The following is a 143,721-nucleotide window of genomic DNA, read 5'->3' as shown; positions in this document are numbered from 1 at the left end:
AAAATAATATAAAAAATAAAATAAGAAAAAATATATTTTAAAAAATAATATCTGAAAAAATACGAATAAAGTGCTAAAATCAGGGATATTTATTGAAAAATATAAAAATATTGAAATAATACATTTGAAACATTATGTACTAAAATAATATGAAGAAATAAAATACGAAAATAATATATTTTAAAAATAAGATACAAAAAATACGAAAAAATGTCAAAATCAGGGTTATTTATTAATTAGTATAAAAAACACTTACATAATATACATAATACATTTGAAACATTTTTGCTAAAATAATATAAAAAATAAAATAGGAAAAGAATATATTTTAAAAATAATATACGAAAAAATATGAATAAAGTGCTAAAATCAGGGTTATTTATTAAAAAATATTTAAAACACTTAAATAATATATTTAAAACATTATGTACTAAAATAAGGGTTTTAAAATTAAATAATCTGAAAGTAATATATTTAAAAAAGATACTGAAAAAAATACGAAAAAGTGTCAAAATCGAGTGTTATTTATTAAATTATTATAAAAAATACTTACATAATACATTTAAAACATTTTTGCTAAAATAATATAAAAAATAATATCTGAAAATATTTTACTTATTATCATTTTAAAATAATAATAATATTTGTATTTAAATTGGATATATTTAATTTTTTAATGTAGTATAGCAAAAGAAAATGTTGTAGAAAAATTGTTTGCTATTTTTTATTAAGTTATTCTAATAAATATTTAAAATCTATCAAACAATAAAATTAATAACCGAAATTTATTTTGAAATTGCGAGCATCGTAATGGCTTCATTGATCAATAAGAAACTTTCTCACATATGTGACACGCTTAATAATACGGTAATATATTGTTATTTATTACGCAAGGGTTTCATTAAAAAATTTACGTAATTTAAGAAAATAAATTATGTTATTATAACTATTTTTGTAATTACACTTTATCGGGACTCGTCTGCATATTAAGGGCGGGGTGAATGGTGTAGGATATCCCGGATGCACGATCGATGCCGTGACTTAGAGCTAATGGATTCGGATCGCAGACATTGACCGGACGTTCGATTTGCGATGCGATTTAATATCCGCATTGGTCGAGCGTTGGCGACCGAAACCCACACTTTTCATTTACCGTGTGGGGAGTGCACAGTTACTCTGGAGGATGTTGCATTGCAGTTTGGGCTCCCAATCGACGGGGATGCCGTCACGGGCGTAAGTGCGATAGATGAGCCGGCTGCACTTTGTTACAGCCTACTAGGAGCCTCGCCCGGCGATGCTGAGTCTACTTTTTCGGAGTTGAAATTTACATGGCTAAAAGCCAATTTTCAACATTTATCAGATAATGCCACCGAAGAACAGGTTGGTGTCGCAGCTCGGCGTACATTATGCATATCATAGGGGTGTATTGATGCCCAATTCGAACAACAACAAGGTTCATATCCGATATTTACCTCATTAAGCGATCTGCGTAGTGTTCGCTCCTATAGTTGGGGTTCCGCAGCTACGCAATGTTGTATCGTGAGCTTTGTCGGACGACAAAGCCTAATGTCAGAGAACATGGGCGGATGCCTTATATTGTTGCAATCATGGGCTCTTTATCGGATGCCATTCTTGGCATCGGTTAGTCACCAACCATACGTATATCCGCTAGTTAACGGTGATAAAATTTAACTTGTTAGTAATTGGCAATTTCTTTATAATAATACTATTCTAATGAAACTATATTTACTTGAAAATTGTTTTCGTAGATGAAGTATTTATCCGGTATCGGAGGTCGTACCTCGTCCGATATATCGTCGATGATTGAACAACATGCGGGAAGGGTAAGCTATTCAAATATTCGTGACATGTAATTGCTTTTTATATCTTACTCCAACCGTGTTAAATTTTAATCATGGTATTAATCGTGCGGTTTATATGGATGCCATACCGTGACCGAAATTGCGGCTATTATACCTCGTCGCCCTCGTTGATTCTCGGTTGTGGTGCACAAACGCACCAATTATTAGTTTCAATGTAGTCGAGTGGTACCACGGAGATCGAGTACTACTGACGGTTTGGTTGCATCCAAGACATCCGGATCCGCCAATGCGGTGGGGAGGAGGTTCACAGTAAGAACAAGAGAGGAGACATGGACAGCATTGGGGGTTACGCACCGGAGATATATTGCGGTGTGGGAGAGTCGGATGGCTCGAAGACCTTAGATGGATATGTCTTCCGATTTGCGCCCATCGTTAGAGTACATACAATGGTACTTTAGTATGGGAAGCCATATTTACTTGGTGGGCGATCGACTATAGTCCCCCGACGTCAGCGAATGATCTGGGGCATACGAGCGATGGTCGATATAGAGCCGATCCACGACCAGATGCCGAGCATGACCCGAGCCGGGCAGAGGTATGCCCGGAGGCGAGTCCGAGCGATCGCATTCACATTCGACCGATACTTCTTATCATCCGGATTGGCGGTGCAATGACTATTTCTGCTCGTCATCGCATTCACTTTGGTGATACTTCTTATCATCCGATTTTGCGGGCAATGACAATTTCTGGGCTCATCGGGGCGGATACCATTACTGATTTGATATGTTTGGGTCGTACACACCGCAAAGATAGCACCTCTCCGGCCCATATCCACCGCATTATAGATCGCCTCTACCGTATCCACTGCGATTACTCCACTCCTCTTGGGTTGTATCCACCGCAGACATGGCACTCCTCCCGCTCAAGTTCATCGATGCCATTCGAGCCATATGATTTTTCTTCTACGTATCAGACACCCTCACCTGCGATTGAAGAGGATGTTGGTCGTCGCGATCACCCACAACGTGAACGTCGACCTCCGCAGAAATATACCCCTAGGACCACACCATCGAACCATCAATTTTAGGGGTTTCTTCGGTTTGGTTATATATGCAAGTTGAGTAAATGTAAACTCAACCAGTACCTTATTTGTATATGTCAATTTGTTGATTGAGTGTAGGTAATTGGTAAAAATGTTTGGTTATGTGTGCTTCATGAGAATTAAATGATGATTATATTAAGTTTTATTGTGTAATTGACCATGGGATTGTTAAAATGGTGAGTTCATGATTAGTTGTAAATGATATTATGATAAATATCATTATCCAAATCCCGTACTATAATATAATTTGTTTTTAGTTAATAAGGGTGGAGTGTGGAACAAAGAAAGCAAGGGTAACTTTAAAGAATAAATTGTACTAATCGGCTAAATAAAAATTCTAAAAATTTTATGGTAAAAGATATGTTAGCTTAGTTTCTAGAAAAATTAACGGATCTTAATTTGGAGTTCAGTAGCTCGGATATAAATAAATTAAAATCGCAACTCCAAAAATAGCTTGATAGATTTTTAACAAATAGAGGAATATTTACAATATAATTTTTTCATATAAAATAAATACATTACAACATAAGTTCAATTTCTACCGATCGTGACGATTGTCCGACATGATAGTTTCATTGCGGGCATTTACTCCGATTATGACCAGCTAACTGCATAATCCACAACGCGCATCGTCGGTTTCTCCCTAATGTCCATTTCATTACGGATTCTAGTTGATTGCGGACGACCTCTTGGATTCTGCGTAGCCTACATGCAGGACAAGTTCGAAAGTTATCGGAAGCACTTCCCATGTAGATGTCGGGCGGGACAGGAATTCGTTTTCCCATACACCTAACGTGCGATTGAGTGTGTACACATCTTGAAAAATTGTTCAACATTAAGGTTCACTTTAGCACACGCAAACGACATGCGCATTACGGGTAATGAAGTGTTTGGAATCTCCTACAATCGCATTGTCTATTCCGGAGATCAACTCAGAGGACCTAGGTGGTAGACCGGTCGACGACCAATGGTCTCCGTAACTCGAACGCGTTCAAGGCGTCGTGAATATATTTCTACATTCATCGACCTCGCCATCCGACGGTTTGCAACCATTGCATCCCTAATATCTTCGACAAATATGTGTCCCGCCTCAATCTGGTTAACTTGTTGTCGACCCATTCTTGGCATCAATGTAGCCAACTTTGTAGAATGTAGCCGAGAAGACTGTTGAAATCGGAAGGTGTCGTGTTTTCAACAATACGCGTTGACCCCTCAACTAAGTTTGTGGTCATTTGACCATAACGAAAGCCCTCACAAAACTTTGAGCCCATTGCCACGGCTCCATAGTACCCAACCACCGCCGGAAAGATGTATTTGTTTGACCCTCCATGTCACTCTCAAATCGAGTCATCATTTGGCGAAAAATGTGTGGCTCTAGCTCGTCTGTTGTATATGTATTAAGAATAGATAAGTTACTGATGTGCCTAAAACTTATATTGAAAGGATAAGGCAATCGTTTACCTATTTTCACAAATTGTCTTTTCCAGTTTGCATTTTTATAATCTCTAATGAAGTTAGCTGCGATGTGACGGATGCAGTAAACGGATCTCCATGGTACACCGGAACGTCTAATGGCGGCAATTAATCCTTTCCCTCTATCAGAGATAATACAAATATTATCGTTGCTAATAACATACCTTCGCAGTTGGTAAGGAAGAATTCCACGATTCCATGTTCTCCTTATCTACAATGGCAAATGCTATCGGAGCATGTTCCTATTGCCGTATTGAGCAACCGCTATAAGTAAGATCTGTATATTTTCCATATAGCGTGTCCCATCCACTTGCACAAATGGCTTGCGTTGGGGAAATGCGCACACATGGATCAAACGTCCAAAACATCCGATGGAAAATTCGTTTTCCCAAGCGTAGTTGGTCATCCGCCGTAATAAGGTCGTGTTCAGAACTCAATAACGGTCCTCGATGCGTACTCGCGCATAGCGGCTATCCATCCACAGTAGCTCGTTATCGACGCGATCGAAATCCCCATACAATTGCTCCATTGCCATCTGTTTTGCTATCCATGCCTTTCGATATGACACTCGACATCGAAATCGTGCTTGTATTTCGACAATCGATCAAAAAACTTTAATGGTCGGCATGTCCTTCACCATTGGCATGATACACGTCAGATAGTTTTAGAATCAAGTTTTCGATGATCTTCATCATACGTGTTGATGTGCATGTGAGGCCCAACAAATTTGCGTATCTCCCACATCTGCGAATTTTGAATAAATGCATTTCGTACCAATTGCGCCTTCCCGACTTCCAACACTCCCAATATATAATGTCGGTTTCGACATCGCAACTTTATAATCTCTCGATATATTCATGCTATACCGCTTAATAGCAAATCGCACTCTTCTTTACTTTCGAATCTCGGCCGACGAATAACTCCTCGGGATCGAATTTACTGCGGTCGGTGAGCGGGAAGTATTTCGGTACTCTGAAACTTCGGCTACATCGCGCGCGACGGGTCTATGAGCGACATGTGTGGCCCAGATTATTGTGAATCACAACCGTCGCATCGGTTCCCGATCAAGACGCGTTAATGTTTCTATCGTCATTCACGTCTTCATCATCAATATCATCGGGACATCGTCCACATCGGGATCACTATCACTATCGACTTCTTGATAACAAGGATCACTACTATCGTAACCATCATCACCAACCACATCCATATCGGTGTGACATTAAGATCGATATCGATCCCACCTATAGTCGATTCACTATCAACGTCGATATTGGAGCCATCATGCACGGTTCTTGAGCTCTATGTTCTTCACCATATGCAGTGAGATTTTCATTTTCCTCCATACCGGCTAACTCAGCAAATAAGTGAATCGGTGCATTTTTGTCACTCCCATCCCTACAAGAAAGAGCGATCATTGTCTCCACGTCTTCGCTGCTCTACAAGTTCCATTTCAATGAATTTGATTGGATCTGTCGAACCGGAAACTTGTAGAAAAGTTTGAGATCCTTCTCCCACAACGTCTGACAATTTTTACATTAATTCTTCCCTTCATATCATCCAACGAGACATTTCTATTAAATCTCATTGCTATTTGTTGCCGACATTCAAATATACATCCAACGGTTGTTGTCAAGATAATTTCATCGAAATAAACGCATACTGAAAAACCGATTATCCATCTTCAATGCTCAATCATTAAAAATAAATAAACTTTCTCAAAATAATTTGAACACCAAATAAACTACTTAAATAAAAATTTAATTACTCAATATGCAATTTTTGTCATTCATAAGCTCATAGTTTTTCAGTTCTCATTTTATACATAAATAACATTTATCTTTACATTTAATCATTTAAAATCAACCTAAAACGAGTTTTTTACCTAATAATATAAAAATAAAATAAAATACTAAAATAGGTTGTTTGAAAGATTAAGTGCCAAAAGTGCCAAAATGGTACTTAATCTTTCAAACAACTTATTTCGCTATTTTTTATTTTTATATAATATGGGTAAAAATCTACCTAAAACACATATAAAAAATAATATATTCTTTACATTACATAAATAGGCTTTTTAGGTTTTTTAACAATAATAATAACTAACAATAATTATAGTTTTTACTAACAATAATAACAATATTCATAATCGACAACAAAAATAATAAAATCAACAATAATAATAACAAAAAAGCACATTAACAATATAAAATTCATTATTTAAAAAAAATTATACCTTCTTTTTTCTTCTCCTTCTTTTTCTTCCTTCTCTTCTCCTTTCTTTCCTTTTATTTTCTTCTCCTTCTCGCTAAATCTTGCTCCGGGTTCTTTGGTTCGCTTGGTTTTATAGTGCTTAGGTGCCGCCTGTGGGACCCACACAATTGGTGCCGCCTCTGCCAGAGGCAACACTGGTGCCGCCTCTGGCACCCACATGTCCAATATTTTATTTTTTTTTCGTTTTTCAGCTTTTTTTTTAGAGTTTTTTTTTTACTGTTTTGGTCTTGTGGCGTCGTGGTGGTCTTGCTTTGTCGAGTGGCGTGACCTTTCCGACTATACCATTTTCAGATATTACTTTTTTATTGTATTATTTTCGAATTTTTTATTTTTTATATTTTTTAGTAAAAACCCATGGAACTAGAAGCAAACAAAAACAATTAAAAAAAGAACAATTAAGAAGCTGGCATTATTACTAACAAACCACTTTAATGAATACAAATTATAACGCTCCACTTGAAAACCAGTCTCACTTAGAATGCACTGTCTGATTTGTGAGTGTTGATTAATTGATCTGAAATTGGCCTATAAATACTGCCATTAATACTTCACTATATGAACGGTAATGATCTTGATTCTATGGCGGATGTAGCGAGGGGCCTCGAATCACCACTGATTTAAATCCTACGCGTAACGCGTAACGGGTAAAGACAAACATCACATGGGAGAATATCTCTCATCTCCACATCTCCACCGTTTATTATTATTTTTTACAAAAATTCCACTACGAGATAATATTTGATGTATTATGAATTCATCATTAATAAATATAAAAACACGACATATTATTATTAAGTAAAATAAAAATAATGATTTAAAATTTATATGGAGTTTAGAGTTTGAAATTTAAAATTATATTTAAATAATATTATTAATATTTATTAATTTATAATGAAATTTTGTATTGTTCTTTTATGATGCATGATAAAATAAACTATAAACTTTCAAAATTGAAAGAGATTATGTGTTTACATGTTTAAACTTATACCTTTTAAAATTTACAATAAAACTGTCAATATTTTTCCGAGCTAGATCGATGGTTTGAGTTAATCAATAAATTAAAATTAAAATAACAATTTCATCGTATTAAAAAACCAAATATAAAAATCAAATTTGAAAAACACTCATTCCATAATATATATACATAATAAATCAATATATAATAAATCTTCTAATTAAGCTTAAGTTAAATTAACCTCGTTATTATTATAACAATTTAAGAAAACATCAATTTAAACGTACTTAAGTGTGTAATATCTTCCTCTTTAATATGAAAAGGTTACGAATAGTTTAAACATTATACTGAAAATTTTTCCAAAATTTTACTTTTATATTTTAAATTTTTCACTTGTACATTTTATTACCTTATTACCAATAATTAATAATTTTAAAATAATAATTATCTATTGAAAATTCCTTGGTATTAATTAACTATGCTTAAAATATTTGTAAGTAAAAGTACTATAAAGGTTTTTATATTACAAGTTGGATTGCATTTTATCTTCTCTACTTAAAAATAGACAAATTAGTCATTGTATATTAGATTAAAGAGCAAATTAGTCATTCTGTTAAAAAATTATCCATTATTATTAGTTAAAAATTCATTCATATCGAATGAATTACATGTGGCATATTAGGTGTAATTGTCGGGTTATTTTATTAGTCATACTAGTTTTCAACCATATAAATGATCAATTTACTCATTGATCCAATATTCAAGAATTAATTTACTCATTTTTTAGATAAAAGAAAAAATATAATTTAACTCCTAATAAAGTCCTTCCAAGAGAATTTTACCATTTATTTTCCAATTTGTCTTACTCCTAATCTCAGCCCCGCGGCTATTTCCGCTCGTTTTGGTCACTTTCTTTTTATTCAAAAATCCCTCAACTAATCCTTCGAGGGTCCATTAAACTCCCAGCTACTCTCTCACCTTCCACGTCACCGTCAACCTCCACGTCACTTACTCACTTTTTTAAAGAAAAGTAATAATTTCAAAATTGTAAAATTTTCAAAATCAGAAAAATTACATTAAAACACACACACAGAGACACACAAGCCCATCGTCCTCTTTCTCCCACCAGTGGGTCCTTTGGATTGGAATCCCTTCTTTTAAATTTCATGTCTTCAACTCATTTTTAAAAATATTTTCGTCTCTCTGCAACTCATTTTTTTGTCATAAAGTCACTAGAAGAAACCATCTCCCGTCTTCTTGCTTTCTATTATCTTTGCAAGCAATAAAGCGTTAAATAAATTTTCTCTTTAAAGAAAAAAAAAAAGAAAGAAAAGGAAATGCTATTCGCTTTTGTGTGTCAAGACATGTGAACTTACTGACACATTCGCTTCTTGTTCTTCGTTCTTCATATTCTCACGCATTCTCTTTACCGAGTTACCGACTCAGTGAGTGCTTCTTAAATGGCCTCTTCTTCTCGAGCAAGGAGCAGTTCGCCGTTTTCGTATCGGAAAACTCCCAGTCCGTTCTCTTCAACTTCTTCAACTTCTTCGTTTATGAGCAACAAACTAATGCCTCGTACGTGCTCTTCGTCGGCGTCTTCCTATTTCAATTCGGGAGGTGGATACGGTACTCGATCCATGACGCCGAGTCGGTCCAGGTATGATTCGACGTACCAGGGTTCACGCGGTTACAATGCTCACTCACCGGTGGCTTACGCGCCGGAGGAGATAGTTGGCGAGCCGATGGAAGCGTCGAGATCGGGAGATAGTATTTCAGTTACGATTCGGTTTCGGCCATTGAAGTAAGTGTAGATCTGAGTGTAGCTGGTGAGATCTATGTAGTGCATTCTTTTTCGATTATATTGCTGTCAGTGTTTTATGTTCAGGTAATGAATGTGTTTTTTATTTATTTACTCATTTTTATTTTGTCTGATTATAGTGAAAGGGAATTTCAGAGAGGGGACGAGATCGCGTGGTATGCGGACGGGGATAAAATTGTGAGAAATGAGTGTAATCCAGCAACAGCTTACGCATTTGGTAATTTCCTAATTGCTTTTCACTTTTACTGTTGAAACTTACTGCCGATGGTTTCCCCAACTTTTTAGTGTCAGTTTCGAAATTGATTAATTATCCCTTTTGAAAAGTACTGCAATTAAATGAAGTGATTTATATTATTTTGTTGGGCGATTTGGCGGTGTTACATTAGGTAAACTAAAGTTTAATTTATAAAGATTTTATAATTTTGTTAAAACTGATTTAGTATGAATACGATGTTTAACCCTTGCGATGATGTGGATTACGAATGAAGGTTATTTTTTTTTTTTGATAGACAGAGTATTTGGACCTCATGCAACTTCTCAAGAGGTTTATGAAATAACTGCTAAACCAGTAGTGAAGGCTGCAATGGAAGGTGTTAATGGTATGAAAATGAATTAAATATTGATTTGTTTAAGTTAATTTCTAATTAAAGTTTAAAAAAAAACCTAAAAGATTAATTGATTGGAAGTCACTTATTGTCATGTTGCTCAATCTTGTTGGTTTGCGTCAATTCTGAAATTATATTACGTTCTCAATTGAAGCTAATATTGGCTGGTTGGAATTATAGGAACTGTTTTTGCTTATGGTGTTACAAGTAGTGGGAAGACGCACACCATGCATGTAAGCTTCGCACCAAACTTCTTTCATCTACTGTTTCCTATTTTTCATGGGAGTGTCATCAGAACTCCTATAATCTGGTCGTGTCAACTTTTATTGCTTTGTATGAAGTAGATATCGTTTTTTATTATAGTATCAAATTCGGTTGTAAAACTGTACATATAGTATTTTAGCTGTAGCAAAGTTACAAGTTTATATTACATTTTTTTGAATTTTCTTGATAGGGAAGTTGCGGAAGGGAACTCCTAAGATAAATAACCATAATATGGATTTTCTTCCCTAAATGGTACCTTTCAAGTATACAATCTAAAATCTATTGGCAATAAATATGGGATAGCACCACTTAAGACTTCCTTGATGTGGACAACCTCAAATGGGGCTGAAAGAACAGCATAACAAATCTTGTGCTTTGATATCATCTTAAGGATCTTGTCTATAAATAATTGGTAATAGGTGGAAGGTCCAACTTTGATAGAAGTCCACAGGAAATTCAATACTTAGCAGATAGGTCATGACACCACTTAACAATACAAATATCGAGTTGCAAACAGTAGATTTATTACACAATCAAATTTGCAATACCTCTTTCTGGGCATAAGCACTGCCTTTGAGTTTTTTGAAAGCACTGTTCTTTTGTCACTTTGTGCTTTGTAATTTGAGAACCTTAATCCAACTCCTAAATTTGCTTTCATCATGTTGTTCATTGATCAGAACATCTTTTACTTAAATATAAGTACTAAAGAACTGAGCCATGTCTTCATTGTCAGCTTAAAATTTTATACTGTCTGCATCTCTTATACACCATGAGAAACGAAACTAAAAAGGAATTTTGAATTCGTGTTTCAATTCATATTTACCGTCTAACTTTTGCAATAGAGCTGTATGCTCATTTGGACACCGTTTTTCTGAAAAAGAAAAACTGATTTTAGTAGTATACTCTTGAGGATTTTTATTTATATTACTATTCCAATCCAATTAATATTAACAAGCTTGGCACGATACATCCTTAAAAATTTCAATAATTTCCTATGTTCTTCAGTATGGGTCTTATGTGTGTGATCCTATCACATAACTATATGATCATTCCTGTCATCTTACTTTGACTTGTTTCTTTGATCATATATATACACAGGGAGACCATAATGCTCCTGGCATTATACCATTGGCAATAAAGGATGTGTTCAGCATTATCCAAGATGTAAGTGCTATAACATCATTTATTAGGCCTAACTGGATAACTGCAAGATCGACGCCATTTTTCCATTCCTTTTCATCAAGTATTGACCAACTCTGCTTATCATTCAGACTCCAGGGCGAGAATTCTTGCTACGTGTGTCATATCTTGAAATCTACAACGAGGTGAGTTGCACTTTTAAGTTTATGATTATATTTATGAAATGGCCTTGAAGTTAGAATTTCAGTTTTCACATATGTTACTGCTGTTTATTTTTTGGCTTAGTGAGATGTGAGAATGGTTTTGTTCAATTATTAATTGTATACCCTATGGTTCAATATCAGGCCTTCAGTTCCTTTCCTTCTAAGCACCAACTGTTTTTGGTTTGATTTTGTGGTATTTGCTTCTTATATCAGGTGATAAATGACTTACTTGATCCAACTGGTCAAAACTTGCGTGTTAGAGAAGATGCCCAGGTCTTTTTCTCAACTTTTTAAAAAATTTTGCATTGTTGTTTGGCTTATGACTTCGGTCTTATTTTCTCAAAAAGTGACATGAAACGCAAAGACACTATTTGTCACATGTAATATCAATCTAAAGGATCCCGAGTGGCTCCAGGTTGAGATTGTCAATGATACAATAAAGTTGCTGATTTAAATGCTTGCAATCAATGTAATCAGTTTTGTACTTCTGCTTATGTTAGCATTATTTTTTCAGGGAACATACGTTGAGGGCATAAAAGAAGAAGTGGTTTTGTCTCCTGGGCATGCCCTTTCGTTTATTGCTGCAGGGGAAGGTGCTTTCTGGGGTTCTTATTGCTGTTTTCCCACCTATTATATGAAATGAATGATCTATTTGTGAGAGTTTTTCTACTAATTTCCAATCTGTTTCTTTGTGGGTAGAGCATCGTCATGTTGGTTCAAATAACTTCAATCTGTTCAGTAGCCGAAGTCACACCATATTCACATTGGTAAACATTCTTGATTTAGGAACTTACTCATTTCCCTATCAAAATTTTGGATAAATCTCAAAATTGGCTTGTTCATTTAGTTTATCTTAAGGAATTTGGATGTCTGGTTTCTTGTTGCTTCACCACAATAGATACTTATGTTGCATATGCCTTTTTTAACTCTTGGCAAATTTGCAGATGATTGAGAGTAGTGCTCACGGTGATGAATATGATGGAGTGGTCTTCTCTCAGCTTGTATGATTTAATTCATCTGTCATTTTTCAAGAAAGAATATTGCTCTCTGATAAATGGCTTGACTTGCTACTTTCCTGGTTCCTTTGTCCAGAACTTGATTGATTTAGCCGGATCTGAGAGTTCAAAAACTGAGACAACTGGGTTAAGGAGAAAGGAAGGATCTTACATAAACAAAAGTCTTTTGACTCTTGGAACTGTAGGTGCCTTGAATAAGCTTTGTATTGATGAATGTTTATTATCTCCCCTTGCTGCATCTGCACTGTAGTCTAAGGGCAAACTATAGAAAGCCTTGAGTATGTCCCTTAAACAGCACTGTAGGATTACAGTTTCTGTTAAGTTGGTAGGAAAAGTATGAAGAGAATCTTCAAATTTATTTTCTCCAACAGTTTCAATTAATTACTGATGGCATTAGCATCCTGGAGTGGATAAAAGTTTCTGGTCAAAGAAGTCACTGCAGACTTGTTTTGCGTGGTTGGTATCTATGACTATTATATTTAGTTTTACAAAATCATCTTGTTTCAATCTGCAGGTAATTGGAAAGTTAAGTGAAGGAAAAGCATCCCATGTTCCTTATCGAGACTCCAAGCTTACCCGCCTTTTGCAATCTTCACTTAGTGGGCATGGACATGTTTCGGTGAGTTGTTCATTTTATTTGAACTTTTTTTAATAATTATTTAGGTTTATTTGATTTTACCTCCCTCCAACCGAAAAAAAAAAAAAAAAAAATTCTTGCATCTTTAAATTATTTTTCTAATTTTGATATGCAATTATATCATCCTTATCAATACTCGACAAAAAGTTATTCATCTATTTTACCTTTTTTTTTTCCCCTTTAAATTACAGCTCATTTGTACAGTTACACCTGCTTCCAGTAATATGGAAGAAACTCATAATACCCTAAAGTTTGCTAGCAGGGCAAAGCATGTCGAAATCTACGCTTCTCGTAATAAGGTTTCTATAGCCTATGCGTTATTTCTATTGTCTAGTTACACACATATATATTTAGGACCTAATCTCATGCTACTTTCAAAACTAAATTATTTACAGATTATTGATGAAAAATCATTGATTAAGAAGTATCAAAAGGAAATTTCAGTCCTCAAACAGGAACTTGATCAACTAAGGCAGGGAATGGTTGTTGGAGTTAATCATGAAGAACTTATGATCCTAAGGCAACAGGTTTGGCATTTTCCTTCCATTGTCATATTGTTCTATTTGATGGCACAACTATTTACTGTATTCTTCATGCTATGTATTGCATGGGACAGTTGGAAGAAGGTCAGGTGAAAATGCAGTCAAGACTAGAGGAAGAAGAGGAAGCCAAAGCTGCTTTGATGAGCAGAATTCAAAGGCTTACCAAGCTTATACTTGTTTCTTCCAAAAATACAATTCCTGGATGTTTGAGTGATTTACCAACTCAACGGAGTCTTTCTGTTTGTGAGGATGATGTAAGTTTTTTTTATAAATGGGCCAAACAAAAATGTGATTCTTTTATACTGATGGTTGATGAAGTAAGACTACACAAAGAGCAGGCACACACGTCTGTATATATATATCCATATCTTTTCTTTTTTTTTTTTTGAACAAAATAGATATATCCACATCTATTTCCAAAAAAGGGTATGTATATCTTTATCTATTTCACAGGAAAGGGAAATGCTCCAATGATAAGATGAAACAAATTATGTTCTATAACCTGGAAATTTTGAGTGTTGATACTTCACCTATGCATCTGTCTCTCTAAACCTATATCTCATTTATTGAGTTTACAGCTATCCCTGTCTGATTTTCAGTAATGACTGGATTATCTAGCCATGAGAACTTTTTGTAGGTCGTGTTTCCCTCTTGTAACATGATTGTGATGCTCACTTTTGGCACTTTTCCTTGACCAGAAACTGGATGTACAGGATGATGGTACCATACTCATAGATAGTGAGAATAAAAAAGGCTCTTTATCTTCTCTTGAGGCACTTGCTTCTGATCCATCTTATGAGTTTAAACACCGAAGATCCTCCAGCAGGAGGAATAATGAGCTCTCACCATCTAGCAGTTCTATCCCTGAGGCAACTCAATCGGGTGATCTTATTAGTGGGACTAAACTGCTGGCAGTAAGCTTCACTTGTTTCGGTTATTTCTATATTTTAACTCTCACTTTGCGAAGTTTTGTTGAAATTTCAGTCCTCTTAGATCCTTTTTTAAAAAAGGTTATTTTTATAAGGGTATTAAGTCTCTTTTATTTTTGTTTAGTAGCCTCCAGAAATATGCGCCCTTAGACCTATTAGGTTAATTTTTGGGGGGAATGATATATACAAATGAGCTATAAATGGATCTTGCTAACATTAGGCAATATAATGTGTGAAAATCATCAGGCACTTAAGTTGCCATTTTAGACATTTGCTTTTTGGTGGAGGAGCATCATTTCAGCAAGAGGCTGATAGTAGTTTGACTCTATTACTGTATTCCTTTTCTAGTTTAGCTGCAGCTGAAATTTGGCATCCCCTGGCCATCAACACAAATAGATTTGTGTGAAGATTCTTGCAAATCAAGATATAATAACATACCATCCTCCATCATTGCTTCATTGTATCACAAATCAGTGCTGCCTTCACCATTGGTTTAATCTTTCTAGTTTTCCTCAATTGTTGATTCTGTAATGATAAAATAAAACTCTTCTGTGGTTATAGGGTGGGATAACATCAGATCAGATGGACCTTCTTGTTGAGCAAGTTAAGATGCTTGCTGGAGAGATTGCATTTAGCACCAGTACCCTGAAACGCCTGGTGGACCAGTCTGTAAATGATCCTGATAGCTCAAAAGCTCAGGTACTCTTTACTCTGTCTTACATTTATAGCGCATCTTAATTCAGAGGCATAACCAATAGATGTTCTTGTAGCTGGATGAATTGGTGGATTTTGTTGGTATTCTAGGTGCAAGTGTGTCTTATATTTCTGTGGCAAAAAGGAAAGATTGTACTGATCTATTATTATTTATTAATACTTACTCTAGTAGCTGTTTATAAATTTTAATATTATCTGGATGTACATGAGGTTATAAGATTAAGTTTGAAGCTAATAATGCAAAAGGAGTGTTATCATTTCTAGTATTTCTGTATCTATCTACTCGATGGTAAATTTGCATATATCTTTTAAGGTCCTTATTGTTTTTCTACATATAGATTCAGAATTTGGAAAGAGAGATTCAGGAGAAGAGAAGGCAAATGAGGGTGTTAGAGCAGCGTATAATTGAGAGTGGTGAAGCTTCAATCGCTAATGCTTCATTTGTGGATATGCAGCAGGTAGTTTTGCATCCTGTTTATTATGTTGTCCATAGTAATATTTCAAACTTATGTTAATTTGTTAGGGAACTAATGCCATTGGCATTGGCTTAACAAATTCTAAATGCTTTTTTGTTGCAACAGACAGTTATGAGATTGATGACACAATGTAACGAAAAGAGTTTTGAGCTGGAGGTGAGTGATTTGGTTTCTTCTTCTCATTTATGGAGTTGAAAGGCATTTGATGGGCACTGTTCTGCCATTGATTAGGCTTGTTAAACAGTGATTCTTTATGTTAATTGTGTTATCATGTTGATTCTTCTCTTTGATACAGATAAAATCAGCAGATAATCGTATCCTCCAAGAACAATTGCAGAACAAGGTGAAAGCTTTGTGCTTGATGTCTTTTTTTCCTCCATTCACAAAATGACATTATTTCTCTAATATAAATTTTAGAGTATAATTTGGTCAATCTTTAGAAGGTGCTAGCTTCTCTATTAAAGCAAACATATGTTTTTGACTTGCGGTTCTGGATGTTTGCAGTGTTCTGAGAATGAGGAATTGCAGAATAAGGTGAATCTCCTGGAGCAGCGGTTGGCATCTTTGTCTGGTGACAAATTATCCTTGTCCTCTGAACAAGGAATATCTGAAGAATATGCTGATGAGTTAAGAAAAAAGGTTCAATATCAGGTAAACACTTATTGCTGGGATTGTCCAACTCTTAATGGCTTTAGTTTTCTGTTGTCACAAGTTTTGGGCTTCAACTGCTTTATTTTCATTTAGTAGTATTTCCTCTTCTTATATGATTTCATGAAATATTGTCAACATGCTTCTGCCAGAACTCATCATTATGATAATTGCGAAGAATATCATTTTAATCATGTGTCAATCAATTGTTTGTTTCTTTTGTTTCATATACCTTGGGAATGTTTTACACAATCAGTTGCAAGTTGCAATTAAAGTTTTGCAACGCCATTTGATATCTTAGTGCAGCACGGCAATATCTTTAGACATTTCTCTGCTTTTTTCTCCTATTGAATGTTGATTCTACTTCCTACCTGTAAATCAGTTGCATTTGTTGGTTGATTTTAAGACCCTTGCTATGAAATTCTAAGGTACACAAATGTTGGGCTTTATCCTGTTCTTAAATATTTCTTCACAATTTAAAATTGGATGAATTTTTATATTAAGATGGTTCATTAGTTTGCCTTTTCATGTTCATAATTGTGTGTTATAACTTCTACGGGTTAAGAGAAAGATTTGCTTGTCTTTAGCATGGTCCTTTGTCTTCCTTGCACCTTTGAACTGATTAAGACTAAGTTGTGCTTATCTATGCAGGGGACTGAGAATGAAAAACTAAAACTAGAACAGGTACAGCTTTCAGAGGAGAACAGTGGGTTGCGTGTCCAAAACCAAAAACTGGCTGAAGAAGCTTCATATGCAAAAGAATTGGCGTCTGCTGCTGCTGTTGAGTTAAAGAATTTGGCTAGTGAGGTGACAAAGCTCTCAGTACAGAATGCAAAACTGGAGAAGGAATTATTGGCTGCTCGAGAGTTGGCAAACACTAGAGCTTCTTCTAATCAGGCTGTCAATGGTTTCAACCGCAAGTACAGTGACAGTGGGAGACCTGGGAGGAAGGGACGGCTCTCTGGCCTCCCTCATGACCTATCTGGAGCAGCTGGTGATGATTTTGAGTCGTGGAATCTTGATCTAGATGATCTAAAGATGGAACTGCAGGCTAGGAAACAACGGGAGGCAGCTCTTGAAGCTACACTAGCTGAGAGGGAATTCATAGAAGATGAATACAGGAAAAAGATTGAAGAAGCAAAGAAGAAGGAGGAATCTCTAGAGAACGACTTAGCTAACATGTGGGTGCTTGTTGCTAAGTTGAAGAAAGAGGTATCTGCTACACTTGAGAGTAATACAGATAAGCAAAATAGTCATGGAATGGATAATGTTGAAGATCCAAAAGCAAACAACAATGAGAGTAACAATGTCCTGAAAGAGCGACAAGTTTCAGAAGTGTCATCAAAACCAGCCAATGAAATACCCAAGGAAGAACCCCTGGTTGTTCGGCTAAAGGTTTGTTCTCATTTCTCATGTACCACCCTAGCTCATTTCCTTCACTCTGCTACTCACTTATAGGCTGTTTTAAGATTCTCTGATATATAGCATGTTTGCCCCTCTTTTTGAGCTAAGCTCAGTCATACTAACATGCAGCACATCTAGCCATAGGCTCATTTTTCCTTATGTTAATTATTTCATGCTTATTTAGTAGTTATTGTGCTTTGTTTTTTTCTTATTTCATGCTTATTTAGTAGTTATTGTGCTTTGTTTTTTTCTTAATCTTGTCAAATCATACATTTTAGTATTCTGAGTATATCTTGCATTATTGAATAATATTGCTAATGTCGATAGTGTTAGGAACTTGTTATCGATTCATTACTGAGAATTTTTTGAAAGAGCTTGCTGTGTATGATTATTCCAATGCTATAATGGTTTCACATACACCACTGCAACTTAATATCTTTACTACTTGTAGGCCCGAATGCAAGAGATGAAGGAAAAAGAGCTCAAATCCCTGGGAAATGGAGATGCCAATTCCCATATGTGTAAAGTATGCTTCGAGTCACCAACTGCAGCAATTCTTCTCCCTTGCCGGCATTTCTATTGTAAGTCCCTTTCTAATTCCATAACTAAATTCTCACACCTTAATAAACTATTTTCTGAAAATGCATCCATTTTGATGTTGGCAGTATGTAAATCTTGCTCGCTTGCTTGTTCCGAGTGTCCAATATGTCGCACAAAGATATCAGACAGGCTTTTTGCATTCCCTTCTTGATACACAACCTATTTCTACCCTCCTAATGAAGGTAATGTAAATCGCTCTTTTTTTTCTTTTCTATTTTTCAGTTTCTCAGATGAATGTTGACATTTTTTTTTTAGCTATCTGCAGGGGTTCGTGACCACCTGTTTGATATTTTCAATGTGAGAAGCGGGTGCAATTCTTTCATTAGTCTGTATGTAAACAGTCTAAAAAGGTATATCCATATCAATAGTTTGTTCCCTAGTCTCTACTCATTAAAAGGCTGTAAAAATAAGAACGAGATTAAAGGTTAAAAAGAAAGGAAGAAAAATAAAAAAGAAAAGTAAATTCACTATTATATCCAAAAGTTCAGAAACAAGATGTTGCTCTGTTTTGCAAGGGTGTCCGTCTTTTCGAACTTTCAATTTTCAATTGTTTAATCACCACTGAGAATTGAGGATTTATAAATAAATATTAATAATTTTATTTAAATATATTTAAATATTAATTATAATTCCTTTCCTTTTTCCTTTCTTTTATTACAACAAAATTTTAAATCTTTTAGCTCTAAACTCAAAAAATAAAAAATAAAAACTCTAAACTTAAATAATAATTTTAATGAATTTTAATTTTTGTTGTAATGATGAATATATTTATTGACTATGTAGGAGAATTATATATTAATTGTGCAGCAATTATTAATTTTAGAATATCAATGCATACTTAGAAAAAAAAAACAATGCACCTCTTTTAGTGCAATTTTTTTGTAAAAACTTTTGATAATGTATAATTAGTTAGTGGGTGAAAAATTAATCTTATTATACACATTACATGAGTCAAAGAAACTAAAAAGAATATTTAAGAAATATATTTTTTAAAATTAATAATTATTGATAAGATAATAAAAATATAATTAGTTTTTATGGAAAAAATAATATATTTTGGTTAAAGAGTAAAAGAGGAGAGTAGTTTTTATTTTATGTTTTCTTTTTAAAAATAAGTTATCTATATAACATTATTAGTAAATCAATTTTTTTATTATAACTTTTTTATTTATTATCTAATTAAATTGATGTCATGTTAATCTGTTACATCAATTAAGTGTTTTTAGTATTGATAAAATAATAATTTAAATGTAATTAATATATATTTTATCAATCGAACTTCGATTAAATTTGAATTATTGTTATTACAATAATAAAAAAATTAAATTTGAATATGTTAAAATGGATTAGTAGTGATTGAATATTAATAATTATTTTTTTTGTAATAATATTTCAAAATGATCAAATATCAATTTTACTGTTAATATAAAAATATAAACAACCTCTATCCAAATTATCAAATTTATAATTGAAGAGTAATTCACTTATAGTGATATAAATAATTTTATATCCTTTTATATATATATATTATATATATTAGCAATTACTCTGAAAGATATTGATAAATTACATAAAATAGCAAAACAAAACAAACTAAACGCCGAAAAATAGAGCGAAACAGGGCACTGCATTCATATCCGAAGAAAAATGAATTGAACATTCCACACATTCACCCTCGCTATTTATTATTTTTTCAATAATCTCGGTAAAAGATGGAGTCATATTCGTTCTTTTTAATTTTTTTAATTTATAAATAGAAAAATAATACATTTTAACTTACGTCTTGTTGTATTAGTAATAATGTTCATACTAATAAAATTAAAATTTAATTGATTTGTTAATTTAATTATTAACACGAATATTAAATAAAAACTCAAATAAGTGAAGTAAATTTAAAGCATGTTGATTTGAATATCACATATTAAAAATAAAAATAAACTATTTCAATAATTACATTAAAATAAAGTTTTTCTTATTTTCGTCACATTAATTTTTTAAATTCAATAATTTTAATTAAAATAATTGTTTAAATTAATCACTTTCATTCAAATTACTGTTAATCACTAACGGATTGTTAACTCAGCAATTCATCTAATTTTTTAAAAATATTCAATAATATTTCTTCTTTTTTTTCTCTCTCTCACGTTGACTACCACCATTGACTAAAATAAAGAAAAGAAAAAATTGGATATTATACTCTCTACCATCTTCTTCCTCGTATCATTACCGCCTTTGTTTCTCTTGCTGATCTTCTCATTCCTCGCCATCAAAGTCGTCGCCGGAAAATAGATCAACGATCCCGATTACCCGCCGGTGGAGGGCTCCCTTTTCAATCAGCTTTTATATCTAAACTATCTCTACGACTACCAAGCAGAAGCAGCTAAAGAACGATCAACTTACAGGCTACTGGTTTTAGAACAGAGTAAATACTTCATCTTTCAAATGCTCAACCTTAAACTCACAAACTTTTAACAGGTTTTGTAGAGGAAGACAATCCTTATTCCACAGAAGGTCAGAAAGGAACATATTATTTCGAGTTCGCTAAGCCACTGAGAACCATGGATCATTTACAACAGGTTATATAATCTTCTTCTACCTTTGACCTTTTAGTGTATTTGCTTCTAGTTCTTTTTTGATATGTAATATCCAGACAATTAGTAAACAAACATATAAACCTGCTGCAAGAAAATTTGGCTTTCCCATGTCAAATCCATAATGTCATACAGAGGTATGTGTTAGATTTTTCATCATTACAAAGTAACTTCTTTGTTCGGGATTGCAGGATGTTCAGTTCACAATTGATGGATCGAGCAAGATGTAATCGATGGGTCGGGTCTGGATATTATACCATCAACTGTGAGTGGGTTCCATTGGATATTGCTTCAGGTGGTTCTATGTTAATCGAGTCTGCATCAAGTACTGCCTGGGACACGGCCAGCGCCTTCGCTGGTAGCCCGTAAGTTGCCAGTTCTTTGGGTGCTTCCGCGTGGTAGTTGTAAAGATAGTTTAGATATAAAAGCTGATAGAAAACGGAGCCCTTCACCTGCGGGTAATCGGGATCGTTTTACGGCGACGGTTTTGATGGCGAGGAATGAGAAGATCAACAAGAGAAACAATGGCGGCAATGATATGAGGAAGAAGATGTTAGAGAGTACAATATCCATTTTTTCTTTCTTTTGCAAGTGGTGGTAGTCAACGGAAGAGAGAGAGAAAGAAGACATATTATTTAATATTTAAAAAAATCAACAATACTAACGGTAATTTTGTCGATTCCTATAACTATTGGGATTAAATTGAGAAAAATATTAGAGTGATTAAAATAAGGAAAATTTTATTTTAGAGTGTTTATTGGTGTAATTTATTCCAAAATTTATTCCAAAATAATAATTATCTTAAATTTTAATAACATGTAGGGTGAGAAAAATTAGTTTCGATTGAAAAAAATATATTGAATTTTGAGTTATTGAATTATTTGAGTCAACTTGAATAAATATTTCGAGTTTCAAGTTTGAATCGAGTTAAATTTTACAATTCGATTAATTTAAATAACATATTAGTATAAATACACTTTTAGTCCTGTCAAGTTTGAAAATGAGCAAATTAATCTCTTTCTCAACAAAATTACAAAAAAATTTAAAATATTTATAAAAATTCTAAAATATATAAAGGAAATTAAAAATTTTAAAAGTTCTAGAATAATATTTTTGGGACCTAAATAAGTTAATTAATGATTCAAGTTTATGAAATTAAAGTATTTTTTATTATTTTGCTTTGAAAAAGTTTTCAAATATATATAGTTTCAATTTTATGTGTTCCATCATGAGATTAGTTATACTGTAACAGTATTTTAATTTGACATGTTTAATTTTTTAATTTAACTCGAACATTTCACTCAAATCGATTCGAAAAAATTTCAAATCAAGTTAGAATGATAAAAAAAGACTTGTCAACTCGATTAACTCGAAATTTTTTTACTCGATTTGATTGAACACTCGCCCCTACTGACATGTCTTTTTTTAGCATGTCATATGATCATATCCAAATTGTAATTGCATTAAGTACATACGTATTTACAAATTAATTAAAATATTTTAAATATATTCTACATCGAATTTGAATTAATATTTAACACCTAAATTTTCAGCTTGATGAAAGGAACTGATTAATTTATTACTGATAATTTAAAGACACAATCAGAACATTTTGAAATTCAGGGACTAATTTTAAAATCTAAACTATAAGTTAGGGAGGTTTAGTGAAATTAACCGAAAGAGAGATGGAAAAAAAAATTGGTCGTCCTTGTCCATCCGCAAACAAAAACTTCAAATACCCAGATTTCTTCGGATGATGAAAATGGAGCCATATTATTCCCCAAATAATCTCCCTTTCCTTGCTTAAAAGTCTGCTCACACAAACAAAACATTATTATTCAAAAAAAATGGGTCCTTCCTTGATAAGATCAAAACCATGTTCTTAAATCTCAATTCAAGATCTAAAATTCTAAACCTTACAGAAACCATTAGCATCACCACCAGATGAAGGGTCGGGAAAATCATCCACATTCCAACCTGGTAACTTTTCCATCAAGTACTCCGATATATTATTGCTCGTCGAAATGGAAGCATTATCTTGGAGCCTGTAAGTGGTTGAAGTGGAAGCCAATGATTTGTCCATTGGAGAAGTGAAGTTTTGGTTATTAGGAAGTGAAAAACGGGACCTCTTGGAAGAGTGGGATGAAGAGCTTTTGGTTTCAGAGGACGATGAAGTTGGGTTCAACGAAAGGGAAGGAGAGAGCTTAACGCCGGTGAGAAGAAACCTGTTATGTTTCTGGGTAATTTCATTGGCTCTGTGAATCGAAACGTCGCATTCTCTGCAAAACATTGCTCTATCTTCTTGACAAAATAGGAACGCGCGTCTCTCCTGCAACATTTCATATTAAAAAAAAGGTCAAATTCTGGTTTTGCTACCTCTATTATGCTTAAATTTGTGATTTAGTTTATATATTTTGATTTGCTACAATTTAGTCATCTATTTTTATATTTAATTTAAATATGTAACACAGATTAACCATTCCAAATAAAATGGTGGTGTGGAGTTTTTCTTTTAAATACCCTTTGCTTACATCAGCATTTTAATCGAAATTGTTAAAAAAATTTATTATTTAGACTAAAGTCTAGTTTAGCATTATTATCGCGATTGAAAATTGTTGTTCAAATTTTCGTGTAAAATTCTAACTGTTTAGTACTGTTATTAAAAATATTAAGAAAATTTAAAATATTTATTTTAGATATAATGTTGAATAATAAAAATAAATTAATGTAAATAAATACCTAATATAATTTTTTTTTGTAATTTATAATTTGCATATAAAATTTTAAAAATATTTTTTTCATATCTATAAGAAAAGGGTAAAAATGTTTAACTTAACAATATTATAAAAGAAAATGGTAAATTTATATAAAATTAAAATATTAAGACTAAATCTAAATTTAACCATAATACATAGACCAAATTGTAACTCAACCACTATAAAAACTATCCATATATGTATTTTTGATAATTTAAGGAGGGGAACGGGATTGGTTGATATTAACCTAAATTCTCATTCTTACAACATAATACTTTTACTACTAAACCGATAAAGTTTTCCCATATATATTAATAATTTAGGGTAGAAAATGAGATTGCATGAGATTAACTCAAGTTATCGTTCCTACAACATAATCTTCTTGCTACTACAAAACTACCCATATTTTAAGAAAGGGGTAATTACCTGACAAATATCACAAAGTGGGAATTCATTGGAAGAAGGGTGAAGGAGAGAGAAACGAGAGTGTTTGGCAGCAAGCTTGTTGGCATGGTGAACTCCAACATCACACCCTTCACAAAGAGCAGCTTCATCCGCACTGCAAAACACTGTGGCTTCTTCTTTGTCGCACACATCACACCAAATCTTCATCCTTTCTTTTCTTTTCTTTTCTGGGTTTGCCTTTTTCTGATTTGGTCGTAGGGTTTTTAATATCTATAAAAATGAGTTGATGAAAGGCTGAAAATGGGGAATAGAGACAAAGGTTTTATGGGCATATGGGGGGGTGGGCAATGATTTGAACTGCCAACTTCATGTTCAACGATCTTCTACCTCTTCTCCTTTATATCTTTTTATTACTATTATTATATATTATATATAAAATATTGCTACCCAATGTGAAATTTTGTAGAAATATCCCCATACTATACTTTTTGGTTGGTTTATTTTTTTATTGTAATTTAATCATTTTTAATCTATTTATTTTTTGAAATATGTTGTTTCAAGTTCAAGTACAACTTGTGTGTGTGTTAATTTCATCAAATATTTTGACTCTCATTTCTTCTAATATTTGTTTACAAGGGTTAAATTGATCAAATATGTTAGTAAAGTAAAAATTTAGGGAAATAAATTATTTTTAAAAAGAGTGTGTGGACGTGCTTTCATGTCGACATGTTAGGAAAAGTATGCTCAATTAAAAATGTTTTATAATAATTACAAAGAAAGCGCGTCTAACTGGGCAAACTTTTCCTAACATGGCAATAGAAAAACTCACCAAATTGAGGCGTTTTCCTACCAACTGTGTTGGACATGTTTTCTTTGTAATTATTGAAAAGCGTTTCTAGCTAGGCATGTTTTCTTGTAAACCATGCAGAAAGCGTGCCTAGCTAGACACGCTTTTATATTCTCTCTAAAAAACGGTCTATTTTCTTAAATTTTTAAAAAATTAACTTATTTGACCAATTATTTTTTTTTGACATGTTAGATTTTTTCATATTATATTCTTTTGTTTTTTTTAAATATGTAAATAATTTGTCTAACTATAAAAAGAAATTGAAGATGCATATACCATTTTACCACATGTTTAAATAAAAACCATTAAATTATTTATCGAAATTAACAGAAAAATTGAATTCAAGATTGAAAATATATATTTTGAAAAGTAAAAATTAAAATTTGAAAATATAAAATAATATATAGTGAAAGAGGGTTGTATATATTATTTTTTAAAATTTTATCATACATTTATGTTATATACAAAATTAAGGGATATGGTCTAGAGACTTGCCTATTTCTTCTTCTCACATTCTCTTTACATTGAATAAAAATGCAAGTGGGAAGTTGGGGGGTTGTAGAGTTTTAATTACCAGTGTTTTTTTTTTGCTGAAGCTTTCACTCTCACTCTGAAAGTATGGTCTGTAAGTTTTGGCCTTTGGGGCCATTGCCCTGCATGGCCTGCATTTATATTAAACTCTCCCCCCCCCCCCCTTCTTTTTTCCCCACCTTTTATTCTTTTAAAAAAAAACTGGGTTAAGTGCACTTGAATGTCTTTAAATAGATGATTGTATTCTGGTAAGATATTTAACATCCCAATGATTAGGTATATTGAAAAATCGAATGAATAAAATATTAATATTTTAAAAACTCAAATAAAGTATCAGACACTACATGAAATTACGCTTTTAGTGACGTTTAGACCAAAAACACCGCAAAAGTTATACATTAATGGCGCTAATCGAAAAACGCCACAAAAAGTTACAGCTATAACGGTGTTTATAAACTATACTGGAGTTTGCCACGTTTTCAGTTTCTGTCTTTTTAATTTTATTATTATTTTGTCTAAATTCTTGAGCTGGTCAATATGTTATTGTGTTGAATATAGATCTGGTTATGGATCAGGTTATACGTTCAAACTCGAAGATTCGTCCGAAACGTGAGAGGATTTGAATAAAAATTTAGATCTGAAAATGGGCTTGGATGAAAAATAAAACTCGTTTTCTAAATGGGTCGAGTCTTGGTAGGATTTTTTGGCTTGAATCAGTTATTTTGTTGTCGTTTCGCTACTATATTGTTATTATTGTTTGAATATTATATAACTTTTGTTTTATTGTTAATTTTACTATTGTTTTAAAGATATTTGTTTGCTAAGTCGCAACTATATTAATGTTATTTAAATATAAAAATTTTTAATGTATTTTCAATTTGTTAAAAATATTTATTTTAATATTTTATATATTTAATATATTATATTTTTAAATTTAATTTTATATAAAAATAATAATCTAAAAAATTAATATGAATAAGCCCGATTAAACTTAAATTTAATATTTTAAATTTAGATCGAACTAAAATAAAATTTTAAACTTATTTTTTAAATCGAATCGAAATTTAAAATTTTGTATTAATCCAATTCATTTCGAAACAACTAACGATTACGTCTATTCAATACACAAACTACTTTTAAATTACTAAATTTAGAAAGTTAAGTAGGAAAGCCAGAAATGGAGGCTCCTCCTCGCCTGTACGCTCTAGTCCAGTAGGTAGATGAAATCTGACACTAAATTTAATACTTCCTTCCCCCATGCGGAAGTATATATTAGGTTAAATATGCTTTTAAATTTTGTACTACTCTTTATTTTTAAAATTTAATCCTCTATTTTTAAATTTAAATTATTTATTAATTATTAATATAATTATATTTTTATTAAATTTAAATTCATTATAACATTTTTTCAGTTATATATCTATTATATAAGTATTCATTTTATTTCAAAAATTAACAATGTCAACAATTAAATTTAAATTTTAAAATCTAAAAATAAAATAATAAAATATTTTTCAAAATTAAAAAAAATTAAATTCTAAATTTATGAAGAGTACAAAAATTAGAAATAATTAAAATGTACCACAAGTTCTTGTACTTTTTAAAATTTATAAATTTAGTCCCTATACATTTATTTTATGAAATTTAGTCTCTCTATTTTTAAATTTCAAAAATTCAAGCCCAACTATTAACATAGTTTTTTTTGTTAATTACAAAGTTATTTTTTAATTACATAGCTACCAAGTGATTTTTTATTTAAAAATGTCATAGCAACAAATTTAATAAAAAAATTAACAGTGTTAATAATTGGACCTAAATTTTGCAATATGAAAAGTAGAAGAACTAGATTCCATGAAATAAAGGCATAGGGACTCAATTCTTAATTTTGAAAAAGTACAAGGACTTATAACATATTTTAACCATTAGAAACTTATAGCATACTATATTTTATAACAAATGATTATGGGTGGATCCTAAAAGATTTTTATTTAAATTTATTGGTCTTGTGTTTGATTCTGAAATAATTTTTAATTATTTTATTTAAAATATTATACAAAAGTACAAAATAACAAAAATACATTTATAATAATATTAATTACCTTCAAAGTAATGGTATTTTAGTAATTTCATAATCAAGTTAATGTGGAGTTCACTATTGACATCAACTTAGTCATCTATTTTATATATACTAGATTTTATCACACTCACATTTTGGGTGTACGGAAATATTTTATATTAAAAGAATATATTTATAAAAATATATTAACAAACGATTATTAGTAGAGTGGCAATGGTTTTTTATACGGATGTGTTGTTATTGTATTTGATTCTTAAATAATATATTTTTAGTTGTTTTATTTGAAAATTATAAAAAAAAAAGTATGAAAAGATGAAAATACCCTTGAAATAATATTAATTGCCTTTAAAGCAAGGCGAAGTTAGAAAAAATTTTGGGGTAGAATTAAATTGTATATTTTATTATAGTAAAATGTAAATTTACCATTTTAATAGTCTTTATCTTTATAAATTTTAAAGAATTAAATTAAATTTATCATTTTAGGAGGGCAAAATATAATTTTATTATTACTAATTTAAAATTTTATAAATTATATAAGTGTCTAAATAAAAATTTTATATTTTAAAGGGATCGGGACTCTCGAAGCCCTAAATTCACCACTACTTTTAAAAGATATGGCCTATTTGTGTTCTTAGGTAGAAATAGAATGCTTTTTGCAGTGGGTCATGGACTCACCCTTTGTATGGAAATAGTTTGTTATAAGAAAGAATTATTTATATTAATGAGGGGATATATAAGAGGATAGCTTTTCTAAGAGAAGTTTTTAAAGTATTGTTTGTCGAGTAGTTGATATGGTCCGCAACAATCGTAGGTATGATCTCGGGATTCAAGTTTTGTCTCTCAACTTTGCGGAAAATCTTGAAAATTCATATAATTTAAGATCTTTTTACTATATTCAAATTTGAGATTTAGCTCATATGATTTTAATATAATTCAATTATCTATTTTATAATATAATTAATTAGTCTAATTTCATGTTACAATGATGAGTTAAAAGGTGAGCATTTCAATTGAAAATATTAATGGTGTAAAATATATAAACAAATTAATGAAATTATAAAATAAATAAATTAAATTATATCAAAATTAAAATAAAATAACTAATTTCTAAATTTGAGCATTGAAACTATAAATTAATCGCTAAAAACTTCAAATAAAAACAGTAAAAGCCCGAACTCTTCTTCAATGTAAGCCCAATTTTGTGCCCCCAAAATACCCCGAAGCAGCCCATTAATTGGCCCGTAGTGTATGAAACAGCCAACTTCCTCTGAAAGAGCAATATTTTTAGAGATAATTTAGTTTTAAAATCTCAACAGAACGACTAGAGGTTCATGGTCTTCTGAATTTCACCTCTATTAATTTATTATATGCAAGATGATATATCAGAAGCTATCTCGATTGCTCACTCCATTGTGGATCTTGGGATTAAATTTTGAGGGATATGGTGAAATTTTTATAAATTTAAGAGTTTAATGAGAAAAAATTTAGGGGTTTAATTAAAAAATTTTAAATTTTTGAGAAATTAATGAGAATTTTTAAAATTTTCTAAAATTTTAAGGGAGGAATGACAGCTTTCAAAAATTTGGAGAGATCTAATTAAATTTTCTCATTTCCCAAATTTGAGGGCCACCATTTATCTTCGCTTCTGCATTCACTCATTGCCTAGGGCAATTTTATTACATGCGCATCGTGTTACTTGAGATTTCACGCCTCTATGTTTTGTCTTTGTTTTTGTATTCTAATTATATTCATGTTGATATTGGATTTAGGACGAATGTTAAAACCGGTGTACGGGGTAAACTTGTAGGCTGAATTAGTTTACATGTTGATAATGTTCTGCTTCATTCCTTCTTTTTAATATATTATTCTTCTAAAATATATATACAATTATATTCGGTGTTGTGGTATTATCTTAACTATCGTTGTAATGTTACAGTATTAATTTATCACTCTATTTAAAAATAGACAATTTTAAATTATATATTTTATTATTTGTTTTTTATTTTGAGATTATGCAATCAGTATTAGGATTTTCTTGTAAGTCCATAAACAGTGGGAGGTATGCTTAAGAGTTGGAGATATTCATTTTCATCCTCTTGCTAGGAGAAAAAGAAGGTGATTAAGGGATTTGGTTTTCAATCAAATTTCATCATTATTTGGAGGACTTAACCTGAAAATGGGCAAATTTAAAGGGGTGAGCAAGCCTCCGATGCCCTTAAACTTTTCAGATTATATTTTAGGTCTTATAAATTTTGAAAAATTTTATTTTAATCCTTATAATTAATATTTTATGTTTGGTCCCACTAAAGTTTTTAAATTGACTTTATTTTGTTTTTGGTTTCCAATGTTTTTACATTGGAAATTTTCGTAGATTTTGTACTTTTCTGTAATAAATTTGGTAACATTTTTAGTTCAAATCTCATTAATTTTATTATTTTAATATTTATATTATATTTTCAATCAATTAAAAATATTTTTAATTATATATAAAAGTTAAAAGGAAAAAATCTCAAATTTACACATGAATGGTCAAAAGCCTAGAAAAATACACAATAAAAAGCCCAATGGTTAAGCCCAACCAAAAATCAATTTCCGAGAAAAACACTAGCAGCTACTTGATGATAGAATATGGTTACACATTTTAGGCCATAATTCACTCACATTTGGATTGTTTTTTTAGTAATTTTGTTTAGTTGTAGTTCGAGTTTGTTTTACAACTATTTATTGTAAAATGAGTTTTAAATTATTTCTAATTTTTTTTTTATGTTTTTCTAGTGGTTTTGAATAAATAAGTTTTTGTAATATCTTTTTGTAAGCATTGAATCAAGTTCGAGAGAGAAAAAGTTGACTTAGAAAATGTGAAACAATGAAAAAGCTAAAAAAAATGATGAAATCTCATCCTATCCAAGAAGACCACGACATTGGACTTTTCTAGAATTATTTTTATTCTTATTTTGATGGCTTTTTTAGTCTTTTCACCCCTAACTCGAGATTTTGCCCTAGAAAAAGCCTTGTAAACAACAAAAGCAAGTAAACTTCCTTAGCTTTTTAGTATAGTTTTCAAATTTAGAGCTTTGTTAGTCATTATTACATCTAATGCAACACCTTTCACTTGGGTCATCAATGATTTTAGCTAAACAATGTTACACCGAATGCCCTAATGCATTTATGGTTTCTTTATGTAGAATTACAGTTATTAAGAAATATATTTTGACAATAAACAACCAATAAAAATCATTTTCCATAGTCAAACAATTCGATTACAAAAACTCATTCAATGATCGTGTAAAAAGAATTAATACAATCATTTGTAAACTCACATTAAAAGAGTTGTTATATACAATATTAACCTATGTACATGCCTTGTTGATAACAAATTGTAAAAGACTTGGACATAATTACACTTCTGACTAATATGACTTGTAACAACCCAATTTCAGTGAAATCGGAATAGTGGTTTCGAGACCACAAATCTGAGTCCGAAAAATGAAATTATTTAAATTTTATAAAATGATAGGTATTATTATAGAAATATTGCATGAAAATTTTTATCGAGAAATTTTATCAATTATATGTCTAATTGCAAAAAGGACTAAATTGAATAAAATGTCATAGTTGAATTCTAGTAGTTATAAGGATTAAATAGCTATAGAAATAAAAGTGAGAAGTCATTATATGACAATTAGACCATTGATGAAAAATGTGTAGATATTTTTAATGAGTCATCCATGGAAAATTTGAAAATGGTTAAGGACTAAATTGGAAATTGAATTAAATAAAATATTATAAAAGATTAAATAGAATTAAACCCATTTTATATCATCTTCTTCTTCAAAAAATACATGGAAACCCTAGGAGAGAGAAAGGAAATTTTCAAGCTTGAATTGGTAAGTTCTATGTCCCGTTTTTAGTAATTTTTATATTTTTTAGATCAGGAAAGCTTAATTTCTTTATTTGGCTGATTAAATTGAAAGAAAACAAAAGTTTAGAAAATTACCCATGGATGAATATGCTGTAAATTGAAAGTTATTTCTAGAAAATGAAAGATTATTAATAGACAAACCACTTTTACAAAGTGATTTTTAATGAAAGCATGTGTAGGGATTAAATTGCAAAGTAGTGAAATTCTTAGAAAAATTCTGAAATTTATGAAATACATGTGCTGTAAAAGTTATATTAGAATTTTGAATAAGCTTCGAATAAGGAGTAAATTGGATGAATTTCAATTTCCGAGCCTAGAGACGAAATTAGAATTAATTAAAAGTTTTTGGGCAAAATGGTACTTTTGCTAAAATGTGAAATGGGCTTGATTGAATGTAAAAGTCATAGAATTGATGATTAAATTTATTTATATAGATCCAGAAGTGTCGAGCAAAGAAAAAAATCGAGGGAAAGAAAGAATTTCGGATTAGTAGATACGATCAATTGTCAAGGTAAGTTTGTATAACTAAATTAAGCATGTAAATGTGTTGAATTGATAGTTAAATTATGTGCATCGTGATTTGTAATTGGTATGTACATGTAATCAACCAATGTTGATTTGTAATTTACATGTAAATGATGAAATATTACATGAATCCGTTTGAATATTGAATTTCGATTGGACAGGAGATTACCGTATATTTGAGATCCTGCATATGTTGCAGTAAAGGTTGTTCCAAAAGAATAATCCTTTGATCTCATCATAAAAAGGAATGTACCACTTGAAAAGGAAAGATATACTTTGAGTATATCACTTGAAAAGGAAATGTACACTATATGTGTACACTTGAAAAGGTTATGTGCACTTCGTGTGTACAAATTGAAAAGGGTATGTACACTTCGTGTGTACGACTTGAAAAGAGAATGTGCACCTCGGATGTACAATTAGAAAAGGAAAGGTCCATCAGAAATTCAAAGATTCAACGAAAATGTATTAACAAGTGAAATAAGAAGAAATGACTTGATGAGCTCATCTATGCATAATAATGTTTTTGTACTAACCAATTTGGTTGAATGTTTGTGTATAGGTCATATTTGCTAGTTTGCTAAATTAATGGATACATTACTTATTGTATGTATTACTTGATGATCTTGACTGGTAAGTGTATTTTGGTTATATGAACTTACTAAGCATTTATGCTTACTAGGTTTATTTTTCCTGTTTTATAGTGCTCAAGGCTCATGAAGGTTGGATTTGGGGTCGGAGTAATCATCACACTATCAATCCCTTTATTTTCGTATAAATGTTAGATTTATTTTAATATAATGGCATGTATAGGCTAATGTAGACAAGTAATACTTAAAATGTTGGTTGTAATTTAGCCATTGGAATGGCTAGTAATGTATGTTTTAATGATGATATGGTATGGTATTGTATCATGAGTTGTTTTTGGTTAAACAAGTTAAGTAAAACCATCTATGAACATAAATTGTCAAATTTTATATACAGGTAAGTTTAGAAGCATGATTGAAAATAGGGACATATCAATTCGAATATTGGTAATTGGTTGGTATATACTTGTAAGGTTTTATGCAGGTAAATGATTTGGTTTGGGGTGAGAAATGAGGCTAGGAATGGCCATATTTCGTCCACATGGGTAAGACACACGGGCGTGTGTCTAGGCCGTATGTGACACACGGTAAGCCCACGGGTGATAAACCGTAATTTATACATATTTTTGTCCTATGCTTGGCACATTTATGGATGGTTTCTCCTTAGATTTGGTGAATTTAATGCTCTTAATTCTTTAATTTCATGTTTTATACTTAGGTGAGCATAGGAGAGTAAAAAGAGCGAGAAACGGGCCGAAAATGGAGAAAATAAACCCACGTGGGAAATCAACACGGCCTGGACTTCCTCATACGGGCGTGCCCATTTGGCAGGATCGAAGCACGACTTACATGGGAAGACTACACGCCCGTGCCTATTCAACAGCCTTGACCACGGGCTGGAGTAATCGTACACGGGCGTGTCCCTGCCGAGCCCAAGTATAGTCCTATTCAGAAAAGGCCACTTTTGAGGGCTCTTAGGCATTCTAAAGCCTATTTAAACACCTGATGAGGCACTTAGAAGACACACACGGAGTAGGAGGCAAGGAATTACTCAAGGGAAGCCAATTGGTCCATCTCAGAAGTCGGATTCATCGTTAAGACTGAGGATCTCCCTTCAATTTCCATTCAGGGGTTTTAAGTTTTCTTTATGATTTGTATTCATTATTCTTCTGAGATGTTTTCTTTTATAATTATGAACTAAACCCCCTAAATACTTAAGGGGCATGAAACCTAAGACGGATCTTGTTATTATTATCTAAATTGTATGATAAATATTTGACTTATTCTTAATTATGTGTTCTAAATTCTTGTTTTAATATTCCAGGATATTGATTCAAGTTAATGCTCTTATTCAGAGGAGGAAAAGATCTTGTCTAAGAGTAAATTTGTCGTAATTAAGCGGAGTTGATTGCACACCTAGAGATAGGGTGATAAGATTTTACCGGATTAGGGTGAAGCCTAATAAGGGGATCCATAGATCGAGTTAATGCAACACTAGAGCGTTAATTAGAAAGAGATTTCAATTAATCAACCTAGGGTTAGATGTTATTAGTCTCGAGAGAGATAATAGTATAACTTAGGGATTTCTATGAATCAAGTCAAATGAATAAATCGTCTGATTCAGCGTCAAATAACAAGTGAAGTCTAGGTGGATTTTTCCTTAGGTATTGTTTTAGTTAATCGAGCTTTCCCAAAAGCTTTTTCCCAATTTTCTCTCTGTGCATCCTTAGTTTGGTTAACTAGTTTAGATAAACAAACCCCTTAATTTTAGGCTAGATAATAAAAAGGAAGTAATTTATAGTACTATTGGTTCCTTTGAGTTCAACAATCCAGTCTTGCTAAAGCTATACTACAGTTCGATAGGTACACTTGCCTTTATCGTGATAATATTTAGTTTCAAGAATGATTAATTATAAATCTTTAAAACCTGCCTCGAATATCACGTACTAAAGTTTTGGCGCCGTTGCTAGGGAACTAAGATATTAGGAACACTCGATTTTATTACATTTGCAATTTTACTTTATTTGCAATTTAAATTTTTATTTTATTTTTAATTTTTCTTTTATTCGTTCCTGACAGGTTTTTATAGTATATGACTAGAAGAAACCTGTCGGGACCATTGCTGTTTGATAGTGAGATCGATCGCATAGTTCGCAGAAATCGAAGAGAAATAAGACAAAGCTTAAAATACACAGAGGAAGAGCAAGAGGACGACATTTCAACCACAACCGAGGATATGACTGAAAACCAAGAAAATTCGTTACCTCCTGCGATTGCTGCTAATCAGAATCCTGCTCTACGTACTATGTAAGATTATGCTAAACCTACTTTAACAGGAACTGAGTCAAGTATAGTTAGGCCTGCTGTTGCTACAAATAATTTTGAATTGAAACCTAACACCATTCAAATGATCCAACATTTTGTTCAGTTTGATGGTTTGCAGGACGAGGACCCAAACGCTCATTTGACAATTTTTTTTAGAGTTTTGCGACACTTTTAAAATCAATGGCGTTTCTGATAATGCCATTCGCCTTCAGTTGTTTACCCTTTCGTTGAGAAATAAGACTAAACAGTGATTGAACTCATTACCACAATGGTCAATCACTACTTGGGAATAAATAACCGAAAAGTTTTTATTAAAATATTTTCCGCCGGCTAAAACAGCCAAATTACGTAATGATATCTCCTCTTTTGTATAGATGGATTTAGAAACACTCTACAATGCATGGGAGAGATATAAGGATCTGTTGAGAAGGTGACCTCACCATGGGTTACCATTCTGGCTACAGGTTCAAACGTTTCACAATGGTCTGAATCCTTCGACTCGACAGATGATTGACGCAGCCGCTAGTGGAACTATCAATAATAAGACACCTGAGGATGCTTATTAAATTATAGAAGAGATGTAACTGAATAATTATCAGTGGCAAGTCATGAAAACAAAACCAATGAAAACAGCCGGCGTTTTTAACGTCGATTCGATAACCATACTCTCTAATCAGGTAGAACTTTTGAACAGAAAAATTGACGACTTTCTTGGTTCTTCGCAGGTTCACCCAGTAATGCAGTGCGAAGCAAACGGAGGTGGATCCAACAATTCAGAATACCCACCCTATGGCCACAACATGGAGAACGAGCAACTAAATTATATGGGTAATAATCCTCGATCTCAAAATAATCCTTATAGTAATACTTACAATACAGGATGGAGGAACCACCAAAATTTCTCATAGGAAGGCCAAGGGAATCACAGACCACCACCATATCCAGGCTTCCAACAACAACCTTACCAGCAAGAGAAAAAGCCGAACCTTGAAGAGATGCTAACAAAATTCATCTCGGTGTCAGAAACTCGTTTCCAGAATACCGAGACAGCACTTAAAAATCAACAAGCGTCGATCCAAGGGCTTGAAACTCAGTTAGGTTAGCTAGCTAAATTGATATCTAAATGACCAAAAGGTAGCCTGTTGAGTAACACTGAATCTAACCCAAATGAGCAACTCAATGCAATTACCATTCAAGAAGGGTTAGTTGCACCTAAACCAGAACCGAGGCAAGAAACTGTGGTAAGTAAAGGTAAAGGTGAGATGGACCACAATGACCAGAAACCAATAAGTAACGAGTACAAACCTCGTGTGCCATACCCTAACGCGACAAAGAAAAACCGCACAGATGAACAATTTGGTAAATTTTTTAAATTATTAAAGAAATTACATATTAACTTACCGTTTATTGAAGCTCTTTCACAGATGCCAAACGCAGTCAAATTCTTAAATGAGCTTTTAACAAATAAGCGGAAGTTGGATGAGGCACCGCATGTGGAGCTAAATGCGGTTTGCTCAGCCATACTACAGAATAAGCTGGCCAAAAAATTAAAAGATCCAGGGAGTTTTACGATTCTCTGTTTAATTGGTAGCCTAGATTTTAATAATGCTTTGCTGATTCGGGGCTAGTATCAATGTCATGCCTTACAAAATGTTCAAGCAACTAGGTCTTAGGAAACCCAAACAAACTAGGATGAGTATTCAATTAGCCGATAAAACAATCAGATTTTCTAGGGGGATTATTGAAGATGTACTCGTTAAAATTGATAAGTTTATATTCCCAGTTGATTTCGTTATTCTAGACATAAAGGAGGATAATAATATTCCTTTAATTTTAGGAAGGCCCTTTTTAGCAACCACTAGAATAATAATTGATGTTGGCACAGGTGAACTCACACTTCGTGTGGGAGACGAAACAGTCACCTTTCAAGCTCGTAATACGAGTAACACATCAAAAATTGAAGGTGGTTGTATAAATTATTCTACTAAAACCGACCATGTAGTGCAACCTCCTTTACAGGAAATAAGTTAGAAGAACCTACATAAGCCATGTTCAAACAATAACAAATGACCTATCTATGAAAAACGAAGGCTACAAATCAAAAAACTAGATGAATGGCGGACACATAAACCGAGGACACACGATAAACCAAAACCGCGTATGACGAGATCAATGTTACACCAAATTAACTTAAGGTTTGAGACAAAGTACTGCTAGATGTAGCAGACCCTCCTATTGCCACTTCCGAACCTAACGGAGCAATCCCTCTTACGATACACAGTATTTTCCCATATGGTACAGTCGAGGTAATTCATCTCAAACTCGGTATTTTAAGGTAAACAGTACTCGGCTTAAGCCTTACGTTGATAAAATTAATAGCAGGGATGAGGAGTGTAAACTCCTCGCATCGCCATGACCATCACCAGAAAGGTAAGTCGAGCTTAGACTATAAATAAGCGCTTCGCGGGAGGCAAACCGAGCACTAACAATGTTAACCTATTTAAAATTTTAGTTTTTAACATCTAATCACTAACTGAGTCACTGAAACACAGGTTTTCTAATCTACACGACCAGGCACACAGGCGTGCCTTAGGCCGTGCTAACAGCATGGGAGGAGACATGGCCGTACAATACGGCTGTGTGAAAATAGGGCAAAATTTTTTATGTGGCCGCGGGCGAGTCTGTCAAACCAACACGGGCGTGCGACACGTCCGTGTCCAGAAATCATGGTTGAAATTGAGAATTTAGCACGGGCGTGCAACACGTCCGTGCCCACCCGTACTCAAGACTGATAAAACAACACGGGCGTGCGCATTGAAACACGAGCGTGAGAGAAGCAAACGAAGTAGGGGACGGTCATGCGACACGGCTGTGTGCACCAACACACCCAAAGAGCACGGGCGTGTGCGAGTCTTAAACGTGCCTAAATTTAAAAAATTACGAAACACACGGCCAAAAAATTATGGCACACGGGCGTACCCCACGGCTGTCTACCCCAAAATCTATATAAACCCCTCACTATTCATTATCCCTTCCCCAAAATCCTTAACCTTAGCCGCTGAAACTTCATACGCCCTCCCTCCCACGCCCGTGCGCCGACCATAGCGCCACCTTTGACGACTCAAGCTCCTCCTTCTTGCATTTGTTCACTATTTTCCTTCTATTCCCTTCAATTCTTTTACTTATGTTATGATTTTTTATTATTTTATTTGACTATTTGGGCTATTAATATTCATAGTTCTAGTAATAACCATGCTTATGCTCTTTGTTTCTTGCTATTGTAGTTGATTATGGTACATTCATTCTTGTGTTGCCATTCTTTATTCTATTTTATCATTCTCATATGCATTCCTTCACTAGGCATTATTCTCGTATTCCTCTTTTTAGTAATGACTTAATATTTCTGATTGCATTATTTTAGTATAGTTGTTCTTTCATACATGACTCCTATAAAGTATCTCTATTAGTTTTACCATGCATTTTTTTTCCATGCTATTGTTGGAGAGTAATTTATTTTTTATTTCGTCTTGCCATTGCAGATATCATGACAAAAAGTGGTAAGAAAAATGTTGTCCCCACCTCGAAGAAGAGGAAAAGAGTAGCGTCATCCTCAGGTCCTACCGTAGAGATTAGGCACCCGTTCCTTTAGTTTCATTTTGGACCCAATAAGGAACTATTTCAGATATTACGGGCCCGACCCCTAGGTGTGGGCAGTTGCATTGAGAGGGCCGCACTTGAGCAAATTCAAATGGCTGACGCAGTCCGAGCCCTCCTGACGACTGAACCGTGGGGGTTCTTCTTTGAGAACATCGAGCCGACATACCTCGAGCTCCTAATGGAACTCTGCTCGACCTTCCATCTTCAAGTCGTCATGACAAACTTCGACGATCCTGGAATGGTCCAGTTCCGCCTTAGTGGTCTAGTGCGCCAGTTGAGCGTCCCAGAGTTTGGAATTGTATTAGGGCTATATACGGAGTAGTTCATGGACGAAAATAAACTCAATACCCTCCACCGCCACATCCACTATTCTCCCTCGAAGTGCTGAAATGCACTCATCCCTGCCTCGGCCACTTATGATCCTAGCCGCTCTAAGGCATCGGCTCTCCCTCCATCCTTGACGTACCTACACGCCATCTTGGCCCACACTCTGACAGGGAGACGAGAGAGCACCGGCATGGTCAACACTAACGACGCCTACTTTCAATGGTGTGTGGAGAATAAGCGCGTCTTCGACCTCAACTATTTCATTGCCCTCGCTATTCGCTATCAAACGGAGTGGCATAGGAAATGAGTCATCTCTATTGGTCCCTATGTGATTTGATTGACTCGGCACTTCGGGCTTCTCAACACAGCGGCACAATCATCCTCCCTCTCTCTCATCAGCCAGATGTCCTCACAAGATATCTCAAGCATGCTACATATGAGGATGATCGAGAAACGACGTGGAACTAACCCTCCTCAGTACCGTCTCATTCAGTCTACCGAGGAGTAGGACCCCGAGGACATTACTGATGATGCCCCTCCATAATATGAGGACCCACCATCTCAGCCACCACCCATCCATCGTCTAATTCATCTAGCAGCTTCATACTCTGACATCTCTAAGCTCCTTACTCAATTTGAGCAGCAGTGTTTTCAGCGCTTTAATCACATTCATGCCACTTTTCATCAGATTTGTTAGCACCTTCATATCTCATCACTACCACCACCTTGCAAACTATCCAGCGATGATAATGTTTAAAAACTTTTTATTTATTTTTTCATTTTATTTTCACTTTTCTCTTTATTTATCTTCTGAAAGTACTTTTTATTTTATTTCTCTTTGATAATATTTCATTTTTAGGTTTTATAATTTTTATTAACAATTTATAATTTGGTTATTTCATTACGAGTAATTATTCTTCTTTATATTTCTTAAAAAGTTCCTGATTCTATCATAGTTATAAAAAGCTCCAAAGCTCACTGTTACTTAAGAACTTGAAACTTCACTGGAAAAGGTTCTCAACGACTACCATGCCCTGCTCGACCACGACCATAGCTACCATAAGATATAATATTCTTTTGGTGCAGCACTTGTGGAACCCAACCTCTACCACCACCGGAATATTCTTCTCCACTCTCCATAACACCAATTCAAGAAGTTCATCCATCATTCAGGAAGTTTCACTTCTCTCCCTATCTTATGATTATATATCTATATTTTATAATATATCTATCTTTGTACATTGAGGGTAATGCACATTTTAAGTATGGGGGGTCTTCTATATCATTATCAAAAATCTTTAAACCCTAAACCCTAAACCCTAAATTTGACACCACTACTTGCTCGGGGAAAAATGTCATGTGTATTCCGATCACAAAAGCCTCAAATACTTTATGACTCAAAGAGATTTAAATTTGAGACAAAGACGTTGGCTAGAATTATTGAAAGATTACGAGTTTGTCATTGATTACCATTCGAGCAAGGATAATGTGGTTGCTGATGCTTTAAGCCGTAAATCACTGTTTGTTTTGCGAGCAATGAATGTGTACCTATCTGTATCCGCTGGTGATGTGTTAATAGTGGAGTTAAAAGCAAAATCGTTGTTGATGCAACAAATAAGTGAAGCTTAAAAAGGTGATGATGAGTTAATTGCAAAATGAGCACTATGTGTTTCGAAAGATAATTTAGAGTTTTTGATTGATAGCATCGATTGTTTGAGTTTCAAAAATTGATTATGTATTCCAAGAAATTCAGAGCTTATTCCGATGATTTTGATCGAGGCTTATAGCAGTCGAATGTCAGTTCACCCGGGTAGTACGAAAATGCATAATGATCTGAAACGTCAGTATTGGTGGCACGGTATGAAACGAGGCATTTCTGACTTTGTTTCGAAGTGTTTGATATGTCAACAAGTGAAAGCAGAACATCAAGTGCCTTCGGGATTACTTCAGCCAATCATGATACCCGAGTGGAAGTGGGATCGAGTCATGATGGATTTTGTATCCGGGTTGCCATTGTCTCCGAGCAAGAAAGATGCGATCTGAGTTGTTGTTGATAGATTAACAAAGTCGGCTCATTTTATTCACGTACGTAAAGATTATTCACTTGATAAGTTAGCCGAACTGTATGTTTCTCAGATTGTAAGGTTACACGGGGTACCTACTTCTATTGTGTCAGATAGAGATTCGAGATTCACATCACGGTTTTGGAAGAAATTGCAAAAAGCATTGGGTACTAAGTTACATTTTAGCACCGCTTTTTATCCCAAAACCGATGGTCAATTCGAACAAATTATTCAGATACTCGAGGATATGTTGATATGTTGCATCCTTGAGTTTAGTGCCTCGTGGGAACGATACTTGCTTTTGGTTGATTTCGCAGATAACAATAGTTTTCAATCGAGCATCAAGATGGTACCTTACGAGGCTTTGTGCGGTCGTAAATACCGTACACCGTTATTCTGGACCGAGCTTAGTGAAAATAAGATCTTCGGAGTTGATTTAATTAAAAATGCCGAACAGAAAGTAAAAGTGATCCGTGAAAGTCTAAAAGCAGCATCAGATCGTCGAAAATCATATGCGGACTTGAAACGGAAAGACATAGAGTATCAAGTCAGAGACAAAGTGTTTCTTAAAGTTTCCTCTTGGAAAAAGGTACTCAAATTTGGCCGTAAAGGCAAGTTGAGTCCGAGATTTATTGGACCGTATGAGATATCAGAATGAATTGGGCCGGTAGCGTACAGATTGATCTTGCACCTGAACTTGAAAAGATTCATAATATTTTTCACGTTTCGATGCTTAGACGGTATAGATCCGACCCTTCACATGTGATTAGTCCATCAGAGATAGAAATTCAGTTTGATTTGAGTTATGAAGAGGAACCGGTTCTTATTTTGACTCACGAGGTGAAAGAATTGCGGAATAAGACAATTTCGTTAGTGAAAGTGTTGTGGGTTAAACACGGGGTTGAAGAAGCTACTTGGGAGCTTGGAGACTCCATGAAAGAACGATACCCTAATTTATTACTGGTAAGATTTTCGGGGACAAAAATTCCTAAGGGGGGAGAGTTGTGACAGCCCTAATTTGACCCTAATCAGAAATTGGTTTCGGGGCCACAAAATCGAGTCACAAAAATAATTAAATGTTATATAATATGTCTATTATATGTGAAATTGCATGTGTGAAAATTTCATGCTTTGATTTTGTCATTTGGATGTGGAATTGTTAAAAAAGACTTGTGTGATAAAACTTAAAAATGTGATAGGTAGTATTTAGAGGGCCGAATAATGCATGGTATATTACAAGGAGGACTTGCATGTCAAATGGACCACTATTAAATTAGTTACGACAATGATGATAGATGATAAGTAATATATGTATTTTGTATTAGTAAAATAATAACTTAATGGATATTATATGCATTCCATATTATTATTATAATATTTAATGATTTTATAAGAGGAAATATATAAATTAATAAAAGTAAATAGGTGATGAAAACAAAGTTTTCATCCATTCTTTCTTTCATTTACCGAAATCTAAAGAACAAGGTAAAACAAAAGGCTCTTTGATATTCGGCCTTGGTGAATATAATTAGAGGCATGTTTGATTTTATTTCTTGATAATTTATGTGAAATTGAGTTAATTGCTAAGCTCCTTTCATAACCCATGACTCAATTTTTGTTATTGGTTTAAAAGGAGCATTCGGCCATGATGTAAAATTATGATGAAGTGACGTTAAATGCTTTGAATATTGAGTATATATTGTTATAAGTTGAATTTAAGGTTTGTTAAATTGTCTTTGTAATTGCCGAATGTGTGTATAGTTAAAGAAAATTTGTTAAAGTGCTTAGTTAATTGATATTAGGTTAATGGTGTGTGTATAAATTATTTAAAATATAAACTTTGTATGAGTATTAAAGGTTGTATATGAATTCGGCCTTGGGAGAAATTTTAGTATAAAATGCTTGAATGTTAAATAGGTTATTGCTTTAATGACCGAATGTGCCAAATGCTAATGCATGGACTAATCGATCAATATGTGTTAAGGAAACGTGAATAAATATCTATTTGGTGAGCTATATATTCGGCTATATGGTTAAGATATGTATATGAAAATATGATAAGCCATATGAGTTTTGTGTTTGTGTATGTGAACTAGGTATACAATGAATATTCGACTATGAAGGTTAAAGGTTAAGTCATAGGAATTTTGGTGATATTTTAAAGGTTAAGTCATAGGAATTTTGGTAATATACATATTCGGTCATTAGGGTTATATTTACTTTGGCTATGTGGGTTATGTGTTAAGGTAAGTTACTTATTTGATATGTGTATTCGGTCATAAAGGTGTACATGAGGAAATGTTAAATTAATTGTATTAAATTGCTTAATGTGATTAAAAATGTGTATGACCATTTTGTATTTGAGCTAAAAGTAGTTATATGACCTATTAAATTTCTTGTCATATTCGGCCATAAGCTAGCATGATGGGATTTTAATAAGTTAAATTTGTTTGAATTAGCTCAAGAACATAGAGAACCAAGGTTGGACAGGGGAAAAGAGAAAGTACTTGAATAGCCGATCTGAGACTGTTCGAAAATATTCGAGGTAAGTTTTAAGTAGTTAAACATAAATAATGTTCGATAATGACATGACATATTACGATAATTAAGTGTTACTTGTAATGTATATATATGGCTGAATGGAAAATATAATATGGAAGTAAAATGTGATATGCTTATATGATCAAATGAGATGTTATGTGTAAACTATCAAATGATAAGTGTGAATGATGAAATGAAATAAAAGTGAATAAAATGTAGGATGATATATTCGAATGATGCTAGTACCTAATTTGGTGTGATTGTGTTATATGAAATTTGTTGATTTGAATATCGTACGATACTATTTGAGCGTTTGAGCCTAGCAGGTTATAATGTCGGTGGGATACTATTCGGGCCTTTGAGCCTAGCAGGCTATAATACCGGTGAGATACTATTCGGGCCTTCGAGCCTAGTAGGCTATAATGCCGGTGAAATGATATCGGGCTTCGAGCCTAGCAGGTGAAATGCCGGTGGATGAATTCAGGTTTAAAACCTAGCAGGCTAAATGGCGGTGATTTGATAAAAGTCTAAGACTAAGATACCTTGTGTTAGAACGACAAATGGATACATTCAATACGTTAAGTTGGCCAGGTACGTATTATGTACTTATATGTGAGTTTGATTTGAATTGAATCATAAGTATATAATGTGATACATATGCGAATAAATGTTATAACTATATCTATGATCATGATACATTTGGTCAAGGTGTGAAAGTATGCGACAGTATTTGATTTATTTATGTTATATGAATTCAGATTAAGTGAAATAAGAATGCTAAATGTGCATTATGTGCTTGTGTATATTCGGCCAAATGGCAATATACCTAGAAAATGGCCTCTTGAGAAATTGAATGATCGAAGTATAATTGAGTTTATTTGTTTGCATTGCTTAAAACTTACCAAGCTTATGAAAGCTTACTCCATTTGTTATGTTTCTTTGTTTTATAGACTGTTGACTCTAGCCACTTGCTCGGGGATCGTCACCAACTCGTCACACGGAGTAGGAGGCAATGAATTACTCAAGGGAAGCTTATTGGTCCATCTCAGAAGCCGGATTCATAGTAAAGACTGAAGATCTAACTTCAATTTCCATTCAGAGGTTTTGGGTTTTCTTTATTTTTTGTATTCATTATTCTTTTGAGATATTTTCTTTTATAATTATGAACTAAACCCCCTAAATACCTAAGGGGAAAGAAACGTAAGATGGATATTGTTATTATTATCTGAATTGTGTGATAAATATTTGACTTGTTCTTAACTATGTGTTCTTAATTCTTGTTTTAATATTTCAGGATATTGATTCAAGTTAATGCTCTTATTCAAAGGAGGAAAAGATCCTGTCTAAGAGTAAATTTGTTGTAATTAAGCAGAGTTGATTGCGTGACTAGGGATAGGGTGATAAGATTTTGCCGGATTAGGGTGAAACCTAATAATAGATCGAGCTAATGCAACACTAGGGCGTTAATTAGAAAGAGATGTCAATTAATCAACCTAGGGTTAGCCGTCATTTGTCTCGAGAGAGATAATAGTATAACTTAGGGATTTCTACGGATCAAGTCAAATGAATAAATCATCTGATTCAGAGTCAAATAACAAGTGAAGTCTAGGTGGATTTTTCCTTGGGTATTGTCTTAATCAATCGAGTTTTCTCAAGCTTTTTCCCAATTTTCTTTCTGTGTATCCTTAGTTTAGTTAATTAGTTTAGATAAACAAACCCCTTAATTTTAGTCTAGATAATAAAAAGGAAGTAATTACTAGTTTTCTTGGTTCCTTTGGGTTCGACAATCTGGTCTTGCTAAAGCTATACTACTGTTCGATAGGTACACTTGCCTTCATCGTGATAATAGTTAGTTTCAATAATGATTAATTATAAATCTTTAAAACCTGTCGCAAATATCACGTACCAACGGGCATATGAAATGACCGTGTGTCCCCTACATCCTTAAATATGAAGTCAGGATAGTACACGGGCAAAGGACACGGTCGTGTGTATTGGTTGTGTGAAGGACACGGGTTTCAAGCATGGTCGTGTGTCAAAATCATGTGAAAATGGCTTTAAAATGGTGAAAAATCAGTTTACCACACGGCTTAGCCACATGGGCGTGTGCCCAGGCCATGTGCCCCTTTAATACTTAAGAAATTGCGAGTCAGAATTCCACACGGGCTGGCCACACGGGCGTGTGCCCTTATTTTCAAGGTAAAATTTCTAAAGTTGCCGGTTTAGTCCCGAACCATTTCCAAAGCATGTATTGGACCCCGTAGGTTCATATTAAGGGCTTTATGGTGAAATATGAAAAGTTTTGATTTGGAATGTAAATTTATGACTCGATTTTGTACAAATGCTAGTGTATAAGCCCGATAATGCCTCGTAACCCTATTCCGATGATGGATACAGGCTAGGGGTATTACATGACATAACTCATGTAGAACTTTAGTGACTATCTTCTCTCATCAAACCTGTAACAGTCCGCCTGATGGAGTTTTAGTATTCTATTATGGTTCGAAATATAGTTAGTAAAGTTAAGGGTAGAATTGAATAAGTAAAGTATCGTGTTCTGGCTAAGTAGGGTCTTTTGCATGTTTTTCCATTTGGCAAACTCTTAGTTTTGGTGAACATTAGGGTTTGGCGGACTCTTCTGTTAACTATCTACCTACCCCGGATGTTTAGTTGAGACTTAAATAGTCCATGTTGGGATTTAGTTAAGACTTAGTTAGAATTGAATTAGACGATAAACTTAAAACTTATTAAGTGCGATTAATAACAGGAATCAAAGGAGTTAGTGGGATTAGTTGATTTCTCCACTATACCTTGTCTCTGTTGTTTAGTATATAAGAGTATCGATGGCTATCATGAGTCACGTTTATATCTTATTCTTTCTTGATTTTTTTTGTAATTCTCTAGAAAACCCAAGTCTAAAAGAACTTCACCGAAGGGAAAGTTCGTAGTGTTTAGCTATTATCTACATTAGTACCAACTCACTGGTAATTACTAATGAACTTTTAGGTTAATATCGAAGTAATTTACGTGTTTATCGTACTACATGCATAGACGTTGGAATTGTTTGTGTGTTACTGATTCTTACATGCATGATAAGTTTTGATAGATTCATAATCTAATAATAATAATTATATTTCTTTTAGATTAATAAGCTCACGAGAGTTCCAGTGACAAGGGTAAAGGACTAGCTGTGTAGATATGTATTAGAATTTCTGGTGAGTTCTTTTATTCTTCCATGAGTTGTATATGTATTATATAAATTGTGTAATGTATATAGTCTCTCTGTAAAGTATGAATGATATATGTGTAAGTAATGGTCGTCCAGTGTCATCAGCATGAGTTCAGTCAGTCTAAGTTATAAAGTAAACACCATATTTCATGCTCAAACCAATACCATCAGTTTTGTGATATGTGAGATATGATCTATAGTGATGGAGAATGGGAGATATGTTTGTGATGCCTTCAGTAGGGCAATTATATTGCAAACCGGACTGGCAAATCACGAGAAAACATAATGTTATAAAAAATCGATATGAGGAGTTAAGGGGGAGTATGTATATGAATGGGACTGTATGATATGCTTCTAAATCTAAATTATGGGTACATGACTAACATGAGGACGAGTTGCTTATGTTGTGTTAAGTTAGCGTACTGTATCTGTCCATAAATTATGTAAGTTGGTGTATTCAGTCTGTCTGTGTTATGTGAACACCAGCAGACGTATTATGTACATCCTATGTAAACCCTTATGAAAATTTTGGTATTATCGTAACTGAAGATGTGTTTGAATTCTCTTTATGGTTTGGAACTCACTAAGTTCGTATGCACTTACTCTGTTATCTCTTCCATCTCAGGCTTGCTGACTATAGGAAAGTTGTTGTTGAAAGGACTACGCTAGAGAACTACTGTTATTGCGAGTTGTTTGTTTTGTTATGTATCATGCATGACTCTTGAAGGGTGACATGTAAATGTACTTTTGAAATAGATCTGTATAACAAACTACTATTTTTACAAGACACTATTTGTAACACCTCTAACCATTATCCATCGCCGGAACAGTGTTACAGTCTTACAGAGCATTACTGGACTTTTCAGATAAAAAACGAACATTTCATATATGTTAACATACATACCAAAAACTAGGGGTGAGCAAAACTCGATTCAACTCGAAAAATCGAAAAAAACTTGAATTTCGAGTTAATCGAATCGAGTTATTCAAGTCAACTCATTTTTTTTTCGATTTTCGAGTTCTAATCGAGTTGAGTTTTCGAATTCGAATAACTCGAATAATTCAAATAAATCGAATATCAAACTATAATATTTTACACTTTTACCCCAAACTCCTAAACCTTTTTATTTTTCCCTCAAAACTTTTACTCCTTCTCACTTTCCCCCCAAAACATTTACTCCCCTCCCATCCTAACCCCCCTATCTACGCAAAATCCCTTTCCCACCAAAATTTTACTCTCCTATTTACTTTTCCTCAAAATTTTACACCCAAAAACCCTCAAAACTTTTTATTTTTCCCCAAAAATTTTACTCCCTCCCACTTTCCCATTAAAACTTGTACTCCATTCTCATCCCACCACCCTTCTACCCCAAACCCATCCCCCCCAATTTTTTTTTAATATTTTCCCTCCAAAGTTGTACTCCCCCCTATCTACTTTCCCTCAAACTTTTACTCCCTAAAACTTTTTATTTTCCCTCTAAACTTTTACTTCTCACCCTTTACTCTCAAATAAAAATCAAAATTATCCAAAAAATCACTAAACATAAATAGTAATAATTTTATTTATATATACTATTTATATTATTAAATTAAATTTCACATTTTATATTATTTATATAATTGAACTGCTTAGTCATATTGAATATTTATATTAAATTGAATTATTAATGATGCCATAAAATATTCGTGTTAAAGTTTTATATTTGTATCAATTTCACATTTTATCTTTGAAATAACTTTTATTAAAAATCACATTTTTACATTTAATATATTTTTAATTCCAAAATACATAGTGGCAAGAATCTGAAGATAATTGAAACAATTAAGCAAGCAAAGAAGCTAACACGTATATAAAAGATTAATAAATAAAAGTATGAGGTGATGAAAGTTAATAAAAAATTTGATAGTGGTTACAAGGACCCAAAATCTTTTTTTAAATTTTAACTCGAACAAATATATTCGATTCGATTCAAATTCTATCTCACTTGACTCAATTAGAGAAAATTTCAAATCAAATTAGGATGATAAAATATGATTCGTCAACTCGATTAACTCGATTTTTTTTCATTCGATTCGATTTGATCGAACACTCACTCATACCAGAAACCAATCATAATCACTCATATTGTCCCTTATATGAGCTATCGAGACCCAAAATACGTATTAGAAATAAATCGGGACTAAATTGGGAACTCCAATAATTTTTCAAAAAATGTCAAAATTTTTCAAAGAAGCAGGGGACACACGCCCGTGTGGCTCAGACGGTGAAGAGACATGTACGTGTCTCGGGCCGTGTGGGCATTCAAAATAGGGGCACACGACCATGTCCCAGCCGGTGTCCAAATTAGGGTGCTTACTGACTTGGGTCACACAGCCAAGCTGCACGCCAATGTGCTAGGCCATGTGAGCATGTTGGCTTGTAATATTAAGGTGCAGGGGCCACACGGCCAAGCCACACGCCCATGTGATAGGCCATGTGAAAATACCTGAGCATTTTATTTCTCAATTTTAAAGATGCAGGGGACACACAGGCAAACCACACGCCCATGGGCTAGACACACGGCTGAGACATACGCCCGTGTCTCTACCCGTATGGATGAAAATAGGTCATTTCATGGTCACATTTGTAACACCCCTAACTCGTATCCGTCGCCGGACTAGGGTTACAAGGCATTACTAAACATAAATACGGTTCTGAACATTCTCAAGTTAATACAGGCCATACTCATATGTTTACATGTAAAGCATGAAAATAATTACATATTAAACATGCATTATAAATATATTGTAAAAATCAAACTTTACATTTCTTAAATCTAAACTTATGCATATTAAACCAAATAATATTATCACAAGGCATTTATTCCTTAGCAAATATATATATATCATTATAAATTTTACAATTTATACCAATCATATAAGCATCATATATATATATGTGCATATACACTTTCAATATAAACCGAGCCATAATGACAACATCTTTCGATTACATTCATATACACATATGCATATAAATATAATCAACATCTTGCTAAAACTCATATAATTCCCATAGTTTACTATTGCACAAATCACTATTCATTTGGTAATTTATCAATGTTTCACTTACATACCATTTTAAACAAAACAATCTCAATAGACAATCATTATTTAACTTTATTAACTATACCTATATATATATGGCCATATAACCACTTAAAGTACCCATAAATTTTTCATGCAAACCGAACCAAACTAATCTATACATATTCGAACATACACATACCTCATTAACATTTTTAATCTATTGTTAACCAAACCAAATTTCATTTATTAATATATAACATACCCTATATCATGCATATCTAAATATACATTAAACAAGCTTAACATTTGAACTCATGTTTATAATTGACCAAATATACAAATTTTTACACACTATGACCGAATCATCAACCACAACCAAGTCCACCAATCATTTTCAAGCTATTTTCAAAACATATAGCACCAATCACATATATCATTCATTCATTTCCTATAACATTATAATCAAAATGGAATAAACCATCACCAAACATAACCACATCCAAACTTTAAAGTTAAGCCATAGTCGAGTGGCTCAAATTATACATACCAAGGTTGAACAAAATACATATTAGCCTATACATGCCATAAGTTCGAAAATAAACTTTTAAAAGTATCAAAAGTTGACAATAGTGTGGATGACTTCGATAACAATCCCCGAGCTCGTAACTTAAAACCAAAATCTATAAAATAGAGTAACAAAAACACACAGAGTAAGCTAACTTAGCTTAGTAAGCTTTAAGCAATTTAAACAACTCAAATGAATAAATCAAACATTTCAAGCAAGTCGAATTGTATCATTAATATTATACTTTAACACAAAGAAGTTACCTTGGCCGAATGTTCAAAGTCAATATTAACACCACATAAATACTTACCTGTATAACCGAATATACAAGATCCATTATATCATCTCATAAATACTTTCATGTATAGCTGAATACACAAGGTTCATTATATCACTACATATGGCCGAATATATATGTTCAATATGTCATCATATATGACCGAATATACAAGCTAAATAGAACATCACTCATAGCCAAATTTACAAGTTCAATATATCATCACATTTGTACATACCTATGTGGCCGAATATATACAAAGTCATTTAGCTCAATTTTTACTTGATCACTTTCCATAACAACTTGAAATCTTATAAGCATAGACTTGAAAATAATTCACCAATATAAAACTTGCTAGGCGTAAGCCTGAATCACACACTGGCACAAGGCCTGCTAGACCCAATGTCTAATATTTATTCACCGGCACTAAGCCTGCTAGGCACAAAGCCCGATCAAATTCATCAGCATAAGGCTTGCTAGGCTCAAAGCCCGACTATCATAATTATAAAATCATTCCATAACAGTTCATATATCGAATCATCCAAATATTCCATGTAATTCATACAAACTTCCAGAGGTTTTAACTCAATCGAATAAAACTCAACCACATTAATTCAATGTTAAACCACATTCGGTTATTGTACTATATAGCTATAAAATTCGAATCATCATAGTAAACCATTATATATTTGAAACTATGTTTATGTAACGCCCCCTTACCCGAGACCGTCGCCGGAGTCGAGCACAAGGCACTACTAAACTTACTTGAGCACTTAACCAAATTCAGATAATTTATATCATACTTTTCAGACAAGCTGTCCAACTGCGTCATAGTTGCTAAAAAAATCATATCTCGAGTTATAAAACTCGAAATCCAAATCCGTAAATTTTCCCCAAATTTAGACTCATATATCTACTTACTAATTTTTTTCTATAATTTTTGGTTGGTCCAATTAGTACAGTTTATTAGTTAAATTCTCCCCTATTTCAGGGTTTGGCTACTTTGACCCCTGTGCACTTCGAACCAAATTTCTCCCTGTACAGAATTCAAATAACCATTCCGTTTGTTTCTCTTAAAAATAGACCCGATGAGGAATCCATACATATATAGTATGACTCCTAATTATTTTTGTGAAATTTGTAATGATTTTTACAAATTAGAATAAGGGAACTCGAAGTCATTCAGACTCTGTCTCACAACAATTCAAAATATCTCATAACATAAAATCCAATTGCATGCACCGTTTCCTCTATATGAAACTAGACTCATTAAGCTTTAATCTCATTTTTTTGTTCAGCCCTTAACTCAATTTCCACAATTTATGGTAAATTTTCAAAGTCAAACTACTGCTACTTACCAAAAACTGTTTTAGTACAAATATTGTTAATTAGTTTATAACATCTTTACTTCAATTCATTCAAACTCTATACATGCCATATAAATCTTTAAACATAAAACAAAAACTACCGGAATTGATCTGAATAGTGTACCTTGTTGTGTTGATCCGATCTACCAACTTTTCTTTAATTCAATCTACAAAAGAAATTATCAAACACACACAAGTAAGCTTATTGAAGCTTAGTAAGCTCATTGGCATAAAAACACAAATCTTGTCAAATATTGTACACAATCATATATCTATTAGTTTAACTATTTCATCCTGCAAATCACAATTTCATTAATAACTCATTTGAATAATTTCCATATGGCTACTCACAATTTAACTCCATTGGGCCCATTTCTCATTTACTTCATTGTCAAATTAGGGAATAATAAGGGAATTGAGTACTTCATTATCACATTGCCATAGTAAACTATGGACTTTCACATTGTTACGCCTCACACACCGAAGCCATAGCCTTGCCATGGTCTTACACGGTTCACATATCATACCGAAGCCATATTCCAAACATGGTCTTATACGGAATCACATTATCACATTATACCGATGCCATAGCCCAACTATGGTCTTATACGGAGTCATATTATCACATTGCACCGATGCCATAGCTCAGCTATGGTCTTAAACGGGCGCACTTATCACATATTTTCCGTCAATTCATCAGGGTCACAGAATGGAAGCACTCAAATCCATTGTTCCTACTAATTTGTACTTTTAGTTACACATTATTTATTAGTTAATACAAATTGATAGTATTCATCAATAATAAAATACTTTAACAATCATAAGATTTTCATAACAAAACATTGAACTTAGCCATATGAACTTACCTGGGCTAATTTGCAAAAGTCGTAGAAATTCATGGACTATTCTTGAATTTTCTCCTTTCCACGATTCAGTTCGTTTTCTTGATCTATAATTATAAAATCATTCCTTCATTAGCATCCATTTCAATTCTATTCTATTTCACAATTTATGCCCTTAAATTTTTGAAATTACACAATTACCCTAAACTTTTCAATTTTTACAATTTAGTCCCTGCTCAATTTATTGAACAATTGAACTATTTCTTCTCAAATAACACTTTATTTAAACATTATAAACTATCTCACAGCTTTTGACATTCAAAGTTTCATCACAAAACCCTAATTTCACAACTTTCACAATTAGGTCCTAAATATTTATTTCTAAAAAAAATCTCTTCATAAAATCATCATAGAATAAAATTAAAACCTCAATTCCATGATAAATCATCATAAACTTTCAGCACTTGTTCATGGCAACTTTCAAAATTATCCATATAATAAAAAAACTAATGAATTAAAATATGGACCTAGTTGTAAAAGTCTCAAAATCACAAAAATCGCAAGAAATAATCAAGAATTGAGCTTACATGTAATAGAAATATGAGAGACCAGCTTAAAAGAACCCTTCAATGGTGTTTTTGCTGGAGAAGACGAATAAAATTAAAGAAAACTCTAGATTTTTACCTAATATATCATATTTTACAATTTAATATTTACCTAATTCCAATTTTACCCCTTGTTCACACTTGATTTTTTTTCCAGCACACACATGCCGTCCGGCCCAATAATAGGTGTTTAATTGCCTATTTAGTCCTCCTTTAATTATTACTAGAGTTATTTAATCACATTTCACAATTTTGCACTTAATTCAATTTAGTATTTTTTTTACCCAATTAACTACTGAAACCTTAAAATTTCTTGACGAAACTTTAATACTAACTTATTAACACTCCATAAATATTTCTAAAATATTTATGGCTCGGTTTATGAATTCGAAGTCTCGATACCTCGTTTTTATTCCGTTTTATCTACAACTTCTTATACTACATAATTTCACTAATTCAAAATTATTTCTAAAACCACATTTAACATTTACTTACTAATATTTAAGCTCACATATCGGATTTAGTGATTTCAAATCACTGTTCTAATATCACTGAAATTTGGGCCGTTACAGTTTAATTGCTTAAAGACTTACCTCGGATATCGACGAACGTTCTAAATCGGCTATTCAACTATTTTTGTTTTTCCCCGACCCAAGTCTGATTTCTTTTGTTCTTGATCTATATAATTTCAAATTAACTTCATTTAAACACAATTTCATTCAATTTAATCCAACAACACAAAAATGGAAAATTACCATTTTACCCCTAATATTTCATACTTTTACAAATTAGTCCTAATTTCACAAAATACAAAATGCACAAAATCTCACCACATCATAGTTAGGCCGAATCTTCCTTATGCTCATACTAATCCATATATTCCATTTATTTTTCATTTTAGTCCTTCAACTTATTATTTTTACAATTTAGTCCTAATAACTCAAAAACATTAAAAACTCCAATACAAAACATATTAATCCAAAACATATCTTTCATAATTTATCATCAAACATCACAAAACACAAATGTTCATCAATGGCATAACTCAAAATATTCACCAAAATTAGAAATTTGAGCATGGACTAGCTAAAACACAAAGCAATGATCTCAAAAACTTAAAAATTATTAAAAACAGATAAGAAAATACTCACATGCATGAGAAATGAGTATAGCTGAATGCTCAAGCTTCCATGGCTGTTCTAAATGTGAGTTTTTAGTGGTGGAAGGTGATAATGAACCAAATTTTTCTTCTATTTTATTTAATATTAACTTATTTACTAACTAGCAGCTTTAACATTTAAAAATAAAATAAATTTCAACAATGCCAAACCAATTCTTCCACTAACCAAAATAGTGGAATAATTATTCAATAATGACTCCTACTTTAATATTCCATAGCTATTAGACACATTTGACTTATAGAACACAACTTTTACACTTTATGCGATTTAGTCCTTTTTGCTCAATTAACTATCGAAATGATAAAATTTTTCAACGAAACTTTCACCCATGCTAATTCACATATAATAAAAACGAAAAATAATATTTAAATATTTTTCTGACTCAAATTCGTGGTCCTGAAACCACAATTCCGATTAGGGTCTAAATCGGACTGTTACAACATTTCTCACCCCTTTGGATATCAACCTAAGCACAATATTTTAACACTTCAATAAACCACCACAAAGCAATCAAAGCAAGCCAAAGTCATGTATTATACACAATATATCATCACACATACCATAAATACTCAAACTTACCTATCTAGTCCATTTAACAAATTTTACTAAGGTTTATTACTAATTAAATACCTATTAGCATATATAATTCATAACCACATCACAATTTACTTCATTTCCAAACCAAAATATATATCTAGGTTGATTATTTAAACAAAACATCATTCATAACATTTATACAAACCAACTTTGATCTAATCCACATCAATCCCTATACATGCCATATAAACCATGTTGAACGCTTCAAAAACTACCGGAACAAGCTGGATAGTGTGTCTTGATGTGCTCATCTGATCTTCCGACCCCACGAAAATCTACAAAGACATTAAACAACACAAGTAAGCTTAATGAAGCTTAGTAAGTTCGATGGGTTAAACATAAATCTTACTGAACCTACCATAACACATCAATTAAATAAATTCATTCAATGTAAACTCCCTGCCAATCACAACTTCAATCGATGAATACACTTATTTCAGATCAATACCAATAACAAATAATATGTCCTTCAATTTCAATTACATATATTCACTTACCAAATCTTCCCAAATTGAAGAACGGCTTACGAATAAGAGTACATCATTTTCAGAAGCCCGATGGCTAAACAGAAGCTCATGAGAGCTAAACAGAAACCCATAAGGGTTGAACGGAAGCTTGTAAGTGCTGAACAGAAACCTGTAAGAGTTAAACAAAAGCTCAATAAAGCTGAACGGAAACTCATATGAGTTAAACAGAAGCTCGTGAGAGCTAAACGAAAAGTAAACACGAAAGTTCACAACATATACTGAACCTCAGTTTACTTGGGTAATTTGCTGTCATTTTCCTCCAATGTCGTCAATTCACCGAATGCCAAATGTACTAAAATCTCGCGTTTCATTTAATCCGAATATCCAATTTAATTTTATAACTTTAACAATATTTCATTTTCAACAATAGAATAAATACATAATACCATTCATCAAATCAATATAAATATTAAATTTTAACCATACGAACTTACCTGGATTGAATTGTAATATTTACAGAAGTTTAGGGACTATTACGCTAATTTTCCTTTTCACAAGTATCTATGGGTTCTTGATCTAAAATATAAAATTATTCATTCATTAGTACATATTTCAGTTCCATTTCACTTCACAATTAATACCCTTTAATTATTTAAATTTACAAAATTACCCCAAACTTTTACAACTTTTACAATTTAGTCCCTTAACTAGTTAATCTATCAATTGAACTAATTTTTCTCAATTAATAATTTATTCAAATATTCTAAGCTACCATACAGGCCTTGATAAAACAGAAATTTAATACCAACGCTAATTCTTTAACTTCTTCACAATTTGACCCTAAAATCAATATTTAACAAAATTACTTCATAAAATCATTATATAACAAAATTAAAGCTCTAAATCCATGTTTATTCATCTAAAACATCTTATATTCATCAATGGTAACTTCCAAAATTTTCAATAAAATCAAAAACTAAGGTAATATTAAGTTGGACTTAATTATAAAAGTCTCAAAAAGATAAAAATTACAAAAAAAATGGCAAGAATTAGACTTACATGCAGCAAAAATATACAAAACCAATTGAAACTCTATCTCCCAGGCTGTTTGGACGAAATTTTGAAGAAGAATGGCTTAGAAAACTTTAGAATTCAATTTGTTTAAGTTTAATTTCAACTAAATTACTATTTTGCCATTATATTACATTATTTTATTATTTATTCTTTGCTTATGCGCCTCAGCCATCTCATTTTGGCTTATTTCCTCTTTAAGTCCTCCCTTATTTACTATTTGAACCATTTAATCTCTATTTCTTATAATTTACAAGTTTTGCACATATTTTAATTTAGTTCTTTTTAATTAATTAACTATCAAAACGTTAAAATTTTCTATCGAAACTTTAATACTACCTTAATGACACTCCATAAATATTTATAAAAATATTTACGACTCGGTTTATAGAAAAGAGGTCTCGTTACCTCATTTTCTAAAACCACTTAACCTAAGATTTTATCGCTCAAACCTAATAATTCATTATAAAACTTAAATTGCCAATTCAAAATCTTTCTAAAACCACATTTAACTCGTAAATACTAAATAATAAAATTTACGAGTTTACTCGTCAAATTTAGTGGCCTCGAACTACTATTTTCGATATCACTAAAAATCGAGCTGTTACAACTATTTTTATAAAAATATTATTAAATATCAATGCTTGGATTGGAACCATTATATTTTAAACTTGTGGGGAGTAATAGCTATTATATGTTTTACTACGCCCTTGTTTTTGAGTTTAGGTAAATTGTAATTGGATTTTATTTTATATTTTTAAAAATTATAAATATAAATTTAATATATATATATTTAAAGATGGATTAATTCAATTTTCATTTAAAGATTTTTGTAATAATAATAATAGAAAAGAGTAGTTGCTTTTATGCCCAATAATTATTATTTTTTTCCTCATTGTGGTGATGGCTTATGATTGAATATTAGAAACAATGGCATTAACATCTCCCACACGAATATGCAAATTCTAGATCCCGACAACAGGACAAAACGTGTAAGAGAACCGTTGCTCTTTCAAGTTGTCCCTAGTTCTGGTCCTGTTTATCTCGAGCAATCTGACATATATAATCATAAACGCATCTACTAGACTAGTATCTTGATAGTCAATATTAATTAAATGCAAATATAAAGGTTGAATTGAGTGATAAAAGATTCGATATCTTTTATGTAAGATTTTATATTTGAAAATGTGAATAAAAAAAGAAAAATTAAGATTGAGAGAATTTATCTTGAGTTCGATAAAAATCAAGTCACGGTAGTAGAACTGATCATGAGTTGAGTTTGGGTCAGGTTAAGGTAAAATTTTTAGGCTCAGTCCAAAAAATAGACTTGAAATTTTGTCCAAGTCCGGTTCAGATAAAAAATGCTAGAATTCGAGCTCATCCAGCCCTCCCGTGTTAAAATTTTTATATTATTTTTATATAAAAATAAATTTTAAAAGCATAACATATCAAATAAACTAAAAATATTAAAATAAATGTTTCTAAAAAATTAAAAAAATTATACTTAAATAATACTAACATATGTGCAACTTAGCAAACAAACGTGTTTACAATGATAGCAAAATTAACAATAAAACAAGAGTTATATAATATCCAAACAATAACGACAAAATAATAGCAATACATTAGCGAAATGATAGCAAAACAGCAACAATTTTTTTCCTTTTTTCGTAAATTTGGGCCGAGTTAGGTGAAGCCTAAGCAAAAAAAAAAACCTTACCCAAAATCCATCTCATTTAGAAAACGGGTCTTATTATTTTGTCTAAACCTATTTTTTGGATTTATAATTTTATCCAAACTCTCCCACTTTTGATTAGGTTTATTGCGATGCATGAAAAAAAACATAAATGTGTATGTGTGTAGAAATTACGATTTAGAATATAGTTTGTATTTTAAAATAATATATAATAAATAATAAAATATATGGTTTGAAACTAATTAATAATAACACATGAAATATGTACGATATTAAAAAAATAAATTAAATTGTAAGTAAAATAGAATTTAAACACATGAGTACGAAGAAAGAATACAAATATATAATTATTTATTATGGTATTGTCATCAAACCTAAGTTGGTGTCAAGTTAAATTTATGACATCATCTCAATCAACAACATTATTAATATATATATATATATATATATATATATATATATATATATATATATATTGATGGAGGCAATAAAGTGTGCATAATAAAATTAAAATGTATAAACAAAATCGAATAAAACTTTGGTTAAGTGGTAAATTTAAGATTTTACCAATGAAATTAGTGTAAGTTCAAATCCTTCCAGATGCATAATTTTTTATTATTTTTAATAAAAATATTAAAATATCCTCGAATAATACAATTTATTTTAATTATGAAATGACATTTTCATAATTTTCCTAACTGAGTTGGTGCTCAATTGACTTATGGCATAAATTCAATCAGGCCTTAAATAATAGTATAGATATATATACAACTGAACCCCAAGTTGTGACCTATTGACTGATTGTTCACCTACCTAGGAATAACCTATGTTCAAATCATCGTTGTACCAAAAAATCATATATATATATGTATAACTGAATGAGGTAATAAAATGTGCATATTAAAATAAAAATGTATAAAAAATTATAAAAAAACTTTGACCTAGTTCTAAATTTAAGATTTTATTGATGCAATTAGCATGGGTTCAATTCTTATTATATGTAAATTTTTTTGGTTTTTAAAAATTATAAAAACACTAAATTACCCTAAAATAATATACCTTATTTTAATTACAAAAGAATATTGCCATAATTTTTCTAACCGAGTTGTTGCCTCGTTCACTCATGACACCAACTCAGTCATAGACTGAAATAATAATATATATTAGATTGTGGCACAATTACAATATATGTGAAAAATATACGTAATAAATATATTTATATTAAAAGTTAAAAGTTCATGTGTTTCAAGTTCAAATGCCATAATAAGTGGCGGAGCATAGTGGAGATTCATGGGGCCATGACCCCTCTAAAATGGTTAAATTTTAATTTAGGCCCTTTATAATTTATAAAATTTTTAAATTAGTAATGATAAAATTTCACTTTTGCTCCCTAAAGATGGAAAAAATTTTAATTTAACCCTTTAAAATTATAAAGATACAAACTATTAAAATGATGAAATTGTATTTTTACTATTATAAAAATATACAATTTAATTTCGTCCCCTTCAAAAAAAATTCAGTCTCCTCCACTGATAATAATATTGTTTTATTGTAAAAAATAAAAACACAAAGCTATCCTCGTATTTTAATAATTATTCAATTAAATTAATATCAAAATTAATTGATGACACCAATTCAATCCGCGAGAATTAATATACATATAAGCACCCTAATTGGAGATGTGCAAGTGGTGGAAAGTGCTTGAAATGATGTTGGTAGGAGGTCTTTTTCCTTTTATTTTTCTGATTTATGTGTATTTGGAAGGCTATTTGTCTGAAGCTTTGTTCTTTTGTCACCATTTCCTTTTATTTCAACACTAAATTATTAATAATTTATTGAAATGGTCCACTTATAAGTTCATAGTTTATATATGTCTAAAGTTCAAAATTACGAAATTAATATTTGTTATTTTGTATATAAAATAATATTTTAATAAAATTTTAATTAAATTGCTGTCTAATTGAAAATATAAAGTTAACGAGCTTAATGTTGTGGTTTCAAATCTAATTAAGTGTATTTTTAAAATTTTACATAATTTAAAATAACAAAAATATTCTATAATAATGTTTCTTATTTTATGAAAAGAATAGCTTTTGGTAATTACTCAATGAGTTGGGACTAATTAATAAGCGACTCAAACTCCTCAATTAACTTTTTAAATATAGCATAGAGATTAAATTATAACTCACGTACGAGGTAGGTGAAAACATTTATATGACAAATATATAAAAAAATATATAAAAACCAAAAAGGCTTTGATTAAAATAGAAAAATTGAGATAATGAGAGTATTTAGTCTTGGATTTAAATCTCATGATTTTTTTATGTGTGTATATTTTTAAAATTAATCAAAATTAAAAATACGTTGTTTTGTAGTAATTTTCTAACTGAGTTGTGACCCAATTAATAGGTTACATTTAACTCAATCAACCTTATATGTATATATAGTATAGATGGATAATAATTAGAAAATAAGAAAAATATTCGAAAAAAGCATATCAGCACTAGACCTGATCATGGATAGGTTTGATGCAGAATTTTAGGCTTAGTTTTTAGATTTGGGCTGAAAAATGGGTTTAAAATTTTTTTAAGTCTAACCCTTATTAAAAATGCTAAGCCCAAGCTCGACTCGACCCAACCATAATAATTTTTTTATATAAAAATAAATTTTAAAAATGTAATACATTAAGTACACCAAAAATATTAAAATAAATTATTTCTCAACAAATTAAAAATACAAAAAAGAAATATAGGCATGTGATTCTGGTCAGCCAACTTAGGCTCGAGCAAAAAATCTATCTGAGGCTCAATCTATTTAAAAAATGAGATTTATTTTTTGTTTAAGCTTATTTTTTGAACTTATATTATTATCTAAATTCTCTTACTTTTCAAATGAGCCTTCAGACTTAGATAAATAATTTAACATGTGATAAAAAATATTCCAAAGTGAAAATTTTAGAGAGAAAGCAGGACCCCCAGGAGAGCTGAAAGAAGGTCGAAAAGCCGAGTTTAGTGGGAAGTGCAAAGGACGATTACAAAGTGGAAGGCTGTCATTTCTTTACCCATAGCCACAGCCACACTTCCAGATATGGTCTATTTTGAAAGAGGATATTATGACCAATCGGGGACGAATGGGGATGTCAATTTAAACCATTAGTTATCTATTTAGACTAATAATTTTTAAGTTTGAGTTGGATCTGATTTAAAAAATAAATTTATTTTTTATTCAAGTTTAATTTAATTTAAGAAAAATAAATTTGGACCTGATTCGACCTGCTCATATTTAATTTTTTAGATTAATTTTATTTAGAAATAATTTTTTAAAAATATAATATACTAAATGCATTAAAAAATGCTAGAATAAGAATTTTTAACATATTAAAAAGTATTTTTATTAAAAACACAAATAAATATAATAAATAATTTATTGTATTAAATATAATTTTAAAATATTTTATATTTTGGATTAAGTTATTTAGTTGGATATTTTTTTTAAAGTTTTGAGTAATGAGTTTAATTGTTGTTGGGGAGTGGTTGAATATAAATATAAATATATATAATTAATATAATAATTTTTTATAACATAATATATTCGGGGCTTAAGCCAAAAAACTTACCCAAGTCTCGACCTATATAGAAAATAGACCTTAAATTTTATCAAGCCTATTTTTCAAGTCTCATTTATCTGAATCGTCCTATTTTTCAAGTGGATCTTCAAGTTTAGACAAGTGACCCTAACTACGAATAGGTATAGGTATGCATAAGCATCTAGCTTCCAATTATTGGTAGGTTTAGGGCTATAAAAAGAATATTGGTTAAGGTGGTAGCGTTTCGTTGCATAAAGGCGGTGGTAAGGGTTTGCATGTCGGATACTTTACTGTTCCCTAAGAGCAAACAAGACTATAGATTATCCGAGCAGAGGAGCCATAAGTGGTTGGGTTGAGAAAGGAAATTGAAAATCAACTTCAACACTGCTATTTTGGTCGGTTTTACTTCATAGAATCCAATGGAAAGTTATGGATTTAATTTCTATACTTTAATTTGGTAAATTTTAATTTTTGTATTTTTAAAATTTTAAAATTTTAGTCCTCGTTGAACAATAACTATTAAAAGTTAAGTTATACTATTTCTAAAATTAATAATGTAAACATATTATCATATGTGTAATATCATATTTACTTGTTATTTCTACATATGCACTCGTTAAAAATCTAATTAATGGAACAACGAAAGTCAATTGTGTCAAGATTAAAATTTAAAAATTCGAAAAATATAAAATTTAAATTTAAGGGATTCTTGTCAGTGTCTCTCCCACTGGCAATTTTCATTTAGTGAGGAGTACAGCAAGGTTGCCCTCTTTTGCCTATCTAGTGCAAATGCCCTTATCCCAGTGCCCTCCAAAGCAATGTTTATTGGTTTATTTAAGGGAGTAGCAACGGGTACTTCTTTGTGTAAAATAATGCAAAAAAGAGAGAGAAATTGTTTGAAGTGAGTGTATTTCAACTCTTGATGAAGGAGAGTTTACAACATATTTATACAACTAGTGTAAAATATGAGATAAGCACAAATGGTTACAGCAAAGATATAGCTATAATAATTGTAAAGAATAATCCTAAAAATAAATGGTATATATCTACTCTAACACCCCGTCAAACTAATGCCAAAGTGCAATGGAGGCATGATTGCCTCTGTGAAATTCAAACACGGCAAGACCAAGGGGTTTGGTCATAATGACGTTTTGGTCATCTAGGACCGTTATTGATTGGTTTCTCCTTTTTCTCTTTTTACCCCCCGGGGGGGGGGGGTTGCCCTCTTCTTATAGCCTCTTTGATAGCGTTCCTCAAACTAAGGTAATCCTTGGTGGCATCAGTGTGATATAGGCATTATGCCGTGGGCTCCCTTACTCCTCACACTCCCTTCAGTTTGAGTTGTGAAAATCATTTAGTTTCCTTTTTTGGGAGATCACAGTTTTCAGGGGTAAAGATATACCTTTTTTTACTTCATTTCTACAGATAATGTTAATTGTTATAATATAAACAATAAATTTACTTGCGATTGAGATTCACATCGTAAGGGTTGTGAAGAGTCATTAATGGGAGGGTGATTTACAATGAGAGATGTGGAAAGAAACTATTCTTAGAAGGCTAAAGAAATGGTGAAAAGAGATTTTAGTAGGGTAAAAGTCCAACGTCCCTTTCTTCTCTCTCGTCGGAAGTATTTATAGGAAAAGAAGGGTCGCTTGTGGGTCCCATCTATCAAGCTTAAGTGTCGTGGTTGGGTGGCCGGCGATAGCCTAGGGTGTAATTAGATTTAACTTCAAAAAGACCAGATGAGGAATTCTCAAATATGATGAATTTATGGATGTCTTTGGGGGTTTCCCCAATATATATGGATTATATCGCCAAAGTATAGGACAAGTTGTGGCGTTCATCCTTACAAGGTTAAACTTTTATATTAGTGGACATCTCATATAAAATACAACACAATAAAAAAAAAAAATAGACTACAATATTAGAATTATTTTTTTATACAATATACTTAAAATTACCTATAATTCTTCTCCATTCCTTAAATAAAATGATAAGTGTACTTGCTTTCGAATAGAGTTATTCATGGGCCGGATTCGCCCGAAAAATGGTAGGGCTTGGACAAAAAACAAGGCTCATTTAGAAAACGGGTCAAGCCTCGGGTAATATTTTTTTGCCAAGTCCCAACCCATGAATTTTCAGTAAAAAATTCTCTGCTATTTTACTATTGTTTTCCCACTTTTTGCCACTATTTTGCTATAATTTCACTATTATATTGTTACTATTTTATTGTTAATGTTTGGATATTGTGTAACCCTTGTTTTATTGTTAATTTTGCTACTATTTTAGAGGTATTTGCTTGTTAAGTTGCACTTGTTTTAATTTTATTTAAGTATAAATATTTTTTTAATTTTATTTTCAATTTGTTAGAAAATATTTATTTTAATATTTTTAGTGTATTTGGTGTATTATATTTTTAAATTTTTATATAAAAAAAATTAATACGAGTCGGGCCGGGCCGAGGTTTTAACATTTTTATCTAGAACGAACTTAAGCAAAAATTTAGACCCATTATTCGGTCCAAGACCCGACCCAACCCATAAACAATTATACTGTCGAACTCATATCCTCATTCACCAACAATAATATTAATTTCAACTGAATTAAAAATTATTTAACTCCAAAAATTTGCCATTAAACTAATTGCATCACAGCTTTTCTTTATGTTTATCATTTTTGTGGAAAGTGGATAACAGTTGGAAAATAAAATTTACACTTTTTTGTTTTTTCAGCAATTGCATTCTCTCTTTTGAATTTACTACGAAGAAAGTAAGCAAAATAGATGAGGACAGATCTAATCATATAATTAGAACAGGTCGATGTTAAAACAACTTTTGCCGTGATAGATATATAGGATCATTATCTGTAAAGATAAAAACAGTGAAAACTAAAAACTCCATTGTTGAGTGTTTTTCTCAACCTTCTCTTTCAATAATAAGATTGTATATTTATATGATATGGTTACTGTTCGTTGACGTGATATCTCAGAATAAATTCTATGCATATCATCATGTACTCTACTCTAGATTTATCATGTGTTTGTACGGTCCATGCGCGATCTTAATATGACCTTGCAGGAAGAATATGCATGTACCCCTCATGCGAACACTCAATACCATGCAATCTCGCTGTGCGAGCCCAACACTCGAGCTTGATATGGGATCCATTCGAGTTACGGGTCGGTAATAGTAAGTATCATAATAATAGAACTAAAAATTTATTATTTTTGTTGGCTTATATATATATATAGATAGATATTATGATATTGATTGAATTTACTATTTTTAGGGATTAATTTATTCAATTTTCAATCTTTATTTGACTCGCTAAAGATAGTAATATTGTAATAATCATAGTAATAAGTACTAATACATAATTAGAATTAGAATGTTATTTGAAAAATATATTAAATGTCAAGAGCTTTATTAATTTTTATTATCATATCCTTACAATTTAAGGATGAAATTGATCAATTCATTAAAAGGTTGAGAGTAAAATTGATACAGTTCAATATAAAATTATATGGGCGTTATAAGGTTATTCGTTATGGGAAAAAATTGTATGAAACAGTAATATTATTCATTTCTAATAGTTTAATGTCAAATCTAAATAAAAATACTGAAACTCAAGATGAAAATACTGATGTGATATTAAACTATTGAAAAATAGATACAAATGACGAGATGTTCTTGTTTCATATAATTTTTCTCTGTTGGTTATATTATCAAATCTTAGGTCATTGTATTAATTTATCATAAATTTATATTTTGCCAATAAAGTGAGATGACTTGATAAGTGCCAACCGGTAAAGTGACATAACTCGATTAATGCTGAAAATTGAGACTGGTACGATGTTGTAAGTAACTTTAAAAAAAGATAATATTACATTATTAATTTTAGTTTTCCTATTAAAATTTATTTTAGAATAATTTTACGATAAATTTCGTCCATCTCTTAATTTAAATTTTATATAACAATATAGAGACTCCACGTAGACTTTGACCTAAAAACATCATCATGTCTAATGTTAAAAATAAACGTCTCAAAATGACAAGCACCCAGCAAAATATTAGACCCCATAACTTCAGGATTTGACATATAATAGAAACCAAAGGAAAAATGAAAGGTTAGAACATATTGATATTGCAATGAATTCATAATTTTAGTATTGCTAATTATTGGATTTATATTTTTAAATTTAAAAAATAGAGATTAATTAAATATTTTGAATGTAAAAGAAGAGTGACTAAATTCTAAAAGTACGAAGAGTAGAGGGACTTGGTGCATCTTTTAACCAAAATAAAATCCTACTTTTACTGGTTTCACAGCTTTATAAAAACCACTCAAAAAATCATGTCTAGAAAAACCCATAAACACAAACCAAATCAAGATAAAACACCACCTAGACACCATCTTCCCTAACTGTCACTTTAAAAATAAGGCGAGCTAGAGGTTGAAGAAGATCCAAGATCAAATTTGTTTTTTTGAAACTGGAAAAATGAATTGGGTTTTAAGCAAGTGTTTGAATGAATGAATTAAGGAGGATGATGATGTTGAGGCAAGGCAACACAAGGTGTGAAGACTGTGGCAACAAAGCCAAGAAAGAATGTGGGTTCATGAGGTGCCGGACTTGTTGTAGGAGCAAAGGGTATCAGTGCCAAACTCATATCAAAAGCACTTGGGTTCCTGCCTATAGAAGGCATCGAACCCACCCACAGATCTCTCATAACCCTACAAGGCTTAGACAAAATCCTTCTTCAGGTACACACCCATACCTTTGCCTTTTCCATGTATACACATACATAGATCTATTTGTACTGTGTTGAGTGTTGACTGATTGGAACCCTAGCAGCTGTTATATCTTTCTTTTCTTTTTATTGGTTGTCCTTGTTTAGGGTTAGAAGTGGGGAATTTTCCGGCGGAAGTGATTTCTCCGGCGACATTCCAGCGTGTTCGAGTGAGCTCCATGGAAGATGAAGATGATGAATATGCTTATAGGACAAGTGTGAACATTGAAGGACGTGTGTTCAAGGGTCTTCTCTATGATCAAGGCCCTCACCACTCATTAGGCGAAAGCTCCTCTCGAGATCAGACACATTTGCATCAACAGCAGCCGAATCAAATCATTGCAGCTGACCCTCTAACAATGGCTACTACAACTACTACTACTTCGACTACTGTAGAAACTCTTCTTCCCTTCGCGTATGCATCTCCCTTTAATGCTTTCATGTCACCTAGTACGCAGTTTTTCCTCCACCAACCAAAGCCTTAGTAACTGCGTGGGAAGAAGGGGAAAATTGCTTTAGGAAAAATAGAACTTGTTCTTGCAAACTTTACTCACTTTCAGTGAGTTGGAACTCCCATTTCCCTCTGCCTTCTTTGGTTATAGCAGGTGATCGCTTGTATTTGCCCTAATCATATCTAATATTCATCATAGTTTTAAGAAAGAAAAAAAGGTTTAATTATGTCCAGAATCTTTGTAACCATCAGACTGTTGAAATTTAGTCCACTTGTTTTTATTTTTCAGGAATTTAATCCTTATCCTTGTCTGTTTTAAAATTAAACTACAATTCATTAAACTGTGAATGAATTTTCATTAAATATTCAAAATGTACAAAATTTAGTTAACAATAATATCATCAGGTAGATTTTAATTTTTATGTACAAAATAAACACCACAATTAGACCAAATAAAATTTTAAGGACTAATTTTGACATATAAGTTAAGGAAATAATATATTTTAGTATACTCGAACTCATGTCTTCTTACATTAACAATAATATTTATGCCAATCAAACTGAATACTCAATCAATAATTTTTATTTTGAAAGAATTTTAATTTTTAAATTACGATGACTTTTTAACTTTTTGTTGGAATAAAGACGCAATTACACTTACTAAAGGAAAATAACTCTGCCCTTTTGAATGAAAAAAATAGAATATATCATTTCTACTTGGAAAAAGAGTATTACAAAAAGATATTATATAAGAATAAACTTCATCAAATATTAGGTTATTTGTTTAAGATCAAAATTTAGAAGTAAGCAGTATTCGATTCGAATCGAAAAATTAAATAAAAAATTTAAATTTTGAATTAAATAGTTCAAGTTATTTGAGTTAATCGAGTTATTTGGATCAACTCGAATAATAAAATCAAATTTTTCGGTTTAACTCGAATATAAATTACACAATTCGAGTTATCCGAAAATCTGAATAAAAAAAAAGTAAAACTACGTTGTTTTGATAAATGTTTACATTTACTAAAGTTAAAAGTCAATACTATTAAGTTATAAGGCAAAATTCCGTTGTTTTGATAATTGTTTACCCGTTAAATTAAAAAGCAAAACCATTATATTGGTTATGTAATTAAATAATTTTATACTTTGTCTACTAGTTAAATAATCGTTCCATGTAAACGCAACATTGAGTATAAATAATAGGATTTGTTAACTCGACTAGAAATTTTTCTACTCAATTCGATTTGATTCAAACAAAAAATTAAATTGAGTTCGATTGTTAAAATAGGATTCATTAACTCGACTAGCTAGAAATTTTTTGACTCGATTTAACTCGATTCGATCAAATACTCACCCCTAATTAAAGGTGCCAATCCGTCAAAATAATTGGTTTTATTATTTACAAAAAATAAATATTTTATTTGAATTTAATTATGAAAAAGTATAAATATTAATATAAAATTATTTTTATTATTTTTCATTAATAAAGCGAGTTGAATCAAGGTTGAAAAATCTAGTTTAGAACTTGACCTATGTGTTTAGGATAGGATGATTATTAGAACTGGTTAAATAACAATAGACCTATTTATGGATTGAGACACACATCAAAATCTAAAGGCTCATTCAAAATTTGGGAGGTTTGGGATAAAAATAATAGGTCTGGAAAATGGGTTTTGATAAAAAAAAATTAGGCTTGTTTAAAATATGAGTTGAGCTCGAGTCTTGAATAACTTGACCAGTTTTTAAGATAGTAATTTTTATATTATATTATTTATAACACATAGAAATTAAAGATTTAAAAATGTTAAGATGACTATATAAAAAAGTTTAATAAATAAAAAATATATAAAATTAATAAATATTAAATTAAAAATAATATAAATATATTTTAAAAAAATATGGGCTGGTCTAAAATGAGCTCGAGATAGCCATTTACAAATATGGATGGGCTTGGATAAAATTTTAAACTCATATTTCAGACCAAACTTAGACAAACATAAATGTTTTGTTTGTTTACATGTAAAAGACTTTACAGAAAATAATTTTTGTATTTTCTTGTTTCACAGAAAATAGTTTGGTCAAAGGAAAATGAGTTACAAGTCAATGTAAAATATGCCAAAATGACTTATCATTTTGAAAAACGTAAGTCATTTCCGGAAAAGAACTTTTTATAGGTAATTTTATTTTTATATAAAATTTAACTTAAATCAAGCTTAATACTATTATATTATATTGATAATAAAATTTATTTTTAAAATTTTTTAAATAGTATATTTTCAATATTATTAAACATATATATTTAATTATTTATATTTAGTCACATAATAAATTATTATTATAAATAATATAATTTATTATTTTAATAAATTATTTAATATTTTAATAATAAAATTTAAAAATAATAATTTTAAATAATATTCTTCACATATTATTGAAAATATTTAATATTAATATTTTAATAATAAATATTTTGTAGTGTAAAGGTTAAAATATATCATAAGCCTATATACTCTTCACAAAATTTACGGACATTTTAGATTTGAAAATCAAGTTCAATTGTTGACATCGTTAAATTTTTTGTCAATTTTGTTGATGTCACATTTTAAACAAAAATATTCACTTGGTAGTCATGTAACTAAAAATAATATTGTAATAAACCTAAATCTAACAAAATATTTGTAATATATGCTAAAAACAATGTAAAATATAAACTTATAGATATAAAACACACTCAATTAAATAATGAAAAGATAAGAAAATCTCAAATGTATGTCTATTTCATCGAAAACAACTTTTATAGAATATTTTAAAGAAATCATCAAACAACAAAAAATATTTTACATAGATTCATCTAAACACAATAAAATATTCACTTTTCTAAAAATATAAATCATTTTCCAAAAACTATTTTCAGTAAAACAAATAGATTGAAAATATTTTGATATCATGTATAAACCCAACTCAACCTAACCCATTAAGACCTTTAACAAAAAAAAAATATACTGAACTAAAATAATAACAAAATCTTTGCGCTTTGCACTCTTTTTATTATGAATAATGTTTATTAACTTTGCTAACATCTAGGTGACAATTCATGTGTCTATCATATTTGGAATTAATTAATTTTTAAAATAAAATATTACAAAAATATTTTTATAATTTTAATAGATTTCTAAAACACTCTTAATATTTTTTATTTTGTAAAAAATATTTTTTATATTTTAATTTTTTTAAAATTAATTAATTACCAATATGACGTCCATGTTGCAATATACGTATATGCCACATTAGCAAAGTTAGCAAACATTAACTTTTCTATCTATTTTGGAGTGAATTGACAAACAACACAAGTTAAAATGTTAAAAGAGATGAAAAATTAAATAAAGGACTAAAATGATTTTTTTAAAATTGGAGAGTTAAATAAATGTTTATGCCAAAATAATTATCTTTCCTTTTCTATGGGTAAAACTGGGCACATCAATCCGTACGGGATAAGATTTTTATATTTTAAGTCTTCTTAATTATTGTTTTTATTGAATATATTAAGAAATAAAACACAATAAGGAAGTTAGATTATTGAATCTAATTAATAATTATACATATTTATTTACTTATGAATTATATTTGTATTAATATACAATATATATTTTACGTTCAATGCTCTCAGTAATTATAATCATTGAGATTTGAAATTTTATCTAATTAAAAAAATAATTGATAATATTATTAATTAATTTTAATTAAATCTGAATATGTACTATCAATTGAATATTAATTTTAAATCAATCCTTTAAATATCAAAATCTTACATATTTAAATATCATGTATTAATTTAAATTTTAAATTAAACAAAGGGACTAAATTTTAAAAGTTTAAAGAGTACGAGGATTGATTAGCTATTGAGCGCACTACTAACCATTTCATTCAGTGTGTGAATAACGGGCCATCAAGTCCAGCTTCCGTACCCTAAGACTCGAAAATTTGAATGTTTACAAGAGAGCCCAAATATAAGCTCATTAGCCCACATCAATTATGGCGCGAAAATCATCGATGATTTCCCGCCTAATGAGATCCCCTTTTTCCCCATCAATGAGGCAGTACCGTTTGCATTTCTCACTTCAGTATCAGAGAAAAATCTTTCCGTTAATCTTTGCCTCTGTTCTTTCTCGTAGCCATGGCTTCCGATTCTTCTCCCGCTAATTTCAATAATGGTAATTCTCGTTCTCTCTTCGCAATTTACAGGGTTCTTTTGTTTTGAAGTTATTTTTGAATCTAAGTTTTTTTTTTTTGCTTTTCAGGTCCTTCCTCTCCTGATGATTCCTTCTCCAGCCCCATAGCTAACACCTCTTCCCCAGCTCATCGTCGCCGGCGTGGCCGCCGTCAAGCCTCCACTCCTTCATCCGCTGCCGCAACTCCACCTCCAAACCCTTCTCGTTTCGCCAACTCGGCATCTACCCCAACCCCAGCTCGTTCCACCAGGCGTGGTCGTCGCCCAGGCCCAGCCACGTCCCCATCTCCCGCTGTCGCTGCCACTCCATCCTCCACCGACGATTTCTCGATGCCCTCTTCCGAGGGGGGCGAGGATATGGAGGAGGCGACCCCAACCTTTGTTTGGGGTACCAATATTAGTGTCCAAGACGTGAAAAATGCAATCCAGATGTTCATCAAGCATTTCAGGGATCCCCAAGAATTAAGCAATGATATCTACGGGGAAGGAAAGTTTACGAGGTTGATACATAGAGTTCTTGAAGTAGAAGGAGAGTGGATTGACGTTGATGCTCATGATGTTTTTAATTATGACTCTGATCTGTATAACAAAATGATGAGGTATCCCCTTGAGGTTTTAGCCATTTTCGACATCGTTTTGATGGACATTGTTAGTGTGATTAATCCTTTGTTTGATAAACACGTTCAAGTTCGGATTCATAATCTGAAGAGCTCTACTTCCATGAGAAATCTCAACCCATCTGGTCAGTTTTCTTTTTTTTTTTCCCCTTAGGTTATTCTTTTTTGTTTTTCCGTGTGTGTTGGATTGATTTGGGGTTTATATGTTTGAATGGTTTAGATATTGAGAAGATGGTGTCACTAAAGGGGATGGTAATTCGATGTAGTTCGATAATTCCTGAGATTAGGGAAGCAGTGTTTAGGTGTATTGTTTGTGGGTACCATTCTGAGCCTGTTGTTGTGGATAGAGGTAAGTGTCTTTTGTTATGTTCTTTTTTCAAGTTTGATTTTTGGAGTAATGTTGGTAATGGATTTGTTTGCTGTCCTTGATGCTATAAGGTCGAATTAGTGAGCCTACTTCCTGCTTGAAGCAAGAGTGTCTTGCCAAGAACTCAATGGCATTGGTTCATAATAGATGCAGGTAACTACATGTTTAAATTTCAGTAGGTTTTACTGTAAGTGAACTTGCTTAGTTGTAGTAATGTTAGGACCTGATTAAATGTTTAATTTATTGTTTTATAGGTGTATTTAGTACAATTGAGTTCATTTTAACTTGATGCTTACTTTGGCATCAAACTTTTATGCTTACTTGAGTTATTATGAGACCAAAGTTAATTGGTTCTATTTCCCAAACATCAGGTTTGCTGATAAGCAGATTGTGAGGCTCCAGGAGACACCAGATGAGATTCCAGAAGGAGGGACACCACACACAGTGAGCTTGTTGATGCATGATAAGCTGGTGGATGCTGGAAAACCTGGGGACAGGGTTGAGGTTAGACACTTGTCAGATCATGTTCTGTGATCGCAAGTAGCCTGGCAGTTTCATTTGTTTGCTTAATGTTCTTGTATATTTCTCTAGGTCACTGGCATTTACAGGGCTATGAGTGTCAGAGTTGGGCCTACACAAAGAACTGTGAAATCACTGTTCAAGGCACGTGTTCTCTAATGCTTTTATTAGATTTATAGAACTCTAAGCATTTCAATAAAGTTTTGTTTTGATTTTCCTTTGCTTGCAGACATACATTGATTGCCTTCACATCAAGAAAACTGATAAGTCAAGAATGACGGCTGAGGACCCTATGGAAGTTGATAAGGGGTCACAAAGGGTTGATGATGATGTCCAGTTTGATGAAGACAAGGTCTGATTGATAGCTTATCCTTCTCTCACAAAATTCAGTTATATTGGCTACTTGTCTCATGACCTTTTTTGAACTGCAGGTGGAAGAGTTAAAAGAGTTATCCAAACAACCAGATATATATGAAAGATTAACAAGGTCATTGGCACCAAACATTTGGGAGCTGGATGATGTTAAGAAAGGTCTTCTTTGCCAGGTATTGTTTGTCGTATTAGACATTCATATTTGCTCAGATACTAATAGCTAGTTATTTGCCTTCATTGTAGCTTTTTGGCGGGAATGCTCTGAAATTGCTATCTGGTGCTAGCTTCCGTGGTGACGTTAATATCCTTCTGGTTGGTGATCCTGGAACCAGCAAGTCCCAGCTACTCCAATACATACACAAGCTTGCTCCACGTGGCATTTATACCAGTGGAAGGGGGAGCTCTGCTGTTGGATTGACTGCTTATGTTGCTAAGGACCCTGAAACAGGGGAAACTGTATGATATGCTTTTCTTGTTTACCTTGGTATTAATTGGAATATTGGAAATTGATGATTGATTTTCATTTAATTTTGAATAATCTCCAGGTTTTGGAGAGTGGAGCCCTTGTTCTGAGTGACAGAGGCATCTGTTGTATTGATGAATTTGATAAAATGTCTGATAATGCAAGGAGCATGCTGCATGAGGTCGGTTATGCTTTGCCTTTCTTATTCCCTGTTATGACATGATATGTGCATTGCTCCAATGCTGAAGATAAGAAAATTGTAGATGCTAAGAGTGCTTAAAATCCCAAGTCTTGCAGTTCTAAATATTAGGCTATCTTCAATTTTGCATTATTAAGTTGTTATGTGCTTTCTTCTCTTGGGAGTAGTATTTCACCAGAATGAGGTGTCAAATATTTAAACTCAGGACTTAAACACTTTCCATGTTCTAGCCATTTGTTTTCTTCTTATACTTGCTATTAAAGTTGACAACTGTTGATTCACTGGGCTTCAATTTTCCAGGTAATGGAACAACAGACTGTTTCAATAGCAAAAGCTGGTATAATTGCATCTCTTAATGCAAGGACTTCAGTCTTGGCTTGCGCAAATCCTAGTGGTTCACGCTATAATCCGCGTTTGTCTGTGATTGACAACATACACCTGCCTCCAACCTTGCTGTCCAGGTAAAGATAATGCCTGCCAGCTACCAAGTGCTGTGCAGCTTTATGGTTTAGCAGGTTTAGAGGTCTTTTATACCATATTTAATTTTTATCTGGGCTAAAGGTTTTTAATGCTATTGTATAAGTATTGCCTTGCCTGTGTTTCTTAATTTAGATGCTTAAAACGGTATATCTAGTTTCAAATGTTATTGAAAGTGCTATATTAATAGTCTGTGGTGCTTATTGGCACTGTCTAGAAATTGATATGATATTGCTTGAAAAGTACAGGACCATTATTATGCATTTTACAATTCCATCTATTTGGTATTTGTTTCCCAGATTTGATTTAATCTACTTGATTCTCGACAAGGCTGACGAGCAGACAGATAGGCGTTTAGCTAAGCATATTGTTTCTTTACATTTTGAGGACACAGAGGTTTGGCGAACTCTTACGCTCTACCATGTTTAGGATTTCTTTTTCCTGTGGTTTTTCAATGTAATCCCTTGCCTCTATTTGCAGATTGCTGAGCATGATGTCATAGATCTTGCTACATTAACAGCATATGTGAGCTATGCTCGCAAGAATATTCACCCAAAATTATCTGATGAAGCTGCTGAAGAGCTAACCCGAGGATATGTCGAAATGAGGAAAAGAGGAAATTTCCCAGGCAGCAGTAAAAAGGTAAAATGCATTTACTTTTTGTCTCCCCCATTCTTTTCTTTGTTAGTATTTTTTCTGTGTAATCATTGATTGCTAGATAGATACAACCCTGAATTGATTTATTATGGATTAAGTACATGATCTAAGGCATACCAGCTTGCTAACTTTTTTCAACCCTTCTTCTGTGTTTTGATATGTCAACAGGTCATCACAGCAACACCAAGGCAAATTGAGAGTCTGATACGCCTTAGTGAAGCCTTGGCTCGTATTCGATTCTCGGAAACAGTTAGTCAGCTTAGATTTATCTTAACATCTAAATTGATTTCACTATGAACAGAATAATGACAACCCATTCTGATGTTTGTAGGTTGAAATGCGAGATGTAACTGAGGCATTCCGGCTTCTGGAAGTTGCTATGCAGCAATCAGCAACTGATCACTCCACAGGTAATGTTTCAGCCATTGTTCTTTATTGTGAATTCGTTTTCCCCATAAGAACAATCTAATGAATCCTTCCATTTTTTTTCCGTTTGTTCCTTTCTCTTTAAAGGAACTATTGATATGGATCTTATCACCACTGGAGTTTCTGCAAGTGAAAGGATGAGGAGGGAGAGTGTGTTATCAGCAACACGCAACATAATAATGGATAAGCTGCAACTTGGGGGACCATCAATACGATTGCTAGAGGTAAGCTGGTTCAGTATATTTAAAGTTGGAAGATTTCATTTAGTCCCCAAAATTATCTTATTGGTCACATTGCTTGATTAATCCTGCAGTTACTGGATGAAATGAAGAAGCAAAACTCTGGCACTGAAATTCACCTTCATGATGTGAGAATCCAAGCCTCTTTCTTGCACACTCCATTAAAAATGAATATGATCAAACTGATGAAAAACCCTTTTTTGTCATTTGTCTTTATTTGGCCAATTCAGCTAAGAACTGCAGTTGCAACTCTAGCCAGTGAGGGATTTGTTGTACTTCATGGTGACAGCGTGAAGAGAATGTGAAAATGTGAAAGCTACAAAAAAGACCGAAACTATCAAAGTCGAACGAAATAGCCAGCCAATGTGCTAACCACTGGAAATGCTGCCTTGTGACTTCCGAGATACCCTCTGCGAAAGACATTTACTCTTAAGGTATCCCTTAGCCTGTGGTGGACTTAAAGAAGAGAATTGAGTGTTAGGTATGTCATTTAATTAGTTGATTGTGACATGTATCATATCCTTACCAGCTGCTAGTGTAATACCAGAGCTTATTCTTTTCCATGTCTCTCTTCTTTTAAGATGTCTAACTTAATGTTTTTAAACGATAACAATTAAGTGGTACTAAGTGCAAAGGGTGTTTAATTTCCTTTTCATTGGGTACATCTAGAGAGGCTTTTATGAGTGGATTAGATTGAATGAGAAAAAAGTTTGTTCTCGAGGGTACGCGATATGGTGAAAACCTAATCCAGAATTTTAGGTTCAACATAGGCAGATGGTATATGGCTCAACTGTACTAGCTTTACAATACTTTAGATAGCTAGAAATTTACCAAATGCTTTAAGTGCCATTTTAAATTATATTGATATGATAAATAAATGAGGGAAGTGGTTAAATTTTAAATTGTGATCTCTTAAAATAAAAAATCCATTTTGGGTTTTTCGATTAGGATGATTTAAGTTAAAATTTGAAATATTTAAATAATTATTCTTAATGCGATTAATAAGGAGTTTAGAGATCAAATTAATATTTGAATTTAAATTAGTTTTATCATATTGGATGTGGATAAAATTGAATTTATTGAGGTTTATAAAAATAATCATTTTACGCAATACAAGACTATCTTCATCCCAAAAGCTTTGTTATTGAATTTTGCTGGTCTAATTGCATCCAACTTGGCTTGAATTGACAAATTTTTGAAAATGGAATAATTGTGATTATTTCTGCAAATATTATCAGATTTTTCATGAAAAAATTTTGAAGAATGAGAAGTTCTTTCTATGAATTGAAAATCATAATTGTAAATATTTAAATTTTAGATAATTTCTTTATAAAAAACTCATTAAATAGCATTATAATCAACCTTTTCTATTTTTTTAAACCGATTATATTCATTAAATTGATTAAGGGCTTAGTTAAAATGAGAAGTGGGTTGATTATTGAAATTCAAAATTAAATCGGATTTAAGCTGTTTAATATATGTTTTTAATTATTCTAAATATATTGTGTATAAGTTAAATATATATTATTTTTAATTTATGTCAAACAAGAAAAAAATCAATTAATCAACTTAAAATTAAATTGATTCAAATAAATCAATTAAAAACAATATTGATTATTATTATTGAAAGTTGATCAATTAAATCAATGTATAAAAGCCAAACAAACAACTGATTTTTGAACCCCTACCATCAAATATATTTAGGTCTAAATATTAAAAAACTCACTTAAAGTAATTAAAAATCAATTAAGTTATTTGATTGAAAATTGTAATTAATTAAGTCCTTGAGATATAATTTTTCATTAGAACCATTAATGAGCCATTGAATGATAATGTAGTAGTAATAGACATAGAGGAAATGATAGATATGGTAGCTGACATAGTATTTCATGTGAAAAATTGTCTGACATAGAGAGCTTTATTTACTTTTTAATTATTTATTAATGGCTTAATTGATTTTTAATTATTTCATTAAGATTTAATTGATTTTAATTACTTTTTGATTAAGTTTAAAACTATTGAAATATTATAACAAGTTTAGAAATTTATTAAAAATGCAGAAAATTATAATTTATTAAAAAGGCTAAAGGGTGGTTAAAGTTCATAAGCTTTTTCAAGAAAATCAATCAAGCCCTATAATTATTTTTGGTACTTAATTGAGTTTTTGAACATAAAAAATTCAATTAATAAAGTCCTTTGACTACTCAAGAGCAAAGACAACTATTATGGGGTTATTTTCGTCACATGGCACATCAGGATTGTGTCATGCGGTGAAATTAGACCCGTTCATGGGTTTGGTCATCTAACTCGAAGATTTATCTAAAACGTAAAAAATTTGAGTAAAAATATAAGTCCGAAAAATGCGCTTGAAAAAAAAATAAAACGAGCCTAATTTTCTTACCCAAACTCATTTTTCGAGTTTAGTATTTTGCCCAAACCCTCTCAAACTTTGAGCAGACCTTCGAGTCTAGATGGATAACCCGACCATAAACAGGTGTATTCGTGACTCAGAAAACCAACTCAACTATTTTCAGTTAATTTACTAGATTAATTACAGTTTTCAATTTTAAAATTAATTAAAATTTAATTATTTTTACAGGGTTATTTTAGCCTGGCCATATACTTATTCCCATTCTAATTTTCAACGATAATTTTTACAGGGATTTTTTTAGCATGATCATATATTTATTTCCATTTCAAGTTTCAACCAATAACCATCACCTGGCAGTAAAATGTTAGGATTAACTTTTTACAGAAAAAAAAACAGAAGAAAAGGAATCTTAAGACAACTAGAACGGTAAAAAAGGAAAAGGCTTACGTGGAAGATTGTGGTAGTAAGGAAGTAGAGGACGAAATCTCTACAATCTACAAACGCCATCTCCCGGTTTCCTTAATTTTTTTTTCCCCGTGACCGTATTTTTCTTTGGCTTTTACTACGCGCTGAATTATTTGAACTCCACAAACCAAATCCAAAAGCAAAAATTACTCTCTCTCTCGAGAGATCCATCTCGCTCTGCTTTTTCTCGTGTGATCGGAAAAAAAATCAACAGTCATCTAACGGAGTTGGAACTCGATGGGAGACCGTGGAGGAGGATGCTGCCCTCCGATGGATCTGTTCCGTTCGGAGGCGATGCAATTGGTCCAGCTCATTATCCCCATGGAGTCCGCTCACCTCACCGTGTCTTACCTCGGCGACCTCGGTCTCATTCAATTCAAAGATGTCTGTACACTTGTCTTTTTACTTGTCCGACACTTCTTCATGCTTTGTCTTTTGATGGATGCTCAGTTGCTATCGAAATCTGTACTCTCTCTTTGTTCTACTTCGGAATTGAACCGGATTATCGGTGCTTGAGTCTTTTATTTTAGTTCATGGCAGCCCTAGACTTGAACTATGTGCTGGAAATTCTTTGTGGTTGAGATCGGTTTATCGGATTTTTTAATGATTGCTACTGCTAGGGTTTTTGTTTTATGCATCAATTTCTTTCTTTTTCTACTTTCTTTTAAATAAATTTTCATGAGAAGATAGTTTTATTTTGACTTTTCTTTCAAGATTTGATGGATCAATCGGTGGAGATTTAGGACTGATTTTTTTTTTTTTTTAAAATTATGATATTTTGCAGCTCAATTCGGATAAGAGTCCATTTCAGCGAACTTATGCTGCTCAGGTATTTTCTTTGCTGCTTTTCAGTAGTATGTTTGATATATTCGCAATTAACACATTGTGATGCTGCTCGTTCTTTCTTTTGCTTCTACTTTAAAGAGCTACACTGTCGGGAATTTTATGCTAGTAGAAGTTTCACTGGCTCAAAAATGTTGGCAATAAATAATATTAGATCTCTTGAACCAAATCTACTGCATCACCTAACCAAAATGTCAGTTTGATGTGTTGCATGCACTATATAGCATATGCTGGTGTTCAAGGAAGTCCTAGAAGAGTTCAACTGATGTTTTAGGATCTCAAATGATGGATGTTTGTTTGAGACAGCGAATCTTATCCCACTGCCTTTCTATTGTATTCGAAGTACTACAGTTATTTGAAAAAACAATGTTTATCATGCTATATTTTGTTCCCATAATTCCTCCACCTCCCCATCGCATTTTTGGTCATTGTTTGTTAACATCTTTTTCTCATGAAGATTAAAAGATGCGGAGAGATGGCACGCAAGTTACGTTTTTTCAAGGAGCAAATGCTAAAAGCGGGCTTCTCCCCTTCAGCAAAATCTTTGGGAGAAACTAATATTGGTTTTGATGACTTAGAGGTACAGCATCTATTATCTAGAAATGTTTTGTTTTGTTTTATTTTATTTTTTGGTACGACATCTATTACGTAGAATGTTTAATTTTCTTTTTCTTTTTTTAAATTGAAATCAATTTTTTTTGTTATGTTTTAGGTGAAACTTGGAGAACTTGAGGCGGAACTGGTTGAAATGAATGCAAATGGTGACAAATTGCAACGTGGTTATAATGAGCTGCTTGAGTATAAGCTTGTTTTGCAAAAGGTATGCTTTGTTTGCTGCCCTAATCAGATGGCTTTGGTGATGGATCACTTCCTTGTTACTACTATTGTTTTTACATCTTGAGAAACAGTAACACACATGTGGTCATTGAAGTTGCTAATTTTTGCAGTAAGGTTATATATGTATGGATGAGTAAAACAATTCATAGTTGAGACACTGAGCTACTAATTGGATAGTCTATAAACAATGTTTTTTCATATTCTCTTTAGATAAAAAGTTAATTTGATTCTGTAGTTTTTATGTTATATTATGTTCTTGTTATATCTTACTGGTGTTGAATGTTAACTTACTCTTATTTGTACATCAAGTATTTTTCTCAAAATAATTTTCACTATCTCTACAATCAAGTGGATATCTCTTTTTAAAGTTTCATTTGCTTTCAGCTTGTAACGCTTTATAATTATTGCATAAAATGCTAACTTGTTTTTCTATTTAGGCTGGTGAGTTTTTTACTTCTGCTCAACGCAGTGCTACAGCTCAGCAGAGAGAAATGGAATCACAGCAAATGGGTGATCAAACCCTAGAAACTCCTTTATTGCGTGAGCAAGTATAGCACCATCTTTCTTTCAGTATCCTCTACTGTCTACTTATCTATCTATAATGTCATACCTTCACTTATAAAAATCTCCCTGTTATTTGTAGGAAACCACAACAGATTTATCAAAGCAAGTGAAATTGGGGTTTATTACTGGTCTTGTTCCTAGGGAAAAATCTATGGCATTTGAGAGGATTTTATTTCGTGCAACCAGGGGTAATGTGTTCCTCAAGCAGGTTCCTGCAGAGGAACCCATCACCGATCCTGTTTCTGGAGAGAAGGTGAAAATTATTTTTATGGCACAAATGATATATTTGAAGTATTTGCATCACAACATGCTGATGGATATCACACACTGCACATGAAAGAATGTTTCTTATATTTTTATGTTACTCAAATGTGCAAAGTCTTTATCATGTTGTCTAGACAATTAATTATTTATTTCAATACCTTAGGCTTTTTGTTGTGAAAGAGTATCGAACAAAGTTCTTGTGCAGGCAACGTGCCATTTATTTGAAGAGCTTAGATTTTATGTTCTGAAACAGTATCAAACAAAGAATTTATTGCTTTTATTCATGACCATAACCACAGACTATCTCAATGCTGAAATCTCAATGCTGAAAGAACTGATCTTAGTATAGGGTGATAGTGTATATGTATATTGTAATTTTTCATATAGACCCAGCTAAAATTTTAATAAATTTCTGATTGATCCAATTGTTGGTTTTTTAGTTTGGATTGTTTACTGGTTTCTCTTCTTGATGTATATTAAAACTTATTTAATTATTCTTGTAATTTTACTCTTGTATGTTAATGTGTCATTTGTCTTCATCTTTTAGAAGAAAAAGATAAATAATATTAAACCTAGTAAGAATGAAGTGAAACCCAGCTGGACTCATAAAATTCATGGATGATCACAATGCAGATATAAATTAACATCTCATGCCATTGATTTGCTTCTAAATAAAGTAATGTGATACTATTTCCTTTATATTTTTCTAAACTAAGAACTTTTGCATTTGACATAGAAGTGTTTTCTTCAATAAACATGTATAAAAATATTGTGTAACAAAACAGAAGTTGAAATATGACTCCATTTGTATTTTTTTTATCTACACCACTAGATGTGTTTCCATGTTCATTAATATGAGCATGTATGCAAATAGCAAAGAATCAGCTGGAAATGTTAAAGCTGAGTTAATTTTCTAGTTTATGAGAACAATACAACTCTTGGTGTATGATTTATTGCGTAATCCACTCAGGTCATGCTTATGTGTGTTGTTTAGGTGAGCTTAGCATTCTGAATTATGGACTTGTGAAGAGTATATCATTGTCTAATCTTGTACCAAGTTTTCTGTTGTATTTGATTTGAATGTTAATGTGCAGATGGAGAAAAATGTATTTGTGGTTTTCTACTCTGGAGAAAGGGCAAAAAACAAAATTCTCAAGATATGTGAAGCTTTTGGTGCTAATCGTTATCCTTTTGCTGAGGACCTAGGCAAACAAGCTCTCATGATTACCGAGGTATGGATTATTATTATTTATTTAAACTATCACTCTGTTGTATTTTCTTAATGGTTTGGCAGACTGCTGCTTGCTTGTATAATTTTTTTGTTCCTGTAGGACATCCCAGGCTGTCCAGTTCTGTATTAAGTAGAATTTCTGAATATGCCTGTATCCTAAATCTTTTCTTCCACAGACCACTCTTTCAATATTACTTCTTGACGAAGAACATCCACTCCTCCCCTCTTGTTCCAATTATTTTGATGCATCATGGGAACTCGAATCTTTTTTGCATTTCAGGTTTCTGGAAGAATTTCAGAGCTAAAAACCACCATAGATGCTGGATTGCTTCAACGGGACAATCTATTGCGGACTATTGGAGATCAGTTTGAGCAATGGAACCTTAAGGTCTGTTTGAACTTTAAATAATGTTACTTGATGGTCATCTTTTATCAGCTTTTTATAGATTATGTAACATATGCTTATATTTTCCTCTTGCACATGAGATGCATTGAGGACTGATGTTCTAAATTGTCGAGATTAAGTTCAGTGAGTAAACCATATTTTCTTTAATTCCTGAAGGTGAAAACAGAGAAATCAATCTATCACACTCTGAACATGCTTAGCCTTGACGTAACAAAGAAATGTCTTGTGGCTGAGGGATGGAGTCCTGTTTTTGCCACAAAACAGGTATTAGCTTTCTGCCACTTGTGCTTTACATTTCCATAGATGTTTCTTTTATATATGTAGTAGATTAATTATGTATAAGTTTGCAATTTTATGGTGCAGATTCAGGAGGCACTGCAGAGGGCTGCATTTGATTCCAACTCTCAAGTTGGAGCCATTTTCCAGGTTTTACATACAAGAGAATCACCACCTACCTACTTCCGCACAAATAAATTTACTTCTGCTTTTCAGGAAATTGTTGATGCCTATGGGTAAGTTCACAGTAAGACTGAACTTATATTGTGTTTTAGAGCAAAAAGAAAACCAGATATCCATCATAAATGATGCCCATATGTGCTGAGTCTGTGTCTGTTTATCCTAATAGACTTATACATACACTTTTTAGGCATTTTCTTTATATTGATTTGGCCTTTTATTATTTGCTTATATATAGGATGCTTGTCCAAGCTAAATATGAGCATTGATGTCCTTTAAGCTAGGGAATTAGGAGCTTACATTTTATCTGTTGCTTTCCACTGTAATTCAATGCAATGATATTCGGAAGAGATAAGATTTAGAGTACAGCTTGTTCTTATTAAGGAGGTACTAGTAATGACTTGATTAATAAATTATTGGTTGCCTATCTGCATACGTCAGAAAATAGATATTATGGCATAAGTGCTCTTCCTATTTCATTCCTGAAGAAGAGAGTGAACAGTATTCTTTTCTGTGTTATTTGACCTATACTTGTACTATTGTACATGTTATATTCTTGTTATGTATCCAGTTTTTATTTCCTATTGGTAAATTCACCTTATAATAGGGCTCCTGCACTGGTTTCCTTTTTGGGAGTATGTGTTTTGTCTGTATGTTCTGCATTAATATCCTTGCTGATTTAATTGCAGGGTGGCAAAGTATCAAGAAGCAAATCCCGGTGTATACACTATTGTTACATTTCCTTTTCTTTTTGCTGTCATGTTTGGTGATTGGGGGCATGGAATATGCTTATTACTTGCAACATTATATTTTATTGTCCGGGAAAAGAAACTTTCTAGTCAGGTAATCTCTTGTGGTACATTAAAGAAAGGAAAAAAAATTGAGGGCACTTACTCCTCCATTCTGTTTTTTCTTGAAGTTATAGAAAGAAGAAATATATTTTTAATTGTACCTCCGTAAGATAATGACTTGGAAAGCCCTTTGTCCCATTGAATTTGGACAAAATAGTTTCAAGTTTAATCTTCTGCTTTGAGATTTGTTTTACGTTTTGTTGGTGTAAGAGTTCTGTATGTTTCTCAGTCTCATCAATGATTAAATGCTGAATCTACAAGATTTCTATACGATTTAGTTGGGGTACAAATGTCATTAACCATCTCTTAATTTCATCTTAAATTTGCTAATATGGTAAATAAACACAACATGGCATTATACTGCATGAACTTTTTTGCTTTATTTTGTTAACAACAGAGATTGGTAAGGGTCACATTGATGTGTACCGTGAACATCATCATATCATAGAATTTGTGGTAACATGACCTTGCCTTGTCTGAGCTTTTGGTTTGAAGGGTTACTTCCAAGATAGAAGGACCTGTTAGTTTTCCCTGTTTGTGATTGTTATCTTTATTGGTCTATTGTCTCTGTGGGTGGAACCTAAGTGAATTATAATTCTTGGAATCTGCAGAAGCTTGGAGATATCACAGAAATGACTTTTGGTGGTCGTTATGTGATTATGATGATGTCACTCTTCTCTATTTATACTGGTTTGGTCTATAATGAATTCTTCTCTGTGCCCTTTGAATTATTTGGTCGCTCAGCTTATGCTTGCCGCGATCTCTCTTGCCGGTATTTCACTTACACTTCTGATGATACCAAATGTTTTAGAAACCTCCTATTATGGTATAAGTCCTTTGTAACAGCTTTTTGACTGCTTTTTATCCAGAGATGCGACTACTGTTGGTTTGATTAAGGTTCGCGACACTTACCCCTTTGGAGTGGATCCTGCATGGCATGGTAGCCGTAGTGAGCTGCCATTCCTGAACTCTCTGAAGATGAAAATGTCAATCCTTCTTGGGGTGGCTCAGATGAACCTTGGAATTATTTTGAGTTACTTCAATGCAATATTCTTTCGTAATAGTCTGAACGTCTGGTAAGACTGATATGCCAATCAAGATCTTAGCTTTTCCATTTTCTAGGGATTTTGACGTGACTGCTAACTGAAAGCTTGTCTTTGCTCATTTGCTACTCAGGTTCCAATTTATTCCCCAGATGATATTTCTGAACAGTCTGTTTGGCTATCTATCATTCCTTATCATTGTGAAATGGTGCACTGGTTCACAAGCTGATTTGTACCACATATTGATATACATGTTCCTGAGTCCTACTGATGAGCTGGGTGAAAATCAGCTTTTTCCTGGCCAAAAGATAACTCAGGTTATTTCTCGTACTTTTTTAAAATAATAATAATATCATTCATTGGAGGGATTTTCATCTAACTTGGTATTCTTGTGCATTTCTTTCCAGCAAGTGCTGTTATTGCTTGCCCTGGTTTCTGTGCCATGGATGCTATTACCAAAGCCTTTTCTTCTAAAGAGACAACACGAAAATGTATTTATGCTCAACTTTCTCGATTTCTTGTTGAACATAATTTAAGTTTTATTTTCATCCTTGTCCCATCACTTATTATATGCACTTTTTTCTCAGAGGCACCAAGGCCAATCCTACGCACCACTCGAAAGCACAGATGAAACTCTCCTTTCAGTGGCAAATAATGATTCCCATGGTCATGACCATGAGGAATTTGAGTTTAGTGAAGTCTTTGTGCATCAACTGATCCATACCATAGAGTTTGTGCTTGGTGCAGTTTCAAATACAGCTTCATACCTTCGTTTATGGGCCCTCAGGTATGTCATTAGTAACTTAATTGATGCTGAGGCTTCACTTGGTTTTGCTTGAAGTAACACTGTCTCTAAATTTTACTTTCTGCTTTGAGTTTCAAAAAGATCTTACCTTTTGATGAGTCTCGTTTTGTCAATTCTGATTCAAATCTGAAAATCTGACTTGATCAATTGGAACCAAACCCGACATAATCTGAGTTTACCATAGAAGTCAACAATCCAAATCCGTCAGACACGAATCCAAGTTAATCCAAACCTGAAATGATGTGAACCTAAAGTTACCATAGCTTAGAATGATCCAGATTTGTAATGACGCAACCCAAAAAAATCGAGCCTCAAACATGAAATACCTGAACCCAGAACAACCTGAATTTGAAATGGCCCAAATCCTAAATGCTCTGAACTCGAAATTGACCCAAACCTGAATGACCTGGAGTCAAAATTGACCCAAACTGAAGTGACCCAGATCAAAACTTAACCCATTACGCTCGATTGACAGGTTTAGTGTGTTCTAAAAATGTTTTTTTATATTTATTTTATTTTATCAATGTTGTCTGATTTAAGTAAAGCCTAACTGCAAACTGCACCATGTTTGTTCATTCTTTTTGCAGTCTTGCTCACTCAGAGTTGTCAGTTGTGTTCTACGAGAAGGTTCTTCTTCTTGCTTGGGGGTATGTCTTGCACATTTTCCATGCTTACGAATTCAACCCAGATACATATATAGGCACTTTGTATCTTATGATATCATATTGCTCTTATGATTCCATCCATTTCTTCTTTTACATTCTAAGTGTTCTCCGAGTCTATAGATCTAAAGGCATATACATGATGATATTGCCATTTTTGCTTGCTGCAGCTATAACAATATAATCATCCTCATTGTCGGCATAATCGTCTTTATTTTCGCAACTGTCGGTGTGTTGCTAATTATGGAGACCCTCAGTGCTTTCCTACATGCTTTGCGACTTCACTGGGTTGAATTCCAGAACAAATTCTACGAGGGAGATGGTTACAAGTTCTATCCATTTTCATTCGCATTACTCGATGATGAGGATGATTGATGCGATGCACCGAATCGAATACAAAAGAATGTATGTTGAATGGACTTGAGCGTGGATAGGTAAGAAGTTATGTTGATTTTTTCATTTAAACATGACGAAAATTGGGAATATAGATGTACCCTATATAGTTGGAGTTGAGGAGGCTTGTATTAAAGTCGCCTAAGGACACACTGCTTCTTTACCCCTCCAGTTGATAAATAGTTTGTTATTGGAAGCAATAAATGGCCTACTGCTTGGGCTGGTATTTATATGTGGTATTCAGCTTTGTATGAAATGATCCTTGATTTAATTTATTTTTCTATTTAAATTTTATGAAATTTTAGTTGCTTTGGTTGTATCAACTAGACATCATGTCTTTTGAGAAATTATATTTTATGGAAAATATAGTATATGAATTTTTTAAAAAATATAGATAAATTTGAAAAGATATGTAGTATCGTCATATAACAAAAGCAAGAGATAAATTTTAAAATTATATATAAATTATGGTTTTAATGTGTAATTTTATACTCAAATCAAATTATCATAAATTAACAACATAATTATTAATATGATATTATTTCATGTTTATATTGTACACAAATAATTATATTTATTTCATATAAAAATAAATTATTTTATTTATTTATTCAAATGTGTATGATTGAATTAAAATTAAAATTTTATGTATATATGTGAATTACAGTCAAAGTTTTATATGTATAATTGCACTAAAGTTTATGTATTAATTTGTATATTGAATCAAAATTTATATATAATTTTGAGATTTATCTCTATTACAAGAGTTAACATGAAATGTTATCTCTGCCAATAAAATTTTGGAAAATTTGACAAAAAATAAGCTTTGGGGTCATGAATACCTAAGTTCAAGACTCATATGCATAATTATATACATGTTCATGATCAGTTTTAGTCTATATTGTTCCGGTTCCTGCCTGTGAATTGAAGTTCAATTAGTAAGTTCTAGTCTATATTGTTCTAACTTTTAATCTATTTCCAATTATTTGATTTTACATTTTATTCCATTTGTTAGTCCATCTATATGTTATTTGCACTTTAATTGTACTTGTAACCTTTAAAATTAATTGTTAGAATTAAGTGACCCAAATTCTTATTTAAATAAAATATGATGGAAAATAAAATAAAAGTAAAATCCATATAGAACTAGACTTCTTTTATTTTATTTTAGAATAAGGTTTTAAACCTTATTAAACTCCATCTATTTTATATTGATTAGGATAAGGTGTTTCAATCCTACTAGAATATGGCTTTGCAAGCCTATAAATAGACATAGTCTATTCCTCTTGTATTTGAGTAAAAATTTTTCGACATAGTGAATTTTCTTCTCCTCTGCTCGTGGTTTTTTTCCGAAAGGGTTTCCACGTAAAATTTATGTGTTCTTTATTTTTATTTATTTTATTCTATTTTATTTTTCACAAATTGGTATCGAGCTTAGGGTTATTCATCTCGATCACGGTAATGGCGTCTTTGAAGTATGAAATTCATTGTTGGATCGCAACACCGATTTGCGTTGTGGCAAATTAAGATGCAAGCGGTTCTTGCACAAATGGATCTAGAGGATGCCCTGCTAGGATAGATAAGATGCCTTCGACATTAATGATGAAGAGAAGAAGCGTAAGGATCGAAAGGCATTAACACAATTACATCTCGCATTTGTCCAACGAAATTTTGCAGGATGTGATGAAAGAGAAAACCGCCACGCATTATGGAAGAGGCTAGAAATATGTATGTCGAAAACTCTAACAAGCAAGTTGCATATGAAGCGGCGTCTTTATGCTCATCGTTTGGAGGAAGGTGCGTCGTACACGAACACTTAACAGTGTTTAAAGAAATTCTCTCAAACTTGGAGGCCATGGAGGTTCAAGATGATAAGGAAGATCTAGGGTTGATTCTACTTTGTTCGTTGCCCGTCTTATTCAACCTTTAGAGACACGATTTTATATAGCCGAGTCTCTCACGCTTGATGAGGTTTATGATTCTTTAACCTCGTATGATAAGATGAAGCATCTTGTGGTTAAACCCAACTCTCGGGAGAGGGTCTCATTGTTCGTGGGAGACAAGACCTAATGTTGATGATGATCGTGGTAGAACACAGAACGGAATCCTCGTGGTAAATCTAAGGGTAGATCGAAATCTTCAAACAGAGGTAAAACTTGCAACTTCGCAAGAAGAAAGGGCACATTAAATCTGAGTGCTATAAGCTACAAAATAAGATTAAAAGGAGGTCATGAATCAAAAGGAAAACAACCGGAAAATTCCGTGAAGGCGATGTTGTAGAAGACTACGGCGATGGTGAACTTCTAGTTGCTTCATCAATGATTCTAAAGTAAGCGAGGAGTGGATACTTGATTCAGTCGCACCTTCCACATGAGTCCCAATCGGATTGGTTTACAACTTATGAAACAAGATTCAAGGTGTTGTTTTGATGGGAAATAATGCTTCATGTAAAATCGCGGTGTTGGAACAATTAAAGTTAAGATGTTTGATGGAGTTGTCGAACACTTAGTGACGTGCGGCATGTTCCGAATTGAAAAGAAATTTAATTTCGTTGAGTACTCTTGATTCAAAAGTGCACATGATACACGGTGAAAGTGGGGTTTTAAAGATTTCAAAGGGTCCCTTGTTGTGATGAAAGGGCAAAGAAAGATTGCCAAGTTATATGTTTCTGAGGTTCTATCATATCGGTGATGCAATTGCCGCTTCCTCTTCCTTGTCGATGATGATATTACTAAACTTTGGCATATCGCCTAGGGCATATGAGTGAGAATGGCATGGCGAAATTAAGCAAAGAGGACTTCTTAATGGGCAAGGAATTTGCAAACCGAATTTCTGTGAGCACTTGTGTTTTGGGAAGCAAAGAGAGTTCGATTCACTAGAGGAATCCATAACACGAAGGAAACGTTGGAGTATATCCATTACGATCGTGGGGGCCGTCGAGTGCCTTCGAGAGGTGGAGCTAATTATATGCTAACCTTTATTGATGATTTTTCCGTAAAAGTTTGGGCGTTCTTCCCGAAGCGAAAAGTGATGTGTTTTCCACATTTAAGTCTTAGAAAATTATGATTGAAAAACAGACGGAAAAGCAGATAAAATACCTCCGTCTGATGACAATGGCTTAGAGTTACGCTCGATGAGTTTAATAGATTGTGCAAGTCGGAGGATCATGAGACACTTGACGATTCGTCATACTCCACAACAAAGCGGCGTTGCGAGCGAATGAACGAAGCGATCATGGAGAAGGTTCGATGTATGTTGTCAAATGCCAACTTACAAGTCATTTTGGGCGAAGCGACCTCTCGCATGTTTTTGATCAACCGATCTCCATCCGTTGCCATTGAGAAAAAGACTCCACAAGAGGTATGGTCCGTAATCCCGCTAATTATTACGATTTAAAGATTTTTGGGTGTCTGCGTATGCTCATGTTGATAATGGAAAATTGGAACCGAGATCCATTAAATGCGTTTTCTTGGTTATAAAGTTGGTGTAAAAGGCTATAAGTTATGGTGTCCTGAAAATAGAAAAGTTGTGATTAGCAGAGATGTTGTTTTTGATGAAACGCTATGCTACCTAACTTATCTCTTAAAGACTCTTCCAATAAAGAAAACCAAAAGCGGTGGAGCATCGATTAATACGAATCAACTCCTCAAGCCAAGACAAAAATTGAGAATAGAGTTGCTTCTTCACCGCAATACTCTATCGCCAAAAATAGGACAAGAAGAGAAATTAAACCTCCAAAGAAGTATGCCGAGGTTGATCTAGTTGCTTATGCTTTAAATGTGGTGAAGATATAGATGCGAATCAAGAGCCATTTAATTATTACGAGGCGATTAGTGTGAAGACTCGAGAAAAGTGGATGTTTGCTATGCAAGAGGAGATGGAATCACTCCACAAAAAGCAAACATGGGATCTTGTAAAACTTCCTAAAGGTAAAAAGGTCGTTCGTTGTAAATGGGTGTTTAAAAGAAAGAAGGGACTCAGGAGTTGAAGAACCCGGATATAAAGCAAGGCTTGTTGCAAAGGGTTACATCAAATTCCGAGTGGACTTCACAGATGTGTTCTCTCCGGTTGTTAAGCATAGTTCGATTCGAGCTTTGCTTGGTATTGTTGCCATGCATGATTTGGAGCTTGAGCGGTTAGATGTAAAAGCGCATTTTGCATGGAGAACTTGAGGAAGATATTTACATGCAACAACGGAGGGTTTTATAGTCTCGAAAAAGAGGACTATGTTTGCTTGCTGAAAAAGTCCCTTTACGGTTTGAAACAATCACCAAGACAATTGGTACAAGAGGTTTGATTCCTTTATGACTTCTCATGATTTCAAAAGAAGTAGTTTTGACAGGTTGTATGCCTTTAAGAAAAACAATGATGGTTCTTTTGTGTATCTACTTCTTTATGTTGATGACATGTTGATAGCAACAAAAGATAAAGAGAGATAAGAAAGGTTAAAGCCCAACTAAGTGAAGAATTTGAGATGAAAGATTTAGGACCAAAGAAAGAAGATACTTGGTATGGAGATTCTCGAGATAGAAAAGCAAGTAAATTGTACCTAAGTCGGAAGGGTACATTGAGAAAGTTCTTTGCGAGTTCAATATGCGAGTGCTAAGCACTGTTAGTACTCCTTTAGCGACCATTTCGGACTTTCATCGGCCTTATCTCCTCAATCGATAATGAGATTGAGTACATGTCACATGTTCCATACTCTAGTGCGATGGGATCTCTCATGTATGCTATGGTTTGTTCACGTCCGATTTATCATATGCGATCGGTCAGATTAGCGATACATGGCGAATCTGGTAAAGAACACTGGAAAGCGATTCGATGGATTTTAAGATACTTACGAGGCACTACTAATGTTTGCTTACGTTTGGAAGAACTAAAGATGGAGTTATAGGGTATGTTGATGCTGATTTTCTTTGGAGACCTTGATAGAAGAAGATCTCTCACGAGTTACGTCTTTACAATCGGAGGTTGTGCAATTAGTTGGAAAGCCACTTTGCAAACTACGATCGCTTTGTCTACCAACGAAGCTGAGTACATGGCGATTCTTGAGGCTTGTAAAGAAGCTATTTGGTTGAAGGGACTATTTAGTGAACTCAATGAAGACCTTCAAATCAAACAAGATTTTGTGACAAATCAGTGCCATCTTTCTTACAAAAGATCAAATGTTTCATGAGAGAACAAAACACATTGATATTCGGTATCATTTTGTTCGTGATATTATTGCTCGTGGTGATATTGTTGTGAGCAAAATTAGCACTCATGAAAATCCTGCAGATATGATGACTAAGTCACTTCCTATAACCAAGTTTGAGCATTGCTTAGACTTGGTTGGTGTTCATTGTTGAAGTTAAACCCTTAAGGGTTTTTGGAAGAGGTGAAGAACTTGTTTATTGAAAGTTCGCGATGAAGAACTTGTTCATTGAGAATTTGTGTCAAGGTGGAGATTGTTAGAATTAAGTGACCCAAATTCTTATTTAAATAAAATATGATGGAAAATAAAATAAAAGTAAAATCCATATAGAACTAGACTTCTTTTATTTTATTTTAGAATAAGGTTTTAAACCTTATTAAACTCCATCTATTTTATATTGATTAGGATAAGGTGTTTCAATCCTACTAGAATATGGCTTTGCAAGCCTATAAATAGACATAGTCTATTCCTCTTGTATTTGAGTAAAAATTTTTCGACATAGTGAATTTTCTTCTCCTCTGCCCGTGGTTTTTTTCTCGAAAGGGTTTCCACGTAAAATTTATGTGTTCTTTATTTTTATTTATTTTATTCTATTTTATTTTTCACATTAATTTTAGTTACAGTAGTCGAGTTTAAGTTGGAGATTGCAGTAGCCTCGAAGAGATGAGTTTAACAATAGGCAAAGGAACATCTCGAGTTCCATTTCAGGGAGACTAACGAGGGAACAAAAGCTAAGAATTTCATAAAAAATGTATTAAACTTGCACTGATAAACACGTGTAGACCCGATTGGCAAACATAATGAACCATCAAGGTCCCAAATTAATCGTAACGCGAGACATATATACAAAGCAACTGTTCGTAAAAGAAGAGCTCTGCACCCTACTCTGAGTTGGTATTAACGGCAGCAACAGTTGAAACCATGGAATCTACTCCACATATATTACGACCCCTGCAGATCCTATAAAACCCATTCTCTCCCCAGTTTTCACCCCATGAATTCTTGATAATCCAGTACGGTTTATCCTTCATGCGAACTGGAGCATAACCAGCTGAACCATACCCCACCAACAATACTCCATGGTCAAGGCGTTTAGAGCAGATATATGGGCAAGAAACTCCCCCAATGTAGGTCTGCATGAACACCGCATTGATAGCCACTGCAATCAAAACAAAAGAAACACATCAACAATCATTAGAAACTACTCATCATTGTTTTGGGTCAATTTGGGTCTTAAACTCTTCAGATCATTTCTGGTTCAAATCATTCAGGTTTGCGGGTTGAGTTCTACTCAAATCAAGGCTACTTATTCTTGTTATTTCAAGTTCGGGTAGGATGAATATGAGTTGTTGACTTTTTACAATTAAATTGGATTGAATCGGGTTTTCGGGTTGAGACCAGAACTGATGGGTCCACTCTGATGAATGTTTATATGCATTTACCTGCAAGAGGACCATTCCTGAAAAGATTAGCAGCGATTTGATCTTCATCTAAAGAAACAACACTGAAGTTGGCCACCTTGGCAGCAACCTTGGTGTTGTCAAATTTGCAGGTCCCTCGATCAGTGCCGGTGTAAGGGTAGTCTTCCTCACACATAAGTCCACCAGCTTTGAGGATATACTCAAAAGCACTATTCATTAACCCCCCATTGCATCCAGAATCACATGAACCTGCTTCTTCTGGATCACACTGCAAACCAAACATCCAAGTAAACAATTGAATTTATAATTGCAGCACAATCATTGCTTATACATTGTCATCTATGCAACACGTCCAACATGTATATGACGTGGACAGGGCTCTAAAATGGTAAAATATGTGTCTATTAGTTCCCCTTTCTGTTTTTGCAAGATTACTATTTTACTAATCTGAATTTATTAACATAATTATATATTAATCAGGCATGTATGTAAAATTTTCAAATCATTCTAATATTTCTCACATTAATCCAAAAAATTTTTATTTCCTCACAGCCATTATTTACCTAAACTCAAAGCGTGTGTGTATATATTAAAAACATGGAAGAAAAAAAGGTAAAAGAAATGGAACCTCGTGATCACAATCCACGAGCTGTTGCTCGCTGAGGCTCACAAGTTTCCCAGTTGCCAAAAAGTTAGCTCCTTCCAAGGCTCCTGTTGTACTAAAAGACCAGCATGATCCGCATGAACCCTAATCACAAAACATATAATAAATTCATATATCATTCATAAAACTAAAACTTACAAAATTCTTTTTTTAAAAAAAAAACAGAAGTCGAAACCTGATTTTTGACGGGTGTAACAGCTCCTTTTTCTCTCCAGTCAAAATCTTGAGGCAAATTATCGGTAGGCAAAATCGGAGCCTCAGTTGCATCTTTAGGCAATCTCAATCTCCTTAATCCCAAATATGCCTTTCTGAACTCGCCTGGAGTCAAATCGGAGAACTGAGTCACCCCGTGAGTCGCAGAAGGGTCAAGCTTCTGATGACGCGCCGCTCGTCTCAGGTTAACCTGAAAAATCTTGAACCTATAATCGTGCTCCTCTTGTGATCCGTACGATTTCTTGAACCGCTTCTTGAACAGCGAGAAGTGATGCTTCGCCGTCAGCAGCTGCGGCTCGGCTCCTTCGTGACCGTCCGTTACTTGTTCGATCAACGGATCAACTTCAAATCCCTCCGCCGAGAAAGTCTCCGTACAAATCACGCCGACGATGAAAAAGGAAAAAATAACAAAAATAAAAAAAACATTGCGGTATTCCATTTTTTTTTTTGGAAAAAAAAAAGTGAAAGTTGCAGAGGAAACGGGAAACGAAGGCGCGTTATTTAAAGGCACCATTCATGGCCGGTGGGGTACTTTAAATTTTCAAAACTAACAGTCATGAGGATATTTTGGGGATTTTGAAAGTTTTAATTATCAATTTTAATCCTTCAACTATGTTAAAATTTAATATTTAATACCTATACTTTAAATAATTTAGTATAATTTGAGATTTAATGCTGTTATAACGTGCAAATTGATACTAAAATTAGCTGCCAATGTTAAAAGGCTGCGCAGAAAATTCGATAAAACTAAAAATTGTTGTGTTTGATTTCGATTTGGTTCAATTTTTATTTTGTCACGTCGGGTTCTATTGAAATTAATTGACTACTTAAATTTGAGTTTTACGATACACAATTAGAAATATTTAGGTCTCTAGTTTTAACATGGACGTATGTTATGTATAGGTTTTTGACTAGATTACTTTTTTTTTAAGGATAAAAGAGGCGAAAAATTAAATAGAGTTAAAATAAACTTTTTTTTTTTAAGTTGGAGGACCCAAAAAGTCATTATGCGTGATTCTATAATTAATTTTTTGAACTCTATTTGTAATAGTAACCCTTTAAAAAATATAATTTTGTTATGTTCGATTTTTTGTTCTCATAATGTAAGAATATTATTAAAAAATTTAAAACCAATTTAAATTGATAAAATTCAATTCAGATGACTGGATTAGAACATATCTCCTTATTTTATTACTATATTTATAAGTGATGGGACTCGAGTCACGTAAACTCTAATATCAATAATAAATTTACATAATAGTTTAATGCTAGAGTTCGTTCATCGTCATTTTAGTGACATCAACAAAGGATATTATTAACTTGGACATATTAATATCGGTTAAATTAAGTCAAATTAAAGTAAAAAGGATGAAATCCTAAATTGGGGTATAGCAGAAGGACTGAAACCAGAATTAAAGCATGATAAAAACATTGCTTAAGAGTGAGGGAAGTCAAAGGCACAGGTAGAAGACACGTGGAAGAGTGGAGTGTTAGAGGTTGAATGGCAGTTGCTTTTGGGGTTTCGGGCTGTTCTTTTAACAAGAGATTAGATTCTATGAAAATAGCGAACAAGTTGGGTTTGTTGGATTTGGATTACCTTTGACAATTGTTTTCGGTTTCATTTTCTTTGTTTGCTGGTCGAGGATGCCCTGTAATAACTTTTTATGTGAAATTATTTTATCCATTATTCATGATTTTTAATTATTTAATAATATTTTAATAATTTTTTATATTATTAACATATAATTTTGATAAAATTTTGTTTTAAATATTAAATTTGAATCTCGAACATTGAATCTTAATATTAAATTTTAGACATTGAACTTTAAATTTTAAATTTCATATCTTAACTTGAATCGAGTTTAGAGCTCAAGTTCAATTTTAAAGTTTAAATTCAGGGTTTAAAATTAAAAGTTTAAAATTTGAGGTTAAGAGTTAAGATTCTAAATTCGAAATTTAAAGTTATCAAAATTATATATTTATAACATAAAAGAATTATTAAAATATTATTAAATAATTAAAATGATTATAAATAATTTAATTAGAAACGTAAATAAAATAATTTCTGCCCTTTAGTTCAAAAGGTGTAATGTAACAGTTTCGTTTGCCTCAGCAATTTCGTAGTTGTTGGATTTGCTTTTAGGATTACACCCAAAATTGACATTTGGGTAGACCCATTTTTTGGAATTTAATTTAATTTATGAGATTTAATTGTGAATTTCGCACTTTTATTTTACAGAAATTGAAAAATTAAATTCTTTATTTAATTTGTTAGAGTTTAATTTTTATATTTTATAAAAATTAAAAATTAATCTGATTGAATAATATTGTTAAATCTTACCTTTAAATCAAAATCGATAGTTCAATAATTTATATGGTATAAATCAATAAAAATCAACGGTTCAAGATTACTTATAAGTAATTTGATTAAATTTTCCGTTTCTGTCAAATATGAACATCAAATACCAACAAATTAAAATAAAGAGATTAATTTCTTAATTCTATGAAATTCATAATTAAACCTAGCTTAAAATTAAATGTATTTTTCAAAATATATTTAAAATTAATATTTTATTTTACTTATTTAATAAAGAATCCCTTTCGATGATGTAAAAGGAATTCATTGTTTTCAATACCAACAACCTAGACAAGATATAAAATACAAGTCTAAATTAATGTTCTTTTTCTTGTTTTTTTCAAAGAAGAAACTCTTATATTAGACTTGGCACAACTACTTTTTATACGGTGAGTTGTACCTCTCTTTGTAATGAAATGAGTTGGATAATAAGCTGCCGCAAAACATTAGTATTGACCGGAAAATAAATAAAGAATTTAGAAATCGATATTTATACACACGAATAAAGAAGATGAAACTTGATTTTAGGAAAATCACAATAAAATTAATTCTTAAGAAAGTTTAGAGAAATTATAGTCTGTCTCACTTAAAACCTAAACTTCCAGATAGAAATTTTCTATAAAATGATTTAAGGAAAAAAAACCAATAGAATTTAAGGGATATTTCCACACCCAACAAGAAAAAAATATTAACATGAACCAAATGGAGAGCGTGCATATATGGGAAGCTTATAGCCCAATTACTTAATAAGAACAAGAAGTAAATCCATATAAAAATCCTCTTAATAACTTGTACTTAACCGATGTGAGATATACTCATTAACAACAATCCTCTGCATTACCTATAACATGCACTATATCATCATTATCTTTTTGTAAGTATCGAAAAATGATTTATAACGTTAGTGTCACAATTTAATTATTATTTTGCAAAATACTTGAGATTTCGACCCCAAGAAACAAAAACATCCAACTCAAACTCCCTTAAGAAAAAAATGTGAATATAAAAACATTATGTGTTCATCCATTACACTTACGAAAATTGATGCATAAAGTCTTGTACATCTTAGTATATTAATGAAGGATTTAGAGCCTAAAAGGTAGATTTGCAAATGTAGCAAAAGAATTATTCATCCTTTTTATTTATTTGATATTATTATAATATTTTAGATCTTAATTTTTATTTTATAAATAATTAGTTAGATATAGACATAAATTAAAACCCATTTAAATTGTTTGTTACCTTTAGCTTTACAACAGCTATTACATGTGTCAAGCCTTATAGGAATACAAAGAAAGTATTATGTGAAATAGAGATATCATATCATTTTATATATCTTTTAATTATTTAATGATATTTAAGTAATTTTTTCATATCGTTGATACATAATTTTAGTAATTTTTAAACCTGAATCTTAAAACTCTTAACTTTAAACTTTGAATCCAAAACTTTAAACCCTAAACTTGGCCTTTTGGTTTAGGGTTCAAGATTTTAACTTTTAGGTTTAGGGTTCGAGGTTTTGGATTAGGGTTCGTGTTTCAAGGTTTGGGTTTGAGACTTAAAGTTCAAGATTTTGAGTTTCGAGTTTAAGGTTCAATGTTCAAGTTGAAAAAGTACTAAAATTATGTATTAACGACATAAAAAATTACTGAAATATCATTAAATAATTGAAAAGAGAGACAAAATGATGTTGCGACCCTGTTTCATATACTCCTTTTATAGGAACACAAGAACAAAGCAATTGGTAAATGAGGACTTGTGAAATTCTTATATTATATTATGATATAATATAACATATACTTCACAACAATTGGGATTAAGAACAAATTAAAAATAATTTAATTAGATAATATTGTTAAATATTGTCGTCAAATCATTAAACCGAAATTACCAATTCAATAATTTATAGGTAAGAAATTAGTAAAAATAATAGTTCAACAAATTATATACAATAAATTAGTAAAAATCAAGAATTTAATATTAGATATTCATAGACAATTTATAGGGATTAACTTGTTAATTTTATAAACTAAAAGATAAACTTTACAATTACATTTAGTTAAAAGTTAAAATATCACATGTATTTTTCAAAGTATGTTTAAAAATAAAACTTGTGATAATATTATAAATTTATTTATAGTATTAAAGAAAAGGGTGAGTGATGTAAGAGGAATTCATTATTTTAATACCAGCAAGCTAGACAGGATATAAATAATAAATCACAAGTCTAATTTCATGTTCCCCTTTCTTGTTTTTCAAAGAAGAAACTCTTATTTCAGTCTAACATGTTAGGCTAAGAATGCTTGATCCAACCAACCATATGCAACCGACACTTCAACTTTCATGTGCTCTTTAGCAGTAGTACAATTTTTTTTTTTTATTTTGGTGAATTGTAGTGGGGGTAAAGTGTTAACAACAACACAATTAGTGTAATTCAAATCTAGGCTATACTTGAGGCAATGAACATCTTAATCATCATGTCAACATATGAGGTTGAGTACGAGTAATTTTTTTTTTTTGGTGAAACAAACAAATAAATGAAAAATTACATTAGTTTCATTTTATCTATCGTTCCTTTAGTTTTATCTTGAAAAAAAACTTTTGAGGCAATGTGAGGACACTCATCGTAAACTTGGAGATTTGTCCTCTCTTCTGAGCTCAATTTAGTTAAATAGTCCGCAACATGATTGTTTTCTCTGGGAATGTGTTGAATCAACCAACACCTTTTCGTACTATTATTTTTTGGACTCTCTTGAGAATTGTAATGTCTGAATCTTTCAATAAGTTATATTGTAAAACTTGAACTACTTTCAAATTATCAATATGAATCACAACTTTATTAAAACCATTACTAAGTGACGTAATTATGCCATAAAAAATAACCCAAAATTCAGCCTCACAAATATTGCACTTTCGTATATAGCCGAAAATCCAATTCATATTCTGATCTAGCATCACTCCACCAACAGACAAGGCTCCAATTCCTCGATCAACCGCTGCATCAGTATCCAATTCTTTAATCCTCTGACTAACCTCAGTTACAATTTATTTTACAAATTAAATGCAGGGTAATTGGAACTCATTGAAGTTGTTTGTTATTCAGTTCAAGTTTCTGTTTCCTTTAGCTTTACGCAATCTATTACGTATGCCTAAGGCCGTGGTCCATTGTTTGCCCCATCTATACCGTAGGAAGATAAAGGACAAAGTCAATGATAAACGGGGACAAGCGAATTTCTTATATTCGATTATCATATACTTTACAAACATATTAGGTTCAAAAAAAAAAAAAAAAACAATATATTTCCTTCAGAACTTAATCTAACAAATCCTGCAGTCTTAGATGGATTTTTGGTTCAAATCCATGAATTTTCGTAAAATTTTTTTAGAATATACTAAATATTTGAATAAATACTCTTAAAAATATCTATGATCCGGACACAAGGATGATGGTTAGTTTAATGGTTTATAATTTCAATAAATCCGGTAATCCTTAGGTTGTATTATTTTTATCATTTCATATTTGAGAACGTGAAGGGATTATTATTTATTTATTATTAATATTTGTTTTATTCGGATTTTCATTTTGGTACATAAAGAAAGCAACAGGCAGACTAGAGTCTATTGCCCTATGACCACAAGCTTTGTTCAGATTTGTATCTCTATATATCCTATATATTAATTCCTTTTCACAGCACCCATTCTCGTATAGCTTTCAATGAGTTGACTTCTAAGATGATCTAATCTGTATATTCGTCTATAGCCTGAATATTCTTCCCTTATTTCATTGGCAATTATCCATATAAATGCAATGTGTTAGAGCCAGTGTGGCGTTAAGACCTAGATGCCAAAGATGAACTCCCTTCCTTCTTTAGTTCTGGCCTTTCTTGTCATTGTTCTTCAAGTTTTGGATTCAGCAGTGACATGCGATGGGGGAAAGACCAGCACCTACGTTAGGAAAGTGGAGAAAACTGTGGATATGCCGCTTGACAGTGATGTTTTTCGAGTTCCCCCAGGCTACAATGCACCCCAACAGGTTGCTCCTCGGTTCCTTGGTCTTGTTTTTTATATTTTTCTTTTGTCCATGTCGGAATCTAGACAGGGAGCAAAGCTCTCCTAGTGCCGACTTTGCTTAAGGGCCACTCGGTCCAATAGGTGTTGGTTGTTTCAGAATCTGACATTGTTTTTGTAAATTTAAGGTTCATATAACACAAGGAGATCATGTTGGAAAAGCTGTGATTGTTTCATGGGTAACTGAGGATGAACCAGGTTCCAGTACTGTTGTTTATTGGAGTGAAAACAGCAAGGAAAAGAAAAAGGCAAAAGGCAAATTCAATACCTACAGGTTCTTCAATTACACCTCTGGTTTTATTCATCACTGCACCATCAGAAATATGGAGGTAAATTTGGGATTATTTACTATATTCATAGTCTCCCTTTTACTGTTCTATCTTATGCCTGTTTGGCTATGGTCTATTTAAGTTATCAAGTCTGGAGGGGGCATTCTTTGATTTCGATTCGGAGTCTTTTTTTCATTTGGTTGTTGAATGTTTTTGCAGTATAACACCAAATATTATTATGTGGTTGGTGTGGATCATACTATGAGAAAATTCTGGTTTACAACTCCTCCCGAAGTTGGTCCAAATGTCCCATACACATTTGGTCTCATTGGTAAGGGAAAGCTTGATTAATGTATGTATGTATGTATCATGTTTTGATGTGGTAATGTATGAGAATTGGGACCATAATGCAGGGGATCTAGGGCAGTCTTTTGATTCAAATAGGACATTGACTCACTATGAGCAAAATCCAGTGAAAGGTGAAGCAGTGTTGTTTGTTGGGGATCTTTCTTACGCAGATAACTACCCCAATCATGATAATGTAAGATGGGATACATGGGGAAGGTTTACTGAGAGAGTTGTTGCATATCAACCATGGATATGGACCGCAGGAAATCACGAACTCGACTTCGCCCCTGAAATCGTAAGCACTTGTTCTTTTCTCATTGTTATGGCTGGCCTGGTGAATTGGTAATAACACGATTATGGTTCTGTTGCAGGGTGAAACAGAGCCTTTTAAGCCTTACACGCACCGTTATCATGTTCCTTATCAAGCATCAAACAGTACTGCTCCCTTTTGGTACTCGATAAAAAGAGCTTCGGCGTACATCATAGTATTGTCTTCGTATTCAGCCTATGGTAAGTGTATGGTTCACCAGGGATGCATGCTGGATTCATCTGGTAACTTATCAATAATATTTCCACAGGTAAATACACTCCTCAGTACAAATGGCTAGAAGAAGAGCTACCGAAAGTAAACCGGAGTGAAACACCATGGTTAATAGTCCTTATGCATTCCCCATGGTACAACAGCTACAACTACCATTACATGGAAGGAGAAACCATGAGAGTAATGTATGAACCGTGGTTTGTGCAGTACAAAGTCGATGTTGTATTTGCCGGTCACGTGCATGCCTACGAACGAACTGTAAGCTCTTTGCCTGTATCATTAGGTTCTGCATTGTGGGGTTTGAACCATTTTGGAAATGCCTAATGGAAAAGAGTTTGTTTCGAAGTTGCTCGATTACCGATTTATGTATTTTTCAGGAACGCATATCCAACATTGCATACAACATTGTAAATGGCCTTTGCACTCCCGTGAAGGATCAATCCGCACCTGTATACATTACGATCGGTGACGGAGGGAACATTGAAGGCTTAGCAAACAAGTAAAAGATCGTTCTTTTCTTGTATGTGATGGTTTTCCTACATGATTTATGTCAAACGGTTTGGTTTTTTTTTTTTTTTTGGTATTTGCAGCATGACCGAGCCACAGCCGGCTTACTCGGCATATCGCGAAGCCAGTTTCGGTCACGCCGTTTTCGATATCAAGAACAAGACTCATGCTTATTATAGTTGGCACCGTAACCAGGATGGATATGCAGTTGAAGCGGATTCAATGTGGTTTTTCAATAGATACTGGCATCCAGTTGACGAGTCTTCAGCCTCACAGTGAGAATAACATGCCATGTTTCCATCTTTACAAATTACAATCAATAAAAAGAGTATTCCAATATTTTTCTTTACATTTCTTACTCTACAATTTCACTTCCAGTGAATTGGCATCAAGTTATCTTAAGAAAAGAAGATAAGGTTCTAGAATAGTTATTTAAGGTTCTGAGTCTTTGTACTTTTCAAAATTTTGAAAGTTAATCTTTTCACTTGATTAATTTAATAATTAAAATCTAATTGGTAACACTATTAACAAATACTTTTTCAAGGTTAAATTTCACTTTTAGTCCCTGTATTTTACAAAATTATGAATTTAATCCTTAATAGTTTAATTCAGTCATTTTGAGTCCTTGTACATTTCTCATTTCTCATTTTAAAATTGTAATCCTCACCAAATGATAATTGTTAAATTCATTAAGTTAAATTCTGTTATTTTCAAAATCTAATGCGATAAATATATTATCATTTTGTAATACCATGTTTATTTCCATATATTACACATTAAAAATCATGTTTACGGATTAACAACTATCATTTATATCAAAACTGGAATTTCAAATTTTGAAAAGTATAAAGGCTTAGAATGATTAAATTGGAAAATATGGACTAAATCTATAAATGTATGCATAATAAATGACTAGTAATTAAATTTAACCAAACAAAGTTAACTACAACTATTTACTATTTGGGTCAAAATTAAAATTTCAAAAAAAAAGATATAAAGATCAAAATTAACAAATTAAAGTATATAACTAAATCCGTGAATTTCACAAAATATATGAACAAATAATTGAATTTAACTTTTTAAGGGCTTAAATGGCAACCTTCAAGTTAAACCTATGCAATATTCCTTTTTGTTTTTCCATGTAATTTCATCCAACAATTAGAGCAGCAGCGTAGTTAAGGGGCTAGCAAGGTACGGCCCTAAAATAGAAATTTTTTTATTTAAGTACTTTAAAATTTAATAATACTTTTAATTTATTTAATAATATTTTTAATAGATTTAATAATACTTTTTATACAAGTTATTTCAAATATAAAATATTTATTTAATTTAAATTAAATAATAAAATTGATTCAGTTGGATTGAGTTATTATGATATTTAACCTGTGAACCAAAAACTGAAGTGAATATATTTAACTAATGACAGAAACAAATCATACCTAATTTAATAAAACCAAATACTACTATTTGGATTGATTTTTCGGACAAGGCGAGGGAACCAAGGAACAAAGGCGACTCTAGCCAGGCAAACAAGGAAATCCATAGAGCAGTGTTTGATGCCTGTAAGAAACTCAGAATATCTAATGCGTCCCTTTATAAGTTAAAAAACAGGTTTTGGTTATCCACAACCCTAATACATAAACCAGAAGAAAGAAAGGAAACCCTACGTCTCGAAAATACATGCATACATACATACACAACATTGTTAACTTCCACTGACTGGCCCTTCAAACAATATAAACAGGACTCAAGTTTTCAAACCACTTAATGTCAACTCAAGGATTATAAACTTACAAGGCTTACAGATTTGGATGGTACGTATATTAGTCTCCGTGTTTGCTCCAAGCCTACTCCATGATTAACAGTGAGAAAACGAGTCGAGTTGGGTATCTTGACTAAAATGCTAGCTTTTATGTACCTTTTTGTCACCTCCGGCGTCGTTTTGTATCCACCTGAAACATAATGAATCAATGGTGATGTTTGTAGTTGATAATACATACCAGCTGAAGAATTTGGTGATACCATTAGCACATTTTAAACAGGAACTTAAATCATACAAGCAAGTAGCCAGATAAGCACCTACATTCTCAAATAAAGATACAGACCGTGTGGTGAATAACTAATAAAGAATACCGAAAATGAATGGAAGGGCGAGGAATCGGGAAGACCTTTGTATCCGAGGGTCTGGAAGCAGCATGGGAATTCCGCAACTTTTTCTTACCTTCAGAAGAACAAGTTTCACAAAAGAAGTGGTCAAGTCTTTTAGCCTCCTCTGCTGTCATTTCTATACAAGCAGGATGAAACCTGAATCAAAAGTAGTATGCTGAATATGGCAACGGTTTTTACAGCATGCAGGGTAAATTGGTTGCAAATCAAAATTAACCTTTGAAATTAGACATGAGAGTAAATCAGATGAAAAAGTCTTTCCAGGACTGGCCTCTAAACTCAAGAAAACTAAATTTCCTAGCTAGGATCAATCACAAAGCTCAACCTACAAATACACATAAAGTGAAAATGTAACAAAAATCTGTCCATCAGCATGCTTCTGAACCACTAAGAATTCTCCCATGTTAATATTTTTGTATTTCATGGAAACAACCAGACTTCTGGATGCTGCTGTATCTTCAATAAAGTGTATTAGGTCTTTATAACACAAACGAATATCAGTTGACATAACATCATAAAGTTAAGTGATCACTTCTCCAGATTTTCATACTTTAATACAATTTGGATTTTCACTTAAAAACCTACCAACTCAATGCCAATAATTCTAGACTTGTAAATCCATGAGCTATCAGTGTGAACACTGTATCTAAGCAAAGATCATGCCTATCGAATCAATTCATATCAACACAATTAACAACACAGACAATACGAAGTCTAAAGGCCTATACAACAGGACCAAATCACTCTTCCCCAGCCCCCACCTGAGCAGGCTCTAAGGGATAAATAAAGTTAAACTTAGGTCCAGCACCTGCCAATAGCATTATAAAAGAGGACCGTGTTTTCCGCCTTTTGTTCTAGTGAAGGACAACAAAGACTTTGGTTACATCACAACTGTATAAATGCCTCCCAGGAAGGCCTAGAAGGAGCTATTTTCTTAAAAGAAAATGCTAATTAAACCCTAGCCGTACTACCAGTCAAAAAGTTGGGGGAAAACAATAATGTTCAGTTTCCATAGCAGAAAAGGAGAGGAAGGGATCATCATTCCACTATAGGTCCAAACTTTAGAACTTCTTTAACCATTTTTGCTCCAATTGAAAGTGGCAGCTAAAATAATACCAGTTCCAATTCTTCAACGACCTGCTGATAAATGACAGCTAAAACAATAGTCAGTAGCCTATCTGTCACTCAATTAAACTGTTTTCACATCCTTGAACAAACATATGTTAATGTATTTTATGCAAATTTATAAAAGAAAAAGAAAAGCACTTGGAGAGAACTCTTCTGGCATATCTTGCAAAGATGCATACAATATATTCATCCTAATAAATGCATAACTGAGATAGCTATCTTCCCAAGCATCCAACTTACCAGTCACTGCAATCTTCACACTGAACCATTAGGTCATCAGGATTGTAAGGCATTTCACATTTGCAATAACTGCCACATCACCATAACAAACTAGAAAAGGTCAAAGGAAAAAAAGATTAAATAGAATAATCTAATTCTCAAAGTTGCAAAACACTCGAACTTCATTTCAAGTAAAAATGTTCACTTTGAAATAACCAGTTCAATCCGCTAGAGTCGTGGGACCTGAATCCATCATTTATTAAAGAAATGAAATACACTAACAAAATAAGGGGATTTGTGGGGCAAATAGTCGAAGCCCGCCAAAGATCCCAAACCGTCGCATAAGTAGAATCCGTGTAAAACTGCACTTCCTCTATTAAATAGTGTTTTTCAAGTGAACATTAATCAAACATTAAGCATACAAATATAATGTTGAAGTCAACGTTAATCAACTTATATTCACTAAATTAATCTTAGTCAAGCGATTAACTGAACAAAACATCATTAGTGATAAATCAACAAAAAAAGCGCCAATTAAGCCATTGAAGTATGAGTTTTGAGCGAAGAGAAAACAGGGGAAAAACATGAGTCTAATTAACAATTATGAAGTTAGAATTCAGGCACTTGTTAAAACAAAAATTAAAAGAAGAAAAAGAACGTACACGGCGACGCGATCGGGATTGAAAGCACCAGTGGAGGAATTATATTCGAAACGACAGAAGAAGTCATCGTTTCCAACGGCGTCGAGCTTCGTATAGCTCTTGAAGCTATGGACTGTGCACTTCCCTTCGATAGTATCAGCGCTTTGCACATCGTAATGATCAGACAAGAAAAGCTCTTTAGATCCATGGAACTGTCTCCGCCCTCCGATCGACTCCTCCGGCCTGTAGTACCACCTTGCGAGAACCTTAACGTTTCCTCCACGTGCGTCCGCATCGATCCGTTCGATTCTCGCCACGTATTGAGGGTTTGACTGGTCCGCTGGTCGCATCAACACGCAATCCCCAGCTGCCAGTCACCACCACCACCACCACAACTTTTTAGAAAAAAAAAAAAAAAAACCCTTAAAGCTCTTTTCTTTTTCATTTCCTTTGGCTTACCGTTAATTGTTTTATTGATGTGTTTGATTGTGCAAGACTCTAGAGGTCTCCTCGGAGCTTTAGCTTTGGCCATGGGAGAAGAACAGAAAATAGTACAAAAAGAGAAATAAACGACAATTGTTCAGTGAAATACAATACAAAGGCATGCACAAGGACAAGAGAGAGATTGTGGGCCGACAAAAATTAAATTTTCAAAAATAATAGTAAAAGTTTGGTTAAATTTTAGAAAGATCCCTGTACTATGTGTTTTTTTCTGATTTAATCCCTCTTCTATAATTTAATAATACCTAATCCATCCACTTTTCGAAATGTGTCCTTTCAATCTTGATAATAACTCTTTATTTTTTTCAATAAATTCTATCAAATTTTTTAGCCTGACTTTCTAATGTGTACATCAAATTATTTGATGAAATTATTATAAAAATAATAATATCAATATTAAAAATACACATTTTAAAATGTAAACAAACTGAATCTATTAAATTATGATATAAGGACTAAATCTGATAAAACAAATAGAACAAACACTTTTAATGAATTTAGAAATAAGGTTTAATTCACGATTGGACACTTGAAATATACTAGTTTTTCCACTTTAGCACCTAAACTTTCTTTAAACTATTACTCTGTTATAGTTGTTAGTCCAACAACAATTAAACAATGCTAAAAGAAAAACTGATCAACCAAGAAGAATGTGCAAGCTGCATGTTTTTTAAGTTAGAGTTAAAATTAAAATTTTAAAAGTATATTTTAATTAAATAAAAATATATATTTTTTTGAATCAATGTTGTTGATACCAAGTATCAACGAAACGAAGAGACAAGTAGAGGTGTGATATTGATTCACCCTAGTGGATGGAGAGCTATGAAAGAGAGGGATTGTTTACTAGTGGGCTTTTATACAAGGGATTAAGTTGTCACAAGGAAGAGTTCTATTAATAGATGAGTCACTTCGTTGTTATGTAGTGAAGGGGCTATGTGACCTTGTAGGATGATGATGCGATCTTATAGGTTGAGCTAATGATGTATAATAATTGTTTTGTCAATAAATGGTCTTTGGCAGTGACAAAAAGCGAATAGGAATTGAGATAGAGGTGTATCACTCGACAAGAGTGCATGTAAAGGTGATTTAACAATTGTCTCCTAGTCGAAGAGGAGACAAAAGTTGGCCCTGTTAGAGAGATGTTAGTGAGAGCAAAATTTCTCTCTTTTTTATTTATTTTTTTTTAATTTAAATGACCAGTGGATAATGTAATTGTGATTTAAAGATGTGACTTTTAATGGCAACATGATTTGGAGAACATGTGTTGGTTGCCATTTGTTATTAAGTTTAATGATGAGGCATGGCGGTACGTGACAATATATAAGATCATATGGTGGTTGATGAGTGACGTATGTGAAAGTTACACACTATTAGAGCGTAAGGGCAGTTGCATGCATTTTGGATGAGTTATGGAGCTTATAAATAGGTGGTTAATGTGTATCTTGCTTCACCTTCGTTACTTGCTTTATCGGCTTTAGTTTACTTTGTTTGCCGCCTCCTATTCTTTTTCTTCTTAATTTGCTGCAATCGTTTTTATTTGAGTTAATTTATGATATCTTTAGTAATAAATTTTTTTCGAAATCACATTTATGTTTTGAACTAGATGAATGTTTGTCGTTATTAACTTTTAACCGAACGATTTTTTCTATTATTCTCGTACCATGATGCGAGATTTCGAGTATACTTGGGAAGTCAAAGTCTAAAAACCCTCACAATAGAACAAATGGAATGCCTTACTTGGTATTAAATTCCATTTGACATAATGAGTATCTCATCCTCATCTTTCTTCTTTATTTAAATATATTAAATTTTGGGATACACGTTATTCAGCACCATCAAAACTTATAGGCATGTGAATTGTGAAGCTACCTAATTTTGTAACTTTTCAATTTTTAAGTTATTGATTCACCAATCGTTTGACAACTGAAATATTGCGTCTAATTATTGGTTTTGGTCCATCTATTATTTAAATTTACGATTTAATTTATCTTAGGCCCGGTCTTGGAGTCGTCTAGAGGTAAGGCCGCTCAAGGTTCAAGCCTAAAAGGGGTCTAAAATATTATTTTTTAATTTTTAAGGGGTTCAATTTCTTTTTTAACATTTAAAGGTCAGAAAAAAAATTTACCAACTTTTGAGGGGCTCCAAAATTTCTTTTACTAATTTTTAAAGGACCTAAAACTTTTTTCTCCAACTTTTAAGTAAACTAAAAACTCATTTTATTATTTTGCCTAGGGCCCTAAAAATGTCAGGAATGGGTCTGATTTATCTATTTTAATTTAAAATAATTTAATCCATTATTTTCTAATAGTATTTATTAGTATGTTCATTAACAGTGTTAATTGTTGTTGTTAAAGTGAGTATATGGAATTTTTCTTAACACATTCTTAAGCATGTAAAGATACTATTAGTTTAATGTGCTTGATTAGATATTCATGTGGCATTAATTATGTGACCAAAGAATTAGGGGTGAGTAAAACTCGATTCGATTCGAAAAAAAAATCAAATTTCAAGTTAATCGAATCAAGTTAAATTTTCCAATTCGGATAACTCAAATAATTCGAATAATATATTTGTGTAAATATCCTTTTGGTCCTTGTCAAGTTTGAAAATGAGCAAATTGGTCTCTCTCAACAAAATTACAAAATAATTTTAAAAATTCAAAATATTTATAAAAATTCAAAATTTTATAATTTTTACAAAATTATAAATATTTCAAAAAAATCTAAAAATATATAAAGAAAGTTATAAAATTTAAAAATTTCTAGAATAATAATTTTGAGACCTAAATAAGTTAATTAATTATTCAAATTTATCATAATAAGTATGTTTTTATTATTTTGCTTTTAAAATGTTTTTAAATATATATGATTTCAAATTTATGTGCTTAAATATGAGATTAGTTATACTGTAACAAGATTTTAACTTGAAATGTTTAATTTTTTTAATTTAGCTCGAACATTTCAATCGATTTGACTTGACTAGAATTTCATTTCACTCAATTCGATTCGAAAAAATTACAAATCGAGTTAGGATGATAAAATAGGACTCGTCAACTCGATTAACTCAAAATTTTTTCACTCGATTCGATCGAGTGCTCACCCCTACAAAGAACAATAAATTAAAATTTTCACGTCATCTTTTTAACGACAACACCAAATGGTGTTTTTAATTTGGATCTATTAATAACAATATAGAAGTAGAGGAATCTCATTATGTCAAATTAAAATGAAAGATCAAATCTTGATTTTCAAGATAGTAAAGGGATTAAAACCAGAATTAAACCTAAATCTTTTGAAGCATATCCCCTAAATTATTCTAAAACAGTCCATAAATTTTGTGTTGACTTCTTGAATCAGACTGGGAACATCCCAACATGGTACCTCAAAAACATGACATGTTTATTTAAACAATGTTTTTCATCGTTTCATTCATGAATATTAATTTCAATGTTTTACAACAGAATTGGTGGTTGAATTGTCAAATTATAATAGAGGGACTAAATCCATAAAAAGTGAATAGTACAGGGATCTTTTATACTATTTGACTTTGGTATCATATTACGGTTTTGGACTTTTGGTACGCTAATTTGAAGGATAAATTCGTTCATCCTTGTGTCCGAGATTTTAATTCAATTAATTGATGCTTGATTTCTCTGATGACGGATAGAGTTTGAGTTTAATTTAAATATGATATTAATATATTTTATATTTATTCAAGTTCAATTTGACTCGAAAATTGAACTTAAAATTTTACTTAAATTCACTCATAATCTACTCATATTATTTTATTTTAGTATTTAATAATTTATATATTTTTATATAGTCATCTTAACATTATTTTAATACTTATATTAGAGTAATATTATATATTTAGTGTAAGTTTATTTTTGATATGTTCTAAATTATATAATATATAAAAATAAAATAATATAAAGTATTATAAACTTAAAACGGGATGGGCCAAACTTAAGCTTTAAAAGTTCAAGCTCAGGCCCAGCTCAATCTAATTTTAAATAGGCCTAATTTTTTTTACCTAAACCCATTTTTTGAGTCTAATATTTTTATTCAAATTCTCCTAAATTTCGTGCAGGCCTTCGGATCTGGACGGATGACCTGACTCATGAACAAGTCTAATAAATTTAAATTGATATTAACCCAATTAAAAAAGAAAAGAAAAAGGAAAAAAAAATGAGAGAGGAGGTAATAGAATGGGTTTGACAGAGGAAGCTCAATATAAAAGAAAGAATGGGAGAAGAAAAAACACATCAATCAATATATCTATTTTATTTATTTTTTATCAATGATTTTAACCTTCAAAAGAAAAAAAAAGGGTTGTAGCTAGTCCTTATGTTTTGACCGCTTAGCTTTTTTTCTATGACCCACATGCCAACGTGGCATTCTATTATCGGTCTATGTGTCAATTTTTATGTCAGAATTAAAACCATTAAATTAGAATACAATAGTGATAGACGGAAGAAAAGTACAGATGTCAAATTGAATAAATTAAAAATATAAGTACCACATAAACAAATTTATTAAAGTAAAGGGATACATTTTTCAATTATTCCCATTCAAATAAGCCTTTCAATTTTGTTATTTGATGTAAACAGCCCTTAAAGCTTTAATTGGTGCCAAAATAATCATTAATTTTTGACTTATATCTAATTAAGCCATTATGGTGTAAAAGTAGGTTATTATCCCTTATATACAATACAATTGGTTGTCTAATTAAAATTATACTTTAATAAGGATAAATTTTAAAAGAACACGCAAATTACACATAAAATTTGATTGTAATTCAAATATATATATAATTTTGATTTTGATTCAATTATAATCATATATAAAAAATAAATATATTAACATATTTTTATATATAGATATATTTAAATATTTGTATATACAACATGTAAGCATAAAATAGTGCTATATCGAAAAATATAACAAATTCATATATAGAATTACATAAAATCAAAATTTATGTATAATATTATACATTAATTCAAAGTTTATATATAGTTTTAAGATTTAACCCTATTTAATATATTTAATTATTCATTATGTTCAAAAAATTTATTCCTTAGTTTTAAATTAATTATGGTTATGTCTCTAACATTGAGTTATTTTCCTCGATATATTCAATACGTTTTTATGTTTGAGATGATTTCTAAAAAATTGAAAGGTTTATTTAAATATTACAAAAAAACAGTAACTTAACTTAAGAATTTCTTTAAACTTAGATTATGGTATATGAAAATTTTATGTTAAAATCATATTTATAAAAAGTTAAAAGTAAAATATTTGTGAAAATTTTAATATTTATAAAATTTTGAGTCCCAAATTTAACTCTTATAATGTGTAGGTGTTGATTAACTCGTACCACCAATTTAATAAATTTCATAAATCTAAAGTGTTATCCCTAAGCAATGTCTAATCCAAATGTAGATAAGATGCCATTGATACATCTCAGTAACATGTTTTTAGCGTAAAGAATATTCAACAGACTAGTATGAAATTGGTACATTTGTGTTACAGAGTGCACAAAATTGTTAAAACCTTTCAACGAGGTACTAAATTTATAGCAATTGCATTATCAAGTGCCTCATCTAATATTCTCATATTTTCCCCTTAAAGATGAGTATGATGGGATATGCTACAAACCTGGTTCTAACCTGCTGCTAATGGAATTAAGCTTGAAACCACCTTCTAAGCTTCTTAGAACCTTGCTTTTCCGCGTCGGGTGTTCCGGATCTCGGCTGTGAGAACTTAGATCTGTATTGTTCAATTAGCATATCAAGTTTGTCTCCCACGTCTCGGCCTGATGGATCTTTATTCCTTTTCGGCCTTTTCCTTTTTAAATTTGTCTCTCTTTCCTCCGGCTTTGCCTTTTCTTGTCGTGTCCTCTCTTTTGGGTGCGAAACTGCTTTCACCTCTTTCAACTTTAATTTGCTGGTCTCATTAACATTTGTTTCAACCTTATCGGAACTACCAATAGCAGGTTTTGCGCCACCTTTACGATCCTTGGGCTTATGCCTTGATCCTTTCAACTTCTGATTGGAGCCTTCAAAATTTTCTTTCGAAGATGGTTTTCTCTTTTCACCGGTTGGTTTATGCTTTGGCTTCTTACTAGCTTGGCCTTCTTCGGTGGCAACCACGTTTTCCATCTCAGCCTTTTTCAACTCTGAATGTTTCGTTGCCCTTTGGTCATCTCTAGATTTCCGTTTTCTGGATTTGTTAGTGTGATCGTCAAATGGATGTGCTTTAGCATTTTGCAGTGCATCGTTCAAATTATCACTAGCATCTTGCTGCTGAGCTTGTAACTTTGCTTTCCGCAGCTTCAATGTCTGCACATTATCGACAGCAAACTCCACTATTGGACGATGCTCAGAACCAAAAGTTTCTGCAAATAAAAACCAACTACACATTTTAGACTATAAACAGAAAAGAAAAATTACAATTGAATAACCTTTTTCCACTTTGAAGATACTGAAAAAACCCATCACAAATCTAGCATTGAAATTACAGCCATCATACAAATGGGATTGTAACATGAGGGGAATTACCTGGGTTATTGTTAAGAACCCTTAGGGCAACAAGTGCGTGCTGGTGTTCTGTAAACTCAACAAAGGCAACCCCACGTGACTGATTTTTAACAACAATCTTTCCCTTCTTCACAGTTTTCAAGAACTTAATCTGCAGGACAGCATAGTGATATCAGATTTAAGACTTAAGTGCGTGCTCTATATATGCAGAAAACTATAGTAAAGAATTAAAAGAACACTTTATAATAACAGATTAATATATTTATCTAACCTGTCGTATCACAGGTTTTTGTTTTGTAGCTCGCGAGGTAACTGCATCGATACAAAGTTGTTTCAATTCGTTTTCAGTCATGGACTTTGGCAAATTATAAATAACAAGTCTTGTCTTTGAGACATGAAAATTCGGAGATTGAAGCTTGGTCATCTTTTTTTCATGCAACCTGCAAGGCATCCAAAAAGCCTTATAATAAACGGTATAGGTAAGTGAAATTTCACATGAGTATCAGCAGGAGAATTAAGAACTACCAATATCAAGTTGCCTTCAAAAGTTGAAGCAACATCAAGTTAAGGATTTTGTAACAGACTCGCATATTCATTTCCATATGAAAAATTAAAAGAGAAACATTCAGAAACATCTACGTGACTTTATTCTTATCTACTCATTCTGTTTTTACTATCCTTTTAAACCATTCCTGGCCAGACCAAAGATCTCTTAACTAGAAAACAGTCAATACAACAGAACCGATTTGCATAGTGCAGCAAATAGGCAGAAGAAGAATCTTGTGCTCAGTATCTGACTAATAATATCAGGGGAAACAAATAAAAGAAATCCTTACATTTGGCGTTTTTCCATATCGCTAGCTGAAACATCTTTAGCAGCTGAAGTCCCCTCGACTATAAGGCCTTCCTATTAAGTCAGAAAAACAAGAATGTCAAAACTATACTACAAACACATTAAATCAATGAAAATTCAGTTAATTGTCAAGTTAAGCAACCTTTGCCAAGTAAAGGTTACGAAGGTCATGTTCCTCAGCTTTAGCCTTCTCCAATTCTTTATCATGTGCTGATTTCCGATCCAAAGCTTTCAACACTTTGATCTGTCTACCTTTGAGAAAAATACCCAAGCCAGAAGAAGCATTTGCTGCAGAAACTGCTGCAGTAGCCGCATCTATTGTTTTAAACTTGAGGAAACCAGTTCCTCTCGGTCGCCTGCCAGGGGAGCAAAAGAACCATAAGTATTTACTAAATTAAAGGAATAAGAAAGCAAACCATTTCAAACTATTTAGAGTCAGTACTTGGTAACTGGATGAAGGACTGGTATAAAGGATTGCACTTCCCCAAATCCAGAAAACCTTTCTTTTACTTCTTTATTGTCGATATCAAACGGAAGGTTGCTTATGAAAACTGTTCTCTGCAATTCCTCTTCACTATCTATTTGTTTATTTGTACCAGATTTTTCAGGTTTAATCACATCTGATCCTATTGCAGATTCAACGGGTAACTTATTTTGCACATTGATGGTTTCATCTACATTAGTATTGTCTTCACTCTTGGGCAGAACACCATTATCTTGAAGGGAAGGAGAATCTTTAGAAGAGGACATCACCAAGTTATTCAGCACTTTTCTAGCAATGTCTACTTCCTTATCAAAATCCACTGCTGTCGAAGTCCTTTCCATCTCTGACTTATTTGAATCATTTGAAGCAATACCATCATCAATATCATTATCACTATCCCCACCTTCATCCTCCATATCAATGCTACTACCATCACTTTCCTCGTCTTTTTTATTTAGCTGCCCTGTAAAGCCACTAGTAATGAGATGGTGTCTTACTGCAAACTTTAATGTAAAAGTAAGAGATGAAAATTTTACCAAAGAATTTAACAAGAAAAATGCATTATGTAAAAAAAGCCAAGTATAGAAGATCAGAGATGAAATAACACACATCAATTACCCTTAAGCAAAGGCATAAGCTATATATATATATACCAGGAACATCAACACATTTGATATTAAAACTCAAAGATAAAATATTCCTACTCTGTTACAGTGGGCTTGAGTGGGCTTGTGTGTGCTTATGTGCTTGCATGTGATACAGAAACAGACATATACATCACCTGAATGTTCAAGCAGAGTTTTGATGACCAATCAGAAAGTAAAAAATAACAATCGTTTAGAAAAGCATGCATGGCAGAAGAAACTTATTGTGTATGCAATTAACTTCCTAAAATAGTCCTCTAATCTCATGTGTTTATCTTCTCTACTTCTACAAACACAAGAAATATAGACCCTTTTTTTCTGATAATTGATATGTATGATTGATCCACAAGGTTAAGATCACTCATTCAGCTCTCAGTGAAACAGCCAATGGCTCAGAAGAAACAAGATAGTAAAAATCCTTGATGAATAGACAAATTTCAGTTAAGGACACAAACCATCATCCGAAGTAACAGCAGTATTACCACCAGCACCATAAAGTTTCTTCGGAACAGCCCAATCAACAGCTATGGGTCTTTTACATAAGGTCTTCCCATTGAACTTTTGAATGGCCTGAAAATGGAAAATAATGTTCAAACAGATAGCAGAAAAAATCTCTAACACTTCACATCTAAGACAAAAGGATAATCCAGAAGTAGTACATTTTCTGCATCCTGTTTAGATGTGAATTTGACAAAAGCAAAACCCTTGGATAACCTGGAAAAAGAAAAAGGAAAAAGGGGGGGGGGGGGAGACTGTTACATGATTTGAAAAAATACAAATTTAATTGAAAATTTCAAATGATTTTTTATGAAGCTAAGATACCCTGTTTCAGAATTATGTGGAATAAAGACATCCCAAACAAACCCTGCTGCTGAAAACATATCCTTTATCTCACTTAATTTAGCCTGCAGTTTAATGATCTACTTTAGAAGTCCAAGACTTTTGAGTTTCAATCGGAAAAATCAACTAAAGGGATGATCATAATACACCGTTAGCATCAATTATCAAACAACCTTGAAAGAAAGATTTCGTATAATGAGCTTCCACTTTTGAGTCTTAGAGCCCTGGATCACAAGTACCAGATAGAAATAATTAGATCTCAGGCATACATGAGTATGAACCTGAAAATAATGAACACAAATAATTTCAGCGTGACTGCATAGTCATGGTTACTTTACCTCGCCACCAAGCTGGCGTGCCCAAACAATGCTTCCATGTATCTCTTTTTGGTGTAACATTGCCACAGCGGTATGAGCCAATTTGACACTTGTGAAAAGTACAGCTGAAGCATCCATTTTGCATCCATCTTGTGCAAGACCTAGTAAAGTTTGAATTTTATGGCTTGCAATTATTCCACAACAATTAATGTACTCTTATATCAAGACTTTGATTATCAGTAAATTTCCATCCAGAAACCATATGCCAAATCTTTTAACAAAGTATATCTATTGACAAATTTGGAAGCACCAAAATATTGCAATATCATAGATTCTTAGTAAATGGATATAACTGGACAATGAAAGCACCCAAGTATGTACGGAAAGTCATTACAGCCATGGTGTATACACATGCAAATGACAGGCATGTAATACATTAGACGTCACAACCAGCTTTACTTATATCATAAACCATTCAAACTGGCAATATGTCTGTAAAGAATACATGTACACCAACAGGAATTTATCCAAAGAGCTCTTCAAATGCAACACTTCTCTATTTTTGAGCTTTAATCATATTGGGTTTCATAGGGGGTAAAAAGAACAATTCGGTTAAATGATAGCAAAGAACACCTTTTTGCTTACCATGTTCTTCAAGCTCTTCTTTTGGAAGAGGATAAGTTACAGCACAGACAGTGCCAATCTCCTTTGCACGTCGGTGAACATCTTCTGCCATCTCAGCATTACGAAGACCACCAAATATAACAGTCCTAGCAACCCTTCATAACATTGAAAGAGCAGAAGAAAAGTCATGCCCTGATATGCTAGAGAGTGAATATCATAATAGTCAAGTAAAAACTAAACGTGTATTAAGCCAAAAAAAAAAAAAGAAAAGAAAAGAACTAAAAGTGCATAAAAAAAGGTATAATTTTTTTATGATGATGAATAAAAACATAAAGCATTCTAAAGATTCAATTCATGAGAGAAAATTAATTCAAATTTTACTGCCAAGAACTACATGATAATGTTTAAAAGTCCATAACCAATTCCAAAATTTGGTATTAGCGTGCAAATTCAGTACCTCTGCTTCTCTGAACAATTCTCTTTATCAGCTAGATCGGAACAAAGTGTTGCTGCTTTTTTAGGTTGCACAGGCTTTGCTATATTTGCATTCAAAATATCAAAAACAAAACAAGTCACTAATAAGAATTAACAACAAAGGACTATAATTGAATAGTATAAAAGCTTTAGTAACCTAATTTTGGCAGGTCTGAACCATGTGCTTCTACAGCCGAAGTAAGAAGACCATTGTTGTCATTCTTTGTCTTTGTTGCATCATCTGAGAAAGTTAGTAATTAGTGTCGAATAACATGTGCTTACCACTCCTGAACTACATTGAAATAAACAAACCTTGGGTTGCCTTTGATCGTCGTTGCTCCAATGAAGCGCGGTGCATTGCATGTTTAACTCCAATTTTCCGACCTCCAACTGAAGAACCATTCTTCAACTCAATTGCACGGTTAGCATCTTCGGCAACAGCACTGCAGAAGACATACAAATAGACAGCAAAAGGTAAACAAGAAACTTAAACTCCAAATGAAACATGAAAATTCAGCCCAACCATAAGCTCTAAAGTTCTAAAACAAAACAAAATAACACCATCAAAAGAAAAAAGGAAGAAGATAAAAATGAACCTAAATTAACTTACAATTGTACGAAGGCAATACCACGATGCTCAGTTGACCCTATGAACAATAGAAAGAACATATCAGTATACTTATGAACCAATTATTAAAATCATGATAAAAAAATTAAAATAAAATCTTACCCTTTTTCGTAACCATAAAGCAACGCCTGATTGGACCAACATCGCTAAATGTTTCTTCAAGCTGGAAAAACAATATATATATAAATTTCTACATATGCAAAGAAGAATCTAAGACAGTTCTCAAACTAAATTCAGAACGGCGTAATACCTGAGAGTTCGTAAAAGAGTAAGGCAAGTTGGTGACGAAGACGGTGGCAGGTGAGTGGTCGAATTCGGGTCTCTTATCGGATCTCTTGTTTTTCCCCATTGATGGTGTGGCTGCTGAGGAAGTGGGATGGAAGAAAACGTTCGAACCTAAAAATCCAAAAACCTCTCTGCTCTTAGTAATGAGCGTGTGGGGTTTAAAATTTTAGCGGGTTCGGGTCGGATTGGGAAATGGATTAGGTTCCTTGGACTAGGGCTCCGTAAGAATTTGAGGCTGAAAATATGTTTTGATCCATGTATTTATGGGTCTACTTTGGATCCGCCATTTTTTTCCTATCAATTTGACCCAACCCACTTGAATTTTTAAAATATATTTGCAATATCTTTCTAAAATAAAAATAAAAGAAAAGAAAATATATTTAAAATTTAAATAAAAATATTTTTTTGAAATTTTAATAAATAAATTAATATATTCTTTTGAATAATTGCGTTCAATAGATTTGATATTTAAATTTCAACATTTGTAAATTTTTCTTTATCCTCAAATAAACTAATAAATATAATTTATAATTTATAATTTATAATAAATATATATAAGTAAGAGTTTGGAAAAATTCTTAAACTACCATAATACAATTTATTTTTCAACATATTATTAAATTAATATTTAAAATAATTATAATTTAGTAAAAATTGGGATAATTAGACAATTAAAATAATTATAATTAAAATTACAATTGTTAATTAAAAAGTTGTGTTAATTTTTTTTGAAGTAAAATCAGAATGCATTAATTGAGAGGATATGTTGTACACTGAGCAAAGATTGTAAAACAACAGTTGTCTAATAGCTGTCAAAAGCTAATAAGTAACAGAGGCGGTGCCTTGATTTGCCTAAACTTTAAAGAAAAATTAAAGGTAAATGAAAAGCTTTTGAGGTTCCCTAAAGCAAAAAAAAAAAAAACAAAAAAAAAAAGAAAAACCCTATCGTTAACACATTTCCTCTCCTTTGCATTCTATCTTTATGGTGGATAAATTGGTTTAAACTTTTCTTTTTTTGTAAAAATTTTCATTAAAAGCGCTTGTTACTAGATTTCTCCTAATCTGAGTTCAACATCGAGTGGTAAGGATAGACATTTGACGTGTTGTAAGTTGTGTTAATTTTAAAATATAAAAATATTTATAATTTAAAATTATTAGTCTAAAAATTTTGATGTAAACAAACTTTATGCTTATTTATCTTTTAAAAGTTGGGCTAATTTTATTAATGTAAAATAGAATTATTATCATCTTTATTATCAAAAAATTAATATTAGACTTAATTATATTAATTTAGTTATTATTTGAATAATGTTATTTTACATTAATTACATTAAGTAAAATTATATTGTATGTTGGATACGTTAAAAAACTTTAATCATTATTTAAAATTTTCTATTATAATATTTGAATTGGTAATTCAATATATTTTAATTATATAAAATAATTCAAATTATAGATACTTAACTTCTCTAACATCTCATGTTCGAATAGAGAGACCCTCTTCGAAATATTTGTATGTTAATTTATAAGATCAAAACTACAAAGATATAAAGATTTCAATATATTAATAGATTCAAGTACGTTTTTGCATTTAATTTTTATTCTTAATAATCTAACATGATAAATTATGATTTATTAAATTTCTCAACAGAATTTTACGGTTCTAAATGATTTATCCGTTATTGATATGCAAATCACATGACAATCGTCGAGCCTAACGTTTTACTTACGGATGAAGCTATTGTTTATAAGAAAAGATCGTGAAAATCTCCATTGATTTCGCACTAACATGACGATGGCATATATATAACAATGTTAATGCTATTATCGTAATGACAATTTGAGTTTCATGATCCTTCCTTGAATGATTTCGAGGTTGAAATGCAGCATGTTATGGTTCAACCTGGGGAAGCATTGCATGGCTTATCCAAAAAGATAAACAAACATAGAATCAAAGTCGAGTAGCATGCATGGCTCTCTACGTAGTTAATATAAGGTTAAAATATGTCTATAGACCTTATACTTTTCAAAAATTAGAAATATAGTTTCTATATTTGTATTTTTATAAATTTAGTCTATTTATTTTTTAGATTTCAAAATTCAAGTTCAACTGTTAATACTGTTAATATTTTTCTTGTTGAATTCAGGTTAATTACATTTTTTTTAATTACATGGTTACCAAGTGTGTAAAATTAACCGTATTAACAAGTAAACTTAAATTTTAAAATATAAAAAGTAGAAAGACTAAATTCTTAAAAATACAAGTACAATGACTGAAATCTTAATTTTTGAAAACTACAAAGACTATAGGCACAGAAATAAAATACAATGACAAAATAATGAGATTTATGGAGGCGGTTTGGGATTGTGACCAAATCCCATTCAGCATTATATTGGACTGGGGTTGCAACTGGGGGTTCGGCCCCCTAAGGTATGGACCATACCGTATAAGTAGAATCCATATAAAACTTCACTTGACATTGATTAGGATAAATTTTTTCAACCTTTTAAATAGATATAATTGAAACTCCTTTTGTACTATTCAGTTTTTAATATTAGTGATTTTCCACTAAAATCTGTATGTTTTTATTTGTTGTGATCATTTTATTCTCATTATGTCCTTTTATTATAACAAAAATTAAAAAAAAATAGTATCTTTCTTGCACTTTGTTTTGAGATAAATAAAAACAGTAAAGAGAGTCTTCCACTACCTTTGAGTTTTTTATTTTTCGACCCAAAGGTCAGGATGAAAACGAGTATCTGACACTAAACAAGCAATTAGGAACATCGGAGTTTGGGGGACATACCTCAACTTACATCGATCCCATCTTCATGAACTATATTCAAAGATCTCCAACTCAATCATCATCACCTTGGCCCAGATAACATTGAAGGTAAAACTATTGAAGGAAAGGTATCCACAGGTTCAAGAGTTATTCCATTTAGAAAATCTTCATTCAGGCTACCTGTAACATCAACTGAATCCTCAAAAAGCTTCACCACTGTGGACATAGAAGGCCTCCTCGCATATTCAGTTTGCAAGCACCATGCAGCAACCTTCATCACCTCCACAACTTCGGCTGCATTCGACTGCATATCATCGCTACACTTATCGACTAAATCCATGAGTTGCCCTTCTTCTTGCTTTCTCTTAAAAAGTCCCAATAAATGCATATCTTCTTCCTGTTGAGATTCATCAACGTTTCGTCGTCCACATAAGATTTCTAGGACAACAATACCAAAGCTATAGACATCTACCTTTTCGGTTATACATAAGTTTAACCATTCAGGAGCCATATAACCAGGGGTTCCCCTCATAGTTGTTATGACTCGACTTTGGTCTTTTTCGATTAATTTCGACAACCCAAAATCTGAAATTTTGGCATTAAAATTCTCATCTAAAAGGATATTTTGAGGTTTGATGTCTAAGTGAATTATCTTTTGGTTGCATTCTTCATGAAGATAGGCTAGTCCTTTGGCAATATCTAAAATGATTTTCCTTCTAATTTGCCAATCAAGAGCAAGATCTCGATTTTGATTGAAGATCCATCGGTCTAGCGATCCATTAGCCATGTACTCATAAACTAAAAGCCTATTAGAACTTTCAGCACAAAATCCAACCAAACTCACCAAATTAAAATGGTGAATGCTTCCAATTGTCTGAACTTCAGCTATGAAGGACTTGTTAACGGCACCAAAGTTGAATTGATGCTTCACTGCAACACCAGAACCCAAAGGTAAGATTCCATGAAAAACAGAACCAAATCCACCTTCACCAAGCTTGTTGCTAAAATTCTTGGTAATGTTCTTCAACTCTTCATATGAGAATCTAGTTGGCATTCCCAACATGTTGTCTAAACAATGCTCTTCAGCTTCTTCAAACCCTTTTTCAGCTCGTAGGAAAAATAAGCCGCAGATAAGAAGCACAACAAGGATAGCTCCAAGTGTTGAACCCACAATAACAGCCCCATTCTGTCTTTTCTTTTCAGGGTAATTCTGCACCTTTATAAAAGCTGAGTTGCTGTAATAGTCACTAGAATAGTTTTTCTCAATGGAGAATACTTGAGATAGAAAATAGCAGTAACCCAGATTATATATAGCAGCTTTGCAAGAACAATTCTTTAAACACGTTTCCTTACAAATCTCTAATGTTATTAGTTCACAAGAAATGGGTGAAACTGCATAACACCCATGATCTAGGCTTGTAGAATTTATTGGCTTAAAATAAGTGGTTTCGCTTTCACTTACGGTGTCAAGGCAACTGCATCCCTCTTTTGAGCAAAGGCTATATTTCCCACATGGCAATGGATAACTACATTGATCAAGGCCCAGTAAATCAATCCCCTCCCACCCAGATTCTGTCAACTCATATGCCTTTAAGTTCCCATCACTTCCCAACCGTATAAAACTACCCCAATCTCCCACATAGAGAACCCAAACCATTTATTTCTGAATTCAACATAAGGATTGTCTGAGTTATTATCTTCCACAGAACTTGTGTAATAGATTTGGGGAGGATTTAAATCCATATAAGCAGTGAATACACCACGACTGATAGCAAATGCATACAAACCTTCACTTGGGTCGTTTGGGGATACGCTGGCCTTCAATTTCTGCCCTGGCACTAGCCTTTGACCACGAACTAAAGTGTCGGTTGGGTGGTCAAATGACTGCCAAACAATGTGGTTGGCTTTGTTAAGCAGCATGAGGTTTCCCTCTGCAGTCAAGTTTAACCTTGAAACCAACTTGCCTACTGTGCCTTGGGACCAAACCGAAGTATCGTTAGCATCTTTCAACATAAATTTGCCTTCAAAAGTGAGCTCCAACAGTGCCTGAACATCAACTGGTTTGTTCCGATTAGCTGACCATACCACTTGGGGAGGAAAGCTAGATTGAGGAGATCTATAATCATCATTAAAACTGGTATTGAAGATGGAGATAGCGAATTGGCAAGTGTTACCATGATAGCTGCAGTGGAAACCACACACAAATATCCCATTAACAAGGACCGGCATCACCCTAATGTCTGTCTCTCGGAAACTAAAGTCAGATGAGGGAGTGATTCTCCAGGAATTTGGTCCTCTGACAAATGATGGATACTCTTTGGTTTCAGCATCGATAAAAAATGATGGTGGTACGATCAGTATAACCAAAAGTGTGATCATCAGAAAGTAGCTAAAGGCATTCATGATCATGGTCATTGCTCTCTAAGAAGCGCCAACAGCTTTCCAGGGAAGAGTGAATTAGCTGCGACAATGGCTTCAAGCTTGATAAACGAAAACAAATTCATGCTATCATATTGAGGAAAAACATGTATGCAATTTTCTTCTAAAACATCACCAAGAAAGAGGAGAAAAGTCAAATACGAGTTTGAGGAATAGCAAGGATTTTCTTTTGGAAAACAAGTAGTCATCCATTAACGTTCAAAATGGTGGTCAATCAATGTAGTGGGGGAGAGAGCAATAAGACCTACTCTGCAAGGGTCAAAAAATGTAGCGGGGGTGAGAGCAATAAGACTTAATCTGTAAAATGTTCACTTTTCGTCAACGCCTTATTTCAGTCGCATGTGTATTGTTCATTAAACTTATACATGTAACAAAAGTTAATACAACAACTATGAAACTTGAAATCGTAAAACAGGCATCGCAATTATTGATTGTTATTAAATTTTTTTATTATATATTTTTCAAATCTACACTGCAAGCACTTGAGATGCAAAAGCCAACTATTGTCTGTTATGGCCAAAAGCACAAAGGAAGAGCAAAACTTCGAATTTATCTGCGAGATCTTCGCGATTGTTGAAGCCGGCAGGTACCCACACTCAGAGAAGAAATTTCCTTAATTTTACCTGTCGTTCAGCAGGGGACGAAATAGAAAGGAAAGGGGGGAGTGGGGTTGACTTACTTTTTCTTAAAGTGGAGAAACCTTCCATTGATTTCACCCTAACTTGACATGTATAGAGTAATGTTAATGCAATTATTGTATTGTAATGTCATACATGGATGCTTTCTACGAGATGAGTCCTCAATTCATCTCTGTTGTTGCAAAATGCCCTGGGGGGCCGTGGGCCTCCATTTGTCCGAATGATTATTATAGAGGTGAGGGACTTGGTATTGTGAGGCATAAGCCGTCGAGAAGTTTTGAGAGTGGCACAATGTCACAATCTGAGTTTCATGATGCTGCCATGAACAATTTCGAGGTTGAACTAAGTATTTTATGGTTCAAAGGGAAGCCATAGCTTTGAACTTTCGGTTTGTGTTGCATCAGTTGTGAGATGAAGAGTGTGAGCAGCTGGAATCACAGAGATATTTGGATGTTCGTTGAGAAACTGGAATACAAAAGATTTTAGACTTCAAAATTCAAGATGAATTCTAAATTAACAAATAATTTTTAAAAGAAATTCATTTAGCTACCTAATTTGATGCTATCAGTGGATGGATCTACCAGATAATATGATAAATTCTTCTATATAATCAATAATGAAAAGAGACAATATTCCACAACCTTTGAGTTTGGGAACATCCCTTACACTACATTACATTCATAGTCATCAACTATATTCGGAGATGGATCTCCTGTTCATGATCATCATCTGGGCCCAGATAACATTGACGGTAAAACTATCGAAGCAAAGGTCTCCATAGCTTCAGGAGATAATCCATTTTGAAAATCTTCATTCAAGTTACCTGCAACATCAACCGAGCCTTCAAAAAGCTTCACCACTATGGACATGGAAGGCCTTCTTGCATGTTCAATTTGTACACACCATGCAGCAACCTTCATCATTTGCACAACTTCGGCAGCATTCGACTGCATATCATCGCTGCACTTATCGACTAAATCCATGAGTTGCCCTTCTTCTTGCTTTCTCTTAAAAAGCCCAATAAATGCCTATCTTCTTCCAGTTGACATTCATCGACGTTTCGTCGCCCACACAAGATTTCTAGGACAACAATACCAAAGCTATAGACATCTACCTTTTCCGTTATGACCGAGCTTAACCATTCAGGAGCCATATAACCAGGGGTTCCCCTCATAGTTGTTATGACTTGACTTTGGTCTTTTCCAATTAATTTAGATAACCCAAAATCTGAAACTTTGGCATTGAAATGCTCATCTAAAAGGATATTTTCTGGTTTGATGTCTAAGTGAACTATCTTTTGGTTGCAATCTTCATGAAGGTAGGCTAGTCCTTTGGCAATATCTAGAATGATTTTCTTTCTAATTTGCCAACCAAGGGCAAGATCTCGGTTTTTGTTGAATATCCATCGATCTAACGACCCATTAGCCATGTACTCGTAGACTAAAAGCCTGTTGAATTTTTGGGCACAAAATCCAACCAAATTACCAAATTGAAATGGTGAATGCTTCCAATTGTCTGAACTTCAGTCATGAAGGACTTGTTAACTGGACCGAAACCAACAAGGTGCTTCACTGCAACTTCAGAACCAGAAGGTAATGTTCCCTGAAAAATAGACCCGAATCCACCTTCACCGAGCTTGTTGCTAAAATTCTTGGTGACATTCTTTAACTCTTCATAAGAGAATCTAGTTGGCATTCCTAACATGTTGTCAAGATAATCCTCCTCAACTTCTTGAAACCCTTTTTTAAATCTTAGAAAAATGAAAGTGCAAATAAGAAACACTCCAAAGATAGCTCCAAGAGTTGAGCCCACAATAACTGATGTATTCTGCTTTTTTCTTTCAGGGAAATGTGATCTATCTGAAATTGTAGATTTCTGCACCTTTATAAAAGTCAAGTCGTTGGAAGTAGTTTTCTTGAGGGAGTCCACTTGAGAAAGAAAATAGCAGGAGCCCTTTGTATATGTAGCAGCTTTGCAAGAACAGTCCTTTAAACAGGCTTCCTTACAATCTTCTAATGCTATTGTGTTGGAGAACGAGGTATACATGTGTTGAGAGTAGCCGCTCCTAAGCTCGAGAAAGCTCTGAAGAAGAGAACTCTCACAAGAGATTGGTGAAATTGCAGAACACCCAAGATTTGGCGCTGTAAAATCTATTGGCCTAAAAAAAGCTGCTTCGTTTTCACTTACATCGTCAGGGCAACTGCATCCCTTTTCTAAACAAACGCCATAATTTCCACATGCCAATGGGTAGCTACATGGATCAAGGGGGAGTAGATCAGTCCTCTCCCACCCCGATTCTTTCAACTCATATGCTTTCAAGTGGCCATCACTTCCCAACTGTATAAAATTAGCTGAGTCCGCTACGTGGAAACTCCCGAACTTTCCATTTTGGAATTCAGGTTCAGCAGAGAGAATAGAAGAACTCTGGTAATAGGATTGGGAAGGATCTGAATCCATATAAGCAACGAATTTACCATCAATGACAGCAAATGCGTACCGCCCTTCACTTGAATCGGCTGAGGATTCATTGGCCCTCAATTTCTGCCCTGACACAAACCTTTGACCACGAACTAAAGAGTCCGTTGGATGGTCAAAGGACTGCCAAACCATGTGGTTGGTTTCGTCAAACAGCATGAGGTTCCCCTCTGTAGTTAAGTTTAACCTCAAAATGGACTTGCCTGAAGTGCTTGGGGACCAAACCACAGTATCGTTTGCATCTTTCAAGTTAAGTTTGCCTTCTGAAGTGAGTTCCAAGAGTGCCTGCATCTCAACTGGATTGTTCCGATTAGCGGACCATACCACTTGGGTAGAAGAGCTGGAATTATCTTCAGAACTAATCTCGAAGATGGAGACAGAAAATAGGCAATCGCCACCATCCAAGCTGCAGTGGAAACCACAGGCAAACATCCCATTAGCAAGGATCGGCCTCACACCGGCTGACTCCCAGAAGCTAAAGTCAGTCGATGGAGTGTTTCTCCATGAATTCGGGCCATTCACAAATGAAGGGTAGTCCATGATTTCGGCGTCAATAAAAAATGAGGACGGAATGATCAGTAGAATCAAAAGTGTGATCATTACAAAGGCACTAGAGGTATTAATATTCATGATCATGGCTCTCGAAGACGAGCAATGGCTTTCCAGGGAAGACTAAATTACTTGAATAAACTAAATAATTCATGCTATAATTCCTTGAAGAAATCACCACGAAAGAGCTGAAATTTCAAAAACAATAATTTTCTTCGAGGAAAAAAGAAAATAGTTATGCAGTAGCGTTCAAAATGGGATCAATCAATGTTGTGAGAATCTACAAAAGGTTTACTTCTCGTCAACGAAGTATTTCAGTCGTATGTTTCATGTTCATTAAACTGTAGCAACTATGAAAATTGATATCTTAAAACATGCATCAGCATTCATTTAACATTTTTTAATTAATTTAGTCACTTTAATTAAAATAAGTGTTTGAATTGGTCACTAAACTAAAACTAAAAATACTGACCAATTAAATTATGACACTTAACATTTTTCTTTAACTTTTGAAAAAAGTAAAAGGACTTCTTCTAAAATACTTTTTCTTACTCCCACTTCTCTTTGTACCTAAAAAATGGAGAAACCAAAACCCCACCATTTTCTCAACAATGGATCTATGACAACTATAAATGATAACGGCGGCGGCGCTTCCTTCCTCACGGGCGCTTCTCTAGGTGATCAGCTTGAACAACAACAGCAGGTGTTATCCCCCACCAATATTTTGCTGTTTCCGGCTTAAGCTTCTGGCTTAGCATTTGGCTCAGTTTTCGACTTTCGTCTCATACTGACTGGTTTGGTGCATGTAGCAGAAGCATTTCTAAGTTGTTTATCTGTTTCAAACATAAGATTTTTGGTTATGGAATTGAATCCAAGAACCAAAAAACAATTGTAAGAAGTGTACCCTAGAAGGTCTGGGTCTAGTTCTTCCATAACCAAAGCTACATATTCCACAGCTTGTTTTTGGATATTTGAGAGTTTGTTTGCAGATGCACTGAGACTAATAATCTGTAAAGGTAAATCAACATTATATATATATATATATATATATATATAAATATAAGGTTCTTTGTTTATCTATAAACAGATTACTTTTAATAGCTCCAGATAATTGATTCATATGCCATACTTCTTTAAGGTGCAAGTTAGCTATAGCTCAAGGATGAAATTAGTTATTAATCCTTTAAATTAAGTTAAGGTGCAATGTTGTTTTTTAACAAAATTTAATAATAGAAGGAAAAATGTAACATATTGATAACCTTAATAACTATAATGTAATTTTTAACTATAATGTAATTTTTAAAAGTTAGGTGATCAAAATTTAATTTTAAACTTTACAAAGTTTAAATACAGTTAATATAGTTTATATTAATTAATGTCTCATTTTTGTACTTTTATTCTTAAAACTTTTAATTTATTTTACCTCAAATTATTTTTGACTTTTTTTAATCATATGAAGTACTTACGTATAAAACTCAATAAAGGCCAAACTAAAGCCATAAAGGAAAATAAATCACATTTCAAGTCTATTTCTTTTCTCTTAATTTTTTCTTACATAGTTTATTTCTTGTATCACAATTTCTTTAATAGATCTATCCAAGGATTAGATTATTAATTCGAACTCGAAAACTAATATGATATTTGAAAGAGTTTAGACAAATATATTTGACTTGAAAAATAAATTAAAAAATTAAGTAATTTTAATATATTAATTTCACACTAAAAGTGTATTTACTTTATTTAAAGCTATGAACATTTCCATTGATTTCAAACTAACTAGACAATATTGTTAATGCAAATATTGTAATGTGTTCTAGGAGATTGGCACATTGGAGCCAATCACGCCGTTGGTTTAGTGGAAAACTTGCATGGGATTCAAGTTGACTGGTATGAGGTTTAGAATTTACTCTGGCTTATAAATATTTTTCCCCTTCTCTCATTGTGATAAATATTAAAAGTAATATATTTTAACCTCATATTTTAACTTTATTTTTAATGTGTTTTTTGAATGATTATTCGATGTTAATTGTGAATTTTATACTCTTAATCCTTTAAATTAATGTTCAATGCTTAATAGAGCACTTGAGAACAAAAATAGCGAAAATCGAAGCGTCGAAGCAAGTTGCAAGACCCACACGGGTTGAATCATTCCACATGGCCAAACCAAACAATCGTGTGATGCACACGGGTAGGGGTGTAGCCAGGGGGCTGGCATGGGCCTCGGCCCCCCTAAAATAGAAATTTTCATTTTGGGCCCTTGAATTTTTTTAAAAAATTTAAATTAGTAAAGGTAAAATTACACTTCGGCCCCCCCTAAAATTATAAAAATTTAACTTAATCCTATACAAATTATAAAAATATAAACTATAAAAAATTAAAATTTCATCCGACCCTCCCTAAAAAAGTTTTCTGACTTCGCCCCTACACACGGGCGTATGGTAGGTTGTGTCGATTTTACAGGATTACACCCTAAATTGTGAAAAATCGTGATTTTTATGTTTTTCAGGCATTCTAAGACGCCTATATGACAATAATAAGAATATGGGAAAAAGTCGTCATAAAATACTTAAGAAAACAACTCGAAAAACACCATTGAAACTGACTCTGAAGTAGATTTCCATCAAGATTGAATATTTCCAATTGATTTTTTAGGAAGTTTTCATGAGTTTCTTTATTTCTTTCGATTATACTATCTCTGAAATATTTTTATTTTCAAACATAACTAATTTTCTAAATACTTAGGGGAGATGAACTCTATAATGAATTCTGTTGTTTAATTTTTATTTTACGTAATAAATACTTAATTTCTTATTCTCAATTATGTGTGTTTAATTCTTGGTTTAATATTTCTAAATTATTAATCTATGTTTGATGTGTTTCAATCAGATGTTGAATAGACCCTGTTTAAGAATAGATCTTTCGCAATTAACAGATGAAATATAGACATATTCTTTCCTGGGTATTGTTTCACTTCTTGGTTGTTACTTAATTATTTTTGTGTTTTGTTCTTTTTCGTGCTTGTTAGTTAATTAATTTAGTTAATTTTAATTTTTAACCAATCACTCGAATTTATTCGATTAAGTAATAGAAAGACAATAATTACTAGTATTTTTATAATAGAAAGACAATAATTACTAGTATTTTTATTCTTCATAGGAACGATATCTTTACTCACTGTAACTATACTATTATTTGATAGGTGCACTTAATCAAAATTTTAATTAATTTCATGACTATACATCATATTGTAATTATTCACTTGCATAAAAAAAGTATGTTAGAGAAATTCACATTGACTTCCATGGATACTATTGTAAAACGCCATGGTCTTTTTTTTTTTAATTATGATAACGGGATAGAGCCCAAATAACTAACGCAATTAGTACAATTCAAACTTAAGCCACACCTAGAACGGTAAACACCCTTAACTATTACTCTGTCTCATGGATTTTACTACCTTTGAGTCTTTGATCACTTTTGGGTTTAACATTTAATTTTTGGACCCAAAAATTATGATGAAAACAAGTATTTGACACATAACAAACTTCGGAACATTGCAAAAAGATTGACTACTATTACGTTTCTTTGAGAACCACTATAACAAGTAAATTAGAAAGGGAAAACTGACAAAACTAAATTGCCCGAACTTTGGGGACATACCTCTGCTTATATTGATCACATCTTCATCAATATCATCCTAGAACATCTCCACCATGTCCATATTCATCACCTTGGCCCAGATAATATAGAGGGTGAAACTTGTGAAGCAAAACTCCCCACAATTTCCCACGTTAATCCATTTAGAGAATCTTCATTCAAGTTACTTACAACATCATTTGAGTCCTCAAAAAGTTTCACCACTGCGGACATGGAAGGCCTCCTGGCATATTCATTTTGCAGACACAATGCAGCAACCTTCATCATCTCCACAACTTCGGTTGCATTCGACTGCATATCATCGCTGCATTGATCGACTAAATCCAACAGTTGCCCTTCTTCTTGCTTTCTCCTAAAAGGTCTCAGTAAATGCATATCCTCTTCTTGTTGAGATTTATCGACGTTTCGTCGCCCACATAGAATTTCCAGGACCACAATACCAAAGCTATAGACATCTGCTTTTTCAGTTATAACTGAGCTTAACCATTCAGGAGCGATATAACCAGGGGTTCCCCTCATAGCTGTTACGACTCGACTTTGGTCTCTTCCAATTAGCTTAGACAACCCAAAATCTGAAATTCTGGCATTGAAATTCTCATCTAGAAGGATATTTTGAGGTTTGATGTCTAAGTGAATTATCTTTTGATTGCAACCTTCATGAAGATAGGCTAGTCCTTTGGCTATATCTATAATGATATTCTTTCTAATGTGCCATCTAAGAGCAGATTCTTGGTTTTTATTGAAGATCCATCGGTCTAGCGATCCATTTGCCATGTACTTGTAGACTAAAAGCCTGTTGAATTTTTCAGCACAAAATCCAACCAAACTTACCAAGTTGAAATGGTGAATGCTTCCAATTGTTTGAACTTCAGCTACAAAGGACTTGTTAACTGCACCAAAGCCAACAAGATGCTTCACTGCAACTTCAGACCCCGAAGGTAAGGTTCCATGAAAAACAGACCCAAAACCACCCTCACCAATCTTGTTGCTAAAATTTTTGGTGACGTTCTTCAGCTCTTCATATGAGAATCTAGTTGAAATTCCCAGCATGTTGTCTAGATAATCTTCCTCAACTTCTTGGAACCCTTTTCTAAATCCTAGAATAATGAAAGCGCATATAAGAAACACACCAAAGATAGCTCCAAGAGTTGAGCCCACAATAACTGATGTATACTTGGGTGATGAAACATTCTTGTTAGGACTCTGTGAAAAGGGAGAACTTTGCACCTTCATAAAAACTGAGTTGTCATTGTAAGTACCATAACCGCTAGAATAATTTTTCGCGATGGACAATCCTCCAGACAGAAAATAGCAGGAACCCTCTGTATCCATAAAGGCTTCGCAAGAACAGTTGATTAAACAGAGTGCTTTACATTCTTTTAAAGTTTTTGTCTCAGAGATCAAATGTTTTTTCACGGGATGAAAATAGTAGCCTTGTAGCTCGAGAAAACTCTGATGAATAGAACTCTCACAAGAGATTGGTGAAACTGCATAACATCCAAGATCTGGCTTTGTATAATTTATTGGCTTAAAATAAGTAGTTCCATTTTCACTTGCATCAACAGGGCAACTGCATCCCTCTTTTGAGCAAAAGCCATAATTTCCACATGCGAATGGATAACTACATGGATCAATGGGGAGTAGATCAGTCCCCTCCCACTTGGAATCTTTCCACTCATATGCCTTCAAGTGGCCATCACTTCCCAACTGTATAAACTTAGCTGAGGCTGACACGGAGAAATTCCCGAACTTTCCTTTCTGGAATTCAAGATCAACATCAGACAAGATAGGACTTACGTAATAGGGATCCATAGAAGCAGTGAAGTAGCCAACAGAATAATTGACAGCAAATTTATACGAAAATCTAATTGAATTCGGTAGCGATCCTCTTGCCGTCAATGATGGGTATGACATTAAACTTTGACCAAGAACTAAAGAGTCCGTTGGGTAGTCAAATGACTGCCAAACCATGTCGCTTGCATTGTTAAGCAGCATGAGGTTTCCCTCCGCACTCAATTTTAACCTTGAACTTGACGTATCAACGATGTATCGGTCCCAAACAGAAAAATTGTAAGCATCTGTCAACCTAAACTGGCCATCATGAAAGAGTTGCAACTGTGCTTGACTCTGAACTGGATGGCCTCTATTAGCCGACCATACCACTTGTGGAGAAGATCTGATATGACCATCGTAACTCGTGCTGAAGATAGAGATAGCAAATAGGCAATTGTCACCATCATAGCTGCAATGGAAACCACAGACAAACATCCCATTAACAAGGATCGGCTTCACACCATATGACTCCCTGAAATTATAGTCAGATGAGGAAGGGATTCTCCAGGATTTCGGGCCATCAACAAATAAGGGGTAGTCCATGATTTCAGCATCAACAAAAACTAACGCCGAAATGATCAATGGCATCAAAAGAGTGATCATTAGAAAGGCGCTCCAAGCATTGGTATTCATGATCTTTGCTCTCTAAGGCAAGCAATGGCTTTCCAGGGAAAAGTAAATTAGCTGCAACAATGGCGTCAACTTTGACTAACCTAAATAATTCATGCTATCATATTGAGTGTGAAAAAAAATCTTTTTCGTTTATGAAATCACCAAGAAAAAGTGGAAAAGTGAAAAAAGGAGTACGATGAATAGCAAGAATTTTCTTTAGGAAAAAATAGTTATCCAGTAGCGTTCAAAATGGGATCAATCAGTGTCGCTAAGTGGGGGCATTGACAACTTCTATACCCTCCCAACACGTACAATTTGTCAAATTCAATCAAGTCCACTTCCATGGAAAAAAATGCAATGTGAGGTGGTTTCTTGGCATCCTCCTAAAGGAGATTAGTTGAAATTTAATACCAATGGATCTGTAATGATGGACACTGGACTGGAAGGTATTGGAGTTATTTTGAGGACTTGCATAGCAACAGCTTAATTACATTTTCATTCCCATTATGATGTGTTGACCCAAGTCAAGTGGATGTGCTAGCTATTATAGAAGCAATCTCAATTTTATTTTAGTTACTAAACTTTCAAAAATTTATAATTTAATTTTCAGATTTTTATGTTTTTCAAATTTTATTATATTAAAATTTGGTATCTCTTAGAGTTTATGTATCCCAAATCTCGCCACTTGTTGAAAAATAAATACAATCATAAAATATTAAACGCAACTTGAGTCTATATAGAACTATACTTATACTATTTGATTTTGATTAGAATAGGATTTTTCAACGCTTAAATAGATTTAGTCAAAGTATAATTCGCTTTTCAACATTAATAAATTTTTATTTTGCGATCATTCTATTTTCATTATCAACATTTATTATAACAATATTCATTATTCCGTATAACTTTTATAATGATTTAACTGCAGTTATAATAAATTAAGCTGTTACTTTTGCTCTTTATATTAAAATATGTTAGATAAAATTTAAATAAAGCATCATAATCTGTTTATTATATAAAACTAACTCCTAAACAACAATAGGAATTAATAGGGTATTTTAGGTAGTACAAAAAATCAATAGGGATAATTTAGACATTAAACTTAATAAGGGTTATTTAAAATTTTGCAAAAAAAAGTTAATTTATTTATTTATATGTTTTAAATATTATTATATTTTAGTTATTTTTATTTCTTATTTAATTTATAAATAAATCTATTTATATATAATTAATTTTTTTCCTTTTTAGTTAATTATGTATTGGTCATCTTGATCCTATAATGCAAACAAAAAGCAAAAAAAAAGTTCATTTGTAAATTTTAATTTTATTATATTTTTATTTGTTTTTTATATATAGATAAAACTATTTGTATATAAATAAATTGGTAATTGAACTTCATAGAAGTTACAAACTATTTATATGCATTAATCTCGTTGTTACATTTTAATTTAATATTATGCTTTAATTTTTTATTGTCTGGAAGTTATTTTTATAACTTTTAATTTCATAGATTTGTCCAAAATATAATTCGATCTCTGAATATTCTGTCGAAACTATTTTTAATTTGAAAACGAGAGTTGACTTAAAAACAAAAATAGAGTCGCCACCGATCTTTTTCGAGGTGTGATGGGGATCACCTTGAGATTGATCATTTTAATAAAATATTTTGATTTATTAAAATAATAATTTTGGGTCTACAAAATTCGAGAAAAATGGTTCAGGAGTCGGTTACGCACGAGAAAGGGTTAGCACCGTCGTAACGGCCAAAATTGGTACCTAATTGATTAATTAATGTCCTTATGTCTAAAATTAAAAAAAAATATTTTTACATACAATTTCTTTTAAAACATTTGAATAACTCAAATTGAACATTAAAATTCTCTTATTTCGAAGGAATATAATACCACATCCAGCACGTTAGGACATGATTCTTTAAACCTTTGAAAACGCGATCAATTCTTGATTTCCAAAAGCTCATACATTTCAAAATTACAAAAGGATATTTGATTATTTGGTCCAACGAAAAATCGAAACCCAACACGTTAGGGCACGAGTTCTCGGATTTCCAAACATAGAACATTGCCTTTATTTTTTAGAAATCCTTATCTCGAGATATAAAATGTCATATCCAGTGAGTTAGGACACAACACCTCGAATTCCTGAGAATAAGCTTTTATTTGAAACTTATACGTTTTGATTGAAAAGGGTACCCGGTTACTTAGATTTAACGAGGAAAATTGGAACCCAGTAAGTTAGGGTACAATCTTCTCGAAGATGTCAAATACCGAGTCTTGCCTTATTTTGAAAACTTTTGAATAAAATGATTTTAAAACTTAAAAATATTAAAACACAACCTTTTAGGCGAATAAAATGTAATGGACTAATAATGTACAATGCAAAGTAATAATTCATAAACAAAATGTTATAATAATGAATCAAAATAACAAATAAATACAAAGTAAGAAAATCTAAAATAAAATATAAAACAAATATAAAAATGCTCTTCATTAATTTTATCTATTTTTTATTTAGGAGTGAATATAAACATATTAGATAATTCAAGCATATTACAAATTATAATTTTATTTTTAATTATGCTGCTTCTATTTTAAGTAAATATAAAAAATTAAATTGATGATTGATTCGATTCAATTGAATTGAATTGGTATGGTTGTGATTGATTATCGAGATAGAGGACTAAATTGAATAGAATTAAAAATAGTGGAATTTGTTGAAATGATGAAATTTGCTTTGAATTTGGTTGAATCATACTATGTTATGTAATGGAATGATAAATTGATTGATAAATTGAAAATGATGAAATGTAATTTGAGTTATTTGATGAATTAGATAATTGGTTACTCTATTAACTGTCGGGCAAGGTTGGACATAATTGACATGCCATAGGATAGATCGAGTACAGATTACTTTGACTATATGTCGATAAGAGTTGGGCGCAATTTTCCTTCGAACATTCTAACGAGTGCTAGGCACAATTAGTACTTTGGTTAAATTAATGAGCGCTGGGCGAATTTACTTATTTCAGACATTTTGATGAGGCACTAAGTGTCGAATTGGTGTGTTGGTTGGATCCGTGTATCCGTTCAAGCCCTAGTCATGTTAATAGGGGTTTAATATACTAGTTGGCTGAACGATGATTGAAATTGATTAAATGTTACAAAGTTGAAATACATGCACTTATATACGACGTTGAACGTCGAGAATATGTAAAAAATCACGCAAACTGATTAAAGGCCAGAGAGCTGATTCAGTAAGATAAGAAATAAATCGTTAGATTTGGTAATCAAATGAAGCATAATTATATGTTACAAGATGAGTAATTATACAAATCTATCTAGCATTGTAATAATGGTATTAAATGTTCGTATAGATTACTTAGTTCATGAAATGATTATAATAATAGTGATATATACATACATATATATATATATATTTATTTATTGAATGAAATTGATTATATAATGTTTTTATATTGATTGATAGTATATACATGGAATTTGAATGCAATTGAATATTTCATATGTTATTAGCATATGGTTTGTTTTTCGTGCGTAGTTTAGGTATATATCGAGATTCCCAGCATCAACTCCAGCATCAAAATAAAGATCCTAAACTCAACAATCTTTGTATTGTTTTCTTTTGTTGGTTATACAACATGTACCTAGGTTGAGTCAATTTTAGTATTTTGCTATTTTTGAGAATATTGAATTGAATATTTGGTAAATAGACTTAATTATATGAATGCAAAATTTGTATATGTGTTAATCATATGGTTTTTGTAAAGTATAAAAGATGCTTTTGCAAATAGTATTTGTGGATTAGCATTTATGTATATAATTGAATGAATTGTACTAGATAGATAATTTAGAGGTAATATGGCATAAGCATATTGATGGATAGTGTATTAATGGGCTTGAATTGATGCTTGAGAGGTATGCGTAGTGATTACTTATGAGTTGAATATGTATATTAAATTATTAGAAATAAATTGTAGGTTGATGTCTATTAGAAATTGCATAAATAGGATGTGACATCGCGACATCATACGAGTGTCGTTGCTACAATATGGACTCCAGGCCACAGCATGACGAGGAACCTCGTCGCCACGTCGAGATCCTCACAGTATGTCATGAAGCAACAAGGAACTCCCTTACGTCGCGGCATTCACTCGACGTTTTGAAGTTCTTACAATTTGGTCCTAATTCTATCTTGGGTTAGTTTTAGAGTTTTCGTAAGCTCGTATAAGACCTGAAATTTATTTTATATTGTATTGTATACATAATTGAGTTGAAAATTTATCATTTGGTAGTATTAATTGACAATGATTAATCATAGTTACTCCGACAATGAATGTGACTCTTCGTAACTTGAATTTGACGATCGAATCGAGTATTGAATGATACATTTTTAGTCTAATTTTTTTTCCTTTTTATCTATTGACTTTTTTTTCTAGCTCTGCATGGAGGAAATCTTTGGTGATGTTAGTTGAATATGAAGATATCGATTTTGTATAGTGGATTATGAATCCTCTCAATGTGCCAAGAAATTTGAGACAAGTGGTTAATAACGTTAAGAGGCTATAAGCAAAGAATGATATTTGCTTGCAAAAAGGACCCCTTTTTTGTAAGAAGGTTATTTTGTTAAATATCTTCAACTTTGATCCTCGAGTTAATGGCGAATTTTATTTATAAAATGTTTAACATATAAAATAAATTGATTAAAATATAAAAATCAATCAATTATAAAAGTCAAATCATGCAACGCGTGGTGATAATCCTAGTTCTATTCATTTATAACTATTTATCTGCAAAATAAATAAATATTTTAATAATTTATCAATTACATACTAACTTTGATACTAATAATTCTATTTAATAAAGTTTTCACGAGTTAACATATTAATAAAATTTTAATAAAAATAAAATCAATTAATCTCTTCTATTAATAAAATCAATATTAACTGATTTAACCGTAATAAAAGATAACACGGTATATAGAATCAATTAAAAGCAATATATGACATGCCACATAGATAAATATTTTGACATGGCATGTCTCATCTATAAATATTAAAAATATATAAAAATCATTAAAATTATATAAACATTTTAAAAATAATTAAAATTTATTAAGAAATTATAAAATTAAAAAAATGTTATTATAAATATTATTATAATGATAGTGTCATTCGGGCTATCAAGATACCGAAAGCACTGAACGCCAAATGATAAAGTTGATTCATAAACTTGAATCTAACACCTGGAAACATATATAGAACTGATTTGAATCCAATTTCGGCTATCATAGACTTGCAAGAGGGCCTTCTTTAAGCTCAAGTTGGGGCAAAAGATATCAACGGCCCATAAGATTACCTTACGACATATTAGTAGAAGCCCGATAATAAAGGAAGCCCACACCCAAAAAACTCCTCTGCTTTAGGGTTTAAGAAGGCATCCCATGCACTTACTAGTGTCACGAGAGTAGAACTTTAGTCTTGCAATGCGTGTAGTTTTATGAGATTTTTTAATTTCAAATCTACCTAAGTTGGTCTAACTCTTGCAAAAACAAAATTCTCGATAGAAATTTTTTAAGGCACCGAAAATAAAGTGAAAGCAATTCAAAACGAAATAGCAACAAAAGAACAAAAAATACTACAAGAAAGCAACACACATCAAAGTGTTTGAGTAGATACTCTCAATTGTATTCAATTACTATAAAGGATTAAAATTGAGTATCCTGAGAGGATAACAAATGAGAGGGAATGCCTCTATTAATTTATAATTGAATTCTCTCAAAACCAACAATACAGATTGAGTTACATCGACGATCAAGATTAGAGCTAATTTAGAATTGAGATTCTTAAGGAATTGACCCAATCCTTTAAGACTTGGCCACCAAGGCTTCAAGTAAAAGTGAATCGAATGAACCTCATTTCATCAATTGACCTCTATGGGATATTCTTGGCACATTCGACAAGGACTTTGATCCGCGACATGTAACACTGACACACCTCCTAAGCTTATTACAAGGAGAAGACACCTTCCACTTCTTAAGTCCTGACAACCCGCTCTCAAGTTATCACCAAATGCCTTATAAACAGAAAGCATAAGTCACCCAATCAATGGATTTATAAACAATATGCAATCAAATAAGTTGCTTTAATGAATATTTTAGCGCTTTTTCTAACTTAACAACAAAACAACTCTTCAAGAAAGTTGTAGACTTGTGAATCTCCATTAGCATGATCTTGAATTACACCCTAATCACAACTCTTCAATATGGTATGTGATAAAAAAAAACTTTCATATCAAGTGAACTTCTTTTACTATTAAATTTTTATACTATAACTCTTCAAATTATCTCTACTAGACCAAATATCTTCGCGAATTAAACCCATGAAAATTGAGTGGACCATGTCTAGTTGCAGCTGATAGTACAAATGGAAGCACTAACAGGATCATTGTTATTACAGTAAGCCACAAAGGAAGAAGCAACTGACAATACAACTGAAAGCAAGAACATGATTGGTTATTACAGCAATTAAAAAAGCTTGGGTTTGAGGGCTTTTAAGATATTTCCGAAGGCAATATGACCGTATCATGTAATAAAGGTCACATGGATACCAAATAAACCTAATGTCCTTGCCTGCAATCTTTCTAAATTTCCTTTGCATGAGCGTAGGAGCTGTAGAGATCTTTTAGGGCCATGAAAAAGAACTTCCGAATGGAAAAAAAAAATCATTAGCAGGGTCATGGAAAAACTTGCCAAACTCATTACCAAGAATCAACCTTGACCCAAAACAGAGACAAAGAGGAGCTCCCTCAATTATGGGAAAGCAATCTTAAGAAGCTAGCACACCCAAAGGAGTCGCCTCACCATAAATTTTAACATCACTACACTGTCAACTCGTACCTCTTCCAAACCAAATTCATACATGCATCACACACATCAACTTCAACTAGGGATCATTCAATGAGATAATGTCTCATTTAATCACATTTACATGTATGTGTTGAAGGTCCCTTATGACTCATTTGATATTTTTCCTAAGTTAACACTTAGGAATATATATATATATATATATATATATATATCCACTGAGATGCTCAATCAAAACTCTTAAACCACACTACCCTACTATTAGCAATGCAAACCAATTTCCTCTTTCGTAACCCTAAACTTGTATCAACACTCAATAACAGCGATAAGAGTATTCAAAAACTATCATTTCATTAAATTTTCCAAATTTTCATTCTTCTCACCCTAGAATATTGCTCCCGTGTAGGGAAAGAATTGAAAAAAAGAAAACGGCTTCTCTTTTTCTGGTAGCTCGATGGAATTACAGCACTAGGAGCTGGCTGGCTAGGGCATTAGGCCAATGGCTTGCTGTAAGACTTTTAATGAAACCCATAGTACCAAGCCATTGTGTGATCCATGCAGTAACTGGGAGTGAAAATTTTCTTCTTTTAATTAAAGTAGTTAAATAAAGCAAAACCTATGCCAAGTGAAATCAAGACTCCAAATTCAAGGTTAGGGCTTGAGCTACAAAGGAAATTAAAAGGAGAAGAATAATGAGTGGTCATCCATTTTTCATTATCACCGTATTAAAATAAACAAACAAAACAAGATAATGTAGGATCTCGGTTTGGCATTCATGATATTACACAAATTTGAAATTTACAGAATTAGGCTCCTAATGCCTTCCGCAAGGATTTGGTGTATATTTTTTTCATCTAAAATGAAATTCTTGTAATTTGGTTATTCAATGAAATTCTTGTAATTTGGTTATTCAATTTTTAGGAGTTTTCATTTTGGTCACGTTAAATCTCTAAACTGTACAAGTCACATCATGTTTACACTTTTATTTTAGTCACTCAACTTTTAGTTCACTTTCATTTTGGTCACCTAAAAAATAGTTTTTTAAGTATTGGTTTGGGTAAAAAATCAAGGATTAAAGTGAAAAAGTGATAAAATATCAAAATATCAAAATAAATTGAATAAATTGTTGAAAATTTTTAAACCATTGATAATGTCAACCAATTTGTTACTATAATATTAAAATTAATTAATTAAATCTCCTTTTAAATTTTAAGTTTTTATTTTAATTTTCTAGATTATCCTTAACAAATTCAACCCAAATAACTCATTAATTGTTTAAAGAACTTGAATTTATTTTGATTATAATCTCCAATATTCCATGCTAGGCTAAAAGTAAAGGAAAAATACTTGAAATTAATTAAATTAATTGTTTGCTCTTTGTTTGCGTAAAAAGTAATGAAAAAAATTATGATTTTTGCTTGGAATGGAAGATAAAATTAATTAATTAAATTAATTATAAGGATTTATTTTTTTCTTTTAGCTTAGTATGGAAGTTTAAAGATCATATAATTAAAAGAAATTTGGGTTTTTAAACAACCATTAAAGACAATAATTTTCATTGATGATTTTTGAAAATAATTTTAAAACATCAAAATAAATTAAATAACTTGTTGAAAATTTTAATCCATTAATAATGTCAATTGATTTGCTACTATAATTTTTAATCTTAATATTTAAAATTTATATTTCAAAACCAAAATTAATAATTTTCTGAAATGGGATAAACAAGTACAATTTGACCAATTTTGTGTATTATTTTAGTTTGTACTGCTTTTTCACTTTAATCCTTAATTTTTCTTAGCCCAATCAATACTTAAAAATATATTTTTTTGGTGACAAAAATGAAAGCGGCCTAAAAATTGGGTGACTAAAATGAAAGTGCAAACATGATATGGTGTATGCATTTAACCGCCGTTAGAGATTTAACGTTTGGGTGACTAAAATAAAAATACCCTAAAAGTTGAATGACCAAAATGAAAACACCTAAAAAATGAGTGACCAACTAGATAGTTTACATGTATTTAAATTTATTTTAAATAGGAATCTATATATTATTCTCTCATCATTCCTTTTACTTGATTTTAAAATAATATTAATCGAATATTTCAATTCTTTAAATATTTGAGTTTTTTAAAATAAGATATAAAATTAAACAATTAAATATGTAAATAGATGTTGAATTCAAATATTTAAATATATTGTATTTATATTTATATATTTAAATTGGAATAAAAGTTAAAACAAAATTTATATAACTAATATTAAAAATCAATTTTATTGTGTGTTGATAAAGATTTAGGGTCAGTTTAACATTGCTTCTCAAGAGTATTTTTGGGACAAAAAATACTTTTGAGATAAAAATATTGCTAAACAAGATGCTTTTGAGCTTTTCAAAAGTACTTTTGGAACAAAAAAAAAATGCTTTATAAAAGCACTTTTTTGGCCAAAAGCTAAAGCAGATAATTTTAACTTTTGCTCAAAAGTATTTTTTGGACCAAAAATGCTTTTGAGAAGCAATACTAAACTAACCCTTAGTTAGTCGCCCTCTTGGTCAGTTCACCTTCTTCTTGATATAGATGATTA

General features: G+C 32.4%; 12 protein-coding genes, 2 long non-coding RNA genes, 1 other non-coding gene and 1 pseudogene across 22 annotated transcripts; 6 read left to right on the top strand and 10 right to left on the bottom strand.

Annotated features, from left to right (window-relative positions):
* Positions 1–8,708: 8,708 nt before the first annotated feature.
* LOC108464082 (kinesin-like protein KIN-7D, mitochondrial) lies at positions 8,709–19,231 on the top strand. 2 transcript variants are annotated; one of them, XM_017764171.2, is made up of 25 exons: positions 8,709–9,428; positions 9,566–9,663; positions 9,956–10,045; positions 10,232–10,284; positions 11,414–11,479; positions 11,587–11,640; positions 11,872–11,931; positions 12,173–12,251; positions 12,358–12,425; positions 12,603–12,659; positions 12,751–12,855; positions 13,189–13,293; positions 13,503–13,610; positions 13,707–13,838; positions 13,928–14,107; positions 14,552–14,767; positions 15,344–15,481; positions 15,835–15,954; positions 16,078–16,128; positions 16,268–16,315; positions 16,477–16,623; positions 17,272–18,015; positions 18,476–18,605; positions 18,690–18,806; positions 18,890–19,231. In XM_017764171.2, exons 1-24 carry the CDS (start codon positions 9,088–9,090, stop codon positions 18,773–18,775), a joined length of 3,276 nt encoding a protein of 1,091 aa, XP_017619660.1. In that variant the 5' UTR covers positions 8,709–9,087; the 3' UTR covers positions 18,776–18,806; positions 18,890–19,231. The 2 variants fall into 2 exon arrangements, with proteins under 2 accessions (XP_017619660.1, XP_017619661.1); XM_017764172.2 differs by having other exon boundaries at positions 18,880–19,231.
* A 1,233-nt stretch (positions 19,232–20,464) lies between these two features.
* LOC128286756 (uncharacterized) lies at positions 20,465–22,030 on the top strand. Its single transcript, XR_008277447.1, has 2 exons — positions 20,465–21,200; positions 21,407–22,030. It is a non-coding gene; the product is annotated as an uncharacterized LOC128286756 (long non-coding RNA).
* Positions 22,031–22,693: 663 nt separating this feature from the next.
* On the bottom strand, positions 22,694–24,900 carry LOC108463323 (B-box zinc finger protein 20-like). Of its 2 annotated transcripts, none has more exons than XM_017763276.2 (3): positions 24,398–24,900; positions 23,131–23,544; positions 22,694–23,026 (listed from the first exon to the last, which is right to left on the bottom strand). In XM_017763276.2, exons 1-3 carry the CDS (start codon positions 24,581–24,583, stop codon positions 22,886–22,888), a joined length of 741 nt encoding a protein of 246 aa, XP_017618765.1. In that variant the 5' UTR covers positions 24,584–24,900; the 3' UTR covers positions 22,694–22,885. The 2 variants fall into 2 exon arrangements, with proteins under 2 accessions (XP_017618765.1, XP_017618766.1); XM_017763277.2 differs by having other exon boundaries at positions 22,897–23,026; positions 23,136–23,544.
* A 10,631-nt stretch (positions 24,901–35,531) lies between these two features.
* LOC128287216 (small nucleolar RNA R71) lies at positions 35,532–35,638 on the bottom strand. The gene has a single exon (XR_008277912.1). It is a non-coding gene; the product is annotated as a small nucleolar RNA R71 (small nucleolar RNA).
* A 19,916-nt stretch (positions 35,639–55,554) lies between these two features.
* Positions 55,555–57,161, bottom strand: LOC128286455 (uncharacterized). Its single transcript, XR_008277020.1, has 3 exons — positions 57,037–57,161; positions 56,008–56,146; positions 55,555–55,785 (listed from the first exon to the last, which is right to left on the bottom strand). It is a non-coding gene; the product is annotated as an uncharacterized LOC128286455 (long non-coding RNA).
* A 9,713-nt stretch (positions 57,162–66,874) lies between these two features.
* On the top strand, positions 66,875–67,602 carry LOC108462245 (protein SHI RELATED SEQUENCE 7). The gene is made up of 2 exons (XM_017762220.1): positions 66,875–67,091; positions 67,226–67,602. The coding sequence occupies exons 1-2, from the start codon at positions 66,875–66,877 to the stop codon at positions 67,600–67,602; spliced, it is 594 nt and encodes a 197-aa protein (XP_017617709.1).
* Positions 67,603–71,628: 4,026 nt separating this feature from the next.
* Positions 71,629–76,766, top strand: LOC108464517 (DNA replication licensing factor MCM4). The gene is made up of 18 exons (XM_017764861.2): positions 71,629–71,779; positions 71,867–72,538; positions 72,634–72,762; positions 72,852–72,933; positions 73,152–73,284; positions 73,372–73,443; positions 73,529–73,651; positions 73,731–73,844; positions 73,915–74,127; positions 74,217–74,315; positions 74,634–74,794; positions 75,110–75,206; positions 75,291–75,452; positions 75,636–75,716; positions 75,799–75,877; positions 75,981–76,117; positions 76,207–76,260; positions 76,363–76,766. The coding sequence occupies exons 1-18, from the start codon at positions 71,743–71,745 to the stop codon at positions 76,435–76,437; spliced, it is 2,520 nt and encodes an 839-aa protein (XP_017620350.1). The 5' UTR covers positions 71,629–71,742; the 3' UTR covers positions 76,438–76,766.
* Positions 76,767–78,944: 2,178 nt separating this feature from the next.
* LOC108463966 (V-type proton ATPase subunit a3) lies at positions 78,945–87,622 on the top strand. Its single transcript, XM_017763999.2, has 18 exons — positions 78,945–79,352; positions 79,753–79,797; positions 80,269–80,391; positions 80,524–80,631; positions 81,086–81,196; positions 81,292–81,465; positions 82,571–82,708; positions 82,988–83,095; positions 83,270–83,377; positions 83,477–83,625; positions 84,259–84,412; positions 85,032–85,192; positions 85,290–85,496; positions 85,597–85,780; positions 85,871–85,954; positions 86,051–86,250; positions 86,856–86,915; positions 87,101–87,622. Exons 1-18 carry the CDS (start codon positions 79,206–79,208, stop codon positions 87,303–87,305), a joined length of 2,466 nt encoding a protein of 821 aa, XP_017619488.1. The 5' UTR covers positions 78,945–79,205; the 3' UTR covers positions 87,306–87,622.
* A 5,633-nt stretch (positions 87,623–93,255) lies between these two features.
* LOC108461150 (cysteine protease RD19A) lies at positions 93,256–95,328 on the bottom strand. The gene is made up of 4 exons (XM_017760872.2): positions 94,778–95,328; positions 94,567–94,686; positions 93,960–94,206; positions 93,256–93,676 (listed from the first exon to the last, which is right to left on the bottom strand). Exons 1-4 carry the CDS (start codon positions 95,252–95,254, stop codon positions 93,399–93,401), a joined length of 1,122 nt encoding a protein of 373 aa, XP_017616361.1. The 5' UTR covers positions 95,255–95,328; the 3' UTR covers positions 93,256–93,398.
* A 5,461-nt stretch (positions 95,329–100,789) lies between these two features.
* On the top strand, positions 100,790–103,411 carry LOC108463011 (purple acid phosphatase 2). The gene is made up of 8 exons (XM_017762945.2): positions 100,790–101,204; positions 101,368–101,568; positions 101,728–101,839; positions 101,922–102,151; positions 102,228–102,366; positions 102,435–102,655; positions 102,775–102,896; positions 102,988–103,411. The coding sequence occupies exons 1-8, from the start codon at positions 101,013–101,015 to the stop codon at positions 103,181–103,183; spliced, it is 1,413 nt and encodes a 470-aa protein (XP_017618434.1). The 5' UTR covers positions 100,790–101,012; the 3' UTR covers positions 103,184–103,411.
* A 1,045-nt stretch (positions 103,412–104,456) lies between these two features.
* LOC108461584 (chromatin remodeling protein SHL-like) lies at positions 104,457–107,700 on the bottom strand. 5 transcript variants are annotated; one of them, XM_053023687.1, is made up of 7 exons: positions 107,518–107,700; positions 107,080–107,425; positions 106,439–106,507; positions 106,187–106,210; positions 105,073–105,208; positions 104,823–104,856; positions 104,457–104,751 (listed from the first exon to the last, which is right to left on the bottom strand). In XM_053023687.1, the coding sequence occupies exons 1-6, from the start codon at positions 107,588–107,590 to the stop codon at positions 104,830–104,832; spliced, it is 675 nt and encodes a 224-aa protein (XP_052879647.1). In that variant the 5' UTR covers positions 107,591–107,700; the 3' UTR covers positions 104,457–104,751; positions 104,823–104,829. The 5 variants fall into 5 exon arrangements, with proteins under 5 accessions (XP_052879647.1, XP_052879646.1, XP_017616959.1 ...); XM_053023686.1 differs by having other exon boundaries at positions 104,457–104,856; XM_017761470.2 differs by lacking the exon at positions 106,187–106,210.
* A 5,335-nt stretch (positions 107,701–113,035) lies between these two features.
* On the bottom strand, positions 113,036–119,417 carry LOC108464416 (uncharacterized). Of its 2 annotated transcripts, none has more exons than XM_017764706.2 (18): positions 119,215–119,417; positions 119,067–119,127; positions 118,947–118,983; positions 118,649–118,779; positions 118,494–118,577; positions 118,320–118,398; positions 117,884–118,017; positions 117,260–117,399; positions 117,095–117,145; positions 116,904–116,986; positions 116,741–116,795; positions 116,537–116,651; positions 115,396–115,900; positions 115,096–115,309; positions 114,937–115,007; positions 114,372–114,540; positions 114,122–114,251; positions 113,036–113,958 (listed from the first exon to the last, which is right to left on the bottom strand). In XM_017764706.2, exons 1-18 carry the CDS (start codon positions 119,311–119,313, stop codon positions 113,246–113,248), a joined length of 2,871 nt encoding a protein of 956 aa, XP_017620195.1. In that variant the 5' UTR covers positions 119,314–119,417; the 3' UTR covers positions 113,036–113,245. The 2 variants fall into 2 exon arrangements, with proteins under 2 accessions (XP_017620195.1, XP_017620196.1); XM_017764707.2 differs by having other exon boundaries at positions 116,564–116,651.
* A 2,680-nt stretch (positions 119,418–122,097) lies between these two features.
* LOC128286462 (G-type lectin S-receptor-like serine/threonine-protein kinase SD2-5) lies at positions 122,098–123,113 on the bottom strand. The gene has a single exon (XM_053023784.1). The coding sequence runs from the start codon at positions 123,096–123,098 to the stop codon at positions 122,118–122,120; it is 981 nt and encodes a 326-aa protein (XP_052879744.1). The 5' UTR covers positions 123,099–123,113; the 3' UTR covers positions 122,098–122,117.
* Positions 123,114–123,625: 512 nt separating this feature from the next.
* LOC108462246 (epidermis-specific secreted glycoprotein EP1-like) lies at positions 123,626–124,450 on the bottom strand. The gene has a single exon (XM_053024495.1). It carries the CDS (start codon positions 124,448–124,450, stop codon positions 123,626–123,628), a length of 825 nt encoding a protein of 274 aa, XP_052880455.1.
* A 1,240-nt stretch (positions 124,451–125,690) lies between these two features.
* Positions 125,691–128,511, bottom strand: LOC108462247 (G-type lectin S-receptor-like serine/threonine-protein kinase SD2-5; annotated as a pseudogene).
* Positions 128,512–131,428: 2,917 nt separating this feature from the next.
* On the bottom strand, positions 131,429–134,493 carry LOC108462248 (G-type lectin S-receptor-like serine/threonine-protein kinase SD2-5). Its single transcript, XM_017762222.2, has one exon. The coding sequence runs from the start codon at positions 134,257–134,259 to the stop codon at positions 131,863–131,865; it is 2,397 nt and encodes a 798-aa protein (XP_017617711.1). The 5' UTR covers positions 134,260–134,493; the 3' UTR covers positions 131,429–131,862.
* Between the last annotated feature and the right edge of the window lie 9,228 nt (positions 134,494–143,721).

The sequence above is a fragment of the Gossypium arboreum genome, chromosome 13, assembly GCF_025698485.1.
Source record: "Gossypium arboreum isolate Shixiya-1 chromosome 13, ASM2569848v2, whole genome shotgun sequence".
Classification (NCBI taxonomy): Eukaryota; Viridiplantae; Streptophyta; class Magnoliopsida; order Malvales; family Malvaceae; genus Gossypium; species Gossypium arboreum.
Note: the sequence above shows the minus strand (reverse complement) of the source record. Positions and strands in the feature narration are given on the sequence as shown.

What these genes read in the sequence shown, in the direction of transcription:
- LOC108464082 (XM_017764171.2), top strand. Translation starts at nt 9,088, where the DNA reads ATGGCCTCTTCTTCTCGAGCAAGGAGCAGTTCGCCGTTTTCGTATCGG. An exon ending in TGTTCAGCATTATCCAAGAT is followed by an intron (nt 11,480 to 11,586) that starts GTAAGTGCTATA and finishes CTTATCATTCAG; the next exon opens with ACTCCAGGGCGAGAATTCTT. An exon ending in TCTACGCTTCTCGTAATAAG is followed by an intron (nt 13,611 to 13,706) that starts GTTTCTATAGCC and finishes AATTATTTACAG; the next exon opens with ATTATTGATGAAAAATCATT.
- LOC108463323 (XM_017763276.2), bottom strand. Translation starts at nt 24,583, where the DNA reads ATGAAGATTTGGTGTGATGTGTGCGACAAAGAAGAAGCCACAGTGTTT. An exon ending in CACTTTGTGATATTTGTCAG is followed by an intron (nt 23,545 to 24,397) that starts GTAATTACCCCT and finishes GAAATGTTGCAG; the next exon opens with GAGAGACGCGCGTTCCTATT. An exon ending in ATGCTAATGGTTTCTGTAAG is followed by an intron (nt 23,027 to 23,130) that starts GTTTAGAATTTT and finishes TTGTGTGAGCAG; the next exon opens with ACTTTTAAGCAAGGAAAGGG.
- LOC108462245 (XM_017762220.1), top strand. Translation starts at nt 66,875, where the DNA reads ATGATGATGTTGAGGCAAGGCAACACAAGGTGTGAAGACTGTGGCAAC. An exon ending in TAGACAAAATCCTTCTTCAG is followed by an intron (nt 67,092 to 67,225) that starts GTACACACCCAT and finishes GTCCTTGTTTAG; the next exon opens with GGTTAGAAGTGGGGAATTTT.
- LOC108464517 (XM_017764861.2), top strand. Translation starts at nt 71,743, where the DNA reads ATGGCTTCCGATTCTTCTCCCGCTAATTTCAATAATG. An exon ending in CCTCCAACCTTGCTGTCCAG is followed by an intron (nt 74,795 to 75,109) that starts GTAAAGATAATG and finishes TTTGTTTCCCAG; the next exon opens with ATTTGATTTAATCTACTTGA. An exon ending in CATCAATACGATTGCTAGAG is followed by an intron (nt 76,118 to 76,206) that starts GTAAGCTGGTTC and finishes TTAATCCTGCAG; the next exon opens with TTACTGGATGAAATGAAGAA.
- LOC108463966 (XM_017763999.2), top strand. Translation starts at nt 79,206, where the DNA reads ATGGGAGACCGTGGAGGAGGATGCTGCCCTCCGATGGATCTGTTCCGT. An exon ending in ATCCTGTTTCTGGAGAGAAG is followed by an intron (nt 81,466 to 82,570) that starts GTGAAAATTATT and finishes GTTAATGTGCAG; the next exon opens with ATGGAGAAAAATGTATTTGT. An exon ending in TGCCGCGATCTCTCTTGCCG is followed by an intron (nt 85,193 to 85,289) that starts GTATTTCACTTA and finishes CTTTTTATCCAG; the next exon opens with AGATGCGACTACTGTTGGTT.
- LOC108461150 (XM_017760872.2), bottom strand. Translation starts at nt 95,254, where the DNA reads ATGGAATACCGCAATGTTTTTTTTATTTTTGTTATTTTTTCCTTTTTC. An exon ending in TTACACCCGTCAAAAATCAG is followed by an intron (nt 94,687 to 94,777) that starts GTTTCGACTTCT and finishes TTTTGTGATTAG; the next exon opens with GGTTCATGCGGATCATGCTG. An exon ending in TCGTGGATTGTGATCACGAG is followed by an intron (nt 94,207 to 94,566) that starts GTTCCATTTCTT and finishes TTTGGTTTGCAG; the next exon opens with TGTGATCCAGAAGAAGCAGG.
- LOC108463011 (XM_017762945.2), top strand. Translation starts at nt 101,013, where the DNA reads ATGCCAAAGATGAACTCCCTTCCTTCTTTAGTTCTGGCCTTTCTTGTC. An exon ending in GCTACAATGCACCCCAACAG is followed by an intron (nt 101,205 to 101,367) that starts GTTGCTCCTCGG and finishes TGTAAATTTAAG; the next exon opens with GTTCATATAACACAAGGAGA. An exon ending in TGCATGCCTACGAACGAACT is followed by an intron (nt 102,656 to 102,774) that starts GTAAGCTCTTTG and finishes TGTATTTTTCAG; the next exon opens with GAACGCATATCCAACATTGC.
- LOC108461584 (XM_053023686.1), bottom strand. Translation starts at nt 107,590, where the DNA reads ATGGCCAAAGCTAAAGCTCCGAGGAGACCTCTAGAGTCTTGCACAATC. An exon ending in AATCCCGATCGCGTCGCCGT is followed by an intron (nt 106,508 to 107,079) that starts GTACGTTCTTTT and finishes GTGATGTGGCAG; the next exon opens with TTATTGCAAATGTGAAATGC. An exon ending in CCAGACCCTCGGATACAAAG is followed by an intron (nt 104,857 to 105,072) that starts GTCTTCCCGATT and finishes ATTATGTTTCAG; the next exon opens with GTGGATACAAAACGACGCCG.
- LOC108464416 (XM_017764706.2), bottom strand. Translation starts at nt 119,313, where the DNA reads ATGGGGAAAAACAAGAGATCCGATAAGAGACCCGAATTCGACCACTCA. An exon ending in CTAAACAGGATGCAGAAAAT is followed by an intron (nt 116,652 to 116,740) that starts GTACTACTTCTG and finishes TTCCATTTTCAG; the next exon opens with GCCATTCAAAAGTTCAATGG. An exon ending in GGTTCTTAACAATAACCCAG is followed by an intron (nt 113,959 to 114,121) that starts GTAATTCCCCTC and finishes TTTTATTTGCAG; the next exon opens with AAACTTTTGGTTCTGAGCAT.
- LOC128286462 (XM_053023784.1), bottom strand. Translation starts at nt 123,098, where the DNA reads ATGTTGGGAATGCCAACTAGATTCTCATATGAAGAGTTGAAGAACATT.
- LOC108462246 (XM_053024495.1), bottom strand. Translation starts at nt 124,450, where the DNA reads ATGACCATGATCATGAATGCCTTTAGCTACTTTCTGATGATCACACTT.
- LOC108462248 (XM_017762222.2), bottom strand. Translation starts at nt 134,259, where the DNA reads ATGAATACCAATGCTTGGAGCGCCTTTCTAATGATCACTCTTTTGATG.